Source organism: Heterocephalus glaber, unplaced genomic scaffold, assembly GCF_053883595.1.
Source record: "Heterocephalus glaber isolate CG9 unplaced genomic scaffold, H.glaber_assembly_v1.0 deba00001457, whole genome shotgun sequence".
NCBI lineage: Eukaryota > Metazoa > Chordata > Mammalia > Rodentia > Bathyergidae > Heterocephalus > Heterocephalus glaber.
The window spans coordinates 5463684-5592555 of NW_028258305.1; the positions used below are offsets into that span (position 1 = coordinate 5463684).

General features: G+C 36.3%; 1 protein-coding gene across 3 annotated transcripts; it reads left to right on the forward strand.

Moving 5' to 3' along the window:
- Positions 1-65667: 65667 nt before the first annotated feature.
- On the forward strand, positions 65668-120902 carry Peli1 (pellino E3 ubiquitin protein ligase 1). Of its 3 annotated transcripts, none has more exons than XM_004849978.4 (7): positions 65668-65832; positions 105608-105747; positions 108318-108447; positions 111694-111795; positions 115933-116130; positions 116228-116416; positions 117957-120902. In XM_004849978.4, the coding sequence occupies exons 2-7, from the start codon at positions 105677-105679 to the stop codon at positions 118521-118523; spliced, it is 1257 nt and encodes a 418-aa protein (XP_004850035.2). In that variant the 5' UTR covers positions 65668-65832; positions 105608-105676; the 3' UTR covers positions 118524-120902. The 3 variants fall into 3 exon arrangements, with proteins under 3 accessions (XP_004850035.2, XP_087072448.1, XP_087072449.1); XM_087216322.1 differs by lacking the exon at positions 65668-65832 and adding an exon at positions 94639-94755; XM_087216323.1 differs by lacking the exon at positions 65668-65832 and adding an exon at positions 96140-96308.
- The last annotated feature ends 7970 nt before the right edge of the window (positions 120903-128872 follow it).

The window sequence follows — 128872 nt, forward strand, 5'->3', positions numbered from 1 at the left end:
TCACATCCATTTATATACATATTATATGGGCCTGCTGCAGAGCTACAACAGCAGGTTTAACAAAGAACTTAGATCCTGCAATCATAAAATAGTTACTATCAGGCACTTTGTTATTTAATATATTTGATTCAGTGCCAACGTGGGCTGAAAAATGCCATTGAATGTCCAGGGATTTTAGAATTCTTGCTGCATTTTATATGTTGTCCTCATAGTCACCCTCATGATGGCAGGGGAGTTGATAATGACAATCAGGATTATATATTTCCTTCTTCATGGCTAGCAGAAGAAAGAATAGTTTTTCTGTGGGAATGAAATACAAATCTTCAATCAGACTGGACCAATTTAGGTGACATGCCCATCACTAGATCAGTACAGATGCCAAAGGACTGCCATGCACAGATTGTCTTAGACTCATCTGCAAACCCGCCCCAGGATGAGTGGATCCTAAACAACCACCACTGAGAAATGGAGAATGTATGCTAAGTAAGTGTGCAAAAATTTATAGACAACCAGACAGTGGAGGACTATGGGAAACCTAGGAATCGTCTTTCTCCTCCACCTCTAAATCTCTGCTGCTCTCTTTGACTCTAATTCATTGTTTTTATTCTCATCACAACCTGGTTTATTCCACTTCTCAATAACTGAATTACATTTACTAGTATAATTTTCAACTCAAAAAGCTTGGTCTCTTTTCTTCTTCATCTTATTTTCAATTTCCTGGGGAAAGATTTTGATTGGCTTAGTGAGGGTCAGGATTATCACTCTACCATAAGTGGGGTCAGTTTCTAGAGGTTGGAAATTCTATTACCATATGAACGGTAGCAAGGGGTGAGTTGATTCTAGAAAAAGCTGTTGGGCACAGATGCCAAAAGATGTCTGCTATGGTATCATTATTTCTTCATGTCAGATTAAATAGTTCAATATTTTCCACAACAGGTGATTGTGTAAATTAGGAATATTTTTATTTTGAGAAACATAGAAACAAAAAATAGCTGGTATGACAATTCTGCTGCCTCATTTGCAGTGTTGTCTTTGTCTTTAAGGTCAAAGATGGCAGGCAGAGCTCCTGCAAGCATGTCCCAAATGGTAGGCAGCAGTCAGAGGAAAGGATAAAGAGGGAAAGGGAGGTACACACCAACTGTCATTTGAGGAAAGTTGTAGAAGTTGCCATATCCAGGCTGAGCAAACCTAATTCAAAAATCCAAAATCTGAAATGCTCCAAAATCAGAAACTTTTTGAGCCCTGAAATGATACTACAATGGAAAATTCCAAATCACGAAACTTTGTGTAATGCCCAAAATTATTTAAAATATTACATAAAATTACTTTCAGGATATCTGTATAAAAACATAAATGAATTTTGTGTTTAGACTTGGGTCCCATTCCCAGAATATCTCATTATGTATATGCAAATATTCTAAAATCCAAAACAAATCTGAAATTCTAAATACTTCTGGTCCCACACTTTTTGGAGAAGGAATACTCAACCTGTATTTCTTTCTCATAGTCTTTTGCAAGGGAAACTAGAGAATCCCCTTTTCTTTTGCTTGCACATATACACACCCAGCTTAAAAATCAGGGTTCCTAATGCTACCAAAGAGAAGAGCACACATTATGGGAACTAATAGCAATCTCTGCATATTGGTCATTTATTTTTACAATATATCACAGGCTAAAACATTCTCTTTTTTTCTTAGTTTATTTTTCATTGATAATAATTGTATTTATTTATTAAGTACAATGTGATGATGTGATTTATTACAGAAAGATCCAGTTATGCTGATTAACTTTTACATCACTTCTACAACTTAATATTTTATGGTGAGGATGTTAAAAATCTATTCTCTTAAGCAATTTTGAAATATACAATACAATGCACTGCATACAGTTAGAAAGAATTTCTCCGTAACTCAGGAAGAAAAAAAGGTACTCGTGGAGGGAAGTAGGGGAGGAAGGAGGGAAAGGGGATAAAAAAGGAATTAAGGCATGTGTACATGTACCAACTCCGCAGAAGGAATGGAAACATACTGCAAACATGTACTAATAAAAGTATTTTTAAAAAATTAAAAAAAGAAACATATTAGACAGCTTAATCATACAATTCACATCTTGCAACTCTGTAATTAAAAGTTAAACACATTAAAGAAATGGAAAAGTACACAAAATAGTCATTGTTTACTTATATCACGTATAACCTTCTAATAGACAATGTTCTCTCCTAGCAAAGAATGATCTCCCAGTCTGTTACAACCATTTTAGATGAATTCTGTGTAAACCTGTAGGTGTTGTGGTATAAAAGGAGACAGATTAACATTGCTTAAATTCAGACTCAGTCAGAAGCAGCCTGCCTTTTTCATAGTGAGTTTCCTGTGGAAAGAGGAGTCATCTGATTTTTACCATTCTACTGAGGTCTGTCTTTAATGGTGACTGCCTTGAGCTTGACTCAGTCAATTTAGTTTTAGAAAAAAATTATAAAGCACACATCTCAAGCATGTGAATGAATAGGGAATAGAGATTTTTTTTTTTGGTACCTGAAAATTTCCAGCTAAAGTAAGCATCGCTGTTGAGGGTGTGCCAGCCATGTAGGGCAACACCCTTCCTGCAGTTAGGAGGTATAAAAGCAAGTGCGTCAAATATTATTTGATGACAAGAATAGAACATTATTCTAAGCAATAAAGTGTTACTCAAATTTTACCAAAGTACACAGATAATGTAACATGGTAATTATTCTAAGAAAGAGTGTTTAATTTAGAAATTACCTAACCTTTTTGGTTTCTATTTTTGATGACATTTGTAATCTAAATGAGCAACAAACCTGTTTCTCTCAGCCTTTCACATCAAACTCAAACCTTGATTTGCAATTTTATTTTAGGAGCAGCATTCCATTTTTTAGTGTTCAGTCGATGTGTCAGGATTTAAAGTCTTCCTAGGCCCACATGATATGGAGACAAAGAATGGAAAAGTAAAAGGAATTATCAGTGCTGTTGTTTTCAAGCAAGGAAAAAGATTAACCATGTCACAATTTGATTGTGCCTTTCCCTTCTGCACTTTCCTTAGAGGTCTGAACAGAAGAGCAAGTCACAGAATGGCTAATGTTTGTTGAGTGTTGAAACTTTGGCCTCTTCCTGTCAACCAACAAAGTAACCAAATCAGCATTTGTTGTACTTAATTAAGTTTTATATCCTCAGCATATCCACTTATTAATTCACTCCTCTAGCAAAAATTTCTCAAGCATCTGTCTATATCGAACTCTGTGCTAAACTATGAGTGAGTACACACCGAAAGGTCTAAGGAGAGCATTCCAAGGTAGGGGATCAAACTTGTCTGAGATGATGAAGAAGAGCAAAGACATCACCATGGCTGGAGTGGGATGAGTGAAGGTGAGGTTAGCAGGAGTTGAAGCCAAAGAAATGATGGAGAATAGGTCATGTGGGTTGTGTTGTAGATATTTGTAATCATTCATATTTACCCTGATGAAAAGGGATACCATTATGGTTTTTTGAACAGGAGCAAGATATGATTGACTTATATTTTTGAAGCAGCACTTTGACTGGATTCTTGAAACTAGATCATGCCATGGCAAAGGTAGAAGTGGGGAGACTTGTTGTTGGGAAGCTACTGTGATAATCCTAGAGAGAGATGATGATGTTTCAAACCACAGTGGCAGCAGTGGAGGTGATCAAAAGTAGATGGATTTGGTTATCTTTTGAAGGAGAAACTAATAAGATTTGGAAGTAAGGAAAAAGAAAAAGAGAGGAATGAATTAGGACTCCAAAGTTTTTGGGTGGAGTCACCATCAATGTGGGCAGTGTAAGCTATACACAGTGAGGTAGGAGCCCAGGTTTGGGTTTAAGTCTGATGTGCTGAGTAGGCATAAGATAAAGGTCTGCAATTCAGGAGAGTAGTCTGAGCCAGAGATGTACATTTGGTTGTTTCTACATGTTTAAGACCATGAAATTGGGTGAGATCACCCAGAGAGTGAGTAATGAGAAGAGACCCAAAGACTGAGCCCTTGGGCCTTTCACAATCATAAGGTCAAGGAGATGAGACGGCCCTGCTAAGGAGTCTGAGAGGAAATGTCCATGAGTAGGAGGAAGATGAAGAAAGGGTGTGTTCTGGAAACCAAGTAAATAAACTGGTTAGAAAAAACCAGAGTCATCAACCCAGTCAAATACTATGGACACACACTTAAGGTATGGCCTGAGAACTGATGGACAGACTAAGAACAGTGTAGGTCTTCAGTGGCTTTAAAAAGACAATTTGGATAGAGCATTCATGGGAGGAACATCTGTTTGGAGAGATATTAGGAGATAATAAGAAGAGAGAAACTATAGGCAGCAAATATAGGTAATCCTCTAGAAAAAAATGTTGCTTAAAAAAAGATGCAGAAGTGGAGCTGTAGCTAGCCCAATTTTTCTTATTTTTTAATTAATTTTATTGATACAATTTAAATATAAATATCACATTCATCAAAGGAAGTTTGCACCTGTACATGATATATATTGATTCCTCTTTTTCTCCCAATCCTCCTCCCTCCCTTCAACCTTCCTTCCCCCAAGCTCAATTTTACTTAAATGTTTTCTTTGTATATTAATGCAAAAATTCAATAATTGCCAAATTAATGCCTTTTTTTTTTTTTAGTACCAGGGATTGAACTCGGGACCTTGCACTTTCGAGACAGGTGCTGGAACCACCGAGCTAAATCCCCGGCCCTAATATCTTATTTTTTTCAAGCATGCAAGCATGTCTAATGCTTTATAAATATCTAATAAATACTATGTAATTACTAGAAAATTAATTCCTTACTATGGAATTACTTAAACTATAAGTACTCTTTCCTGTACAAGGTCAGTTCAGAGATTATAAAAATCATCTTAATTATAAAAACTCCTTTATGCGAAAAAGGCCTTCTCAAATTGATAAATCTTTTGAACATCATACTTTCATTCATCTCAACATGCTACCATTTATCTCAAAAGGAATATCACAGTAAACATAAGCTTGGCAATCTTTGCTACTTCCCTGGGACGATGCACCTCTTGTATCTGGTCCCTCCCTTTCAATAGCTCAAGGGGGAAGAGAGTGAGTCTGTGTGGACACTGTGGGTGTACGCAAGATGAAGGGAGAGGAAAAATTGTCTTAGATGCCAGAGTTAACTCCAGTGACTAATTCTGACTGTAACTCTAGTATTTCATTCTAATAACTTCAAATCCAAAAGTGTGTGTGCATTTGTTTTGTCTTAGCTTTGTGTCATTATAACAAAATATCTGAGAATAGCAACTGAGAGAAGGAAAGATATATTTTGACTCACAGTTTCAGAGGTTTCAATCTATGGTAAGCTGCTTTCATTGCATTTAGGCCTATGGTGGGGCAGAAACATCAGCATGGAAGGAAAGTGGCAAAAGAAAGCTGCTCTCCTCATGGCAACCAAGAAGCAGAAAGAGAGAGAGGAAGGGACTAGGGAGAATATATACCCTTCCAAGGCATACCCCTAGTGACCTTCTTTCTCCAACTTTGCCCTACTTCCTAATTGCCTATTCAGCTACAAATAATTAATTCACTGATGAAGTTAGTGCCCTCATGATCCTATCACCTCTCTAGGCCCCACCCATGGACACTGCTGCATTGGGGATCAGCTATCAGCACATGAGCCTTTGAGGATATTCCAGACCCAAACCACAACACGTTTGTTTTTAAGACTGTATTTCTTTGGCAGGGAGGAGCAAGCAGGGATAGCAAGAAGTTTTTGCTATTCTGTTTTTTATCACATTCAAACTAGGTCTAAGCCATATCATGGTATCTAAGTCACTGTTAACATTCTGAAACTCATTTTTTAAAAATCTGACTTAATTTAAATAGTTTTTGAAAATGCCTTCAAAAAGAGATATTAACTATTTCATCTGCAGAGATAAAGATCATTTGCAAGTAGGGCCGGGGATTTAGCTCAGTGGTTTCGCTGCCTGCTGCGCAAGCGCAAGGACCAGAGTTCGATCCCCAGTACCAAAAAAAAAAAAAAAAAAAAAAGATCATTTGCAAGTAAATAGAATGTTTTTATCTTACAGTTTTTCACTGATGCAGAACATGCTTCACCTAGTTTTATAAGTTGTTTCATTTTGTAAGAGTAAATGTTGAAAGGGCTGGGGATTTAGCTCAGTGGTTCCGCTGCCTGCCTTGCAACAGGAAGGACCTGAGTTTGATACCCAGTACCAAAAAAAAGATGTCAAGTGTAAATGTTGAAATCTCATTTAATATACTACAGAATATACTAATATACTAATGCAGTTGTAAACGTTACCAACTACTAATTTTCAGAATTGTAATAACCTATAAGATTAACACACTGTGAGGAAAACTCATTGCTATGTTAACAACTGCCAAGTTATATTACAGAAAAATGATCAAGAGCCCTAGCTCTGCTCTGGGACTGGAAATGAATGTGATGACCAAGGAAGTGGCAGTGAAGGAGTAGATTTGCTTTCCTGACTCCATGTGCACACTGGCAACATAGGCACAGCACAGGACTTTTGTTTAGAAGGTGGTAGAGAAGGGCCTAGTCAGACAGAACATCACTGGGATACAGGACCTTGTGTCTCCTCGAAGACCAGCTACTGCAGGGACAACTTGGCCTCTGGGCAGCAGAAGAAGCAATGCAGAGAGTGCCACATGTGAAAGCCCTGGTGACCTGCCAAGTAGAGAAGTTCTAGGAGCAGCCGGCCCAGAGCAAAGACAACAACAAAGACAATCATTGAGTGGATTCAGGGAGTGTGGATCTTTGTCCATGATCAAGAAGAGAAAAGGAAATCAGAATGCTTACCCATAGCCATGAGGGGTGGGAGCAAGAATCTCTAAAATGAAGGAGGTGTTTTATCTTTTAAATAAAATTAAGGTGTGAAGAAATGACCCCCAGTGCCAAGGAGAAGAGCCGCCCCCAGTGCCCAGGAGGAGTCTTCCAGGCCGCCCCCAGCAACGAGGAGGTGAGCCATGGGGGCATCAGCAGCACACACCCTGGCCCCCCAGGTCTCCCCCATTAAAATGAGAAGACACATAAACAAGTCTCAAAATCAAACTTCCAGGTCACCTAAAGCAACCTCAAAGGGAAACAAGATGGAACAATCTGATATTCAAACACCTGGACTCCCTGAACTGGCAACAAAAGAGGATCTGGAAAAAATGAAATCAGAAATAATTTCTCAGATAACAGCAGAGATTGTGCCCATAGTGCAAGACATGATTAATAAATCTAAACAGGACACAGATAAGTAATAGAGGAGCTGAGGAACATCATGGAAGGCCAAAATAGGAAACAAATAGAATCTATAAAACAGATGCAAACAGATTTCCAAGAGATTAAAAATTCCACTGAAAGTTTACACAACAGAATAAGCCGATATGAGGACAGAATTTCAGATATAGAAGATAAGATAGCAATTAGTGACTAGGAAAAGAAAAATTTCTTTAAAATAGTAAGGGACCATGAGAAATCAATCCAGCAGCTGCTAGACAATGCAAAGAAGAATAACATAAGACTGATCAGAGCCAATGAAGAAACAGGAGACAGTGCAGATGGCATTAAAAAAAACTGTTCACAGAAGTGATGGCAGAAAACTTTGCAAACAGGGGTAAAGAACTTGACATACAGATAAGTGAGGCATATAGGACTCCAACTAGCCTTGATCAAAAAAAAATCTACACAACATATAATAGTTAAGAGTCCAGAAACCAACAGAAGAACAAATTCTACAAGCAGTTAGAGAAAAGAAACAAATCACATACAAAGGAAAGCCCATCAGAATCACAGCAAACTTCTCAATGCAAACTCTCAAGGCAAGAAGAGCTTGGAGTGACATATTCCAAGCCCTAAAGGAAAACAGGCTCCAACCCATATTGATGTACCCTGCAAAACTATCTTTCAAAGTTGATGGAGAAATAATGACAAAGAACACCTTAGGAATTTCATGAATACCAAACCAGCACTCCAAAAAATTTTAGACAATATCCTAGGAAAAGACAATGAGGATCACAACCCCAGGAAGCCCAGCAGAATGAGTCCATCAGGAGGACAAGAAATTAAATGCAAAGAGGGAGAATCCAACAAAAAGAAAAAGTCATGACAATGATAAGTCAATATGAATCAGTTATAGCCATCAATGTGAATGGTCTCAATTCACCAATCAAAAGAAATAGACTGGCAGAATGGGTCAAGAAGCAAGATCCAACAATATGCTGCATACAAGAAACACACTTCATTCCAAAAGAAACTCATAGACTGAAAGTTAAAGGGTGGAAAACAATACTCCATGTGACAGGAACCAAAAAAAAAAGCAGGAGTAGCTACCCTCTTTGCAGATCAAGTGGATTTCAAATCAACACTGCTTAAGAGAGACAAAAAAGGACACTACATCCTTGTAAAGGGAACAATCCAACAGGAAGAGATGACAATCATAAACATATATGCACCAAATACTAGTGCACCCAACTATATAAAACAAATATTAACAGACATGAAATATCAAATAAGCACTAATACAATAGTAGTGGGAGACCACAATAACCCACTGTCACAGATAGATAGATCAGCTAGACAAAAAAAACCCGAAATACTAGACCTCAATCAAACTCTTGAACAAATGAACTTAACAGATGTTTACAGAGTCTTCCACCCCACAAAATCAGAATACACATTCTTTTCAGCTGCACATGGGTTGTTCTCCAAAATAGACCACATACTCACTCATAGAACATATTTAGGTAAGTGCAAAGGAATTGAAGTTATCCCCTGTATATTATCAGACCATAGTGGAATGAAATTGGAGATCAATAGTAAAAGAAACCACAAGAATTTCATAAACACATGGAAATTAAACAACACACTTCTGAACAACCAATGGGTCACAGAGGAAATTAAACAAGAAATCAGACAGTTTCTACAATTAAATGACAATGCCAGTACAACATATTGGATTCTATGGAACACAATGAAAGCAGTCTTCTGAGGGAAATTCATAGCAGTGAATACTCATATTAGGAAAACAGAGCGAGCCCAATTAAACAACCTGAGCCTGAACCTCAAGCTTCTAGAAAAAGAAGAGTAGGACAAACCCAAAACTCATACAAGGGAGGAAATTATAAAGATTAGAGCAGAAACCAATGCAATGGAGACTAAGAACAATACAAAAATATCAATGAAGCCAAGAGTTGGTTCTTTGAAAGAATAAACAAAATTGACAAACCCTTAGCCAACCTTATCAGAAAAAGGAAAGAAAAGGTCCAAATCCATGCAATTAGGAATGAAAAGGATGAAATTACAAGAGACTCAGCAGAAGTCCAGAGGATCAGCAGTACCTACTTTGAGAACCTATACACCAATAAGATGGAAAACACAGAAGAAATGGACAGATTCCTAGATAAGCATGAATTACCAAAGTTGAATGAAGAAGACCTAAAAATTCTAAACAACCCAATATTAATCAATGAAATTGAAAACGTAATGAAAAACTTACCAACTAAGAAAAGCCCGGGTCCTGATGGCTTCACCACTGAATTCTACAAGACTTTTAGAGAGGACCTACTGCCACTACTGTTTCACTTCAATGAAATTGAAAGGGAAGCAATACTCCCAAATTCATTCCTGGAAGCAAGCATCATCTTGCTCTCCAAAGCACAGAAAGACCCAACCAACTGAAAAAGAGAACTATAGGCCAATCTCACTAATGAACATAGATGCAAAAATCCTTCATAAGATACTGGCAAATAGAATGCAGAAGATCATCTAGAAGATCATACACCCTGACCAAGTAGGATTCATCCCAGGGATTCAAGGATGGTTCAACATATGCAAATCAATCAATATAATACACTATATCAACAGAGCTAAGGACAGAAACCATATGATTGTCTCCATAGATGCAGAAAAAGAATTTGACAAAATCCAACATGCATTTATGATTAAACCCCTACAAAAAATTGGAATAGACTGTCTCTACCTCAATCTGATAAAAGCCATCTATGAAAAAGCAACAGCCAATTATCATACTAAATAGTCAAATACTGAAATCCTTCACACTAAAATCAGGAACAAGACAAGAATGTCCACTATCACCACTCCTGTTTTATGTAGTCTTGGAAACATTAGCCTGGGCAATTAGGCAAGAGAAAGAAATAAAAGGAATAAAGATAGGAAATGAAGAAGTCAAATTGTCATTATTTGCAGATGACATGATACTCTATATAGAAGACCCCAAGGACTCCACCAAAAGTCTCCTAGACTTAATAACCAAATTCAGTAAAGTAGCTGGATACAAGGTCAACACATAAAAATCAATAGCTTTCCTCTACATGAACAACAGACTCACTAAGAGAGAAATAGGGCGAACAATTCCTTTCACACTAGCATCCAAAAAACTGAAATACCTGGGAATGGACCTAACAAAAGAAATCAAAGACTTCTTCTCTCAAAACCATAGCACTCTGAAAACAGAGATTGAAGATGATATCAGAAAATGGAATGACATCCCTTGCTACTGGGTTGGAAGAATCAACATAGAAAGCCAGGGATTTAGCTCAGTGGTTTTGCCTCCTGCTGCTCAAGCGCGAGGACCAGTTTGATCCCCGGTACAAAACAAAAAACAAAAAACAAACAACATAGTGAAAATGGCCATACTTCCAAAACTGCTATACAGATTCAATGCAATCCCAATTGAAATTTGAGCAGCATACTTCATGGACCTTGAGAAAACAATCCAGAAATTCATTTGGAACAAGAAGAGACCTAGAATAGCAAAAGCAATTCTAGGCAACAGAGACATTGCAGGGGCTATCACAACCCCCAATTTGAAACTATACTACAAAGCTACTGGGATAAAAACACCATGGTACTGGTGCAGAAACAGACCTGAGGACCAGTGGAACAGATTGGAAGATGCAGAAACAACTCCAGACACACTCAGCCACCTCATCTTTGACAAAGGAGCTAAACACCCTCACTGGAGGAAAGATAGCCTCTTTAATAAATGATGCTGAAAAAACTGGGCTTCAACTTACCAAAGATTAAAACTAGACCTATATCTCTCACCATACACTCAACTAAAATAAAAATGGATTAAAGATCTAAATATTAAAACAGGAACATGGAACCGGCTAGAAACAGAGGTTAGGTAGAACTCTTGAGGACATTGGTGTAGGAAAAGATTTTATGAACAAAAGCTCAGTTGCCCATGAACTAGCACAAACAATCAACAAGTAGAATCTCTTCTTATTAAAAAGCTTCTGCACAGCAAGAGAAACCACCAACAGTGTGAAGAGACAACACACAATGTGAGAAAAAATTTTCACCTGCTGTTCCTCAGATAAAGTTCTACTATCTCGAATCTATAAAGAACTCAAAAAAATCAGACCTCCAAAATTTAAAGACCCAATCCAAAAATGGGTACCTGAAATGAACAGACTTTTCTCAGACAAAGATGTAGAAATAGCAAAGAAACATGAAAAAATGTTCAACATCACTGGTCATTCGAGAGATGCAAATGAAAACAATGCTGAGATTCCACCTCACTCCAGAAAGAATGGCTGCTATCATGAAATCAACCATTAACAAATGCTGGTTGGGAGGGGCTGTGGGGAAAGAGGAACCCTGGTCCCCTGATGGTGGGAGTGTAGACTGGTGCAACCACTGTGGAAATCAGGATGGAGATACCTCAAAGAACTAGAACTGGAAGTCCCATTTGACCCCGGTATTCCCCTGCTGGGAATCTTCCCCAAAGAATTAAAAGAATCATATCACAGTCATATATGTGCACCCACATTCATAGCAGCAGTTTGTAATAGCTAAAACTTGGAAGCAGCCCAATTGCCCATTAACTGGAGACTGGATAAAGAAAATGCGGTTTTTTAATAAAATGGAGTACTACTCAGCCATAAAAAATGAGAGAATAGAGACATTTATAGCTAAATGGATGCACATTGAGGTGATACTCTTAAGTAAAATAAATAGGACACACGTGTAAATACCGAATAGTTTCTCTAGTGTGAGAAACTGAAAGTGTAAATAAGGACTAAAAGGTATAATAGATAATGTAAAATAGGAAGAAAAAGGACAAAGGGGAAGGGGAAGTGGGAGGGGTAGGGGAAAGGAAAGAAGGGAATGGAATTAATATGAAAAAATGGAAACAAAGTCTTTGTAGATAGGGAGGGATGGAGGGGTTGAAGGGAGGGCAGGGGAAGGGGGAAAATATAAGAACAAGAGAGATTATGTAAAGGTGCAAATTTCCAATGATGAATGTCATTATATGGTATACCTAGAATGTACCAATAAAGTTAATTTTTAAAATAAATAAATGCATAAAAGAAAAAAATTAGCTTCCAATCCTGCAGCCTTGTTATAATAAGAAAAATGATGTAAAGAAATGAAGAATTTCATAAAGTTTAAATAATATGTTAACTTTCCACTGAACAGTTTGCTCCATTTTGCATCTTCATCTATGGATATGGGAGAAAATTATGACACACTTTGGGTCAAAGCTAGCACAAGATTTTTCTATAGCACAGATTTCAGGCATTGAGAGCTTATTTGAGCAGTATGGGTCTTCTTTGTCATAGTAAGTCAGTGCCCTGCGAGGTACCGATTTTTCTTGGTATGCAGATAACAACAGGTTGACAGATTTTCCTATTCTGCATGTGATCTGGTGGAGTTTGAAGAGGTGTATTCTGTTTGTTGCCAACTTCCCATGTATCAGAAGTGCCAGCATATACCAGGAGCCCCAATGCACCATTTTCCATAGGTCATTAAGCAACAGCCTTTAGATCATTTTTAATTTAAAGAGAAAAAATACTTAGGGGAAGGTATTTTGGTTTGGTTTGCCTTTAAAATTCAAGAGCTTGAAATTGATTAAGATTTGGAGATGGGAGACAGTGGTCAAGATTAGAACTTTGAGGGCCGGGAATTTAGCTCAGTGGCACTGCACCTGCCTTGCAAGCGCCAGGTCCTGAGTTCCATCCCCAGTACTGCAAAAAAAATTAAAAAAAAGATTGGAACTTTGAGAGGCTCCAATAGATGTATCCTTCCTCCCACCAAGATCAGCTATGCTTCTCTTAAGGTTCTTGTTCATCACATCTTTTGGCTTGGACCTCATGCAATGCATGAGAGGCCCACAATGCACTGGGTATGGGCAACACAGCCTTCTTCTCAGCACCTTCCATGATGTCCCCTGCTCTTCTGCAGGAGAATAATGGGAAGAGCAGTGATGATACTCCGGCCTCAAAGGGAAAGGGAATTTTGGTGATAATGTATACCAGGCCCCTAGGAGTAAACAATGAAGATGAATTCTTGGCTGCTTAATTTGGAAGTTATGAAGTGCTGAATTTGGGAGGACCTGTTCTTCTCGCCAATAGAATAGGATGAAGGCCTAATCCTAGCATGGCTTACTTGGTGCCCTGAAGAGCCCCACTGAGAAGATGTTACGGCAATAGTGAAGATAAGGAAGTAGTGTTCACTTTAGCACCATGGAGGGGCAGTCCCTCTTACCAAATACCATGTTCCATCAAGCTGGGGCCCTCTGGGCCGTGCTTTGTTCTTCCCTGGCCTGGGTGGTATGCTGATTAGACCTTTGTTCTCTTGCTGCTACTTGATTACTTGACATGATAACACAGCCTACATGTCTACTGTTTCAAGGATGTGATATATTTTCCTAGTGGTTAAAAAATAAGGCTTTAGGGATAAGATGTAGCTCGGTGGTAGAGTACTTATATAGTAAGCATGAGAGCCTGGGTTTAATTCCCAGTGCTAAAAAGATAAAATAAGGTTGACCCCTACCAAGCCCCAAGCTCCACACTCTCAATAAAGCCAAACCATGCAAACACACAGACCAACCTCTGAATTCTAGCCCCTAGACTTACTAACTAGATGCCTTTGTGCCAATTGTTAACCCTCCAGAGCTTTAGTTTCTTCAGTGAATAAGAAATGGAGAGGAAATGTTATTTGGCCTACCTTCATGGATGAGGAGCAAGAGAGTTTATGCAGGTAAATCATGGCAACTAGTCAACTCTCACTCAGCAGTTGGTGGCTATCAGAGTTCATTGTGGCTAACGAGGATTCAGATAAGAGCCTCCTAGATGGATCCTGGAGAGGAAGAGCTATGGCAAAGTTGCAGGGGGCAAGATTCCTGGGAACTCCCAGGAATGGCTACTAGGACAGCTTCCAGCACCTCACATGTGCTGATTACTCCTCTGGTGGAACTGAAAATACTGAACCTTGCAAAGTTCAACTGCGTCTAAGAATCTATCCCCTTGAGAACCTCATATCGCAAAAACACACACAATTGGACCCCCACACACAGACACCAATCTAGTTCAAGAGCAACCAAAGTTCAAAGAAGTAGATCAATTCTAGAACATGATTTTCCCAGGATCTAAACCTCTATAGCAGGGGATCATAGAGATATAGGAACCTATCCCTCAGAGAATTATTTCTAAAAATCTGTATAAAACAAATAAAGCTAGGGTAGGAAGTACCAAGGTGGCAGCATTGTTTAGCTGGGAGAGTTCTCTAACAGAAAGAACTAATAATCTTATTTTGATTGAAGCTTCTTTTACATACTTATTCCTACCACCTTTCAGGTCATCAGCTCTTTCCAGGAGATGGAGCAAAAGGAGCTGGCAGATGCCTAGAGCTAAGCTAAGGAGTGACAGTATTGCTTTCAAAAATATTTTCACCTCTTGTTTTTGGTATCTGCTTCTTCTTGGAGTCCTTCCCATTACTTTGCTGATAATAACACCTCAAAGACCCATGAAACAAATCCCAAAGTGATACAAGTTTATAGCTGAATAAACATGAGCATAGACTTTTGAGATCCCACAGATTTGGGAGTCCCCTTAATATCAGCCAGGATATTTTGGCTGTTTCCTAACCTCCCAGAGTCTTAGTTTGCTCATGTGCTAAATGGATTATTTTACTGTTGTTATTTTTGTTGTTTTGCCATATTAGAGATTGAACCCAGGGCATGCAAGACCAAGAACTCTCCTACTGAGCTACATCCCCAGCTCACTGTTAATGGATTTATATAAGGCCTACTTCTCTAGGTTGCTGACAGGATAAATGAGAAATATATGCAAAGTCCCTAATGCCATCCATGCCACATAGGAAGCACTCAGTAGATGGTGGTGCATTATTACTAAGTAAAAGGGGTAATGATTCCTTTAGTGGTTCCTTTTTAACACAAGAGTTTCTGTCCATACCAAATCAGGAGAAATAATCTAATAAAACAATCATTTATGTTATCTGTGATGACACTGTAAAACCCAAATTCCTGTGGAATTCTTAGTGTAATCAGCCAGAAGCCCTCAGCAAAGTCTCTTCAAATTTGGTATCACTGTAGCAAAGAACTAAGGGAGGGAAAAAAGGGCCACTGTGCTAAATACATCCATCCTTCCCTATTTCATGCAGGCTGTTGTCCTCTTCTCTTGATAACTCTTCGGTTCCCAGGGAGCAGAGACTCTTGGGAAACAAGAAGTAGCTACATGCCAATGAGAAAATCCCCAGATGAATATCAGCAATAAATCTCTTTAGGCAACAGTTTGGTCCAAAGGGGGACGTTCCCCCGCCAACCCTCAAAAAGTCTCTCAAGAAAGCTTACAAAAGGTTAATTTGGGAAATCCTCTCAGAGGCAACAAAACAGAAATGGAAAGCTGCCTCTGAAAAGAAATCTGAATAAGTAAGCCAATTAGTGGCTGCCTGGGGAGCACTCTGGTAAAATTTTACTGCTGCTTCTGCCTGGCCTCACCCTTTCCATCTTGATCTGGAGGGTTACCCTGAGGGGACCCAGTTGCCAGAGCCACTTGACACCCACTTAGCCCAGTCTTCCAACCCAGAGAATTAATGCTTCATCTCCTGGCCTGTTGACATGAGCTGCTGCTAAGCCAGATTCACTTCCCATTAGGACCTCCTGTGACGCCACCTCCACCCCCCAACCCCCAACCCCCATCAGGCTGTCATTTTCCTTCACCTCCATGCTGCAGCAACCCCATCAGGTTTTACTGGGTTCTAATCTAAACGTGACCTTAGGGTCACATTTCTTAGCTGCTACTAAGCTCCAAGAGGCAGGGAGGAATCCTTCCCATGGGGAAGAATTTTTTTAAATCACTTAACCTTTTGCTACGAAGGACTTAGAATAGAATATCTATGGGTGAGTTGAAGCAGAGGAAGTACATAGATATGGTTGGAAAGGGGCCCCAGGTGGGGGCAGGGAAGTCCTGGCTCTGTGGATTCTTGATCTGAAGATGAAGGGAGGAGGCACGATTCACTGCTGCAACCAGCTCTCTGTGAACCACTCCCAATCACACAGAATTCTTTTTTTAATGTTTTGTTTTGTTTCTTTATATGTAGGTTAAAATAGCCATTTCAGGAAGATAACAAAAATGAAATTTTGGTACAACAGAAAAGAAAATAGACTCCTTTGTGACAGCTTACATTTCTTTTACTATATACTTATCCAAAATAAGTGTTGGAAGAGTTTTTAAAAGGAGAAAGTACTCTGAGTCTAAAATCCTATAAGAAAGTACATTCTACTACAGTGTGTGCCCTTTTGTGTAGTGAGACCCACCATTGTGTGACTCACAATGCCAGATTACACTTTCAATTTTCTTTTGACTCCCAGAAAACACCCTTGGCAAAACCACTTTTCTTACGTCTTCAGACAAACATGGTTCTTATTCACTTCAATTCCTGTGGCTTTGTTAAGATTTTTTTCCCAAAAATTTTAAAGATTTTCAGGCACCTACTTTTCCCTATGCTTGGAAAAAGCTAGAAGACTGGGTTTACATGTCTCCTAGAAATTAGAATAATCTTTAAATTCATTTTATATACACAAATAATAATTACAATGGTCTTCTGCTATATGGGGGATTGAATCCTGAGCTTTTACACTGAGCTACATCCCCAGCTCATATTTTTGTTTTATTTCTTATTTTGAGACAGAGTCTCAATAAGTTACTAAATTGCCCAAGCTGGGCTCCAATTTACAGTCCTCTTGCCTCAGCCTCCCAGACGATTGGGATTACAGGCATGTGCCACTGGCTCAAGTATTAAACTACTGTGAAAGTCTCCCACACTTGAAAATTCTAGGTAAATTGACAACATACTCTTGAAGGATATTATTTCCATTTCTCATCTGGGTACTATGTGACATTCAATTTTGAATTCCTAACAAGATCAAAAAATATTTCTGATTTCAAGGAAATTTTTTCATCTACTCTCATCACTACTGTAGCTCTGAATGTGAAATCAATTAAATGAAGATGAACATCAGCAAAAAATACTGCCTTTAATGGCACAGATGAGAAGAATTCCAATAAGAATCTGAGAGCAATAAATAAACTAATAAAAAGAGGAAAGCATGGAGCAACTTTGATAGAAGTAAGCTGTTTGCCTTTGCCCTGGAAAGTTTATAGTGCTTTAAACAATTGTAAACATGTCAGTATACGTAGATACTGTTTCCATAGCAGCATAGCAACAGTTAGGAGTTTCTCCAAACATATCCAAAAAGAAACTAAAAATAGCTTGTCTCCAATATCAAAATACGTACATATACATATTCAGGCAACAGTACACAAAATGATGTGTAATTAGAATTTCTGCAGGCACCAACCTTTCACAAAATCAAGTTAGCTTTAAAAAACAATGAATCTACTACCTTCAGAAATGTGGTAGAAACCAAGAAGTCCAGGAGGGAAAGGTAGATGGCATACTGAATTCTAAGATCAGAGCCTCTTACACAATGCCTCCAGTCTTTGCTTTGGCTGTTGTACCTGACATTTCCCTTGTTCTGAAGGGCCACTGTTTCCTATTCACCTTTGGCTCACATCAAACATGGAGTTGAATGTATGATATAAGCAAATATCTCCATTTACTGCAGTATTCTCTTGTCTTTTTAGATTTTCTAGTCCATTTATTTTATCCACCCTATGGAGACTGGACAGGACTTGCATTTTCTAAAATAATGTAAAACCATGTGTCACCCTTTCCCAATGAACTTACTTAAACTGATATTGAGTGACAGAAATAGTGATTCCAAAAGGAAGACTGTCAGTACATGTTTTTGAACCTCTACTGTTTGTACTTTCTATTTATATTCAAGAATTACAAATATTTCAAAAATATGGTCTACTAAGAAGTATTATTAGTAGGGTATACATAATTTATCATCCAAGCTGAGACATTTTTGAGAGTGAAAGGGGGTAATCATTCAACCAAGTACACCAAGACTGTCCTATCAGTCCCAGACAAATGGTCACACATCACACACAAAAGTATAAGTGTCTTGAAGGCAAAGGTGATATTTTATGTTTTTGTGTCTTTAACATCTATCTCCTGTGATGCTTTATGAGTAATTAATGAATTCAGTAGTGCTAGGTAGATGAATAAATTTATCATAGGATTGTGTTTTTATAAACTTTTTAAAGTATTTTTACATATATAACTAAGCTAAGCATAACGCTTTTTTTAAGTTTACAATCTCCATGTTAAGTTTAAATAAAATCTCACGTAGCACTACAGGGTGAATCTTCCTTCTTCATCATCCAGTCTTTTCCTAAAAATAAAAAAGATGAAAATAGAAATGTAAAATATATCCATGAGTCATAAAAAAGATAATTCTATCAGCTTGGGATGGCTTATAAAAGCACTGAGAAGGGTTAGAGTATAAATTCAGATAAGAAGTGATTTCATAATGCCTATAATGGTTGTTATCCTGGTTTCATTTTTCTTTGCCAAGAATGTTGGCCCCTAGGGAGAAATGCAGAACAAACATCAATTGAGTACACTGTGACATGGAAGAATGCTCTTTGTTTTTCATGATGTGGAGTTGAGAAGAGCACTAGCCCATTGATGAACTCCCAGGAATAAAGATATGATCGTCTTAACTTTCTGCCTGGATCTGCCAGAAGCACAAAGAATATCTTTTACCAGTCATTATCCCATCTGGTGGTCCACAGTTCCTGGTTTATAGCTTACATCAAAGAATTGCTGTGGGAAGTCATCGTTATTTCCAAAGGAAGAATTTATCGATCCTCATATGAAAAGTGCTGTCAATCTCCCTGTGCCTCAGTAGAGAGGCAGCAAAGTTTGAGAGGCCAATGATGTTGCCTGTCTTCATGTTCTCAGACCCAGCAGTCTCGCATTTATTTGGGTTGGAGCCAGGTTATTCTACAGGATGTTGTGTAAACTCCCAGGTACCCAGGTTTTTCATCTTTCAAAGTGGGAAGACAATAATTCTAGAGTTACTCATGAGGGTTAAATGATATTAGTGTAAAATATCTAGAACATGAATATATGTTACTAATATCGTCCAGCTTTATACTTCCTTGGACATTTGGCAACAGTGTTACTGGGAGAAAATTTTGTAATTAAAGGTAATATGATGCTTTTATGTTTCTAATTCAAATCAAACCAAGTGTTTAACTAAGACCAGAAGGAATCCGCTAAATCTTAGGTGACATACAAACTAGATCCTACTCTTATCCTCCTCCTCAGAATTCAGTTGTTTATTATTCTAACAAGGAGATTTTGCATTTCTTTATTATTATTCTTCATTAAGTTCCATCAAACTCAAGCCTGTTTGTGTTGGGCCCTAACCACTCCATTTCATAGAAAGATAAAGGGCTATGATAAAAGAATCATATCTTTTTTTAAAATATTTAATTTTGGGCTGGGGATTTAGCTCAGTGGTTTTGTCGCCTGCTGCACAAGTGCAAGGACCCAAGTTCGATCCCTGATACCAAAAAAAATAAATAAATAAATAAAATATTTAATTTAGAGATTAGGAAAGTTTCAGAGAAATGAATTTCTTCACAGATTATGTAAAACTTTATATTTAATGAATTTCTGATAGAGGTGAGGGCATAGGCTCTTTGTAAATATCAAATTATGTTGTTTTCTACAGAGAGCATGCCAGTTGGTTAAATAGAGCCAAATTCTATTTAGTTTGATAATTACTGAATTTGACATTCATAGAGGTTCTTTTATAATTCCGAGAATAAGAAATCCACAAACTCACTAAATTATGAAGTGTTTCAACCCTATTATCCTAATACAATTACCCCCACAGACTGCATTGCCACAGGAAGTCTTTGGGACAACTCCTGGTATTTAGAAAGATGGAATAACAGGGATTTAATTCATACAAATGCCATCACAGTGCAGTTTTTAAAAATGAAATTGAATATTAAACCTCCTAATCTAGAGTATGGTTAACGATTCTAAGGATATTATCACTCATGCCCAACACAAGTTCTTTTGTCCAATAAATCTACCCTGGCATTCAAAGTGAGGAAAGGTAAAGAAAATAAGATCTAAACTTGTGTACGAATATGGGGGGGATGACTCCTCCTAGCTTGTAGGGAGCCCTAGGTTCAATCCCCAGCACTAAAAAATGAAAAGAAAGGAATATTGGGCAACAGTAGACTTAGCCAGAACATCTGTTTCTTTTGACTAATAATAGCAATAATATACGTACCTAATGTGCTAATAGGGTCCACAGACGTGGGATAGAAATTTGTAGGTTGGAAACAGAGCAAGTCCTTTGGCAGCAAAGCATTGTCAGAGAACAAGAATATACATGGGCCCAAAATATCACCTCCCAGGTACCTTTTATTTACAGAGAAAGATAAACACAATGGAGAAATCTGGCAGATATCTCCTTAATCAAACATTGTTAACAATGGGCAAACTGTCATTATAGGAGGCCATCCACACCAAAAGCAGACATCATTAATGATTCTCAGCACAGGTTCCCATGATCCCAGGGCACAGCTTTAGAATCTTTCTTAAGATAGATGGCATCATCCTGGAGAAGAATATGAGAATCCAAACATGGTGCTGATGCTGTCTCACTTTGGCCTGCAGGAAATGGAGATGGCATCAAGCAGTGCTCACTTTTGCAGTAATGGGGGCCTCCCAGACATCTCCCAGGTGGCTCTGAGGTCCTCAGTAGAGGAAAAATGGAAGACCCAGGGGCCTACCAGACAGGACAGTCAAGATGGAGATACTCATATATGTGTAGGTGGGTGCATTTGAGCCAAAACAAGGGAAAATAAAAATCAACTGTTACTAATTAGGGCTGCCAAGAGAAGCAACTTACTTGTTACCCAATAGATTACTTGTGGTAATTGAGGCATCACTTCTCACACCTAGCTGAAGCCACCTAGCTGATTAGGGTCACACCCCCAGATTCTATAGAAAGAAAATTTGCTGTAGGAAGAGTGGGCTCTACCCAGTTGACTCTGGCTTCAAAATTGTCCTCCAAAATTAAAGTATATTCATTTGCATATTCCTAATGGTGACAAGTGTGCTTCCTTTAAAACTGAACTTGTGTTTTAATATCACTTTGTCCATCTAACAAACTAGTTTTTTCTTACTACTTCTCTAGCTTGGTCCTTCTTTTGTTTCCTTCATACTACTTATCCCAGTGTGCAATCATTATGTTAATTTGTTTGTCAGCATGGTGTTACAAAAGCAGTTTGGGTTGGTCTTTCTTATTACATCATTTAACAAAGCTGGACTGTTCCTGACTTTGGCATTTCAAAATCCCCAACAGCTAACACAGATCCTGGCACACCAGGCCACTCAGGGAATATTTATTAAATAAATTAACCAATGAATGAATGAGTAGGTGAGTAGATTTGATTCTTTTTAAAATCTGAAGCTACATGGAGTTAAATTCAAGAAGGACAAAAAGAATAATCAATCTGTGTCATGACTAAAAATTGAGATAAAACACTAAGTATTTCATCCCAAGTGCTTCACAGACCCTAACGTTTGTTCTGAAGGCCATCTAAGATAGAGTTGCACAATTCTTTGAGCAATGGTATCTTTACTAGGATACATATATGTCTCCTAATATAATTCATGGGATAAAAATGCTAATTTGAATGTGTAAGTTGTGTCACTTTTTTAGTTATATCATTTTTAAAAGCCAGTTTTATGCATTACCTCAGAGTCCTACATATTTCAAATATCTCCCTTAATGCACAGAGAGAAATGTTCTAATTATAACCCTTATTTTAGAAAACTCCCTAGTTGTCGCTGAACCCCACAAACAAAATGTTCTTTCAGAGTTAAGTGAACTACAGCTGAATGGCAGATAAGATGACTACAGGCCACCATGGGTATAATGATGTCACTGGAAACACAATAAACTTTTCTGAGAAAATAGATCAATATTTAGTTTCTTGTATCCTTAGTGGGCATTCCATCACTATTATGACCTCATATTTTGCCACTTCCCTCATCTCTAACATATTTTTCTGAGAAAAATAGAAAGGTTGATCTAGGAATAATAGTAATACAAATGTAAAAATACTTTCAACAAAATAAAGTCAACTTTGAATCACATGCCTGTTTAACAGCAAGATTTGGTGTTTTAAAAATGAATTTTTTTTGCTGCTATATTCTAAAACATTTCAATGCATTTTTTGGATACTAAGCAGAAGGACTTTACTCTTTTTTTTTTTTTTAACTTTACTCTTTATTAACTACCCTTCAGGTTAAGGAAAAGACAAAAATATTGCCTAATTATTTTCATGTTTATTTTTGTTCTCTAAAGTCTACAATACCAAGCATTGCACAGCTGATTCTTGGCCTTGTCCACTGTACATACTTTATATACTGCTGCCAAGGTTCCAACTCACACTGTACAACAACTTCCTAATTGTCACGTACTTAATTTAATTTCTTAATAAGACAAAGATTAAATTAAGACTTATCTGGGAATAATATAAGTTTAAACTTCTCACTGAATGTTTTGGTAGCCTAGTTCAGGATTGTTGCTGGTGATCAGCCTGAAGTGATGTATTCTGATGTATTGTGAAGATCTGTGCCTTGTCCTTGTTATCACTCACCTTTCCTATTTAGAATATTTCCAACATCACCAAGAAGTTGCCATTCTAGGGACAAATGTTCTAAGACCCCCGAAGATACTACCAAACCCCATATACAAACACTGATTCCTCAATAGTCAATCTGATAACTGAAATGGCCACTAAGTGACTGTGTGGGTAGTTTGTATAGCATGTGTACACTGGTCAACAGAATGATTCATGTTCTAGGTGGAACAGAGTGGGAAATTCAAGATGTCATCACACTACTCAGAATGGCATGTAATTTAAAACTTATGCATTGTTTAATTTCTAGAATTCTCCATATAATATTTTCAGATTATAGTTGACCACAGGTAACTGAAACCACAGAAAGCAAAACTGCTGATATAAGGGGGACTAATGTAATAGCAAAAAACTATCATTAGGGTAAAAATTGAAGTAATGTGTCAAATGGAATATGTTAATGAAAGAGTAATATTACTCAAGTGAGACCACAGCCAGAATATGATGTGACAGAACTGTTTTTTAAAATATTTTTTTTGGTACTGAGGATCGAACTCAGAACCTTGCGCTTGTGAGACAGGAGACAGAACCACTGAGCTAAATCCCTAGCCCTACCCAACCCCCCATATTTCTGTGATGAAAAACCTAGGAATGGCAGAGCTAATGGCTGCCTCCTAATGCCTTCTGCAACTCAGATGGCACCAAGGATCTTTTTATTTTCTAGTTTATCAATAATTAGTTGTTCTTGGGAATAACTATTTTCTATAAACTTACCTTTGTTTGTAATCAGTTTGATATCTTCTTCGATATTCCCTGATATTTCACGAAGGAGGAGAGGGCAGGCAGAGGCCAGTTACTCTGGGGTTGCGGGAACATAGGAACCTTTATAGAATCATCTCTATTTTCAGGCCTCTACCCACCTCTTCGAGTCTGCCAAGAGCTCTCAACTGGCAGGAGGCATCCAATAAAGCAAAGGGTAGCCCACTGGCTTAATGATTTGTTCTTCAATAACACAATCTACTAAATAATGTAATTTTTTCTCACTCCCATAATAGTTCTAGTGTTTTGGGTATGTAGGCAGCTTTCCCCCTTATCATTCAAAGACCCAGGCTATTTCCATCTTGTGGTTCTACCATCTGCATCCAGCCAGCAGATGGGGAAGATAAAATGAAGAAGTCCCACTCACTTTTTAAACATATCCATTCCATCATGTTTTAATGGTGACCATTTGGATGTAAGGAGCTAGGAGGTAGGACATGCTGAAAAATGTAACCTCTGCCTTAGAAGCCACACCTCAGCAACAACCCCACTATGGAAAGAGGAGAATTTTGGGTGATCCATTAGCCATATCTGTCATACAAATTTCAAGCTTACTATTCTGAGTGTACTTAGGGTTTATTTCTAGACCCACTTATCCTAAAACAGAATGGCCAACATAATATTTAATATCTTGTGATTTGGGTGAGGGTTTTTTTGTTCCTGTTGTTTTGCTATGTTATTTAACATAGATTCTACAGACTCAAATAATAGGCATCAGGTACTTGGAAAGTCGCCTCCACCCTCATCTAAGGAAATCTTCTACCCCATCTATCGTGTTCCAAAGACCAAGTACACAATTTCATTTCTTGGTAATTCAGAAGGAAAATATTAGTAATGGTTTTCACAGGTTGCCTATTAATTTTCCATTTCCAGTTTGGGGTTACACAACTACTTAATACAGTTGTGTTTGTCTCCAACCCCTTGAATTTGCACATGCAATAAGTGAATTGCTTAACCACCCAAGGGAGAAGAATAATTGGTCATCCACAAGCACAGATTTATGAGTAGGGAGGGGGACCTCACCAAAACTAGGCTTGCAAATACAGATTAAAATTAATTTCAATGATCATAAATGACTAGTTAGAAGTTTCTGCTTCCCAGTCAATCAGTAACCTGTTTATCACCAAATCTTCTAACTTCCACCCACTCCCTAGCACGGCTCCTTCACTTCTGTTTTCTCTAAGTCTTCTGATAGTGGCCCCAAACATGGGATATTGGACAATAGCTTGCTTGTAGCATAGCTCCAGGCTCCCAGAGAACTTTGTTTTTATCTAATAGCACAGATACAGTCTCAGTAATTTACATACTACTGAGCACATCTCCTTCTAGCTAACCATTTGAAAGCAGAATTTACATTATATTTATCTTTTTCCTACAACATTTGTCCAGCATAAAATCAATGCTTAGCATTTATTTTCTTATTTGAATTAAGTTATTACAGTTGAATCTGGGCCCTAGTCCTACAACTGAGGCTGAATCTAGATGATGCTTCTATGAAGTTAGCTTTAGGATGCCCACACTGAATTTGTTAGCTCAAGTAGGTACAGGCTTTTAATTTACTTCTCATGTACTTTCCATTTGTTTCCTTTTCACCAAAGATACTGATGTCACTCAGTCTTCCATTTACAATTTCATATGCTAAAAGAGGAACTTGAAAAGGAAAGGGAAATCTTGGTCTGCCCTCACCTTTAGCTTCCTTTTATCCTTTCTTGGCTTCTATGGTTATGTGGCAGCCATTGGAAGTGAGAACTATGAGGCTCCTGAAATTGTAAGGAAGCTGACCTAAACATCTGAGCCTCCTGTGTGGTCTCTCTTTGTCCTTACTTACATTTAGAGACCAAATGGTCATCTGTTCCTTTCAGTTTTTCAGAAAATGGAATCTAAACCCAACTTTCTCCATTATGAAACTTGACAAATTCACCAGTAATATCTCTGAAGGCAACAGAATCTTAGATTTACAATAAAGAAAGAGAAAGGAAACAAAGGAAATACCATGATATGGTGGAAAAAAACTATGTAAACAGGAATCAGATAACCTCAGATTTGAGGTCTGACTCTTTTCCTTTTCATCTGACTGATCTTGGACAAGTTAGGTAACTTCTTTGGATCTCATTCCTCATTATAGAATATGAAGTCTCAATTAGGGTATCTCTAATGTCTTTCCCAGGCCTGGAAATAGGACACATTAGTATGGCAGGGGACAATCATTCTAATGAAGCAGCTATCTCCAGTCTGCTAGAAATGTGGCTTTCAACCCAAGCATCTGCCATCTGTCTTCTTAAATCTTGGCTGTCCAACTGACCTGGACTAGATATAAAATATTATCCAATGAATTAAGTTATATTTCTTCCTTTTTGTAGTTAGAAAAACACAAAAATACATATTCCAATAAAACCGAGTTCTGTGTTTTTAAAATGTAGAACGATACTTTCCCAGCACCAGCACCTGCCATTATCTCTCCAGGGGCTTACTATGGGAGGATAACAAGGTTATCAAGGCCTAAGCTGCCCCTCTTCCACTTTAGAGCTCAGTAAAGGAAATTTGATGTCTCCAACTACAGAAACAGCTTTAGTTTCTGAGTTCTGGTTGGGGTAAAGTGCTCTGCTGTTTTCCAAGATGTTCTAATGGGCTTCTCACAGTAGGAGTAAGGGCATTATCTGGTAAAAGGAGAAAGGAGCTAATAGTGTTCTTTTTGCAGGGCTGGGCATTTAGCTCAGTCATTCCACAGCCTGCCTCAAAAGCACAAGGACCTGAATTCAATGCCCAGTACCCCCGCCCCCCAAAAAAGAAGTGTTCTGCATTAAAATTAGAATTAATTCTGTCTCTCCTATGAGCACAGGAATTTGGGTTGATATGTTGTTTTTAGGAGGGAAAAGGTTTCTTGCCTTTACTTTAGACTATTCAGTCTCTAAGAATTGTTGCTTTTTGTTTGTGCATATTTGTACATGTGTTTGTATATATATATGTGTGTTTGTGCTTGTGCTTATGTATGTGTGTGTGAGTCAGGGAAGAGTGAGAGGTAAATGAAAGATGTTATCATATTCACCCACCCAAAGCCTGCAGGGACAATTAGAAACATCTGCAAAGAAACCTTAGACTGGACCTTTTCAGAAGTGCTGGAGCTTGCATTTGACTGTCATACTAAAGTTCCCAGGGGGCTGTTCTTGATTGAATAACTCAGACTTTGAGAAATGATGTTGTGATGTCATTAGACTCCAAGTCACACAAAAGGAAGTATCTGGTATTGTTCTTACTAGATTTTCCCCTTCGGTGGAGAATTTTGTCCCTGGGCCCAGTTGGTAAGGAACTAAGAAGGGAAGCACAGAGTTACAGATCTCCTAGATACCTTGATTGTTCCTCTTTCTTTCTCCCACCCTCTAGACCCACTCCTAAAAAGAGCAGTAGTTGAACTGGGCATGGTGGTGCACACCAGTAATCCCAGCACTAGGGAGGCTGAGGCAGGAGGATCGCCATGAGTTTGAGGCCTTTCTGAACTACAAAGCAAAACCCTGTCTCAAAAAAAAACCAAAAAAAAAAAAAAAAAAGGAAGAAAGAAAGAAAAGAAAAGGAAAGAACAGAAAGGGAGGAAGAGAGAAAAGAAAAAGGGGTGGCTGAGAAGAGCAAGATACAAATCTAAGAGACTGAAGAGTGGACTCCTCTCAGTGAGAAGAGGGGATGGGAAGTCTTGTACATGCTGAAGCAAGGTTAGAACACAGGGTGCCTAGAGAGGGAACAATGAAATTGAATGATTTTGCCTCAATCTACTAAAACATGCATTTTTCAGTGGAGGTGACACCACTCCCAAAGGGGCAATAATTGGTCCTTGGTGAATGAAAATAGCTCTGAAATTATAATGGTTTTTAACCAGCCAAAAGACCACAGTAAATAAACAAATAGATTTTACACCTATGGTACTTAAATTTCATACGAAGGAGTGGGCGTTGGGTGGGGAAAATGTCTTTAAAATCTCCTTAAGGAAGTGATGCTTTAAAAACAAAAAAGTTGGAGGACATTATACTAGAACAATCAGTTTGTCTTCAGTTTCACAGTATTCACTCCTGTTTGTAATTCCCTCTTTTTATCTCTATTCTTCATTTTAAAAAACCATGTAGATTTTGGGCTGGGGACATAGCTCAGCAGTAAAGCATTTGCTTAGTATACAAAGGCCACTGGGTTCGATTACCAGTACTGCAGAAATGTGCGTGCGCACACACACAAACACACACACACACACTTTATATTAGAGGAGATGAATATGGGGAAGTTAGGGGATGAGTTGGGAAAGAGAGCAGCAAGTGGCCAGGAACTCAGATGGAAATAAATAGTGATGGAAACCCAAGCAGATGTGAAAGCTGTGGGAGGAACCACAGTCAAACAGGCAACTCAGAAATTGACAGGGTGCTGTCTGTAATCCCAGCACTTGTGAGGCTAAAACAGGAAGATCACAAATTTGAGCCTAACCTGGACAATTTAGAGAGAACTAGTCTCAAAATTTAAAATAAAGGCTAAGGATTTAGCTCAAGGGTAGAGTGTCCCTACCTGGGCTCAATCCTCAGTGGTGCTAAGGAAAAAAGAAAAGAAACTGACAGGGAACCAGTTTCCTTCCTAGATCTCTAACTGTGGTCCCAGAACCAGCCACACCAATATCACTGGGAATGTTCTAGAAACGTAAATTCTCAGGTTCCTGGACCTGCTAAATCAGAAACTCTGAGTTTGAGTCCTGGCTAACTGGTTTATAAAACTCCCTTGAGTTTGAGAGGTACTGGGCTGGAGGCACGTGACCCAAGGGGGATGGGGAGCCAATTTATATTTTTTTGTACCAAGGTTCGAACTCAGGACCTTGCGCTTGCGAGGCAGGCAGTGGCACCACTGAGCTAAATCCCCAGCTGCTGGCCAGTTTTTAAGGGATAGAAGGGAATAGAAAGTGGAGGCTCAGTAGACAAAAATTTTCCATTCTCAAGTTTTTAATCATCTTTCAAGTTTTTCTTTTAGATTTTAGTAATACAATACAAGCATTGCTTATTTTCACCAAGAAAGAAAACAACTTTGCAGCCAAATGTGCTGAGCACAAAGTGAAGAGAAAACTGCAATAAGGTGGCTAATTAAAACCATGTAAGTAATCAAGGCAAGCAAGTCAAGGACAGTCCGTCTCAGACTTGTCTTAGCTGGTTCTGCTATCTTCACTGATCATCTAAGTCAAATAATCAGCAATCACTTTATTTTGTGCTGTATAGTAATGGTAGAAATGTTCATAAAATATTACTGATCAATTCCAGAAAGATTAAGTTATTTACTCAAGTCCCTAAGCAAGGAAACAAAGTTACCTATTCAAGATCACACTATAGCTAAAGGGCAAGATTCAAATTCCAAGGTCTGACTCTAAACTTTAAAGTATCATGTTCAACTTTTTAAAAAAAATTCTTTTCTTCCTTATGAACTATGTATTTTGATTTGGAACTTTTGTTTTTTTACATTTGTCCTAAAAATATTTTACTTTGTGAATAAGAGGAAAACTTTAGTTGAATGCAAAGCAGGTGGTAGTAACTCACTTTGGTTTGTACCTCCTCCTTAGGCCACTGCCAAGTATGGATTTACCAAGCCCTAAATTAAGACCCAGGTTTCCTACAATATTTTTCTCAGAGTTGATTTTTCAGAGATCTATTATAACAGACTAAATGTAGAAGAAATCCTATATAATAATGACTTTCCAGAAACTTCAGTACTAGTCCTTCCCCTAGCTTACACTACAAAGTTGGCGCTCACTGAAAATACACTGAGGATTCTTTTCCCGACCCAAACTGTTGCCAACTCTCTAGGAAAACTTGTTTTCTGTCATTTATGCTCTGGATGTAATAATTATGTTTCCATGTTATTCCTATAACATCTGAAATGAGCTTGCGTTAATTAAGTGTTTTAACTATCAAAGCAAGGAGGTAGCTAAGATTAATCTAGGATTGTTGAGTTCTCTCCACCCCTAAGATTTCTCTAACTGTGCCAGTTAATGTATGATGTTTACAATAACTTTCATCCTGTGTTTTTCAAAAGCATGTTCTAGTCTTGATGACATGTCAAATTTCAAGTCTTGTAAATTTTGACTATGTGGTTATTTGGAAGCTCATAGCATCTTTTTGATTGTGGGCTTTTTAATCAGATCCTTTTGTAGATTTATAAGAGATTTGCCTCAAACCAACACTCTAGTTCCCAACCTCCAGATGCACACTGACCTGAGATTTAAAGGAAAAGTATTCCTATAAGAGAAAGGAGGGCCAGGGATTTAGCTCAGTGGCTCCAGCGCCTGCCTTGCTAGCGCAAGGACCCAAGTTTGATCCCTGGAACCAAATTTTAAAAAAGAAAGGAAATGCTCTGGAGATATGCATAGCCCAGTCCTCACCCCTGAAACCCCTCCCCCCAAGACTTAATATTTTGCGAATTTTTTTAAATTGCCTTTTGAGCAGGTGAAGGAATGAGACACTATTAATAGTGTCCTATTATTTTATAAAGTGAGTATAGATGTAAGTTTAACAAAATTTTTTGGTATTTGTAATACTGAATTAGCCAAATAATTCACACTTAGTATGTATGATTCTTCTTAAGGACATTTCTGAAGGATTTCCAAGCTTTCCCTGCACAGGTATACATTTTATTCATACTATGAAGTCACATCCAGCAGAGCCTGTATTCCAAAAGATCTCTCTTAGGATAGGCTGAACATAAGCTAATCTAACCATATCACTAAACCAAGCCTCAGCCACAAATAATAAAGGCTAATGTTTATTGAACACTTACTACTTGGCAGGCACAGACCTAAATGTTTTACATGTATTTACTTGAATTTCATAACAACCTGATGACATAGGTACTTTCATTATACTCATTTTACAAATGAGGAAAGTAAAGGTCAGAAAAATTAAATAAGTTACCCAAGGTCACCCAGCCGGTGTGTAGGCAAGCCAGTTAACCAGAGCCCTAACATATGACTTGGAAAAACCTCCTCCTCCCTTACTTTTTTTATCTCACTGTGTCCCATTCAGTCAGAGCCCTGGTTGCCTTTAAGCTCCTTTGTTTCCCTGAGCCCTGTCTTTTGGATAGTCACACTGCCTCTGGCTGGAGTCACACAGAAAGCCTGAACATCTGACACTCATTGGTCACGCCTCCTCCCATTGGGAACTAATTTCATGCTGGGCTTAGGGATGCATGCAAGAGCATTATCTCCTGCTACAGGCAGAAGCCCCAAGGGTATAAGTATGCTCTCCCTCCGTGGCTAAACTTGGGAAACTGAGGCCCTCTAACAAAGCAGAAGCAACTTCATTCTTCAGCTGCATACATTAAAGATGAGACAAAAGATAAATACATTTGGATTCATGTTTCAATCTGATGACTCATCTACCACATTGTCCCTGCTTTCAAAACTTTCTCTGAGGACCTCTTTGCGAGGTGCTACCCATCTCACACCAAAGCAGATTGGTCCCAAACAACATTTCTTTCTATTAGAGGCAGGTGGCTACTGCTCCTTCCTCTTTTCCATTATCTGAGGTGATCAGAAGTCCAGGTACAGGGCATTTGACCCACATGTGCAGCCTTGAGGGTTCTACACTATTAATTATCATTAGCCTACAAAATCTGCAGAGTGAGAGAGAGCCTGTTGATGAATACCAAATGCACTATCCTTCCCATTCCACCAAATACTTGTGTTCAGAGCAATTGCAGGCAGCAATTGTTCTGTTCAACATTTGTCCAGTTGAGACCATCTTGGAGTCTGCTTTGTCTCAGCCAGAGTTCAAATTCATGGGGTGTTTTACTATTTGGCAATACCAGAACAGGCTTATACTTCTACATATGACTTGGATAGTAAGAATCAAGGTTAGTATCTACAACTCATTTAAAGAATTTTCCTATAACATCCAGGGGTTTTGGAGCTTCTTTAGGGAGAACTCTAACTGTAAGAATAAGCACAAAGCCAGGCTCCTTGTATGGCTAAACTGTAGCATAAAAAAATACCCCCTCATTCCATAGTCACAGGCCTGCAGAGGTGAGTGCCACAGACAGACTTCTGTCCTCATGAGACTTCACAATGGCATTTTCAGAAAGATCCTTGGACACCAACTATTTATTTTCGAACGGTTCAGTGGGAATTATTTTAATTTAAGAAATACCTATGACAGCTGGTTTGGAGGCAACTTTTCCAAACATGCTGTAACAAACTTGGCAATTTTATCTAAATCACACCTTATTCTTCAGACACTTGATTCAAATTTTTCTTTACTATATTAAATCTGTATCTGGAACATGGAAACTTGTAGGGATTAGCCATGTCAGCCCAACCACAAAGACAGCTTCCTAGGCTGGTTTGCATTGTCTAGAAGAACAAATCTAAATACTTTTATTCAAAGAAAACAGTTAACAACAACATTCAATAGCCAACCTGAATATTTAATATGTAATGGAAGTTTTCTGGACTATTACAGTGGAATACCTAATGAAATAATAGATTTAAGAAATGCCAAACCCTTAAAAATAAGGAGAAAACACATAAAATACATACTCTCTTAATAATAGGCTACAATGTTTTCCTAAAAGTTAATCACTAGACACTGTCTCAGATTCTGAGTGACTTAGGATTTTATGCCTGATCCTTCATATTGTTCAACAAACAATTGTTCCATGTTTATTTTGTATCAGGCACTGTCCTAAATTTTTTTACTAATATTAACCTTTTCACTTAAAATCTTCAGAAAAATTTCCAAATTTCATAAATTTTTTACGTATTTGATGCTGTTATTTCTGTAGGTGCCTTATGGAAGTTGTGCCTTTAAGAATACTTTTCTTCTACATCACTAAAATTAATGTTAAAAATAAAGTCTGTACATTCTGCATCCCTGGAATAAATATACTACTTTTCTATCGGATCACTAGTCTTTGTGGTTTAAAATGAAAATGAATGTGGTCTTCAAATGTTCATCCTTCTATTATTAACTCTCCTACTTTGAAAAACTCCCTATTACTTAAAGCTGCATATTTTTCAGGTTCTGTTATATGTGATTACCCCCACAATAAGTGATTGAAAGAAAATATTTGCTTTAAGTTTTAAGAAAATTGTTTTTCTATGAAAAGTTTCACAGAAATTACAATAATATTAGGCAGCACAGTAGTGACAACAAGTTCTTCTTTTGAGATAGAAAGTTCAGCCATGTGACCTTTGGCAGTTAGCTAATTTTCTAGACCTCAGTCTCCTCATCAGTAAAACAAATATACATTATTGATGCCATCCTCAAAGTTACTGTGAGGACTAATTAAAACAATATTTGTGCTATGGTTTAAATATGATTTGTCTCCACCAAAAGTCATATTGAGGCCCAGCCCTCAATGTAACAATATGGAGAGGTGGTGGGGCCTTTACAAGGTGTTTGGGGTCAGGAGGGAATCTGCCCTCATGAATGGATTAATGTTTTTCTTGCAGAAATGTATTCACTTCTGCAGAGTTCAGCCCCTTTTCCACACATGCCTACTTGCCCTTCTGCTTTTTTCTGCCATGTTATGATGCAGCATGAGGTCCTCACCAGATGCCAACACCATGCACTTAAACTTCCAGAATTGTGAGGCAAAATAAACCTATTTTCTTTAATACATTTCCTGGTCTCACATATTTTGTTGTAGCAACAGAAAATGGACTGAGACAATCTATATCCTGCTTAATCCAGTGCCAGCATATAGTAAGCTATCAATACGTGGTTTCTAGTACTTTTACTAACACATAAGAGTGCCAACACTTATGACAGGCTGTTGAGAGATCTCACAGAGGCTATCTCATTTAATCCTTCATAATCATGTAGAACAAGAAAAAAATTCCCTCTCAATTTTATAGATTAAAAAAGTAAGGGTCAGAGAGGCTAGATAACTTCTTCAACGTCATATAAGCTAGCCAGTGGCAGGACAGAAATTTGCTGCTAGATTTGCAGAACTCCAAAGTTCATTTTCACATGGAAGCTTAAACTTTCCAAATTTCTTTTGCTATTATATGCAAATATGGATTGTCTCTTTCTTTCTCTTTCTCTTTCTTTCTTTCTTTTTTTCTTTCTTTCAAGACAAGTTCTCACTATGTACCTCAGGCTGGCTTTGAATTCACTCGGAAGCCCAGGCTGGCTTCAAACTAGAGGCAGTTCTCCTGCCTCAGCCTCCTGAGTGCTGGAATTATAGGCATGCACCACCATACCCAGCTAGATTGCCATTTTCAATTTGTATTATTTAATATCTAGCTGCATGCAACCACTTATTTTATCTTACATTCTCATAAATAACAAATGTGTCTTCCACCATGTTTAGCTCCTTCATCATTCAGTTCAAGATAAACACACACCTAAAGCTTTTATTGGCATTTGGAAGAAACTCATCTGTACTTCAGATCTATACACAGATGCCAGCTCAAATCACAGAGTGCAGCAATGCATGCTTCTTTGATTCCCAATGCTGGGTGTAGATCTATCTTGAAGTTGGATTTAAGTCATTATTAGCCATGTTGATACATTCTTTCATTCAAAAAAAAGATGTTGAATTCTGGGTGCATAACTCATAGATCCTGCCTTCAAGGAACTTAGGGTTTAATAAGAAAGAGAAAATGAATAAAAAGACCAAGGACAAGGTCCCAAGTTCCATCCCCGGTACCAAAAAAAAAAAAAAAAAAAAAAAAAAAATCAAGGAATGGTAGATGCTAGAAGAAAATCACGGAGTCTCAAGGATAATAGTTATTTTTTGCTGGAGAGAAGGATCAAAGAAGGCTTTGCAGGAGGGTAGCCTCTTCAATTAACTGTCCCACACATGTACAAACTATTATTAATTTGCTTCAAAGTGATACAGAAAGGGGTAAGTAGGCGAGGGTGTACGTGAAAGGAGACCGGCCAGGAGTCAGTCATATGGAAGCTGAGGGAGGAAAGTACATGGAGTTTCATTATACTACTGTGTCTGCTTTAAGACATTTTTTTAAATTTTGCATGATAAAACTGTAAAATAGTCTACAAGACAATTTGCCTGTATAGTAAACTTCACATAAAAGGCTATAGAATGCATAACGTAATGGTTTGGGTCTGTAGGATGGATTAGGCAGAGAGGACTTTAGTGACCACAATGAAATGAACTGAATTCTCCTCCCTACCTCATCCTCCACAGACATAAGCTCACTAAACGAGAATTCTTTAATAAAAAAATTAGGTTAGAAGAGACGAGGATAGGGTAACAACAACCCAGGGATTCCTCTAGTAGAAATGCCTACCTCCAGGATGGACTGAGCATATGCCCTGATAAAAATAATCTATATGGGTTTTACAGAAAACTGAATTCAGTGCAGTCAGTCAAGTTCAGAGGCTCTGGTGTATCTGCAGCCTTGGATTCTGGAGTAGCACCCTATCACTCCCATCACTCACAGAGATCCTAAAATAGGCTCAGGGAAGGATGTAGTGCCAATATTTACAAGATAAAAGTTTCCAAAGCTCTGATAACACACACCCCTAGAATGTTCTTTAGGTGTGTTGTGTAGTGATTTCTGTTAAGTAAATGAAATATAAGCTTGGTATAATTCTACATGTCACTTAATTCAGAAGTTCTCAGGTTTATCAGGAAAAGAAGGAAAGGGGGGTATGGAGCTCAGGTACTTGGCAGCATTCCATAAAACTGGGCAGATTCATGAAATACTGCTCTGGTAGAAATGCTACATACACTTCTGCACTCTTTTGAGGATGAGAAAATATCTTGGAAATTCTCCCTGGATGCTTTACAAGGAACAAGATGTTTTGAGGAGATCATACCACTCTGACTCCAAGCTCAAATTAAAGTTACAGCAGGTAAAATTCGAGAGTGTTGCATGCTACTTTAATTCTGTCCTGCCATACTTTAGTGGCTTCTCATTTGAGAGTACATAATTATTTTCAAATTATCATATATCATTTCACAGTTAAATTTGATTATGAGCTAGAACTTCCAGGGAGATTAGAATTCTACATACAAACTAGACTCCAATTTTTATTCATTATCCTTTTGGATTGTTTTGTTTTCTGAACCCTCAGATCAACTATTTCCCAGATAACCATCATAAGGCACTGGGAAATATTTAATGGAGAAGGTCAGTGCTGTTTTATATAGTATATTTACAGGAGATACAGTTTGTCTGTATGCTAAACCTATATGGTATTCAGTAGAGATATATTTTTCCAGTATCCTACAATGTTTAAGGAAATGTAATTCATCTGACATTCTTGCCTTTTACACCTAAGTGCATGTGTGTGCATATGTGCTTTCTATACTTTATATTAATGACAGAAAAAGAAACTCTCAAAGGGGCCTCTGCTTTATGTAATAAGAATCAAAATGACTAGGAAACTCCCTGGATATACGGTGATTAACTGTTCTACTTTCAGTTTTGACACATTTAATGCTTCTAAGCCACCAGGCTCCTGGTATTCTTCTTCTTCTTTCTACAAAGAAACAATGATTTTATTTACATACATAATCAGTATGATAGTTATCTAGATTTGTTTCCACCAACCCTGTTTGATCTCTGTAGTGTCAACTGATAAAATCCATGCTTTTCATAGGACCAAATGTTTTTCAGATCCTGGGTCACAGGCCATTTCCTTGGGGGACAACAGAAGACTTTAAAGAGATTGTAAAGCCTGGTTATCCTCACAAAATTGGCCACATGGGGTAATCTCATAACCTTCAGTTCTAATTCCCACCAGCTGTGTGATTATTTGATTGATGCCTATTGCATGAAACTATATAAATTCTACGAAGGTAGGGCCTCTGTCAGCATTGCTGACCATTATTTTCTCAGTGCCTGGAACAAAGAAAGAACTCAGTAAATATTTGTAGAAATAATAAATGAATATATAAAAATATATATATGAATTAAATTTCTCAAGAAGGCTTTATCAATAACACTCTAGAACTGCACGATTCAATGTAGTAGCCACTGGCTCATGTGGCTATTTAAACTTAACCTTAAATTACTTTAAACTGAAAAAATCCAGTTCCTTGATTGCACCAGCCACATTTCAAATGCTGAATAGTCACACAGGGCAAGTGGCTATCATACTAGGACAGTGCAGATTAGAGAGCATTTCCATCATTATAGAATCCTATTGGGCAGCACAGCTCAAATAATTCTGAAATTCTAGTTGAAGGACAATATTATTTTTCCAAGATCAATCAAATCATTATTATTGCTACCATTGTTAATATTAACTATGTGACTTAGATCTCTTTTCTATAAAACTATTCCCCACTCAGTGACTGAGTTTAATTCCAAATGTACAACAATCATTTAACTACTTTGATTTGTAAGAGTCCATGGGCCTATAACTCTATATACTTTCCAGAGCACTCAAAATAATCCTTGAAATCAGGAAAATACACTTGGGTAAAAGTACATTTATCATACAGACCAACCTTCTATGCACTGTTTTGGATAAAAATGAGAAAGATATAGTGTGCTTTAGAAGTCGTCATTAATGTATGAGGAATTGGAATTTGTATTAATTTACTTAATTATGTTAAATTCATGATTGCACACATTCTGAAATTGTAATTATGTGTTAAACTGATATAGTTTTCCAAATGAATAATATTCTATGTGTTTGGTGACACCTTTTTATTACAACAATTAAGCGTTTTTTTCTTTTTAAATCAAGGACTCACTGGGTATGGTGGCCCACGCCTATAATCCCAGCACTCGGGAGGCTGAGGCAGGAGGATTGCTGTGAGTTGAGGCCGGCTTGAGCTACATAGCAGTTCAAGGCCAGCCTGAACTAATACCAAGACCCTATCTCAAAAAACAAACAAACAAAAAGTAATAATACTAATAAAATCACGGCCTCATTATAGTTATCTTAGTCTATAAATTATAAAGGAATATTTTGTTTTTGACAGCAGAGTTTAGAAAGTTTCCAGCAGTTAGAACAAACATATCATTTATAATTAGTTAAAAGTAATATTTTGATTTATACGTTAAACAACTAAAAGCCTCTTTAGTGATATAAATTTTAGAGAGAGGAAAAGAGAGTAGTGGTGATGATATAAAGGATAGGACAGATGCCCAGATTAATGTACACAAACCAGAAAACAGTAAACCAGGAGAAATTTGCAAATGCAAATCACTACCAGATTCCTCTTAGAGAAAACAAGCTTCCATGTCTCCTTCTAGCAAGCTGGACTAATCCCACTTATCTCTATTTCTACAGAAAAAGATTCTATCCAGCAAATTTATTGTTACCTTATCTGTATCCATATTTTAAATTATATGTCACAAATTTTGTCAATTTTTATCACAAATACCAAATCTAGGTGGTTTTTTTTCTTTCTTTCTTTCTTTGTTATTAGGAATTGAACCCACAAAGTAATAGGTAACATCCCCAGATCTTTTTATTTTGAGACAAAGTCTCAGTAAGGCCCCTCCTAGCCTTAACTTGGAATCTTCTTGCCTCATTTCCCAGGTAGCTGGGATTAGAGGTTTGCCCCACCACACCCAACTCAAATCTAGTCCCCAGCCCCTTAGCTTTTGTTGTTGTTTGTTTGTTTGTGACAGGGTCTTGCTAGTTCAGGTTACACTTGAACTTATGATCCTTCTGCCTCAGCCTCCCAAGTGCTGGGGCCACAAGAGTGTACCACCATGCCCCACCCAAATGCAGCTTTTAAGTAAGTCATTTTACCACATCTTTCTGGTTTCGGTAAGTTAATCAAAGCAATGAATACCAGCCCTGTGTGTGACAGGTAACCTTCTCTGTGCCAAAAATACTTGTCAATATAGCTAAAACATTACCATTTATCATATTATAGTACCTTCAAATTTTCAAACTGTATATGTTCTAAACTATAGGAAATCAAGTATTTCCCTAATAGCACTTCAAATGAGAAGTTAGCAACCCTTTTAAAAGTGCATTTGCAGAGACTGCACCCATGTCCGCTTACAACTAAATCTAAGATTTCTTGCTTCACTCTTTCAGTGCCTAGTCAGCCTTTACATCTCAAGACTTTTCACTTACAAAATGCATGTCACATTTGACAAAGATGAAATTGTATCGTTCTATTCTACCACTTGGCTTTTTGAGCAATTCAATCTTGCTTCTTAGAAGGAAAATCTAGTTGTCAGAATGCCATCCAGCAAATGTATCCAAAAGGGACTTTAAGGAATGGGCTGGAGAGGAGAGGTTAGTTGAATACCAAATAGAATTAGAAGGCCCTTAGTCTCTGCTGCTTTCTGCATGGACACCCAAGACCTACCAACCCCTTTGCAATCTGTCCTCCCATAGACTATTACTTTGTGGGAGTTGGAAGCTTATCTGCCTTCTAGATTGAAGCAGGTTAACAATGAAATAAGGGTGGGAGAGAGAAAATAATGACAGATGAGTGGAAATTGTGATAAGCCCCATCTAAAAACACTGAATTTTTTTAAAAAGAATTTTTTAAAGACTGCACAATCCCACTTTATACAATCTCTGAAGTTGCAAATTTGGTGTTTTTGTTTTAGGAGACAGTTTGAACTTGGAGTATCAGCAGAAGTGTTACTGGCTAGAGTAAGTTAAGGAACTTTTTGTTCCAGTAAAAGTCACAAGGCCATGCTTTAAAAGGGGCCAGGGAGTCTCTAGAGCAAGTTTTTCATGTTTTAGGTTGTAAAGTTATATCTAACTATGAGCTACTTTAACCTTTCTTCAACTTTTCTCCATTTTCTTCCCCAAACACCTCAACTTTCTCTTCGCTTGATCAAAGTACTTTGCTTAAAAGCCCCCATACCAAGTTCTTTCTGACTATAATCTCAAGCCATGGAAGACACTAAAAATTTGCCCAAAATTTGTGTAAAACAATGACAACATAAAAGGAACTCTGAGCTATGTGTGGTGGCACACATCTGTAATCCTAGAACTGGGAGGTTGAGGCAGGAAGATCAGAAGTTCAAACCCATCCTGGGCAATTTTGTAACTTAGCAGACCTTGTCTCAAAATAATAAAATAAAACCAGGGAGGTACTGGGATATAGCTCAGTGTGAAAGCGTTGAGCTCAATCCCCAGAATTATTTTTTTTTTAAAGTAAAGAAAAGAAACTTTGAGTTGGATCCTTTGTTAGCTTTGAAGTTGATGTATTTCTGAAGATGATTTTTCTACAGGTAGTACTGCCGCTTTTAACGGAAAGAGGATTTAAAATGGTTGGGCTTACATTACTCTGGTGTAAACTGGTACTGTGTTTAAATTCTGTGATTTGGGGCAAGTAAATGATCTCTCTACTTTCATTTCTTTGTTAATGTGAAAGATGATGCTATACTTAGTTTATAGGTTATTAAAATTATATGTGTTGAGGCACAGAAAGATGTCCTGTGTGTCCCCTAGGAAATACTCAATAAATAATACCCAGTTTGCTATACTTTGCATGGTTATTTACTGATTATCCTGAACACTGGTGATAGAGTAGGAATGACAATGAGAAATTTGTTAAAGTAGTGCTTAGGGAAAAAAATAATACTTAGGTTAAAGAGTATACATGACAGAAGATGGATTAAAACAGATAAAAAATGACAATGGGAATTTTTTGGGTACTTATTATGTGTCAGACACTGTAATAAGTGCTTTCTTTGCATGTACTAAATCTCATTTACTTTTTCACAACATCTGCATGAGTTATGAACTCTAATAACTACATTTTGAAAATGACTAATATGGTGATTTTTTTATCCCCTCAACTAGCTGAACTAGACTTAGTTTCCTCAGAATCCCCTTTCCCATGTGATCTAGGTTTGATTTGACCACAGGTGACATCTGCATGAAATTGGGAAGTCACAAATGAAGCAGCAGCCACTACTCTCTGAAGGTGATCTTAGATTCAGTAACAAGCAAAGAGAGGTCCTGACAAATTCTAGCTGTATGCTCTCTTCCATTCCATATTGTGCTAGTTTTGGGGATCTCTGACGCTTCCCACTCCCCTGCACAGTGTCACCTGATGCTTGAACATAAACTTTCGGAGGCAACAGCTCCCCATAGTCATTCTTCTGTTGCATAAAATATGTGATTTCTCGACTTGTGGCTACTCTCTTTACCAGCTCCCTATTGCAGCCCCATTTCAGCAGTTGAACATGCCATCCTTCTCAGGTGGACTGATGGGTGGTGGCCCCTTTGGTCTTCCAACACCCTCCTAACTTTCCCAGTGTCTCCCGCAGTAATGGTTCTGTTTCCCCTGTTGACCCTTGGCTGATACAAGGTAGTGACAACATGGTGAGATTAAGTAGTTTACCCAACGTTACTCAGCAAGCCAGAATCAGAAGCCTTAATCTGTTTCCAGAGCCCATACTCTTAATAACTACTATGCTGCATTGTTGAGAGAGAGAGCGAGAGAGAGACAGGAGGAGGAAGAAGGAGATAAGCAAGAAAGAAAAGAGATCAAGCTTGCAGATTATAAATAAAAAGGGGGGAAGTAAGAGCCAGAAAGGCAAGGAGGAGGAGAAAGATGGAAACAGGAAGGGAGTCATAAGATAAGCAATGGGGAGAAAAGAAAAGTGAAAAGGAATCAAAGCTAAAAAGGGAAAGGATAGTAGCATGCTCAGTCTATTTGCTTTGCCAATACATTCTTTTTTGGACAAAAAGAGGACTTCAAGCATGGCTAATATATGCCATAGGACTCCAGAGTACTAGTGCTCAGTTGTTGAGGAACCAAAAGCCATTTTAGTTTTATTCTTCTATTAGAAACAAGTTCTAAATTTTCATAAAAGTTTGTTATTTTTTGGCAGAGGAACTAACAATTTCTGTAATTATTCCCTCTTTTTTCAGCCATTGTTAATCTAGTTTTTATAACCTTGCATAAGTCAGTGATAAAAAGCTTGTAAAGCAGCAACCTTTATTATAAATTTTACTCATGGGTTGAGAAATCACATATTTTATGCATCAGAACAATGACTAATAATTTAATTACATTTCATCATGTTCAACTAGAGTGATTATCAATTTAATTATGTGATATTCAACATAAAAGATGTGGTAAATTTTGCACATAATTCCAAAATAGAGGTGTGAAATATTGTTTTCCCATGTGACTGGTTTACTCTGGGTATTTACTATGTATAATATTACAGCTGCCAAGGAAACATGCAAGTTAAAAACAAGTTTAAAATCCTGTTGAGTTTTACTTTCTACTTTAAGGCAGTTAAGACTAAAAATATACTGTGGAGGGCACTGAAAGTGCTCTTCAAATGTCCTACTGTGCATGGAGGCAAGAAGACATCGTACCTGACTTTCAGGACAAAGTATCTCACCTTGCTGCCATCCTGCATGATTGCCCAAGCACTGCTCTTGACTTGCTTTTAAGCTTTGGTCAGCATGCTTTTGGCAAGAGTGTACCAGGGAAACAAGTTTTATGAGAAGACAGTGACAGAAGATGTGATCATCTTACCCTAAACCATTCTTTTCTTAAAGCCCTATCTCCTGAAAGCTCTACGATGCCACAGTCCTTAGTCAAGGTTCAGGATACAAAGGTATAAAGGGAACACCAAACTTGCTTTTATAACTAGTTGTCCTCTTTCTGTCCCAGGTGGGGTTGAGAATGGTAGGTTTCACTCAATATTTCCTTTAAAATGCATTTATTTTGAAAGACAACCTCTTGTCTGGATTTATTTCACTAGGTTAATTTGAGCTTTGCCCCTTAGGAAGACAATACAGGCTCAGAAAGATGTCAGAAGGCAAGAATTGGATCTATCATTACTGTATTAGGAATAATTAAAAATACTGTTACCAATTATATTAGAACTATTATAATAAATAATTGTCCAATGTTTATTATCACTGTGAATAAGAAGATGTAGTGTTAATGCTCTGAGACTTCTGAGGCTATCCTGGAAAATTATCATAAAATCTAATCCCCTGGCAGCTGTCACCACATGGAACTGAGCACACACAGCCCCAACACCCTCAGTCTTTGTGCTATGCCTTATTGTACACCCATTCTCAGGAATTTTTTCCCTACCAGTGTTCAATCCTGCCAGATTTAGCCTCCTGGTTATTTTCCTATCTGTAGCCTCAAACATAACCCATGTTATACTTCTAGAGCCCATGCCTTCCACTAACCCACTCTGCTGGAAAACTACCTTTGATTAGTGATAGTTAGGAGTTAGTGAAAACTCCTCATGAACTCTGTTAGGATTCTTATCTTCTACCCTAAGAAGAATGAAGGCTCCTCGAGCTCCAAACAAATCCCAGAACTACTTGGGGCAGAAATAAAACATGACAGCCATTTGCTGCTTCTTTAGCACTGATTCCACACCATCAGCTGCTTGTGAAAGGGATTCCAAAGAGAGGAACAACCTGCAATTATGATGATAATGCAGTACTGGTCACTATAGCTATGAGTCTGGCTATTTTGGGGGCCTTGAATTATTCTCTACTAATCTAATTTTGCCTTTGTTCGGAGCAGCCCTCTTATCATAGTTTCAGCCTCCAGTTATCAGCTAAGATCTTGTGAGAAGCTGGGTTGAAAGAGAATATCTTCAATACAAGAAGTAGCTCATGGAGAAAGGCCTTGGTGACAATTGAACATTATCAACATATGTATATCTGGGCCATCAACATATTCACTAAGCTCCCCTCTTTTGCCTCCTTGTCAAGTTCCTGATAGCTTAGACCACCACTTTGTCCACACCTTGTGATTCCTTTCCTGCCTTAGAATAGTCATGATCTTAGATACAAATAACTTAAATGAACTTTATCTTCAGCAGACAATAAATGTATTGGAATCTCCTAGAATTGATGGGAGGCCTGAAGAACCCGATTTCAGAAATGAGCCAGAACCAAGAGAAGATAAAGATCAGAGCAGCCAAACAAACATTTCATGTCTTGTTAGGGTATCTTATCATTATCACTGACTTAACCTCTACTTTGCAAGACATGGAAATGACACTGGAAACCCTTTGGACACTGCATCACTGGAACATGGATGCTGCTGCCACCATCACCCCTACCAAAATGAATTATTTCTTGGCTTTGTTTCTCCAGTCTCGAGTCCTTAGTGGTCTATATTACACAATATGCTCTTATTCCTAGAAATACGAAGCCGAGTCTCTGGCTTTGCACTTTAATGGTGGGAAGTGGGTCCTACATCTACCAATCAAAGGAAATTCCCACAACAGAAATGGGTTCAGTAAAACAAAACAAAACTAAAAACAAAGCTACTATGTACCTCTAATCAGACATGACATGAAATCTCCTAATTTGGCCCAATATAATTTCTAATCCCAGAGAACATCAGACTTCACTTTCATATTATAAGCTAGGTTCTGACTTTCCATGCTCCATGAAGTGCCAACCTACACCAATCCTAGTTTTCAGAGTTTACCACTCTGGCTAGACAATTACAGCTTATAATAATATCATTGTCCCGGTGGGTGTCCCAATTTAAGACAATTTTAATAACTACTTTTCTGCTTAATATAATCAGGTCAAATTCTGCCCCTAATGTATACATACTTAAAGTGTATTAAGGTGTTTGAGTATTTTGTACAATTATCCAGGGATTGAGAAATAATTTTCTTTTATGTTCTTGAATTTAAATAATAACATATTTATTAAAAGCTTTTTATGCGTAAGTGCATAAGTTCATTACAATAATCCGATAAATATTGTTATCACTTATTTTTAAAACGAGGAACCTGAAGCTCACTGTGGCTATGTGATTTGCCCTCAAGAGTAGTAAAGCCAAAATTTAAAATTATTGTGATTACTCAGCCTATATTTTCCCCACTAAGTCATGCAGCCTCAGAAAAGCTGAGAGTCCAATAGACAGGTATAATATTTTATCTGCAAAAGCACCATAAAAACAGGCACAGCTGACATTATGCCAACCAACTTTGATTCAGATTCTACATGCATGCTTATTATTTCTTGCTTGATGATTTACTTTGTATACTTGCCTAACAGAGGAGGTAACTGGTACAGAGTGTGAGAGGAAAACCAAAATGTGTCCTAATGCCAAAGTTAAAATTAACTTGAACAAGGGAGAAAAGTCAAAGAAGGGAATTTTCTTTATGATAAGGTTTATTTTAAACCACTCATCTTTCAATGACACTTTACAAATTACAAACAATACTTGGAATCTCCCCTTAAAAATTGCGTCTTTAATGAAAAAGCTTGCAAGTTTTTACAAGAATAGTTTAATACTTCTCACTGATTTGTTTATATCCCTTTCTTTCCCTACTTGACTGTGAACCATGGATACCACCATGACTTATTGGTCTTTTATCACTGCCTGACAAAAAGTAGGGAGGAAAAAAAGCTTTCTCTCCCAACCAGAGAGTTCTTCCTAGTATTCAATATCCTTAATAGTACAGCAACCTCTTCTCTTAAATCTGAAGGATGCGTAAAAGAAGATAAATTCAAATTCAGCTAACACCTGCCAAGCACCTGCTATATGTCAAGAGCTTTCATGTACAACACTCATATAAAATACCTAAGAGTTCTATACAACTATTATTGATTCCACTTTTCAGAAGTGAACACTTAATCTTAAAGAAGTTAAATGCTTTGCCCAAAGTTATACAGCTCATAAGGAAAAGAATTGGAAATTATATTAGTACATATTGTGTTTCCTATAACAAATACTTGAGGCTAGGTACTATACAAAGCTTATATTAGCTTATAGTTTGGAGGCTGAAAGTCAAAGATCAGGTGACCTTATCTGTTTACTTTTTTTGAGGGCCCATTTGAATGAGAATTTGGCTCAAAGGTATTATATGGCAGAGAAGTGGGAAGGGAAATGGCTGAGTGCAGAAGAAGGCAACATGTGGGGTGGCTTTGCTTTGTAACCACTCATTCTCATAAGAACTAACTTGGGTACTGAGAGAACCTCATTAATCCCTACTGAAGGGAATACCCAATGACCTAATTTCTTCCCACGAGGCTCCACCTCTTAAAGGTTCCATGACTTCCCAACCCTGACATATTGAGGACAAATACTGTGTACTTCTTCTTTTTTTGGGGGGTGGGGTGGGGTACAGGGAATCAAACTCAGGACCTTGTGCTTGCAAGGCAGGCCTGGTGCTACTGAGCTAAATCCCCAGCCCAATACTGTGTACTTCTTATTGGAAGAATTCCAATAACAGAAGTCAAACCTGGTCTCAGCATTCATTCCACTCTCTCACTGCTCCATCTCCACAGTACACCAACCCATATACCGTATTTCATCAGTAGATTCATGACACTCCTTTTTACATCTCTGAAAGAGGAGTGAATTTTATAAACTGCATCTTAAATTGCAAAAAATATGGTAATGGTTTTTCAAAAAAATATGAAATCCACCAGCCCTATCCTATATATCATTATCTCTGACGAGGAACTGGTATTGAAGATTTCTGTTGTGTTTGTATTGTCACAAGGAAAATTGAAACAACCTGTGATAATTTAAAGAACAGCAGGAAGACATTTCTAATTTGTTTGTTTGTTTTTTCAGAGAGGGCCTTGCTATGTAGTACAGGCTGATCTTAACTTCACAGCAATCCTCCTATCTCAGCCTCCTGAGTGCTAGGATTACAGGTGTGTGCCACCACATCTGGCAACATCTCTGATTTTAAAAAATGTCTGCATTGTTCTGATAGATAACTACCTGTAATCCGTAGTTAGTGTACAGTAGTTTAATTGGCTTGGTTTCTCTTAACTCTAAATTGCAATCTCTTCAGAGGCAATGAGAGTTTTGATTGGCAGCTAGGTGAAGAGCGATTAAAGTGTTTAAGCCATTTGTGAAGGCATTGAGGTACACGGGGGGGGGGGTGAATCTCGGGAAAGTTAAACAAAAAAAGACTATGTTAAGAAGTACAGTTTAAAATGAAAATAAAGATTTTAAGAGGAAAGTAATATACCCCAAACACTGATCACAATACATTAAAAGATTCTTCATAAGAGACTATGCCAAGTTGGATGGTGACATTAAAAGCAAAGAGAAGTTTTAATTTACATTTACGTGGAGGTTGACCAAATGCCCAAGTCAACCAAAGTAGTCCATAATTTATACTTCAACATCAAAACAAGTTCAAGTCACTGATTATTATGCTGCCCTAAAACAACTATTGACTTTTTTATGTATTATTATTTTAAAATTCTCAAAGTTGAATATCTAGTTCATGGCCAGGTGTGGTGGCACACACCTGTAATCCTGACACTCTGGGAGGCTCACACAGGTGGATTGCAAGTTCAAGCCCAGCCTGAGCAACTTAGGGAGATCCTATCTAAAAAATAAAACACACACACACACACACACACACACACAAACCCAGCAAGTATGAGAGACCAGAGCTCTGCTTTTAACCCTGGGTTGTTGAGTCTAGTTTTCCTAGGAAGATGTGTCAGCTCAACAAAAATTTTGTCCCAACTCAGAAGACCAAAGACATTTGTGTAACTAGTTCTATGCCCAGTGGGCACAGCAATGGAATAATAGCTTCTCTCTTTCTTACTTGGAGAGTCTTTATCTTTGTTTACTGGACAAGCCACCATGGTACCTATCACATAGAGAGTCCCTGTCTCACTGGACTCCCATGCTCCAGACTGGAGAAGAGGTCCACAATTTTCCTTAAGCAGAAGTGCCCCTGTTTTGTATCTCATGACTCAATAATGATCTAATCCCATGATTGTTGCTAACTGAACTGGGGAGATATCTCTGACTCAGAGAAAGCTGATTTTAGGCTCCCCTGTAGCTTATGAAGTGATCTCGTTCAAGAGCATTTCTAATGGGTATAAAAAGTGGACTAATTAGGCCTATCTCTTTCTAAAATTGTAGAAATATGATGATACAAGAATTCAAAGAAGTAGATAAGCAAAAAGAAGCAGACTCAGAAGGAGAAGCTAAGTCACATTAGTAATGGACTGGGAGAGATAGACAACAAGGAATCCTAAGCAATCTTAGAGTTATATTTTCTAAAACAACTGGCTATGGTTTCTGTTTTTCCTAAAAAGTCATATTTATTCAGAATATCCTGAGTTTTTCAGAGCTCCATGCATCTCCAGGAAAGACTAAATTTTGTGGTAGGAATAACTAACACAAGTATTTTTGAGTTTAACGCAAGAGGTTATTTCATTTTTTCAGACTCTTCAGTTCTAGGAGACATGTAGGGAATGTCTTTCTGCTAGCTGAGAAAAGATCACTGGCTCTTAAATACTTCTTTCTATTTGTGATATAATACTTCTACTCCTAGCCAGTTGATCAGAGGTTATCACATGGGCCACACTTCAGAGAGCTGAGAAACGTGATTTACTAAGAACTAAGAAAAGAACTGGAAATACAAGTGAATCTGATACTCAAATATGGGGTACTTTACTTTAACCTTACACTGGTGCCCTATATTAATCATTTTAGCCCCTCCTCTACGTCACTGAAACCCATAAGGTAATGTTATATTCATATCATTTACTCATCTTTGATTCACTCTGAGACACACCTAGCCACATCTCTTGCCACTGGCAAATTTGATACCTTAAAAATAAATAACAAAACTCGCCTCAAGCCAGTACTAGAATATTTGCATAGATGCTGTCAGTTGTGCTTCTAAAATAAGAATAGTAGGGGCCAGGGATTTAGCTCAGTGGTTCCACTGCCTGCCTTGAAAGCTCAAGGTTCTGAGTTCAATCCCTGGTACCAAAAAACAAAATAAGAATAGTAACAGTAACAATAAATTTTTGCATAAGGAGAGGGAAACAAAAGATAATGAAAGCTAATGAGATCATCTCAGGATAATCAAACTACTATAATCTATTTCTTTAAAAGTTATTAGAGGTCAGGCAAGGTGGCACATGCCTGTAATTCCAGCACTCCAGAAGTTGAGGCTGGAGGATGCCAGCAAGTTCAAGGGCAGCCTAGATACCTATAAGATTATTATCTTGAAAAATCAAAAATTAAGAAATAAATAAATGTAAGTTATTACAGAAGGTGAATTCAATCTAAATAGAAACAAAAGGAACTAAATTTTACTGAGTATGTACTATGTGCCATCACCTTACATAGACATTATTTTATTTATTTACTACCTAGTAATATCTATGAATTAAATGTTACTCTTTGCCTGTTCATTAAACTGTGACATGAAGAGATTATTTGATTTGCCCAGCTAATACATAGTACTGTGAAAATTCAAGCCAGGCTTCTAAAACCTGACCTCCAAATCCATGCTTCTCATAATTTCATGAAGCATGCAAAGCAGCAAACTTAAAATATATTCTAGGAAAGACAACCCAGATTTTCTGAGGCCATTCCAAAAAGAAATATGGTTCAAGAAGGGCTAAGTTGATTTTAGGAAAGTCTCCTAGGCTTACAAAGATGGCAATCTCTTACACATTCATTTACATATTCATTTATTCAAAAAGATTTAATGAGTCAGGATAAAAAGCAAATGAGGATAAAAAGACAAGATTGAAATCTCTGTTCTCAAGTTGCTCACTATATTTAGGCACAGATCCATGAGTAAACAGACAATTATGATATAGTGGCATAAGAGATGTGATAGAAATAAGCAAGTGGTGTTGAGAGTCCTCACCAAGTGTTGTTATTCAGTTTCCTGGGAAACAGATTTTAGGTGGAAATTTGTGTGCAGGAGGCCCCCTTTCAGGATCACCACCTGTAGGGTGAAGTGAAAGAAGCTGAATTGGGCAGTGGAAAAAGTTGGGTTATGACATAGTTGCAACAAAGCCCTCAGCCTTTCCATGGGCAAATTACAGAGTTAGAACAGCCTGCAGAGTTGCCTCGGATGCAGCAATGGGACCAGGCTTTTATACTTCTATATCAACTAGTCATTGCATGTGTCGTTGCTAGGAAGGAAAGCGTGACTTAAACTCTCTTCAAACAAGGGCAATCTTCAGAATAAAATAAAGAAGAGACCTATCAGTTATCAGCACTCAACAGTTAGAGGAATGAGGGTTTGGTCCTGAAGGAATAGAAGAATACAAGCAGCACTCCATAGCAACCACCACATCCACCCTCTGGGAAAATTTCCTAAAGGACTAGTAGGAGTCTGAGAAAATGGCACATACAAAGACATAGCAGGCCTGCATAGAAAGTGTGCTGGGAGGTCTGTCATGACAATAGGAATGAGTACTATATGAAGGAAAGCAAAAAGGCTAAGATGGAAAGGGTGAGTAGGGGCCAGATAAGCAGAACATGGCAGTTTATACTAAGGACTGTGGGCTTTTTCCTAGCGGCAATGGGAAGACGTTCAAAAATGTATTCAGAGAGTGTCATAAGCAGATTTTCTTTGTTGAAAGGTCATTCTGGCAACAGAGAATATGTCAGATGAGGATGAAATTTAAGGAAAGGAAGCAGACTCATTAGGAAGCTGTGACAGTAGTCCCAGAAAGAAGAATAATACTTGAATTGACAAGTGGCAATAGAGTAAAAAATGGAGGGAAGAGGATAGATCTCAGGGATATGAAGTGGGCAAAATTGAGAAAGCTTAAAAAATTTATTAAATGTTATGGGTAGGGCAAATTAAAGAGTCAAGAATGATTCAGAGAATTGGATAAAGAAGATGTGGGGTTTTTTTAATAAAATGGAGTACTGCTCAGCCATAAAGAATGCGAAACTAGAGACATTTATAGCTAAATGGATGCAGATTGAGGCCATACTCTTAAGTGAAATAAATAGGACACACATGTGTAAATACCAAATAGTTTCTCTAGTGTGAGAAACTGAAAGTGTAAATAAGGATTAAAATGATTAAAATGAATAATTGATAATTTGAAATAGGAGAAGGTCCAAAGGTGTAGGGGTGGTGGGAGGGGAAGGGGAAAGGAAAGAAGGGAAAGGAAAAATTATGAGAAAAGAAAAAAATGGAAACGAAATCTATGTAAATAGGGAAGAGTGGAGGGGGTGAAGGGTGCACAGGTAAGGGGGAAAAAATAAGAACCAAGATACAACATGTACAGGTACAAGCACCCAATGATAAATGTAAATGTATTGTATATCTAAAATGTACCAATAAAAGAATTTAAGGGAGAAAAAAAAGAATGATTCAAAGGAGCCAAGCATGGTAGTGCATGCCTGTCCTAGCACTCAGGAGGTTGAGGCAGGAGGATTATCCTGGGTTTGAGGCCAGTGTGGGATACACAGTAAGCTAAACTATATAGCAAGTCCCTGTCTCAAAAAACAAAACAAAACAAAAACACCAAACAAAGAATGATTTGGGGGATATTTACATCCATTTGTTGATATAAATCTGGGGGAAGATAATAAGTTTAGTTTTGAATACACTGTCTGTGAAACATGCAGATATCTCCAACTACAAATACTGGCTCTTTTCTGGAACTCAAGAGAAATCTGGTTTGGGAATAGAGTCAGATCAATACATATTTGGTAGGTAGAAGTCACGGAGCAGACAAGATCAGCTGAGAAGTATGTTCGCTGGAGTGTACAGAGATACAGAAGAAACACAGTATTTAAGGTGGAGGAAAGCCCATTAAAAAAAAAAGTACTAAAAATGTAGGAAGAAAATCAAGAAAGAAGGGTATCTTGAAAGTGAAAGGAAGAGAATATCAAGTGCAGTGGCCTGCCACTAAAAGAAAAAGAAAAACAATTTGCCAGAGTGTTGCAATGGAGGATCATGGGTGACCTTGGCAGCTAAGGATGTGAATGAAGACAGGGTTGGAATAAAGAGAATAAGGGAAACATGGATGAACTTTGTATATATTATGCTATGTGAAATAAACCAGCCACAAAAATAATCAAACACTGAACGATTTTACTTATATGGGGTACCTGCAGTTAGCAAACTCAGAGACAGAAAGTAAAGTGCTGGTTACCAAGGGTTGGGAGTTGGGAGAACAGAGAGGTAGTGTTTGATGGTCACAGAGGTTCCATTTGAGAAAATGAAAAAGTTCTGAAGATAGGTGACGGTGATGATTGCACAACAATGTGAATGTACTTACTGCCACAGAACTGCCCATTTTAAAACAGCAAATTTTTCCTTCTGCCTATTATACTATAAGAGAAAGAAAAAACAAAGGAATGAATGAAAGATGAGAAAATTAAAGGGCTAAATGTGACCCTTTCTCAAGAAGCTTGACAGGAAAGAGAAGAAATAGGGTAATAACTAAAAGAAGGAAATAGGATCAACGGTATTTTTAGGAGAGCCAGTGAAGCAAAAGATACCAATGGTACAGTAGAGAGACACACAGTACTTTGAACAAAGGAAGAAAAAATGGTGGTAAAATATCAGTCTCCAGAGCTGCTTCTGAATCTCATTCTGGCAAATACTGAAGTAAGTAGGGTGACATAATACAAGTAAGAATTGTGATCATATAGTATGGCAAAAAGTCTTGCTTTACCCAGATAATGGACTTAAATTGGAAAATTTAGGAAATTATTAATGCTCCCTTTAAGTTTAAAAGTCAACATCTAGTTTACTGTGACTGTTTTAAGCAACTAATTATGGCCCACAAAAGGCACTTACAGATTGAATTGATCAATCATACCAAATAGTACATCATGTACAATGAATAGATGAAATGATATATAGTGATATGTAAATTTTCATTTTCCAATTACATGTTGGGTAATGTTTTATTTAAGAAAGTGAAGGGCCGGGGATTTAGCTCAGTGGTTTCACCGCCTGCTGCGCAAGTGCAAGGACCTGAGTTTGATCCCTGGTACCAAAAAAAAAAAAGTGAAAATATTTATGAATTTTGAAGATCACTATTGAATTTGGTGAAAAAAAAATCTAAAAATTGCATTCTTAAATATTTCTCTAAATTTGAATTTATTATGTTATTTTTATAGCATGTTATTTAAAATACCTACAAGAAAATATGTATATGTCATGGGCTCCCTTGAACTAAAGGGTAAAAATAAGTAAAAGAGCAAATTATTTCCTCTAGAGTGAAAGAAAAAAAGGGGGAGAAGGAGGCTTTCTTTAGAAGTGCCATAACTAATTCATGTATTTTAGGTTTGTCTGAATGGTCTCTGCAAATTATCATCACACACATCAGAAGTAATGCTCAAACACTGCATTGTGTATTTTTTTTTCTGTCTAGACATAAGTTTACGAACTACAAAGATAGGGATCCTTAATACAACCACTCACCCACATACACATACACTCACTGGCGCTTGTAGAAGATTTGGCTGTTGGCCATGATTGTGTAAATTTGAATCATTTCCTAGTTATATAAAAATACAAGACCCAGAAAAGAAATACGAATAGAAATGTTCTCACAGAAGTGCCCTGACATAAACTGAGTCTAAGGCTTTCTATGACAACCTTTATAGTCAGTTTATATAAATGTATTGATGCTCATAAGCTCTTCTGTTCAATACATGTGTATAGCCTCATTGTTAAAAAATATCTTCAGGGTCATGAGCTGATAACAGTAACAATAATATACACATTTTTGTGTGAAAGTATGCATGTATCCCAGAGAATAGGTAAACTTAAAATCTTGATTTGATATATAAGAAGTACACCACAATCACAAAAATATGTAATAAAGTATAACATAATAGCAAATATGCCTAAAAAGCCTCCTAATATTGTACTCAATACATTGTATTAGCATAGGCATTAGAATATTGAAGATATACCCCATTAAAACGAAAGATGGCATTGTCTCCTGAGCTCTGGAAAATGAGCCAATTAAAAGTTGTAAGGAGAAAAAGGAGAGGAAATTAAAAGATTGATCCTATCTGAGAAGATGTCAAGCCAGTGAAAATAAAGTCTTTTTTTAACATTTTTGTTAATAAGAAAGAAGTAGATATGTCCTGTCTTTATGCTATTATTGCTTAAAAAAAGGCTTTCTTTCCTTTAAAGGACAAGAAAGCAGGACATTACTTTCTTTTAATGAGTCTGCTATTAGAAATGTGTCTAGGTGTGCAAGTACTATTCAAGATCAGTTATTCAAGTATTGCTTTGAGAAGCTCTGTCATATTGATTTAATATTTAAATAATTTATTTTAAAATATAGTAAAAGTCTTAAAGGAAAAACCTTCTCTTATACTGTAGAAATGCTGTTGTAGTTGTAGGTGATGGACTTTTTCTAACTTGCATATTAATCATTATGTACTATACAAAGGCTTAAGTTGGAAGAATTTTCAGGGTGTTTCTAGTATAATAAAGCTTCATAGATAGATCTCTTTATGGTTTTATAAACCCAGACCATATTTCATAATATTTCTGAAGCCAATTAGAAGACCTATTCAAAATCAATTACTTCTTATTAATTAAATGTTCTAATTTTTTTTTTTGTACCGGGGATGGAACTCAGGACCTTGCACTTGCAAGGCAGGCAGTGACACCACTGAGCTAAATCCCAGGCTGCAAATGTTCTAAATTTTTAATGTATGAGGAACTCACCTTTGAAAACTCTGTGGTAGTGTTAAAACCATTTGGAATTAAAGAAAAAGTAAAAGTTTTCTCAAGATATCAGACTATTGGGCCTGGGATTTAGCTCAGTGGCTCCACCGCCTGCCTTGAAAGCACAAGGTCCTGAGTTCAATCCCCGGTACCAAAAAACAACAACAAAAACAAAAAGATATCAGACTATTACCTTCTATGGTGTTCAAACATTTTAAAACAAAAATCAAAATGCTGGTTTAACATGGTTTCAAATAGAACATTAAAACTTGAACTGTCTTGGAAAAATCTGGAAAAAGTAATTGTAGCTACACAACCTCCATCTACTACATAAGTGCCAAGGAATAAAATAATATGTTTCTTTCTCCTATACTTTAAATTATATCTGGGTTTTTTTGATTTTTTTAAAAATTCACCATTAGCAAAGGGCTTGATCAAAACTAAGCCTTAGACCTAACTATGCTTTTGCCTTTGACATGAAGTGCCACTTTTAAGTGCATACATATCTATTACATATATGACCCAAATCAAGTAATTATCTTCTAAACAAAGTTTTTAATGACAGGAATAAATAATATGTACAATGTTATTCAGCAACAAATAATATTTTTGTTTATCTGAATGTTATTTCTGTATAATCATTAACCCCTTGAAAAATTTTTGTTATTTCTAAACAATTAAACTTTTTCATTAAAATATATCAAAGTTATAAATAACGAGAAACTAGAGACATTTATAGCTAAGTGGAAGCACAATGAGGCCAAACTCTTAAGTGAAACAAATAGGACACACACGTGTAAATACCAAATAGTTTCTCTGGTGTGAAAAACTAAAAGTGTAAATAAGGATCAAAATGTATAATTGATATTGTGAAATAGGAAGAAAATGTCTAAAGGAGTAGGGGAAGTGGGAGGGGTAGGGGAAAGGAAAGAAGGGAAAAGAAAAAATATGAGAAAAGGAAAAACATGGAAACAAAGTCTTTGTAAATAGGGAAGGGTGGAGGGGGTGAAGGGAGGGCAGGGGAATGGGGAAAAAACAAGAACCAAGATACATCATGTAAAGGTACAAGATCCTAATGATGAATGTAACTGTATTGTAAACCTAAAATATACCAATAAACTTATGGAAAAAATATATCAAAGTCATGAGGCATAGTGTCGCACACTTGTAATCAATCCCAGCTCTCCAGAGGCTGAGGCAGGAGAAACCTGCTTAGGCTACAAAGTGAGTTCCAGGCCAGTCTGAACTACATAGCAAGATCTTGTCTCAAACAAACAAATAAACAATAAAAAAACTATAGATAGATATATATCAAAGTCTTAGGCAGAACAGGGGACTTTAAAATTAAGTCTATAACAATAGATGAAAACATGTTTTTAAAATATTCTATAATTTTTTTCAAAAGTTCCCATGAATAGGTTGAGGAATGAAGTTTTCTAATTAATACAATGTTTGAGTGCTCTGAAAGTTACTAGATAAGCAATAGTTGACTCTTTTTTTTTTTTTTTTGGTACCAGGGATTGAACTCAGGTCCTTCCACTTGCAAGGCAGGCCCAAGAACCACTGAGCTAAATCTCCAGCCCAGTTGACTCGTTTTTTAAAAGATAGTGATCAAAACTGTATATTATTCTCAAGTTGCATTGAATTCAGTTTATCCCTTTTTCCTTTTTGTAGCTCAGAAGCAGAGCACTATAGATAGGAAAAGTACAGAAAATTGAATTAAGTATGTATTTAAAACATACCAATTACATTGTTCTTTAAAGTGTACCCTTTGTTTACCTGGCACAGAATACCTGAATTTTAAGTTCAAAGATTTTTTTTTTTTTGAAGAATATCTGTATCCTTTCTTTATCAAGAAATTAATCACCCTGCTTTCTTAAAGAATAGTCAACACGAAGTAACAATTTCTTGATTATTTGTGTTAATATTCAACCATTTATGCATTCAACAAAGACCTCAAGTTCTAGTATACTGTCTTAGTCACTTTCTCATCACTGGGACATAATATCTCCAATTTAAAAGAGGAGAGGTTTATTTTGAATCATGTTTTAAATCCATAGTTGGCCAGTTCCAAGGCAGGAAGGCATAGCGGGAGGGACTGTCAGAGGAAAGCTGCTCACATCATGGTGGCCAGGAAGCAGGGCAAGAGCCAGGGAGATATACCATTCCAGGTTACACTCACAATAACCTGTCTCTTCTTACCAGATCCCACCTCCACTAAGTATAGCACCCCCATAATGCAGTCACCCTCACAAGCTCCACAAGCTCCCTCGTGTGAATGCATGAGGCCTCTGGGGAACATTCTTCATCTAAACCATAACAATGTAGTGTATTCAGGAATGTTGCCTTCTCTTTGGAGTGGCCCAGAGAGATGCATTTTAAATTCTTGTGTTTGTGGGATTTTGTTAGAATAGAGGGAGTTAGGGTGAAAAATTAAGCTTTGGTGCCATTCCAACCTTAGATCAACTACTTACTAACTGAGCACTCTAGAGAAATGTATTCAACTTTTTAAAACAGTTTCTTCTTCTGGAAAGTGATGTGTGACTTGCAGAATGGTTGTAGAGAGTAAACCAAACAATCAATAATTACCAAGGGTCTGAGGCTCCTCAGCCTTCAGTTCCCTTTCCTGTGTTCTACCTTCAGTGTCAGTTCTTGCTCCTGCCAGCTCCTGATTCTCTCACTGTGACCTGTTACTTCTTGACTAGTGAAGCAGGAACCACTTTGACCCTCATTACTGTGTTTACAGCCTTGGGTCTTGCCCTTCATACTTGAAAATGTGGGCTCTAGTGAAAGACTTCTGTTTGAATCCTGACTCTACCACTTTTTACTATGTGATCTTGGACAAATTACTCAAGCTCTTTTCATTTTCATTTTCTCATCTGAAAAATGAGGAGGATCATAATACCTATCTCAGGAGTTTAAATTAGCTGTCTGTGTAATTATTCCTCACACATAGTTAACATATAATGTTAGTGTATATAAGAACTGGCAAAACTTTTATTGTTTCTGGTCTTCTGTGGCCAGGGGGATGAAATAATCAAATGTACAAGTATTTACATGAGTTGAAAATATGAGAAATTTTTGTATTAAGGTTTGTGAGTGTGATAGCTAATCTTGATTGCCTTGAGAATCACCTAGAGGATTAGTAAAGAATACTTTTGGGTGTGTCCACTTTTGGGTGGGTCATAGAGGTGTGGCCTTAGGGACGATATCTGGTCCCTGGCCCCTTCCACTCCTAGCTCTTCCTCCTGCACTCTGTTTCCTGGCTTTCATGAGTTGAGCAACTTTCCTCCACCACACCCTTCTGTCATGTTTCTGACTTGAAGCTAGTCAACCATGGACTGAAATCTCTGAAACCCTAAACCAAAAATAAACATTTCCTCCTTTTAGCTGTTTATGTAAAGTATTTGGTCACAGCATTGAAAAGCTGTGAGCTTTAGTGCATAACTTTTTAAACCTTCTCCTCTTATCCTCCTCCTTCTTTGGATCATCATCATCATCATCATTATCATCATCATTAACATCAGCAACATCTCAGAAGTTTTCCTTTTACTTCTAGGTTAGGGGGTCCTTTGCTGGATAAATGATCCCAAGACAATTAACATTTTAAACGTGTATAATTGTAGATAACCTATCTTTTCCTATATTTTTTCTTAGTATGTGAATTGACTCCATTTTGTCCATTCTGGTTACAAATATAGATTTAAAGTTTTCTTCTAAAACCAAACAGTTTGCCTGTGTTATCACATACAAATGTTTGCCTTTCATTCATATGTAGCCAGCCTTGTCAATAGCAAATTCCACAATTCACCAAGTTATCAGTAAAAATTAAGAGTGTATATATTTATAAATCTCAACACCTAAGTTATTTTATAATTGAATGAAAATGTCCAATATTTGCATTATGTTTTCTATTTCTTTATGTTTAAGTATCATTTGTTTGTCTTCAACCACTAGCCCAGTCTAATCTTCCAATTGAATGATCTGTTGGAATTTCATAATGGAAAATAAAATGAGGATGAATAGCTGTGGAAGAGGAGTGAGTAGCAACATTTTGTTTGGGATAGTACGATAACTTCATCAGTGATATATATTTATTGTTCTAATTGATCAATTAAGTCTAGAAATTGAATAAACAAAAATTTTAACTGAACCTCAAGTTATAAAAGAGCTTATTTTATATAAATCTCATGGCTCTGTTGTACTATGTTCCCTTTGTGCTTACTTATCAAGACATACTATAACTACTGATTCTAACATTAGTAGAATACTAATGGCAATTTTTCTTCTCTGTGTCTCTAAACAGGCACATGTACCACTGCTGCTCTTCTATTTCCTGGACATTTTTTATTACTCAAACAATCCAAGGGGCTGTTTGAATCACACAGATGTTAGAGTTGCGTGGCCAGGACTTAGGTGTGGCATCCTGGAGACTAGAATCCAAAGCCTTTCCCACATAGTAGATGAGAGTTTGGGGGAGGGGGTATTATTGGCATGATCAGAACATCCCAGAAGGTATTTGGCATTTGCTCAGTAATTTAGACATAGAAGACATTTTTCCAAGGCGGGGAAGGTAAGAAGAAACAGTGACTGCCAGCTGAAGACCATTCCCAAATCTCAGGTCTGATTTTAAATTTAACATTACACACAATCACTAATCTGGCCCTTTTGTTTTCAGAGCATTTAGACAGTTCTGATTTGATTTTTCAGTATCACTTACTTGTCTGTTTCCCCTTAGCTTTAGAACTGGGGCCTCTGCTAAAGCCTGGAGTTCCTAATAGCAACACAGTCAGTGAAAAGAAACTAGAAAAAATTGTTTTCAATCAAACTGGACAAGTAGCAAACTTTGAGCTCTGGGTAGAGAAAAAATGTTCTTGAAAGAAATCTAAATCCAATGTTCTTTAATTGTCTTCTATAGGATCTGGATTTATACTACCTTTGGAGTAAGAGAATCTCAAGTTAAGAAATTTACATAAAAACTAGTCCAAGTAGAAGAAAATATTTTATACATATAAACACATATACATATACACATTTTATAAAGGACTTACAACTAGAAGATATAAAGAACTCCTATAAGAGGGTAGGGATGTAGCTTAGAGGAGCAGTGCTTACTTACTTTGTGCAAGGTCCTGGGTTCAATTCACAGTACCAACAAAACAACAAGGAAAACTATAAATCAAGGAGAAAAAGGATAATATAAAAGAAAGGTGAGAAAAAATTTAACTTAGACTCTTAAGGAGAGGATTTCCAAATGGTCAATATTCTTATTAAAAGTTGCTCAGTTTTTTTAATTATCAGAGACATAAATAAAATCTACAATGGGATAGTAAACATTCACTAGACTCACAGATATATATATCTGAATATAGACCTCAGGTATAAATACATATTTTTATAGTGTAAAAGAATATATATATTTATATAAAGTAGAAGTACTAAAAATAAAGTAACACCTATCTCTAGATCTATTTATCTATCTATCTATCTATCTATGCTACTTTTTCTCCCATCTCTAACCTGCATTTTGCATATTTTCTTAGCTAGCTATGCTATTCAACACAAATATCATTTTGTATTGCTTCTCTGTTAAAAATCTTTCAACAGATCCTCAGCTATCTTTCAACAGATCCTCATTGTCAAACTCTTTGGCACAGCAAGGCATACAAGGACTTCTGTGATCTGTTTTTAGCAAATTTCCCCAACCTCATCATCCATAATGTCCATACTATGCCCTAACAGGACCAGCTGTTTCATCCTTCTATGTCTTTTCAGACATTGCAGGTTCTGCTTAGTGTCTTATTCACCTGGACAGCACTTGTTCATTTTCAGGATTTAGCTCAAATACTACCTTTTGTCTGAAATATTTTGGGGGATTTTTGTTTTGTTTTGTTTTGTCTTTTTGAGACAGAATCTTACTATGTACTTCAGGCTGGCCTTGAACTCCCAGGGATTCTCCTGCCTCAGCCTCCTGAGTGCTGGGATTACAGGCGTGTGTCACTATGCCTGGCTTAAATGTTTAATTTCATTCTCATGTAAAATTGATTATTCTCTTCTCTGTATTCCCACTATTTCCTAAAGAAGTGTTTTTCCTAGAAAAGCATCTATAATACTTTATTGTACTTATCTATTCACTTGATTGTAAGATTTTTGAGTGCTAGGACCATGACTAAGCTTTGTATTCACAACCTGGAACCATTATATGTACTCAATAAGAATTTAATGAAGAATGAATGCATGAAACTTGAAATACAAAATTTAAATAAGTAGCCCATGAGCAAATTAATCAATTTTAGGGAATGCAAGCACAATCCAAATCTCTTCATGTGTTTTCCACTTTCCTCATTTTATAGTATTTTTTATGTTATCTGCACCCTCTCCTCTTTCTTCATTGACTCCAATCAGTCTTATGTTATTCTTCTTTGCATTGTCTAGCAGCTGCTGGATTGATTTCTCATGTTCCTTTACAATTTTAAAGCAATTTTTCTTTTCCTGGTCACTAATTGCAATCTATTCTTCTATATCTGAAATTCTATCCTCACATTGGTTCATTCTGCTGAGCAGACTTTTGATGGAGTTTTTAATCTCCTGGAAATCTGTTTGCATCTGTTTTATGGATTCCATTTGTTTTCTATGTTGGGATTCCATCATGTTCCTCAGATCCTCTATTTTTTTATCTGTGTCCTCTCTAGATTTATTAATCATGTCTTGCACCATGAGCAAAATCTTTGCTGTTATCTGAGTAATTATTTCTGATTTCATTTTTCCCAGATCCTCTTTTGTTGCCAGTTCAGAGAGTCCAGGTGGTTGAGTATCAGAGTGTTCCATCTCGTTTCCCTTTGGGGTTGCTGTAGGTGATCCAGAAGTCTGTTTTTGAGGCTTGTTTATGTGTCTTCTCATTTCCACGGGGTGGGGAGGTGCTTCTGGCACCCATGCAGCTCACCTTCTCTGCCCTAAGAGCTTGGGATGGCAGCAGGGGAGCTTCCTTCTGGGTTCTGGGGATTTATAGCATTTTTTGATATTCCAAAATAACTGCTTGTGTACATGTTGTTTGACCAATACAGAGAATACATAGGCTACATTCTTTGGTGTACAAGCATATTCCTTTAAAACATTAAAATCTTAACTAGTTTGTCTTTGACATTTTCCAAATATATGTAAAATGTCAGAGCCAGAATTTGAGGCCTACAAATCTTTTGAGTGAAAGCACAGGCCTTCAAATTGTGTGCCGTTTACAGGTTTAAAATAGGAACATGTTCTATGTTGACTATGAGCTATTTGGAGACTTTGAAGACATTAGGAGAGAATAATTTTAATTTTGGAAGGAATGTTGGAAGATATAGGTTTTTTTTCTCAATTTAAAATAAGTCAGGAGGTAGAGTTCAGAGTTGGCATGCCTGCTCGTATGGTTATCAGGGACAAAAATTTCTTTCATATTTTTATTTCTCCATTCATGTTTTTGGTGTGTCTGTTTTTAGGATTTCATTATATCTCCATATTATTAACTTATTAGCTCTACTTATTTGTTTTGACACATGTTCTAAGGTTTAGAATTGCACTTTTAACATATCATAATTTACCTTCAAATAATAGCATAGCCCTTTAAGTACAGTGTAAGATCTTTCTAAACAATATAATCTAAGTTTCACCTTCCATCCTTTGAGCAATTTATTCTCAAACATTTTACTTCTACACTTATTAAGACCCTATATGAACAGTTACTTTTTCTCTAAAGTAAATTATCATTAAAAAAATTTTAATGAGAAAAAGTCCTTTATATTTACTCATATGTTTATCATTTCTGGGACTCTTGTTTATTCATATGAATCAAAATTTCCCTGTGGTATTTTTTTTTATGCTGAAGAGGTTGCTTTAACATGTCTTACAGTACAAGTCTGCTGGACATATTGTCTCAGCACCCCTCCCCCCCACCTCCACCATTTTTGGAAGATATTTTCTCTAAATACAGGATTCTACATGACAGGTTTTTCTCTCTTTCAGCACTTTAAAAATGCCTTTTTACTGTATTCTGATTTGTAGAGTTTCTGATTGGAAGTCTACTAAATTTTTGTCTTTGTTCCTCTATTCATCATATACATTTTTCTTCTGGATGCTTTCAATATTTTCTCCTTATCATTGGTTTTCAACAGTTTGATAATGATGTCTTTTGCAGTGGTTTTTATAAGTGTGTGGATTTACTCTGTTTAGAGCTTCTTGGACCTGTGAGTTTTTAATTTTCAATAAATATAAAAATACTTTTAGCTATATTAATTCAAATAATTTCAGTGTCACTCCATCTGGCCTTTCTCCCACTGGGGCTGCAAGTACACAAATATTAAAATATTTGATATTATTATCCCACAGGTTACTGAGGCTCTATTTTGGGGATGTTTTTCTTCAGGGTTTTTTCCCCCATAGTTGGATTCTATTGCTATGGCTTCAAGTGTATTAATATTTTTAGTATATCTTTTTTTGCTCAGTGTCTAATTTGCCTCTGAGTGTTAATCCCATCTTTTAAAATTTTTATTTCAGAAATTGTAATTTTAATCTCTAGATTCCACTTTTTATAGCTTTATTTCCACATATGAGAGACATTTAATATGAACTCTTAATATTGTCAAACACTAGTTCTATCATCTCTGTCATTTGTAGCTTTATGTAAACTGACTTTACTCCTTGGTTATATAGATTATACTTTCCTGCTCCCCATATGTCCTAGTTCTCTTGTCACTCCTCAGGTATTTTCATGATCTTTCTGCCTACTTCTTAAGCTCTGGTGTTTTTCAAAGTTTTATTATTGACTCTTCTTTTCTCTTCCTGCATACTATCTCTGGGTGATCCATAATTTCAATGACCATTTATATGATGGTATACTCCAATTTTATCTTCTGGTTCCCTGATCTATCTCTTCAGAGCTCAAGAATCACATATGTAACTGCTCCCCTTCACTTCTCCATCTAGATGTCTCAGAGCCATGTTAAACTCAACATATTCAAAGAGAACAAATCAAATTTCCCTTCAAAAAGTGTTCAATCTCCTTTATCTCCTAACTCAATGAATGACTGATGCCATTTATAATCACACAAGCCAGAAATCTGGAAACCATTCTTTGTAGTAGTTATTATGATCACTTTCTCAGCCTGCATTCTTCTTATTCTGGGTAATCATCTAATTTTTCACTGGGATACCTGCACCTCCTCATCCAAGCTTTGGGGGTAAACTGATTCCTTTTGCACTGGAGGTAGGCATACATTTTCATCCTACTTAGCCTCATGTCAACTCCAGCCACCATTTCTAGTTTATGTACAGACATATGATTTTCTTATGGATGCTTCTGGTAATGGAATTTTCTTTCTTTTCCAAAGAGAGCTTCCAAAAGTGGCCCTTTTTATGCCTTGTTGGACACTTGTGGTAAAACTTACAGCTACAGGAGTTGTTGACAGCCATCATTTGAACATCTAGCTAATACTAAGGAAGGAAAGGCAAAGGAAATGAGAAAGAAATGTGTCCTTAATGACATTTCTGAGTCTCTTTTCCCCTGACTTTCTAGCTAGATGGGTCAATAAATCTCCTTTATTGGTTTAGTCAATAAAGAGATTTAGAGTTTTCCACAGCTTGCAACAAAAACACCATAATTCATAGCTTTCTTTCACCTTTGGTCCCAAACACAGACAATTAGTCATTAGGTTCTATTAATTACCTTCAGTTCTGTCTCTTGCTGCCAGTGCCTTGGTTAAGTGCCTTATCCCTTCCACCTTAATTCTGTATCAGACCCCATACATGCAACACTCCAGAGAGTAATAATTTCTAAAATACATATCTAACAAAATTTCATCTGCTTACAATTCTGTTGTGGCTTTCCACTACTTACAGAAAGAATTCCAAGTACCTTAGCATATCATAAAAGACTCTTCATGATCTAAGCTGTCACCTTAATTTTTTTGAGCATCTCCTTTTGCCACTCTCCCCAATTCCATTCTACTACTGGCAGTGCTGATGGAAAGCTATTTGCTGAACCAAAATGCTCTTTTTTCACATGCCCTTGTTTTTGCACTTGCTGTTCTTTCAGCTCCACTTTCAATGTTCTCACCCACTTCTCTATTTCCCTTTCTCTACTAAATTATACAAATATACCAATCTCTCTCAAGATCAAATGGTCTTTGAAGTATTTCCTGACCTTGCCCAAGTCTGCGGTAGCACTTATCACATTGAGTCCATTTGTCTCCTCCTTTGCAAAGTAAGCACTTTAAAAACAAGGAACGTTTCTTTTGTATTTTTATTTCTATTTCTGGGGCCCAATAAAATGTCTGGCACATAGTGGACATTCAGTCAGTCTTTTTTGTGGTCTGCAGGCATCAGGATTTCTGATCCAGACATTCCATATTGAAAATCCTGATTTTCCTTTCTCTAAATATGTATCTGATTCCTGAGAATTAATTGTTTTTCTTCCAGTGTGTGAGGTTCTAGGTAGACAGAGAAGGGAAAACAAAGCACTTGGGGCAGGTTACTTTTAGTCCTGTGGAGAGCCAGTAATATGTCCTAACTCTCTCTGCCCTTTGCATCACCATCTATGCATACCTGGATGCCCAGAATAGGTGTAGATTTAGCTGGCCACCCCAACAACATACTCATACCTTGGTTCAGTTTTCATGGCCAAATGAAAGTTAGCTAGTATACATACATAGAAAACAATTTTCAACTTTCCACTTGTCTTTTGAACTTATAGGTACCTTATGGAATTTGTATGTCTTAAAACATCCAGGTCTTTTAATGAGCAAATCTGGAGTATTTAACACTGATCAAATATACTGATCTTAATCCTGAATTTTAACTTCGTTGGTACTAGAGTTAGATATGACTGAGCAAAGAAATTAATTATGGGATTGTTAGTGGTGATGTTCCTAAGTTTTATGTTCCAATTTGTTAAGTTAGTAAAAACAACTAGATTTCAATGTTTTAAGAAGAAATTTGAATATAAGACAGGATTCACTAGAAGTGAAGGTAAAGGCATGGATTTAGAATTTGTGGAAAAAAACGAAGCGGCAGGGAAGACTGAAATATAGGGAGGAAGTTGGATTTCACTGGGCACTTGTGAGTGGTGAGTGGTGAGGCTAGTTGTTGGGGGTTGAGCAGAGTAAGTGGGACTGGCTAAAGGCCCGATCCCCAACAACACCGTGATAGGAGACTGGCCTTGTTTAGTCAACAGCAGCCCTGAACAAGCACGCAGGGTCTGTGACCATGGTAACGGGGGCGGGGGGCGGTGAACCTCTCTTGAGCATGCGCAGTAGTGTACGCGCGGCTGGCTCCTCCGTCTACCACACATCCCTTTTCGTCTTCTTAGCTGGAAAACTACAATTCCCAAGAGAACCAGCGGCTCCACAGCACCGCCTCCCACACTGGCCCTGCCCCGTCCGCCTCTCAGACCCCGCCCTCCCGCTAGTCCCCTCCCCTCCCTTCGAGTGTATGTCAGTGACCCAGAGGCGGTGTGAGGCGAAGGACCGTCGGGGGGCGCCGCAGCCGCCTCCGCCTCCGCCAGCAGGCACAGGATCCATAGCAGCCCCTCGGCGCGACCAGATTTGTCTCGAGCCCTCCTGGAGCGCACCACAAAACGGGCCCGCACTTCTCCCTCGGGCCGCGGCTCCTCAGTGTTCGGCTCCGCGGTCAACTTCGCCTTACGGGGCTCGGCCGGCTACCGCGGAAGGCGGCGACGGAACGCCGGCTGTCTGCTCGCGCTGCTGCTCGCGCACTCACACTTCGCCCCCACACTCGGCGTCTGCGGGGCCCGTGCTGGCGTTCTGGCCCCCAGCAATTGTCCGGTGAGTGCGGGCGGGAGGGGTCGCGGCAAGGCCGACGAGGGGTGCAGGGAAGATGGGCGCGCAACTTCCTCGGTGGCTTTCCGGGCCGGCCGGTCTCCCAGCCGGCCTGCGCGCCCCCGCGCCCCGCCGCGAGGGCAGGCGGCAGGGAGCGGAGTTTGCTGCGCCCGCATCCCGCGCCCTCGCGGGAGGAAGCGCCTTTGTCGGGAGCCGGCCAGGCGCACCCTCCCCCACCTCCCGCGCGGCGCGGCGTCGGACTCGGAGCCCCGCGTTCCGCCGGACGCGCTCCTGCTGCGGGAGGGAGCTCCGCTGGTGGCGGGAGGCCGAGCAAAATGAAAGAGAAACAAAGGGGGCAGTGGGTTTTTCTTTTGTTTGTGCGAATCTGATAACTTCTTTCTCCTTCCTTACGTAACGCAGACTTCCAAGTTAGTCATTCTTTTTATTGTTGTGATAATTGTCATCATCTCTGCGTGTCTCTCATATTTCCTTTCATCTTTAGATCTCAGAACATTTTAAAAACACTAATTAATTTCACCTCCGGGGCCCTAGCCGAGCAAGTTAATATGCCCGTTTCCGAAAGTGGGTAAACTAAGGTCTGGAAAGCTCTAATTGATGGATATGCTTGATCTACTTTGCCTGATCTGAGCATCTGAAAGCGTTTATGAGGTGTAACTCATTCTCCACTGCCTCGTGGAAAAGTTAAAGATGTTCATTTTACTTACTGGTTAACTGAAGTCTGAAAGAAGTCTGGGTAATTGTTAGGTAGTTGAAACGATTTTTCCTGCATAGTGTTTGCATATTAAAACCTCAAAAGACTTCCTGAAGAATGTTCAGAGTGGGTTAAATACTGCACTGTAAAATCATAAACTCACTTCACCATCTATTTTTTTTGGTACGTGGAAACCTCTTAGGCAAGAAGAGATCAGTGATAATGGGGAGAGATTTTTTTAAATGTCTATTTAAGAAATTTAGTACACATAAGAAAGGTATCTCGGTTTGAGCACCAACATTCTTTTCATTATTTAGTCATCAGTGTATCAACAAATATTATTGAGCATCTTATCCATGTTAAGTTGTACTAAGAACTGAAGTTTTGAGGGCATGAAAAGGTTGTTTTGGTTCAAAGGCTGTTTACTTTTTCTTACTCTGCAGAATGTTATTTTGTTTTGTTGCAGGTGATCTTTTGTTTCATTGACATTTTCTTCATTGAATATCACCAGAATTAAGGAGAGATGAGCTTATTCAGTTGGCAAATAGGAATTTAAATTTTTGACTTGTGGAGAAGGTACAGTTTTTGTTGAGCTTCTGTTCTTTATAGCTAACAGAAAATGCTCTCTCAATAATCAGATTTATATCTTTAAAAATATTGTCCTGATTGTATACGTGAATTTTATTTTTTATACATGCCAACAACTTCTGGAGTAAAATACTTAACTCTGAGAATTATATTTATTTTGGTAGTTTTTTTGGTAGCAAACAGGAAGTTAGCAAAAATTTAAATCAAGCATCATTTCTACAAGATCTTTCCTGAGAGGAATAATGATCAGAATTGTAGTAATAGTGGCTACTTTTTTCACTTTTTGAATTTAATTTTGTATGGAATGGTTGCATCAGAAAATGAAAGTGAGACATGTTAGTTATTTCTCCTCCCAACCCTCTTACTTATCCCCTTCTTGTAGTTTAAGAGACCTTGAGTTTAAAATTATTGGAAATTAGAACAGTTACGTTTGTGGAATTCTGTATGAACGGTAGTGAAATGATTCTAATGTTTCATTTAATAAGTTTAATGCTTTTAAAGAGGTATCTATGCTTAGTAGTATTTATTGACCTTAAAAAAATAAGCTGCAAATCTGCAGATTTTGGAGTTATCCGTGCCCTCTTTAAAACTGTCTTTTCGTCAGTTCCGAGCACTGCTCTCCCCCACCCCCATTGGCATTTAAGTAACCTAAGCAGTTGGGTTATGTTGAACTTTTTCTACAGTACTTACCAAACAGATTTGCCAGAGTCATGGTATGTAGTTTAGGGAAGCTGCTAGCACAGTCCTTGCTCAATCCCTAGAGTCCAGAGGCAGAAGTTAATGTTGATTGATGAAGTCTGACTTTGTAGATTTTATAGTTTCTTGGGTCTTCCTTAAAACAAATGACTGAAAAGTATGGGGTGAGAAACTGGGTTTGGTACTGCCAAATGGCAGTGAGGCAAATTTCTAGGGGACGCCTAAGAGTGTTTTCTCTTTGACTTAGTTTGGACTTCCTTTCAGATTGTCAGAATGTTGATTTTATTTTACATTTTGTCATTTCTGAATATGCCTAATCGTGATTGTCCTATAGCTTAGGTGGTAAAGACTATAATAATTCTGCTTTCTGAAACCTAATGTTTTCAGACAGTAGCTTTTGTAGCAAATAAAAATTTTAAGCCAAAAGATTCAGTATTGAAAGCTAGCTTTCTGACATATATACGATTTTACTGTGGAATATCAGTATAGCTGTATCCTAGCATTTCAGTCAGAAAGACTTATAGGGATTATTTTATTATATATATTTTAAGTGCATTAAACTTTCATGATGATTAGTATGTATATAATGGCACTGAGGTAGTTTTAAGAGTTTCTTTGGAAAAATTGTGTTATTCCAATAATATTTTTTAAGTGAAGAAACTGAAGCAGATTTTAAGAGCCAGTAGAGGAACTGAGTGTGTAGCTCAGTGGTAGAGGACTTGCCTACCATGTGTGAGACCCTGGAGTCATTCCCCAGCATCACTTTAAAAAAAAAAAAAAAAAAGGGAAAGAAAATAACCTGATGGAAAACTGATAAAAATAATTCTACAGTATCACAACGATTCCTGGCAGTATTTATAAATAAGGGACAAAATTCTAATAAACAATGAATAGTAAATTCCACTTAGCTCTTTCTTTTTATAGATTTTTAGCCATGTTTTCCAGATTACCTCTAAATACATTATACAGAAGTAAATAGAAGTCACTCTTTCAAGGTTTTTTCTTTGTTGAAGTTTGACTTCTGCTAGAGAAAAGTTTCCACTGACTAATTAGAACCTCAGGACAAGAAATACTGGTCACTGAAAGATTTGGATATGATTTCAAGTTCTGCCAGTACCTTTTTTCATGTTATCTTAAATAGATCACTCCTTTATTTTTTCCTTCAAATGTTGAAAATAATTGCCTAACATTACACTTAGTATATCTTAAGTAATTTTTGTTATTGAATGAATTTATAAATAATAGAATAAACAAGTCTTTTTCCATGGATGTCAAGGAATTAGATTTTTTTCCTTATTAATAGAAGTGATCAAAACAAACATCTTGAAACCTGTCTGTTAGCATAAGTACTTTCAGAAATAAGCTTTGAGAGAATCCATCAGGTGATTTGAGAGAAATTAACTGTAAATAATTTTGCAGTTATTTATTTAAAAATTTTGTACAAGACTTTTTTCTTATCATGGTAAATTCCATTTCTGAGAAATGGAGTTCTACGTAGTACTCCTGTCACTCTTGTAATACTTTTACACCTCAAAATACCATTTACAGAAAAAAGAGAATGTGTCACTGGTGCCTATAAATGGGAAAATCCTGACATCTGTCATCATCTGTGAGTTAATCTTGACCATTCATGTAGTTATTTTAAAAAATTAATTCAATACACATATAATTTACTTTTCAAAGCATTTGTTGCTGATTTTTATTTTATAATGAACCTCTTGGGATGTTACTAATTCTAGAAATATGTAGTATCCGCAGTTTCCCACCATGTTCTGCAGTTTTTCTCTCTTTTGGGAGGGGCTACAGTTTTGGGTTTTTTTCCTTAGCTGTCTAAAATAAGCTAAGAAATGTTTAAAACATACTTAACAAGAAATATAGTCAGTAATTTAATTTAAAGTAATTTAATAGAGACCTTTCAGATTTATTTTGGAGCTAGAAGTACACTTTTGAAGGTGGCTAAATCAGAGACAGTCAATAGGTATCACCTTGGGTACCAAATATGATTGCTTGGAGGTGGCTGCCTTAGAGTATTATGTTTAGAAAACTCACTGGGCATGGTGGCACATGCCTGTAATCCCAGCACTTGAGAGGCTGAGGCAGGAAGATCACTGCGAGTTGGAGGCCAGCCTGGGCTACATAGTGAGGTCAGGGCCAGCCCAAACTACATAGCGAGACCCTGTCTCAAAAGAAAAAATTTAAAAAGTGGAATTTCTAGTTCAGTATTAGAAGGAAGAAGGAGTGCTGGATTTGGAATTTTTTCTGTTGGACAGGGAATGGAATTCTGGCATAAATGCTAAATATTCATTCTGTAAGTATTGAATGCTTTTACATCTTAGGCATTGGTCTAGGTTCTGACATAACATAGGCAAAAATCTCTGCCTTGCTGGTGTTTACATTTTACTAGCAAGACCCAGACAATAAAATATTTTATTTTTCAAGAAAAAAAAATGACTTGGATTCCTAAAAAAAAAAAAAGCAAGAAATAAGAGAGGAAGATTTAAAAGAGATATAAAAGTCATAAGTACCAAATGTAATGTATAGACCTTAGATCCTGCTTTAAGGAAACGCAAAAGACATTTATGAAAAATTGGGGAAATTTGGACACTGGGTATTTAGTGAAAAGGAACTGTTAATTGTTTTAGATGTGATAATGTAATATTTTTAAGTCCTTACCTTGAGAAGATATGTAATAAAATATGAAGTAAAATATGATATGTGGATTTTTTACTTTAAAATAATTTGGAAGGGAGAACATCAATGAAACAAGAAAGACTTGCTGATATTGAAAGTTGTTGAAGGTATTTACTGTAGAAATACATGAAATTTCTTACATTCTGTCTACTTTTGTGTGTTTGAAAGTTTCCATAAAAACGTTTTGTACACACACAAGTAAAGCTGAGAAATAAAGGAAATTGTGAGTATGAGGTGGGTGGAGGATGACTACCCTGAAAAAAACCTCATTGGGCCAAGTGTAGTGGCACACACCTCTAATCCAAGCACTCAGAAGACTGAGACAGGAGGATCCCTTTGAGTTTGAGGCCAGCCTGGGCTATCTAGTGAGTTCAAGGCCAGTGTGAACTACATAGTTGAGACCCTGTCTCAAACAAAACAAAGTAAAACCTCATTGAGAAGAATACATACTTGGATAAAGACCTAAAGTTGGTGACAGAGCAAGCCATCTGGGTCCTGTTGGATTAAGACAGTTAGATAGGGGGAACAGCAAACACAATCGCTCTGAGATGGAAGTGTGCCTAGACTACAAAAAACTGCAAGACCAGAGTGGCTAGATCAGAGTGAGAGTAGCAGGTGATAAAATCAGATGGTAAAAGGAGGGTAGAAGAGAGTAGGTTGTATAAGGATTGTTTTAAAGTCAAAATATACATACCCTTACCTAAAATAAGTCTATTTTAGAATAGTCACTGTGGAACCTATGCCTGCACTTATTCAACCACGGTAACGTTACTCAAAATATTTTAGTTTTTGGGTTTTTTTAACCTTGCCTCCTAAATCAGTGTAAGAGCCACACATGAAAATAGCTTATTACTTTGTATTTGCCCCTTGTTTTTAAGGAAAAAGTGTGACATTATTAGCCACATGACCCTTCATCTTATTTATTAGATATGATTCAGAAAGGATTTTGACAGAAAGAAAATAGAAAATAACTTGAGGCTATTTCTAAAAGTCAGATCCACTCTGAGAAGTTACATTTTCTAAAAATCAGATCCACCCACCTACACTAAAAAGAAGTTTTAATAAGGTTCTGAACAATTGTAGCATCATTTGGAATAAGTATATCCTTTGAGAGTGACTAACATCAAAGGTGCTATACTCATTTGGATCTTACGTTTTGTCTAATACATTAAAACATACATATAAAACCATGTACAATTATTACAGATAAATTATTATTGCATTCAAAACTAAAGAGATGCCATTTTTATGTGTAGTAAAATTGTATAACATTCTGTTGCTATGGTATACAGTTGGGAAATTGAAAGACAAACACGTGATGTTAAGAGATGAATCTGGCTGTCAGATTTATTTATTTATGCTTCATTTCTCAGATCAATAGTTTCAAATTTTAAATCTTTATCAAAACTATGGGAAAAATTGAATCTCATCCAAATGTTTAAGTGCCAAAGAAAAACCTTCAACAACTTTGGATTTTTAGACTGTCTTCTACTTATAGGACAATATACATTTGCATTCCTAGTTTTACATGGTTATTATACTAGTTCATTCTTTATAGGATTTTCCAGTCTGAGAAACTAAACTTAATTTCAGTGATTTTCACTTTACTGACAATGATAGTAAAGAAAACCGTTCTTTTTCTAGTTATTTGTAATGATGGGAGAGCACAACTTTTTTATCTATAATTTTAACCAATAATATTTATAATTTAATGGAATTAAGTAGAATTTGGGAACTTTTATTATGTGTAGTGGTGACCACTAAGACTGTAAGTACATAACTATATAAGGAGTACTTTAACAAAGCCTCCTATTTTAAACATTTTTTAGTAAATTGTTACAAACCAAGTTCTTTAGTTCACTCAGAATTTTTATCCCTTTGGTCTATGCATCTGCATGTATGTATGTGTATATATAAATAGCCAGATCCACTTTTATATATTGCATATACTATCAGGATTTTGTGACTATACTGGATTATTTGATGTATTTTATGTATCAGACTATTAGGATAGAACACAGAGCCCATGTTTAGTTCCTGGGCTTTCCATTAACTGGCAGTCTAAAAAGCTGTTTTTGGTTCATCTGTAAAATAAAAGTGGTTTTCCATAAAGGACTTTGATATTCTATGATAACCATACTGAAGTGTGGCTTTATTTTAGAAATAGCTTTCAGTCTGTTTGTTGGTTCAGTGGTAGGATTATGAATCTCTTTCATTTTCATTTTTGTGGAATAAACAAATAACTTACGATGGAAGAGGGGATAGGGAGCAAGAAAAAAGGAAAGAAAAAAATTGATTCTCACAAAATAGTAAACATGGCCAGGAATAATTCTTGTAACCTGGATCTACTTTAAGCATCCATAACCATTAGAGCTAAGGATCAAATTTTTAAATTTGATTTAAAGAATAAAAATAATACAACTTTCATTTAAAGAAGTTTCTTTGCAAAAGGAACATCTTCATTATGTTGTTTTTAACATCATAATAATGGTACAATCTGTACTTAATTTGGGAAACAATAGTAAGATTAACAATAATTAAGACTTACATGATAATTCAGTCTGCTAATCTTTGTAGAGTTTTGGGTCAGTAGTTTCCAGGTACATTGCAAGATACTCATCATTCCATGTCCCTACCTCTCTCATCTTTATCTCTTTATTACTCTGCTACTACCTCAGCTGTAATTTTGCCCATTGTTTTTCGTATTGTCTTATAAAATGGATTTAGAATGACTTAACTGCCTTAACAAGTAACATATGAATGGTAAATACAACAACTTTCCTATTTGTGTGCCCTACCTACTTTTTAAACTTTCCTTGCTTTGTGTGTTTGTGTGTGTGTGTGTGTTTGGTTGTGTGTGTGTATTCTGGTGGAAATGGTGTACTCTTGTCAGGCAGACACTAAGAGACACTATTAGACCTACAGCCTATAGGAAGTAATATTTTTTTGAGGTTGCTAATGTAGGAAATAGTAGTATACTTACTGATTTGAAAGTGTAGTAAAAATTCTGAATCATCCAGGGACCTGTATTTCTCAGCTAGCAAAATGTGATAGAATTAGAAGCATAGTGGATTTCAAAAGTATTTTCATCTCTTAGTGTTCTTTTCCAAAAATTTGGAACAATTGGGAACTTCATCAGCACTATAATAATAGTTAATCATACATGACCTTAAGGGAAAACTGAGGGGGGTTTTCCTTAAATTCTTTTATTGGTACATATTAGGTATGCAATACATTTACATTGATCATTGGGAACTTGTACCTTCACATGATGTATCTTGATTCCTATTTTTTCCCCAATCCCCTGCCCTCCTTTCACCCCCTCCCCCCTCCCCTATTTACACAGACTTTGTTTCCATTTTTTTCTTTTCTCATATTTTTTTCCTTTCCCTTCTTTCTTTTCCCCTACCCCTCCTACTTCCCCTACCCCTTTGGACTTTTTCTTCCTGTTTCACATTATCAATTATTCATTTTAATCCTTATTTACACTTTCAATTTCTCACACCAGAGAAACTATACAGTATTTACATGTGTGTCCTATTTATTTCACTTAAGAGTATGGCCTCAATATGCATCCATTTAGCTATTAATGTCTCTAGTTTGTCATTCTTTATGGCTGAGTAGTACTCCATTTAAAAAAAACAAACCACATCTTTATCCAGTCTCCAGTTGATGGGCACTTGAGCTGTTTCCAAGCTTTAGCTATTACAAACTGTCACTGTAAACATGGGTGCACATATATCGCTGTGGCATAAGTCTTTTAATTCTTTTGGGAAGATACCCAGCAGAGGAATAGGGACCTCTAGTCCTAGTTCTTTGAGGTATCTCCATACTGATTTCCACAGTGGTTGCAGCAGTCTGCACTCCCACCAACAATGGAGAAGGGTTCCTTTCTCCCCACAATCCCGCCAACATTTGTTGTTGGTTGATTTCTTGATAGCAGCCCTTCTTTCTGGGGTGAGGTGGAATCTCAGTGTTGTTTTCATCTGCATCTCTCGAATGACCAATGATGTTGAACATTTTTTCATATGTTTATTTGCTTCTTTTACTTTTGTAAATAGTGGTAGCTTCTAATAGAAACCACAGCCCTATACGCAAACTTTAATGTATCAGAAAACTTTTTAAATGTACTTACTACTTCACTGTAATTTTCATTTAAAATAGGATGATGTAGTCTGTGAACTAATCCTATCAGGTCACCAAAGCAGTGATGATGAATTTTGAGGTGGGCTTTTAAACTGTTGAACATAGAGCAGATTTGTGGCTAATGATGCCACACATTTTAAGTTCATCAGACATTTTTCCAACAAAAAGAAAATCACATTTTGCTTAAGTATCCTGGTTGTATCTCTTTTAGAAATAGCATGTTGATTTATTTGCACGTAGTTTGGCTGTTAAATACCAGTATTTTAAAGCTTTATCTAGAATTTGCCTTCTAAAGCTGTCTTTAAAATAACTCCCAAAAAGGATTTGCTGGGTTTCATAACTGAGTAGGCTGTTAATGATTCAGTAAGCCCCCTCATTTTCCTCCTACCCCTTTGTATTGAAAGCTCCTTCATAGCATTTAGGTGACCCGAGTCATCATGGGTAAAACTCTGAAGAAGAATTGTCATATGGAAAAATTTATCATGAGGTAAAATTGGCAGGAAACAGTCTGAGTCAGAGATCATTTATTGATCACAATGATACAACCTAGAGGTTGTGGGCTTCACTTAAATCTTTCAATGTACTTACATGTATGTCTTTATTATAGGATTGCATAGTCTATAATTCCTTATAAAGCCTTTTATTCCTAGTTAAATTTTAATTGGTTTGACTTTTATTATCTATTACATGAAAAGAACATTTTAAAATTTAATACATGTATCAGGAGCTTTTTAAAATCGAATGAATGAAGTTAGAGGACCTAGAGTTCTGGTCCATTTATTCAGTTTCTGACTTCATGTATTTTACCTCTTTGGGAATCAGCTCATGCCAAATGAATGTAATGGCTCATCCCAAACCAACTTCAGACTTTTTTTTTTTTGGTACTGGGGATCAAACTCAGGTCCTTCTGCTTGCACAGCAGGCGGCAAAACCACTGAGCTAAATCCCCAGCCTTCAGACTCCTTTTTGATACAGCACTGTGAGAAACTATATAGTTGACATTCTAGATTAAATCTATTTGTCATCTCAGCCATGTAAGGTCTCTTGCAGCTCTGAAATTCCATGACTTTAAATAGTTTGCATATAAAAAATCTCTTTTCTTTGAGACTGCTGTGTCTTCACATTTGGGTGCAGGGTTGAAACTTACTGTATGAATTCTTTGTAGTTGGGGACATCATATTTTCATGTAGCAATGTTTAAAACAAAAAGTTGAACGTTCACAGGGACACTTTAAATTCCAAATGGAATGGAAACAAAATGGTTAGTGATAATATGATTTAACTTCACTCCAAGTTGTAAATGTTCAGTGGCATAAACCTCAGTTAGTGAAGTTCAAAGTGATGTGTTTGGAGTACATACCATAAAACAGAACAAATGCTAGACCCAGAGATAAGAGCTCTCAGTTCTTGCTCTGCAAAGTCTTTTAGCCTGGTTAGTGTCTTCATCTATATAATAATAATATCACTCCAGTGTTTCTTAAACATTAATATATGATATTAATTACCTAGGGGTCATATTAAAATGCATATTCTGATTCTGTAAATCTGGGTGAGGCTTGAGAGTCTTTATTTTCAGTAAGCTTCTACACAGGCTATTGCAGTTGGCCATGGACCACACTTGGAAAATACTGGGCAATTTCCAAGGCTCCTGGTTTAAAAGGATCCTTAACTCTACTTTCCCTCCAACTCTTATATCACCACTCAATGTGTTTGGAAGCCTCTTACACCTGTACTGAGCCCGTTTTCTAAGTCTAACAGCTCCTTAGTTTTGATGTTTTTCCCTCTTAACTTCAGATAAGGATTTTTCAAATTAAAGGTAAGGTAGTATAGTAGAAGGGGCCTTTGATTATAAGAAAACTAAATTCAGATTTCTCCCCCATTGGTTAGGAGCTTTGTTGACATGGGCAGTTGACTCAGTTTACTTAATGTGTTAAGACTTTGAACACTTTCCTAGCAATGCTGTTGAAAGGAATAAAGGTATTATATTCAGGTCTTAGAGCTGTGTCAAGTATAAAGTAGGTACTTAAAAATTGGGAGATATTTTTATCATTCTTACTGACATCCTGAATTGGTTTGGTCGAAAGAGAACAAAGTGAGGGGGAAAAACTGTACCCATGCAAGGACTTCTTATATGCTACACTTAACTTTTCAACTGCCTACTGAAAATAGTAATTCAAATTCTGAAAACTTACTTTACCATAGTCAAAAGACTTGCTTGTTTTTCTTCCCATATCTATTATACCTCTTTCAATCCTGATGAAGGCTAATGTTTTTTTCTGTACATGCCTATCAAGAACATGTCATTTCTGCCTTGATTTCTCAAGCACTGCTTTCCTTTATCCTCACTGCTACCATTTTAGGTCAACTCATCATCTTTCATGTAGGTTATTTTTATCTGATCTCCTTGCTTCTGGTCTTCACATGTTTCTCATACATCCTCCACATTGCTTTCAAAGTTAACTTTCCTAAAAATTCTTTTTTCAAAACCCATTATTCTTTAAATACCTACAGTGCCGCGCAGGCATTGGTTATATGGTGAAAGACCACAAGAAGACAGTTCTTTCTTAATGAAAATCACAAACTAGATATTAAAAGCTAATACACAAGTAAACACAAATAGACAAATAAATACAATTAATAAACAAAATACAGAACAAGGTGCTATGAGAACATAACAGGAGAGGACCTTGGTATATTGGGTGGTTAGAAAAAGCTTTCTGAGAAATTAACACTTGAGCTAACTCAGGAATAAGAAGGAGTCAGCTAGGTAAAGACCAGGTTAGAGTACAACATGACCAAAGACCTGGAAGGACAAGAGTATGTTGAATATATTTTAGATGTCAAATGACATGCTAATGGACAGAATAAGATATGGAAGATGAGGGAGAAGAAGGTATTAAGGAAGTTCAAGTTACTGATATGAGCAATTACTGTACTAACAGTGGGGCCATTTTTTGAAGCAGAAAGACCAGGAAAGGATATATTGTGAGCAGGCAATGGAGCCACTTAAAGGTTAAGTGGATTCTTAAAGGTTAAGAATCAAAAAATAAACCGAATTGTTAGTCCACCTCACTGTTGTTCCCCATTTTCTGTTAGAACTGTTCCAGATTGCATTTTGGCTTAAAATGTTTTTATGTAGTTTACCCAGCTGACCTCTCTAGCTTCTTCTCTCTCATCTTCCCTTCTTTACTGTTCTTAATAAGCGATAATGAAATTCCTAATTTTCTCAAAATAGTTTTAGACCTTTACATACGTTATTCCCTTTGCCTAGAATAACTGTCTCTGGCGGAGGCCTTTTCATTATTCAAACCCAATCTGAAATATTGTATAGAATCAGCTCTAAGTTTAGGGTAGGGCCTCTTCACTGAATGCCTGTATGATAGCACTTATCATATTGTTTTAGAATTTCTCTTTTAACATATCTGGATACACTTTACTAAACAGTGAGCTGTGTACATAGAGATAGATTTAAGCTTATCTTTGTGTTCCCAGGATCTAGAGAATATAGGAATTTCTCAGAAAATGAATGAGTGGATGTTGTTTTTGTAAAGACAGCCTAACCTACCCTTTCACTCTCTAAACTGAGATGAGTGGTCTTTGCTTCTATGGGACCCAAACACTATTTTTACATTATGTTGACAATTAATTGTCTTACGTAAGATTCTTAAGGACAGAGACCAAATCTTAGTTTTTCTTGTCTCCCTAGTGCCTAATACAGTGCTCAAATTGCATTTGGGAAAATTTCATTAGATCGTAGTTTCACAGTGGTATTTCTCACAATAATGTCCTTAGTGGATGGGTATTTATGAAGTATGGCAGTAAGGGGAAGGAAGATCCACTATCATTAACATATCTCAAATGCTTGCTTGCTATTCTTGATTTTTTAAAAGTGTATAATGATGCTAATTAAATATTAAAGTCACATTATTCTTTTGAAATAGCTATGGAGATTACTTACTACTATTTCCATGTTTCTAAGTCCAGTGACATTTATGCCAGCCTTTTTTTTAAGGTTCTCTTCTTCCTCCACACTCTTCCTGGGTGATTTCATCTGTATGTTGAAGATATCCAGGTTTGTATTTCCAGCCCATATCTTTCTCCAAGTTCGAGACTCCTATATATAACTCTGTCCATGGATGTCTCAAATGAACCTCAAACTCCTGTGTCTAGGAGTCTCAAAAGTGTCAGACTACAGAGCTTTTGAAGTAACCTATTACCTTCAGTAAAAATTAATTTCCAGCATTGTTCTCTCCAAAATTCTTTTCACCAGGAAATAGTTTCCATACAGTCATTTCTAAATAGTTGATAATAATTCAGGTAAATAGAAATGGACTGTCAGAAGAATTCTAGAAGTAAGTAGTAGTAGTTATTGAACTACTACAATGTGCAAGTTATTTGTCTCAACAGTCCTTTGAGGTAAAGTAATGTGAAGAGGGTGTAATTTCAAGTATAGGCTCTTAATTAAGACTTCTCAGGTTCCAGTTGCAGATGTCACCCCTACCACTTATTTATTAGTTTTGTGATCTCAGGCAGTTTACTAAACTGATCTAGGCCTCACTTTCTTCCTTTGTAAAATAGAGGTGATAATATTATTTATCTCCTAAGAACATTATTAGGAATTAGTAAAGCTCTTTGAAAAATACTTGACCCTTAAGATTAAGACTGCATATGTTAGTTGTTACTTATTATTATGTTAGGTTTACAGGTGAAGAGATTGAAGCTTAGTGAAGTTGATTTATCTCTACAGCTATTAAATGATGGTGCCAGTAGTCAGTCTGATGCCAGAATTCCCTCAACTATTCTATTTTACTTCATTTTAAATAATTATCTCATCCTCATATATATAGACTCCATATTAACAGTCTCATTGTGATCAGAAGACTATTGCAAATTCATAGTAGCACTCATCTGGTACTTAAGATTTAGACCTAAAATGTACATGTAAAGTCTTATTTCAGTGTGATCTGAAAAGCATAATATACATCCTAATTCCATTTCGTTCCATGTGCCTTGTTTCTCTCCCTTTGTTAGCAGTTAAGTCACTAAAATCCCTAGAAAATGGAAGTATTAATATTTTTGTAATGACTAGTTGTTTTGTCTTACTTAATTCTGTTAAACCTTTTGCTAAACAATTTCAAAATTGTCTGGGTGTTTGATAGCATGTCATAACCTCAGAGTACTAAAATCAGGCATTTTTATGATACGGTTAACTATCACCTCTTTGGAAATTTTGTTATGTTTTGCCTGTTGTTGTAAGCCCAAAACATTTTAATTTCCAAAGGAGTTATTTTCTGAATTTTAATTTTTATGAGCTGCTTTTTGAATAGAAACTTTGATTTTAATATTTTAATGTCTCTGTATTAAGTTCTGTATATAGGTGAATATACTTAATTTTATACTCTCTAGTCCCTAATGCTCATTTATGCCTGTAGCAAGAATAAAAAACATTTGGTTACTGTTTAAAGTTTCTACAGATGATTTGCTCTCCTCTCACCCCATCTTCCCATTAGTTGTTGTTATTTTCTTTTTTCTATTTTCAGTTTTTTATTCTTTTGAGGCAAATTTTTTCCCTTTGCATTAAGACAATATGAGACCACTGAAGATACTAAGTCTTTTTTATAGCCTTTGAACTTAAGGGAGGGGAGCCTTGAGAGGAGGGGAAACTTTGAAAAAAGCCAGAGTAATGTGAGAAAATACTGTTTTTGAAACTGAATTCTGTGACTGGTATATTTATTCTTGGGGAAGCAAACACACTTAAAATAGTTTTGTATCAGTTAAGATTCTTTTCTGTTGTAACAGAAAACTGAACTCAAAACAGGATTAAGGAGGAAAAAAAGATATGTATTGGTTTGTGTAAATTGGTCCAGAATACATTTAGCTTCAAGAATGGCTCCACCCAAGTCTGAAATAATGTTATCAAGATTCAATTTCTGTACCATTTTTTAGCACTGCTTCCTCAGTGTTGGCTTTATAATCTAGTCATAAGTGTGCAAAAGATAGTCCTACACTCTTAGCCCCTAAATCCTCAAGGTCATGATTGGCTGAAAAGAGGGACCATGTTTTTCTTTGAAGCTCTAGCAATTCTCATTACGTTCCACTGGCTCTGACTGCCCCACTCCCTAGTGGCCAGGGGAATCTGAAGCTCTGAGTTTTGAGACAGTGTATGCCCAGCCAAAAGTGAGAATGTAGTCAACTCCATCAGATAGATGTAAACTGCAAGTAAAAGAAGGTTTTCCTCCAAAAAGGAAACAAAGATACCTGTATACCAGAGGAGTGGTGGGCAGCAAAACATAGATGTCTGTAATGCTTGATAATACTTTTTCCATTTTAAAAATTAACGTTCAACTAGGAAAGACTCTTTAAAAAATACTATAAAGTCCTGTGTTTCATGGTAATTTGGAGTTTGTATGAATCTACTTCCAGATTACTATTTTAAAATAGTATATAAATGGGAATTGCTAAGACTTTACCTCTGAGGGCTTTGAAAATGTATCAAAATTTGGTGCTGCTTTAACAAATACAATATTATTTTTGTTAGCTATAGTAATCAAATTTGATGCTACTTAATTCTTTAATGTTTAAGCAGAATGATTTTGGGGGGGGGGCAAGAAATTAATAAGGACCACGAAAGCCAAGGTCCTCACCTAGGTTAGCGGCTTGACTAGAGTGAGATTAGGAGTAAGGGGTTCTAAGGAGCACTAACAGGCTTTATGTGCTAATTTCTGTAAATGGTTTTAGTCTGAAAATAAAAATTTGGTTCTTAACCAAAAAGAAAAATAAGATACTTATGGTGTGGCTACTTTTTCTTTTTCACATCAAAAAGTAAGAAATGAAGGGGCTGGGGATTTAGCTCAGTGGTGCTGCTGCCTGCCTCACAAGTGCAAGGTCCTGAGTTCGGTCCCCGGTACCAAAAAAAAAAAAAAAAGTAAGAAATGAAGTGGGAAATAATACAGTATAATCTCTAATATAATCATTTAGGTGGATCCTCCTATTTATGTTAATTTGTATATGAAAGAAAACATCCATCCCCAAAAGGGTTTAACATTGCATAGTCTCTAGGATTTTTTTCTTTTAAATTTCTTGACCCCATAGAAATATTTATGCTTTATCTACCAAATTAAAAAAAAAAAAAGTAATAAAATCTAATTTAACATTCTAAAAATATCTTCTTTTCTTTTTTCAGTATTAAGCACTGCAAAATGAGGGGGACATTTTTCTCGCTTAGAGGAGTGTGCAATTTTAATAGATGATAACACAGGGTCTACCTAGTTGTGATGTAAAACTAGACATAAGATGTATGAAAGAGTTGGAGATAAAATGTGGGAGCTCAAAAAAAGATTATACCCACTTCAGGGGATAAAGACTCCCTGATTGAAAATGCCGTATCAAGTAGGTATTGAAATATTATCAGAATGTTTTATAAATGAATAGTGATAGCATTAAAGTAGTACTTTGCTGAGCATTTATTATATATTATTTCATTGTTGTAAAAAATATCCAATATGTATGATATAGAAAGGGACAGCCATCTCACTTTAAATTTGGGTAAAAGTTGAGAATAATTTGCATTATGGCAGATCCAAAAGGCACAGGTAGTTTGAAATTTTTGAAAATCAAAATTAATGGAGTATATTGGGACATGTCAAATGAAGAGCTTTCTACTTCAGCTACCACAATAATTCTTTGTAATATATGACAGAATTGAGAATCATTTCTAACAAAAAATTATATTGCATCTCTCAGGTAATATGTATGAAAACTTACTAGTATGTACATTGCCTTAGAAGGTGATCGTTTAATCTTCTGTCACTTAAAGAAATTCTGTGACTCTGGATCAGCAACACTAGCAACTGTAGACTGTACTCTACATCTTCTAGAATTGGCATTGTATTTGTTGTTTATATAGGTCTTTTGTGTTTTACAGATAGAGAATGGTTCATATAAAGTAAACTTTCAAAGGTAACAGTGACTTTAACAGTCGTCTTGGAAAATTTATTGAAAAACATTTTTTTTCCTGGTACCCGGTATCGAATTCAGGACCTTGTGCTTGCCAGGCAGGTGTGGCACCACTGAGCTACATTCCCAGCCCTGAAGAATATTTTTAAAATTAGAAAGAACACAAGATAGTATATTCTGTGCGTTAAGAATTTCAGACTTCAGCAATGTTTTTTAAAAGATATTAAAAGCAATTAGATACAATCTATTTGAATATGGTTTTAATTGCAGTTTATTGGTTTATATGAAAAAAAAGTCTAGTTAGTTTAAATAAATGTCAAACTTTATGGTAGTCTCAGCCTAGTATTTTTTTCACCGAATGCCAGGGGTATTTTAAAATGCCTCTATTTATGTTCCTGTACAAAAGATTGTTCTGACTGTAAGTTTAAGTGATTTTCACAATTCATTGCTATCTAAAAATTTCCCTTGACTTCACATTTTGTTCTGAATGTCTTGGTTTCTTTCCTCCACCCACACAGTGTTGAAAGCAAGGGAAGCAAGAGTTGCACAATAATTCAGTGAATTTAAGAACCCTGGCTTTTTTTTCAAAACAAAATAACCTTTATTGTAAGATTATTTTTATTGATATCGAAAAAGGGAGGGCATTGGCCAGTGTTCAATAAATGTGTGAATAGCCTAATTGATTTCACTGGAATGAATAGGAAGCTTTGCTATTTGTCCTTGTAGATTCTTGGCTTGGTAAACAGTGTTGGTGAAAGGTTAAAAAAAAACTTACAGATCCATATATCAGTAATTTTAGGTCTGTGTCTCTTTCCTTCAACAAGAAAGAGCAATATAATAACTAGGCTTTTGTTTGTGTTATGAAAAGGAATCATGTTAACTTACAAAACCCAGTCCTTTGACAAATGTTTAATATATGAAAATATATATATATATTTTTGGTACCAGGGATCGAACTCAGGACCTTGCGCTTTCGAGACAGGCGCCGGAACCACTGAGCTAAATCCCCAGCCCAATAATATATGAAAATATTGAGATCCTTGCTGAGAATACTAAGTTGTATGTGATTTAAAGATATGTATAGAAATTTAAACATACTATCAAATACTGTACAATAAAATTCCAATAAAGGCAAGAAGGATAATTAGGACAAATAAAGAGATACCAAAAAAAAATGATAGGAGCAAAGTAAGAATTTTTTTTGAAACTCATTCTTGATGTCACATTAGTCCAACTCAGTCTTTATTTACTTTTAACTATTATTATATATTTAGTAAATCTCAAAAATTCTAGAGAAAAAACTTTTTTCATTTTATTAGCTCCTTCAAAATAGAAACATTTTACATTAATCTTTCAGTACTATATAGGACCCATAGTAGACATTTTGTGTTTGCTGAACTAACCTGAGTTTTAGAAATTTTAAGGTAAGGCAGTATTATTTTTCTGGGATTTAAATCTATATATAACTCTTCTTATGCCCCACTCTCCACCATTGTATCTCAGTTTTGATACAGATAGGGTTCTTATATTTGAGTATGAAGAAAAAAAATTTTTTTTTGGTACCTGGGATAGGTAGGACTCAAGACCTTGCACTTGCAAGGCAGGTGCAGTGCCACTGAGCTAAATCCCCTGCCCATTGATTGATACTTTTTATCTACCAGGTCATGGCCTGAGCTGAAATTACTTGAAGGGCAACTTGATGCAAGCGTTCCTTGTTTTCCAATATCTAGTCTCGAAGAATGATTTTAAATTATATGACTTCATATATAAATCTGTAATATAGATAAAGGTAAGAAATGGTTTGAAAAAAAGAAATAGAGAGCCCTGTTTTGATTTTTCAGACCTGGTCTTGCTATGTAGTTCAGGCTAGCCTTGAACTCTTGATTGTCCTGCTTCAGCCTCCGGAGTGTTGAGATTACAGGTGCCCTTCCACCACACCCAGTTTAGATAGCTCAGTTTACTGGTCAGCCCTAACAATGTGTTAGGGGGAAGTTAAATTGCAACTTTTCAGGTGTCAGCTGACCAGACAACCTAGATGTTCTATGCTAGTTCCAATTTCAAGTAGCCCTTTGACAACAAGGAAAAGAACTACAGTTCACAAATTGTAGTTGTTACAGACAGGTCCAGTTGGAAGTAGTGGATTGGGGGAAAGATTAAAATAACATTTTTCTTTCCTTTCCTTTTCCTTTTCCTTTCCTCTCCTTTCCTTTCCTTTTCCTTTCCTCTCCTCCCCTCCCCTCCCCTCCCCTCCCCTCCCCTTCCCTTCCCTTCCCTTCCCTTCCCTTCCCTTTTCTTTTCTATACCAGGGATCGAACTCAGGACCTTATGCTTGCCAGGCAGGCAGCAGCACCACTGAGCTAAATCCCTGGCCCAAAAATAACATCTAATTTTAATGCAGCAGAAGTTCCAGTTCAAGCCAAATTTGTCTGTACTAAAAACCAGATTCACTTGTCATTGATTGGACATTGTTGTGATGTTATGATCTATTAAAGCATAGTATACTAGTAAATTTTGTACAGAATCATTGCCTCTCTGGAAAGTTTTCAAATAAACTTAATGATGTTGAATTTGATAGATTTTGTGCTTTCTTTATTGCTTGTTTTATAACAGCCTGGACTTTTACATATTAATATGCTTTAATAGAATTTTTTTTCAGGTCTTGATAGTCTTATCATTGAAAGAGGGCAAGAATCAATAATTGTTACATTCTTTACACTGAACTGAATTTTTTCAAGCTAAGTTTTATAGTTTTAGTGTACAAATATTAATAGTTATGAATAGTTACTCTAGTTTTGTTTCAGACCACTCACCCCTATTCTTCATCTTTATAAGTAAACTCATGCTTCATCAAATTTGTTCAGGTTTTCAATACTTAAAAATGTGAAGACCAGGGCGGGGGATTTAATCTCAGTGGTTTCGCCACCTGCTGTGTAAGCACAAGAACCTGAGTTCGATCCCCGGTACCAAAAATAAAAATAAAATGTAAAGACTATATTCAGTATCAGAGATCTTCTGTCTGATCAGTTTTGGACTGGCTGGCTTTATGTAATTTAATAATCATTCTCTAGCTTTATAAATGGGTGCATATTAAGGCCATACTCTTAAGTGAAATAAATAGGACACACGTGTAAATACTGAATAGTTTCTCTAGTGTAAACAAGGGTTAAAATGATTAAAATGAATAATTGATAATTTGAAATAGGAAAAACGGTTCAAAGATGAAGAGGTGAAGGGAGGGGAAGGGAAAGGAAAGGAGGGTAAGGAAAAACTATGAGAAAAGAAAAAAAAATGGAAATGAAGTCTATGTAAATAGGGAAGGGCACACAGGTAATGGGGAAAAAATAAGAACCAAGATACATCATGTACAGGTACAAACACCCAATGATAAATGTAAACGAATTATATACCTAAAATGTACAAATAAAAGAACTTAAGAAAAAAAATCATTCTCTAGCTTTATATATAATTTATTTCTTTAACATACTTGCATCCAAGGGATGTCTGTGCAACTAGCTTAACTTGAGGAAAGAGCCACATTATTCTTAATCCATTTCACACTGAGAAAAAAAGGAAAGTTGGAATGCCATCCCCTACCTGGGGTGACAGGCTCTTTTCATTAGGGGGACTTTCTCCAATTAGGGAGAAATTGAACAGTAACATACACATGCTGAGGGAGCCCACACAAGCCTCCTATATTCATCAATACAGATTTTCATTAATAGGAATTACCAGGACATGTCAGGAGAATCAGTAACTAGAGACTCAAGAGTCAGGTTTTGTCTTTTGTGACTTTCAGTTTATAGCTTACATCATCCATTCTATTAGGGCATATGCCATATCTTTCTCTCTCCATCATTAGATTAACCTCTCATGAAATGTAACTCTTTGAGAGATAATTGCCCAAAAATCCCCAAAGTGAATTTTATGTGTGCTACACAGCCTATATTTTGGGTTAGACTATCCCAATATTCCACTTAAATTTAGCAAAATAACAGTTTACCAGTGTAATTTAGTAATAAACACAACATTTTAAATTTGATGTAACACATTATATATATATTTTTTTGTCCTCAGCACTGTTGTCATTCATCTGTCCCTGAAGAAAATGCTGAGTTAGTTTATGTAGTATAAAATGGTAGAAAAAACATATGGTTAAATTCAGATCTCAACTTTTGCCACTTAGTTTCTAAATGACCATAAGCAAATTATTTAGCCTAATTTCCTCATCTGTCATAGGACAGTTGTAAAGATTGAATTTAACATATGTGAAGTTCTTAGTACAGTACCTGCTATATACATTTGTTTTCTGAAACTTTATTTAAATGATTTTAATTAAGTGAATTTCAGTCTTAACCTGATTCTTTTTTTTTTTTTTTTTTTTTGGTTCGGGGGAATCGAACTTTGGTCCTTGCGCCTGTGCAGCAGGCGGTGAAAAAACTGAGCTAAATCCCCAGCCCTTTAACCTGATTCTTAAGGCCCACAATATCAGGTATTTTTACCTTTCCAGCTGCATCTCACTCAGTTATTAAAAACGTTTTCCAGTATTTGCTCATAGTCCTGGCACTTAGGAAGGCATGGTACTTGATTTCCACAAACTTAATCTTTGTTGGCCTCCTGACCAAGCCCTTCATTCCAAGGTACCTACTGACTTAGCCTTTCTTGAGCATGCAGTATGTACTCCACCCTGCACCACCTTCTTTATCTTGATGCAGTTTTTTCTTCCATCTGAAATATCTTTTCTCTGTTTATAAGATCTGGTCTGTTTTCCAAGGTCCAACTCAAATACTCTTTTTACAAAGCTTTCCCTGGATCCATTTTCATCTAAATGGTAACATTTTTCTTTGAAATCTTACGGTACTTACTATCTTTTGCATTAATATTGTACCTATCCAGTACTGTCCTTTTTTTCATAACTATAAATCAACAAGTGTTGGTATAGGACAGTGATGGTGAACCTCTTAGAGACAGGTGCCCAAACTGCAACCCAAAACTCACTTACCATAAAGTGCCAACACTGCAGTTAAACCTGAATACTGAGGTTTTAGTTTAGAAAAAAACAGCTCATACATTAATATCTTTTATTTTACAAGACAAACAACATGCATGCCATAGGTTCGCCACCACTGGTGTAGGGAATCATACCTTTTGCATTAGTTTGAATAGTCTTAAAGCATCTGACATAGTGAATGCTTAGTAATTTATTGGGTTAGTAATTCCATTATTTGTGACTCTAGATGCATAGAATTAAAAATAGACCACAACCCTAAAAATAGACTGCAACATCTAAGCTAATTAAATTGTAAAAGAAGCCCACAATTGTAATTAATAGAAGAAATCATTAATAGGCATTTAATGGAAAATACTAATCTAGAATATTAGAAGGTTGATTTTTTTTTATATTCTAGTGGTAAAGAAATGTCACCATCTGATAATCAAAAAATGTTAGTTATTAGATAACCTTGATTTTTAGCTATTTAACTAAATAGAGCCACTAGCTAGGTAGATGAGCATGCTGGTAATTAGTTTAGAGATCAGATGTTCATATTAAACACTAAGCTTTGAATTAAATACCAGATCTGTTGATTCAGTAATTTCTTTGTTCTCAGAGGAATTAAGTCAGATTATATTGGCCATGGTTTTATATTGATCTATTTATTTAAATATTAAACTGATAGTGTTGCTATTATATAATACAAAACTCTGTTCAATGTTTGTGCCATGCAGGATTCCTAAAACCCTTGGAATGTCCTGAGTGGTAGGAGTGTCTTTGTTATTCATAACGAGCCCCTTTCAATTCAAATTTCAATTTATACTCTTCTTGAGGAGACTAGAGTAAGGTGGGCTGGTCACCAGAGTGGCCAAGTGACTAAAGGGTTGACTGTTCAGCTGGATATTGAATTGGTGATTGTGGATTGGTGAATGTTTGAAGGAATTGAGGGCGTGGCACACCTCTGAGGGCTTGAGAGTCTCACTGCACTCCCCAGCCCCAAATACCTTGCTCTGTGCATCTCTTACATTTGGTTCTTCCTGAACGGTTTGGTTAGGTTAGGTTTGGTTTGATTTGTTTGTTGTTGTTTGGGTGTTTTGTGGTTTTTGTTTTGTTTTGTTTTGAGACAGACTCGCACTGTGTTACCCAAGCAGGTCTTCAATTCCTGGGCTCACACAATCTTTTTTGTCTCAGCCTACTAAGTAACTGGGACTGTGGGCATGGCACCATGCATGGATCTGAGTTGTATTCTTTATAATAAACTGGAAACATAAGTGTTTTTTGATTGTCGTCTGAATTGGGGAGGGGTGACTTGTGGGACTGAGCCCTTTAAGTTGTGGGATCTAACACTAACTCCAGATAGTGTTAGAATTGAATTGACTTGTCAGAAAAATAAGGAATTTTGTTGTCAGAGAGTTAGAAAATTGGTTGGTGTCAGAGAAGACCCTCTCATTTGCTGTAAAGTGATGTAAGATGTTAGCAAAAATACAAAAGCCCGTATCTCGTTTTTGTTTTGTTTTGATACGGGGGATCAAACTCAAGACCTCGTGCTTGCCAGGTAGACACTGTGCCATTGAGCTAAATCCCTGGCCCAACAAAAACCCATATCTACAGTTGAAGTTAGACTGAAGCAATATGAGATTTAAAATTACAAGCCTAATTGTTAATTTCATGCTTTCTGGTACAAAAAAAGCAGTGGCTGTAGGGAAGTCCAACTCTTGTTTATGTAGACTTATCTATCTTGTAGAATATTCATGTGATTAGATTCTCTCAGCTTTTCTGACTCAAGAAGAAGTAGGAGTTACAGTATCTAGAATTTTTAAAAATTTATGTAAGTTCTAGTTGCATAAGGTTAGTATTTGAATTCTGATATGTGCCAGCATCCAGTGATCCTTGAGTCTATAGCCAATTTTGTTTGGTACTGGGGATTGAACTTGGGTCCCTGCACTTGCACAGCAGGCAGTGAAACCACTGAGCTAAATACCCGGCCTGTAGCCAACGTTTTTTAATGTACTAGTGCTATGTTTATTTGCTTACCTATTTATCGTAACATCTTTTTTGAGGTATAATTTATTTACCATGTAGTTTGCCCACTTAAGTGCAGAATTGAGTTGTTTTGGTATGGTCACAGAATTGTGTAGCAATCATCTCAATTTTAGAACATTTTTATCACCTGAAAAATGAAAGCCTATACCCTTCACTTATCATTGTCCAACCCCTTCTTCAACACACACACACACAAATCCATTCTCTTGTCTTTTGATTTGCCTGTTCTGTACATTTCATCTACATGGAATATAAATGGAATCATACAAAAGATAATGTGATTCTTAGTGACTTGACTTATATATATGCTATATATCAGTACTGTATTCCTTTTTATTGCCAATTGATATTCCATTTTGGGAGGTACATACCATATTTTGTTTACCCATTCATCAAGTGATGGACATTTAGATTGTTTATACTTTTTGGTTATAAATAATGCACCTGTCAACATCGATGGACTTTTTCATGACATAGGTTTTTATTTCTCTTGGGTTTATTATGCTAGGGAGTTGAATTGCTTATTCATGTAATTTTATATTTAATCTAGAAGAATTGCCAGTCTGTTTTCCAAGGATTTTACTTTCCCACTAGCAGTGACCAAAGATTCCAACTTTTCTATATCCTTGTCAATACAGTATTGGTCATTACTGTATCTGGGTTTTTTAATATAACTATCCTAGTGGATGTGGAGTAGCATCTTATTGTGGTTTTGACTTTTATATCCATGAGGGCAAATGATGTATATTCATTGACTATTTGTATATTTTTGGAGAAATAACTATTTGAATCCTTTACTAATTTTTAATTGGGTTATTTATTTTTTAATTATTGCAATGTAAGAGTTCTTTGTATATTTCAAAAACAAGACCTTTATCAGATAAATGATTTGCAAATATTTTTTTTCTGTTCTATGGGCTATCTATGGCAGTACTTTTGATATCTGGATCTCTTCTGTTTAAGGAGACTTGCAGGTGAGCAAAAACCACAGGATGGGAGTGTGTGAACAGCCAGTTCAGGAGGCATGCCCCATCTAGTGTGCAAAAGGAAACAAGTCTCTTCAGCATGTTTGTCATCAAATTTTTGTCTAATTTTCAGTTTTCTCTTTATGATATGAGGTTGTAACATACAGCAAAGAATAGCACTAAAGGTGAACATTTCATTATTTCACATAATCATACCTACACACCAAAAAAAAAGTAAAACAAACATAATCATACCTACATTGTACCAAGTATCAGTTATTTGTTGGCTGACAGCTCTGTTCTTTAGTGTCTGTGATAGTGCATCCAAAATTAATGAAACAAGCTCGTAACATAGCAGTCAAAAGGTCTATTAGCTAGCTTTGCTACTCTGCCCTATAACCTTTATCAAATAACTTACTCTTTCTGGACATAGATTTTTCTTGTCTACAAAATGAGAAAATTGAAAGGATAATTGAAAAGATTGAGCAGTGCATTAGTAAGGTTCTTTTCAGTTTTGAAATGTAATTACATGATACAGTAATACCAGTAATTTATTTTCTTTTTCTTGCCCTTAACAAAGAAGAATTAGCCAGGCATGATGGTGCATGCCTTTAATCTCAGCACTCATGAGGCTGAGGCAGGAGGATCACCATGAGTTTGAGGCCAGTCTGGGCTACATAGTGAGTTCAAGGCCAGCCTGAACTACATGGTGAGACCCTGTCTAAACAAACAAACAAGGAAGAATTATGCCTTGTTAACCAAGCTTAGGTCTAATGTGTTTTTTCTCAAAAGAATTGGGTGGATTTGACAAGTGAAAAACTGGGCACATGTAGATATTCAATAAAAACTTACTGTAGAATAGCAATTGCCATCTATATGAATTGCATTGTGGGTTAGAGGAACATAACCTAAGCATTATTGTGAGGTGGACCTAGGGGAAGGAATAATTTACACACCCGCTGAAGGTGTGGCCAGAAGTAAAGGAGTATGAGGAATGAGTCCTTGATTGTATCCTTGGAAATACTGAGAGATCATTAGAGAAGAAGCAAGCGACCAGAGGTCATTTGTGTCCAAAGGTGGTAAAACCAAACCTAGAGTACAACAAATAAGAAAAATAGGACTGTAAGAAAAAAAAAAAATCTGAAAAGGCCTAGAAATTGTGAGGTAATTGTACCTTGTTTTGGTTACTTTGTGAAGGAGTGATTATTAAAAGTTCCAGGGTACTGAAAGCTTACCTTGGTCTCTGCACTCAGCTGAAATAACTGGCACAAGTTCATCTAGACTCTAGTCAAGAGTAAGGTAAGAAAGTTTAAAATACTGTAAGCCAAGCTAGATACGAATAAGAGTATGGGAAAGATCACTGAGATTCAGGTTCGTTTGCCAAAGTTTGGTCACTTTTCCTACCAGCCAAAAAAGCTACTTAAAAGTTTTAGTTAGGACTTTGGTTTGGTTTGGTTGTTTGTTTTTTGAGGTGGGGTGGGAGTTGGTATGTTTTTGTTTGGTTGGTGGGGAGGGGAGGGTATTAAACCCAGGGTCTGGTATATGCTAGACACGCTCTCCACCTCTGAGCTACACCAACATCCTTTGTTGTCTTTTCTTTTTGTCTTTGACTGACCTCCACAATATTATTAATCAATCATCATTGTGAATAAAAGCACATGTAGAAATAAAACAAAAGTTTTTTAAGTAATCAGAATTCAGACTGAGAGAGAAAAGCTTAGAAATTTAATTCTAACCCTTTGTCCCTAATGAATAATGTTTGTCTTATTATAAAAATATCTCGCTGGGTATTTTGGCGCCTGCCTGTAATCCCAGCACTGAAAGGCTGAGACAGGAGGATTGCCATTAGTTTGAGGCCAGCCTGGGCTACACAGTGAGTGCAAGGCCAGGATGAACTACATAGATCCTGTCTCACAAATTTTTTTAAAAAAAATCTTATCAGAATAGGTTAGAAAATAGGGAGATTTTGTCTTTAATGCCTTCTTAGAGCTGTGTAAAAAAAAAAAATTCCTTAGATTACTTGATACAAACCAGAGCTTGGAGTGTAAACATTTTAGTCCAGAAATTAGCAGGTTGTGTTATGGAATCAAGTTTAAAGCATAGTCAGCTACAGTTGCATTCTATATAGTATGAGTATTGAACCTGTCATGTCCAGCTTGAACAATTCCATCAGCTTAAAATTACATGACAGGATCACCAGATAGCAGGATCTTAGAAAATAGCCAGATCATCTTTGCAGGTAAATTTTTTGGACTGAATATGTATCTACAGTGGACCATGAGCAGGATATCTGAGAAAATTTATTTTCTATAACCTAAATGGGCCTGCTGCCAGTTTCTAAAATGAGCAAAGGAAGTGTTATGCAGATTTGCTGAACAACAGCTTCAGGTCATGTGACACAGTTATGAAACACTAGAAAGAAGAGAAGTAAACTTGCCAGCTGTAAGAGAGGGTGGCTCATTTTGTTCCACAGCATTAGTGACAAGGTGCTGTTTCAGTGATGTTCCACTAAAAATCTAGCCTTTCTGTGAATCAGAGCTATTGTGCTATGTACACATTGTTGAGAATCCTTTACAGATAAACATATGGCCACCAAAGTGTATTTTTATGACTCTAAAAGATAACTATTTATAGTTATAATAATCTAATTAAGGTCACAAAGGGCACTTACTGTAGACTTTGCAGTCAGTTATTATTAGCACTGTACTATTCTGTATAGTGTAATAGAATTAAATATCAGTCAGTCATAGGTGGCTATGAACTGTGGGTATCTATCAAGTTTAGGACTCTGACAGAGCATTCATTACTTTTTACAATATGGTCGAACACTTGAGAACTTTAATAAGAGCGTTGTAAAGTACCTAGACTCAAGTTGAATTTCAATTTAGTGGGTGGAGTATATAGATTTGCTTGTGCAGTTTATTGTATGAACTAAATTGCCTCTTGTGACTTGATTTTAGCATCCTTTAAAAAAAAGGGGGGGGTCTTGGAGACAGATGTAGCTCAGTGGTACACCGCTTGCCCAGCATGTGCAAGGCCCTGGGTTTAATCTCCAATACCACAAAAAACTAAATAATTTTATTTAAAAAATCTTAAATGTAATCAAGCACAAAGCAGGTTCACTTTTGGGTATAGAGAGGAATAGATTAGCTACATGCACAACCATTCCCCATTAGAAAACATACTTCTTTTTCCGAGGAAAGGTGTGGGGAATTAGACTAGCAGGCAGGTACTCCTCAAATGGAACATACAAATGAGGTATCTGAGAGCAGCAAGAGCCATTAAGTAGGGAGTCTTCCACAGCTATTTAATGAACGTTGTCCAATTCCTGCTTTTATTTCTTCATGTTTATGAACACTCAAGTACAAAGCTAGAAATATACAGGCATTATCAATTGAAAATGTGATTGAATATTCACCTGTTTTTATGCCTGAGTTAATACAGTATTTTGTGACCAGACCAGCCCCCTCAAAATCAGATTTGTTTTTATTTTTGTTTTTGTTTTTTGGTACCGGGGATCAGACTCGGGACCTTGCGCTTGTGAGGCAGGTGCCAGAACCACTGAGCTAAATCCTCAGCTCAGAAAATTTGTTTCATAGTGCTGAAAGGGTACTCTTTCTTTACATATGAATTGTATTGGTTTTTAATAAAGTGTTTAACAAATTGAGTATTATAGTAAATCTGTTAAAATAGGCTATTTTACTATTATGAAAAGATAGTTCAGTATCTTATACTTCAGATGTAGAGCATTTATATAGTTAATTTAGACAGCCTTTTAACAAATAGACTACTCTTTTGAAGTACCTTATTCTATAACTTGATATTAAGCCTGTGTTAAAAATTGTTCTTTGCTTCCTCTTACTTCCGTTTCTTCCCTTTTGGGAAGACTTCCTTGGGGAAGAGTGAGGGAGAAGTGAAGTGAATTCTCACTTCAGCCAATAGAATCTAGAATTATGCAGTGTTTACCTGTTTTGCGTAAGATGGCCCCACCCGCACACAATTTGAGGTGCTTAAGTGAAAGTACACGGAGCAGACAGCTAGCTATTCAGTGTATGATTCCAAGTGTAATTGGCAGATGCTTTAGTATTATCTGGATTTTATCCTCTGGTGAGAAGGTTGTTTGCATAGTGGTGGAATAAAAAGGTAGGTGTTCTGTGGCTTAATTTTAAGTGTCGTATTGTGGGTGCTTCAGTTTAAAGTAAGCTTGCAAAAGGAATGATTTGAAGCATGATCAGATTATATTTATTTTTTTTCATATTTTTTCATGTTCAGCTTTAGAAGTATGTTTTATGAATTAAATTTTCTTCCATCATAGGGAAAAGACTGGTTAAATCTCAAGCTCATTTCCCATCAGTCACAAAGAAAGTCTAAGAAATATAACTATAGGTGTTTATTGTCTGTTCATTATGTGCCAACAAAATACTGAAAGCATTTCATTTTTAATATTTTTGCACTCCAAGTTACAGTATTTAGTTTCTTTCCATGTTTTAAAATGTAATGGTTTCTGTTACTTTCTTTTCAGTTTCAAATTTGAAAATGCTGCTCTATGAAGGAAATTGTTTGGTAGCCAGAATGATTGGTGCTGTCATTGTACTTTGGTTAGCCATTGACAGCTTATTCACAGTCTTCATTTTTCAGCTATAAATATTCTCCTAAGAGCCTCTCAAAAGAGAGATCTGGGCCTTTGTGATAATTACATTTTATTATTTAGTATTTAAACATTATCATAAGGTAGGAGGAAATTATAAAGAATTTTTTTAGAATAGTAACATTCATGCTTTATGGGGCATTTAATATTTCTACTTGAATATTTTTATTATTTATATGATAACAGGAAGAGATTTAATATTCAAGTCTGTTGATTAATTAGGGGTACTCTTTATGTGAAAAATGAACAATCTTAAGTTTCCCATCAGTATTATTTTCTGAAGAATTTTATTTTCACTAAGGGAAAAAATGTAATTGAAATTTTTCTTCCCATAAGAAATTCATGAAAAGTTTAATCCAATTTCTAGAATATTAACACATAATCCTTTTATCCAATTTTCTAATCTGTTGGGAGGGCAAGTATTCTCTTGTATACATATAAAATGGGTGACAAGTCAATGACAAGAGAAAAGTTGCAAATTAGGGAAAATTGATCATAATAATTTACCTAATTGGGGTATTTGTAATATGATAATATAACAATAATCAGAGTGGAAAATGGAAATTCATAGAAATATCCTAGCTATATATATGTATTTATCATTTTGCTAATGAACAGGGTTAAATAAGAATACCATATTGAGTGATTTAAAATATTCACTGTGCTTTTAAAAAAAAGTGATCTTGGCCTCCCACACACACTATCTTTAAATTACTGTCAAAAAATTATGGGAAACATAATAATTTGGTCAAAGAAAAATCAATTACTGTTTTAAGAACTTTTTATAAATCAAAAAGATGAAACATTTTTCTATTGGTGAGAGTTGTAATAATTGTCATCTCTTTTTTTATAGGTTGTAGTATTAGGAGATATACCTCTCACCACCACCACCCCAGCAGTACAGGGGATGGAACCCAGGGCCTTACACTGAGCTATATCCCCAGCCCTTTGTTTTATTGTGAGAGAGGGTCTTGATACTATATGTTACCCGGGCTGGGCTTCAGTTTACAGTCCTCCCACCTTAGCACCCAGAGTCCTGAGATTACAGGTATGTGCCACTATGCCCAGCTCTGATTGTCATCTTTCAGTACTGATTTCTCTATTGATACTTTACTGAAGAAATATTAGAGATTTAATTTATAATTTGAAGTTTTGACTACATTTTTATTTTTCCATTCCTTTTTAATGAAGCTCATTGTGAAATTTTGAAATGAAAAGATTTTAAGTTAACTTGTCTGTAATAGCAGGGAATACATGTTATTACTTATTTGATTTAGATATAGTGTTATCCCCTATGGGGATTAAATATTTGTATAGCATTAAACCTTGAAACAACTTATTGCTGTGGTTTTTAGGCCTTTGATTATGCTTTAGGGTCTATTATATTTTAGGAGCAGTAGACTAGGACTTTCTTTGTGATATTAAAGTTTTCTACAAAGAATAAATTAAAACATTTATTTAGATAGCAAGAAGTAAAGATGAATCTCTGAGACAGTAACTAAATCTTATGTGATGGGGCAGTATCACCATTAAGTCAAAGTATTTAATCAGATGTATTTTGTATGCCTAATTAAATACATAGTGGTAATTTAACAAATGCTTGACTTTTTATTATATTATATCTTTGGTAATCACTTTTAACTCTCACAGCTTGAATAATTTTAACATATATCCAAAGAAGGAAATAGTGTATTTAGTGAATGAACCAAGCACACGGCCCAATATTCAAACCTCATTGAAGCTTTCTTGCTCTCATTCGGTCTTCATGACAAATCCTTTGAAATGCGAGAAGTATTGTCACCATTTTGTAGGGTGTAAAAATCATGAGCTACAGAGCTGATTTATGAATTTGAGATTTCATCAAGGACCCTAGCCATAGCTTTTATTATTGTCAAGGACCCAAGTTCTTAGGATTGGCCCTGTGTATAGTTGTGGCGTCACAAGTATCTTTTCTAGTTTGAAGAAAATATTATCATAAAGAAGTAGTGATAGTTTAAGAAAATCTTTGACTTCTTAGCTTTTTAAGGTTTACGTTTCAAATGAAGTATGTCAAAATAACCCAGTACTGCTTCTTATTCTTTACTCTTTCTCTTCCCAGCTTGCTTTGTGTGCTGGTGTGCTCTCTCTCTCTCTCTCTCTCTCTCACTCTCTCACTCTCTCACTCTCTCTCATAATATCTCACTGTGTACTTCAGGCTGGCCTTCAACTCACTGTAACCCAAGTTGGGCTTGAATTTGCTGCAGTCTTCCTGCCTCAGCCTCCCAAGTGTTGGGATTGCAAGCATTCACCATCATAAATTCCTATTTTAAGAGTAAGATTTTTGTGGATAGATGGACAGAAGTAAGTTTAAATACTATTAAAGGTTTCACTGTAAACATTAATTCAGAAGCTGTGATACAATTGAATATACAAAGTGTTTTCTGAACTAGTACCTAGTCCTAGAAGAACATTCAGTGATGTAAAATGGTGCTTTTGTCTTTCTTTTTTTAAGAAAAAAACCCATAAAACATGGTTCTGCTAAATCTGTCCAGTGTATGAATGAATCACTTTAGTTCAGGTATTATTTAGTCCAGTGAATAGACACACTTGTGCAGTAACAGCTTTCCTGAGCAAAGCAGTTACATACAGAACAGTCTGACCTCAGAGAAAGGACATGAGACTGCGGGCACTGTGACTTGGCAAGACTAGACAACAGTGAATTCTCTCACCTGCAAGTTGTGAGAAGGGTGAAAACAGGCAAACTTTGACTCTAGAATTCATATTTTGTGATGGCCTTGCATTAGATATAAAGGCTTTTTTGTTTTCTATTTTTGTCTTTTTTAATTTTTATTTTGAAATATTTTTAGCCTGACAGGAAAATTGGAAAATGAATGCACCAAGTTCACATAAATCCTTTATTTAGCTTCCTCTAATATTAACAGCTTATATGACCAGAGTATATTTATCAAAACGAAGAAATTAACATTGGTACAATACTGATTACTCAACCATATTCACATTTCACCAGTTTTTCCATTAATGTTCTTTTTCTGTTCCAGAATCTGTTTGAGGATCCCATGTTATAATTGTTGCATTATTATAATTTCTTCCAATCCATAACATCCCACTCCTTCCATATCTTCATGACTATAGGACTTGTTAACACACAGTTATTTTGTAAAATGTCAGTTTGCCTGGTGTTTTCTTGTAATTAGATTAATGTTATGCATTTTTTGAAACCATAACTTTAGTGTATCACAATCAGAGATAGGTGATGTTAAACTGCTTTTTCCCAGTAATGGCTAATCTTTTAGAGCTTTCATTGATAACAGCCTGCTGTGGTATATGTGCTGTAGGTTTGCCACCACTATCTTGGGCAATGTTAAATTCCATCAGTTTTAACATTGTTCCAGATTTCTACCACTATGAACTTGCTGTTTTCCCCTATATAATTAATAATAATCTTAGGGGAGATAATTTGAAACTATTGTAGCTTTTTTTTTTAAAGCTATGTGCCTTGGTTAGTGTTTTAATAAAAATAAGGACTAAAGAAAACCCAGGTGATTCTATTTCTGGGAATAATTTAACTGCCCCAATAACTATTAAATAATGATTTTGTGAAACGAGTCTGTAACTTATATAAAATTAATATTGCATACTCCTGGCAGTAATGGCCATCACTTAGTGTTCCAGTTTTCAGTTTCATAGATTGGTTTTGGCTTACTGTTTGGGAGAAAACCCGTTTCATTCATTTTTTTTTTTAAATTTAAATTTTAGCCAAGGGACTTTTCAACTCGTCCTTTAATTACTGATTGAATTACTGAGAAAGTTGAATAATTAGTTATTACCATAGAAGTCCATTCTTAAACACCTGCCCCAGTTAGAACAATAACATCGGTTATATAAGCCATCACTGTGAAATACTTTATGGTAGGAAAGGAGTTGGGGAATTTTTTGGTTTATTTAATTTAGTCCCAGTATAGTTTTTCTCCCAATGTACCTTAAAGCTTAATTGTTTCAGCAGTTCCAGAGTGGTAGAGCTTGAATTGTAACCTTTGTTTGCTTACCTATAAAGTGAGGCTTATAATAGTTCCTATGTCATACCGCTGTTCCAAGGCTTAAACTGGTTAATAGAAGTAAAGTGCTTAGAGCTGTGCTTGGCACAGAGACAGAACCTGGCATTAGCCATTGTGAAAACTACCAGTGTCGAATGCCAACTTTAGAAATCCTATCTTTTTGTTCCAAATAACTGCCAAATCCCACCAAATTTTCTGCTTTCTGCAGAATTTTGTTTCTGCAGATACTTCAGTGGTTACTAGGGGAATTTTTAATCTTGCTTTCTGAGAAGTATGTTATCACTTTAGGAACTTTGGTAGTCTAAAATTGTTGAATGTAGGCCAAGATTAACAGGTACAATAGAAATATTTGAGTTTGTGGTTTTAAAATGCATTTTTCAGGTGTGAGGAATTAAGTATTTGGGGATAGGTTGATGAGATTCTATTTAAGTGTCCTTTCTCTAATCAGGAATACTGCCTTGCAGTTTTTTCATGACTTTCACATTTGAGGAACACATGAAGCCTTTTGTCTCTAAGCTGCCTGGACTCAGTTCTAATAAGGTTTTTTCCTGATGGTACCAGGAATTTTGCCTCAGTACAGTACCCTGCTTTTCCCCTTCGGTTCTTTTCTTCCTTCCTCATTTTTAAAACAAGTATGCAGGGCTAGGGATTTAGCTCAGTGGTTCCAGTGCCTGCCTCGAAAGCGCAAGGTCCCAAGTTCAATCCCCGGTACCAAAAAAAAAAAAAGTATGCAAAGTCCACTTTATTTACTGAAGTGTTTATTGTTGGTGGTTCCCAGAAAGCAGAGTTGACAAATAGAATGGGCATTGAGGAAGTGACGAAGGTTCAAATAATCTCAAAAAGCACTAGTCATAGTTGCAAAGTTGTTAGTAGTCTATGCTGAGGAGTAACTTGTTTAGTGTTTATTTTATACAAGTATACTTTCCTTTTTTGTTGTTTTGGTTTTATTTGTGTTTTATTTTTTGAGACAGGGTCTCACTATGTAGTTCAGACTAGCCTTGAACTCACTGTGTAGCTCAGGCTGATCTTGAACTCAAAGCAATCCTCCTGCCTCAGCCTCCCCAGTGTAGGGACTACAGGTGTGTGCCACCACATCTGGCTACAAGTATACTTTCTAGCCTCTCTACTAAATAGTCCCATAATAGGATCTCTTATTCTTATTTAACAATTAGCACATTCAACCTTGTCTAGGGTGTGAATTAGTGCTATCCGAAAGCCTAGACTACTTTTCCTCTAGGAGCCTGTGTTTCTACATTTATAAAATGTTTGTACTAAATATAGTTGTGTGATAGAAATTAAATATTAAATGGGTTAATATATGGATTTCAGTCCTAGCTCTGCCAGACTGTTTGGCCTTGAACCAGTCACTTGGCCTTTCTAACCCACTCAGTTCCCTTGCCAAGAAAATGGAGTAAGACTTACCTATTCAATCTACAGGGCTAGTGTGAGGGTCAAATAAAATAATCTTGTGTGAAAGCATTTGTGTGAAATCTAATTAACATTTTGTGTATGTACAAGATAGACCTTAACCCAAGATTGATTCAATTTAACACCCCTTTTGATTAAAAGGATTTTTTCCATGTTTTCTAAAACCTACTTTTAATTTTTCTAAGTCAAGAAGATGCTTCCTTATCTGCCTCCAGCACTGGCCTTACAGCTCTTTCTGTGGCTACCCCAGCAGTAGTCCCTCTCCTTTGACCATGAGACAGATTGTCATAATAAAAAATTTTTTTTTTGGTACCGGGGATCGAACTCAGGACCTTGAGCTTGCAAGGCAGGTGCAGTGCCACTGAGCTAAATCTCCAGCCCATAATAAATATATATATTTTTTTGTACTGGGGACCGAACTCGGGACCTTGTGCTTGCAAGGCAGGCACCTGAACCACTGAGCTAAATCCCCAGCCATAATAAAAATTTTTAAATGCAAAAAAAATTGATAATTGCCATCAAGACAAGATGATATTTCTCACAGTCTCACAGCCACTCTCATCAATTCTAGTAAAATACTAAAACTGTAACAGTTACCTTCAAAATTATTGCCTTTACTAACACAAGGGTTAATATAAATCACCATTTAAAAATCAGTATCAGTATGATGTTAGTAAACACTTTAAGTACCTTATCAAGTGCCAGTATGCCAAAAATAGGGGAAATCTCCCTTGTTACAAATTCTTTTATCCCCAATTCAAGATTAGAGCTTTGACTGTTACAGAATGGGATTACTGGGATGGTCAGGTTTTCATTGTCACAACTAGGTTGTGCTACTGGCATGTAAGGGTTGTAAAGCCCAGGGGTGCACCATCTGCAATGGACTGGCCAAACTCCTACATTGTCAAAATGTCAGTGATGCCCAGGCTGAGAAACCCTAATTGAGAGAAACAAACACTGTCCTTGGGAAATACGTTTTTTTCACATCAGGATGAAAATAAGTCATCCTTACTGGCCTTCACAGAATAAACGATTAAGCTGTTATTCAAATTAGTAAGGTTATGTCTAATATGTATTTTATGGCTACCTTTTAATGTTTTCTCAAACACAGAAAATACACTGTTGTAGAATACATTTTTTTTTTTTTTTTTTGGTACCAGGGATCGAACTCGGGACCTTGCGCTTGCGAGGCAGGCACCGGAACCACTGAGCTAAATCCCTGGCCCTAGAATACATTTTTTGAAAAAAATTGTTTTAGGGAAATTGAGTTTCAACCATTGAGAGAAACATGTTTACTTTTCAGGGTTCAAGCAGAACTTTGAAGTAATAGATTTTATAGAAAACAGCCTTATTATCTTTGCAGGATAATCTAACATTTTATCTAGTCTTGGGTAGAATTAATGGTGTTATTTCCTGTTCTTAGAGCTAGATCATATTGGGATGAGATCAGACCAGCTAATTTAAAGACCAACAAGTGGGACCAGTACTTAAGGCATTAGGATATTCTTTGTGTACATGTCTATTTCAAAATCTCAAGTGCATGACTTCAGGAATTTATTTTGAAAAAGTATGTGTTACTCACATTTTTAAATATAGAGAGAATATGTAAAGAGAATTAATGCAAAGCCACTATCAAGCTCTCCTGGGTGGTGTTAAAAATTCTTACCCATGAATCTTCATATAAAGATTGTAGCACCTTCTTTTAAGGCAAGTACCTATGAATGTATGTTAGAATTGCAGTGAAAGATACTAAGAGAGAGTCATGCACATTTTATTTACAGTTTAGTAATGCCAGTCATGTATCAATTGATTATATGTCATTTTAAACTTAAACTGTTCTCTTCGGTCACTTAGGTATTTAAACAATATTACACTGAATTGTTTGAAGTTTTAATTATTAGAGAAATAGATACCAAGTTTGAATTGTTGCTGTGATTGAAACTTTGATGTTACTGATCAAATAAATAATTCAGTATCAGACCTTTTAAACCTAAGCAGAGTAAAATTAGTCTGATTGGAAATACATTGTTTTTCTTGGCTAGTTTGGTCAAAGGTTCTAAGTGAGGAATGGAGGTTGTATGCTATCCCTATCCTTATACTTTGGATTTTGTTGGGGGGGAGGGGATCCTAAATTTAAAATTGTTCCTTTTGCTACAGAGGAGGTGGAACTAAACCTATATAATATAGTGCTGTACATGTTACTTGTAAATTATGTCAGTACCAGATGGTTGATTATATTTTTTTCAGCTCCCAAATTCTGTTCATTCTACTTTAGTCCCTTCATTTTTAGAGATCAGGAAACAGATTGCCTCATTTAAAGAGAACTTAAAACACAGGCTAATACTTGCTAGACATGTGATGTACTGATATCAGTTAAATAAGTCATGTAACATTTTCAAATTTTTGTCATATCTGTGTACTTACTAATTCTATTTCCTGCCATTTCCATGAGATTAAGAGTCTTGTGTTGTACCAATGGAGCTAGCTGGGCAACCTTTTACTACTGTTTAAATTGACTTTTACTTTAAATAATTGATCTTATTTGTTAAAAGAAATTTTTTCTACTGAACATAGAAATTGATTGGTTCCTTTAAATAGAGAGTAAGCAGAAATCCAAATCAAAACAAAGCAGTGTTATTGTTTTCAATATAACTTAGTTAATTTAAATTGAATTAATGTTATTAAATTTTTAATTCTTGCTTTTTGTGGTCAGGAATGTGCCACAGCAGTATTTTCATGTTTGATGGGAGCACCCTAATTGTCTACAAGAAAAGCACAGTTAAAGCCTCTAGTTAAGTTTCTGTGTGACTTTTTTTAAATGGAATGCTTCTTAGGGAGGAAATGACAGTGTTTGAAGACATGTTTATATACTCAAGTATGATTTCACATATACCAGAAAGAAAGACTTGCTACATGGAAGTAAAGTTGTTCTTTGGTTAATTTAAGTTGATTTTTAAAAAAAACAAAAAACTTGTATTTTGAAATTGAAGTTTTTAGTTAGCATAGAATCCATCAGTTTCTTTTTCTAAATAGGGAATTTTATCAGTGTAGTTTATTTACTTAAGTAAAACATTTTCACACAACTCTAGTGTCTGACAATTCTGGAGATATATATATATCATATATATATATGAATTAATATTTCATCAGTAAAAGATTTATCTGCGAAAACGGAATTTTTTTAGTTCATTTGAATGGAGGAAATGCTTTTATTAAAGTAATTCTAATAAGTGTGTTGCATTTCATTAAATCACTATTTTTGAATTTATTGAAAATAAACATATTTGTCTGAGTTGTTTCTCTAAAAGTATTTTGTCGCTTCTAGAAAAATTAAAGGGAGTCAAATGGCTAAGCTTTCTCCTTTGACTTTTCTTATTCATTTGGCTACAAATATTCTGTATTGCTGTCTCTCCAAAATTGCTACTATATGGGGATGCTGTATTTCACTGAGAAATCCAGTCATTCAAATAGTTTTTTTCCCCTATAGATAAAGTAATTCTCTCTGCTTTGAAGCTCTTTTCTTTGCCACCAGTTTTCAGTTTAATTATGACATGTCTTGGTGTGGATGTCTTTAGGTTTATCCTATGTGGAATTTGTTCAGCTTAAGTCTGTAGTTTTCTCTTTCCAAACTTTTCAGTCATTATTTTGATTCTGTCTCCATCTTCCAGTTCAGATTTCCTTACTAGGTCCTTTCTTTTTTGCTTTTGAGCCCATCTAATGCCTTTTTAAAATTATTAATATCTAGTTCTAAAATTTATACTTGCTTCTTTATATCAAGTATATTTTTTCCCAGTCCCAAATACGTTTTATAACTACTTATAACTACTGTCATGGCTGCTTTTAACTCTTTGTCAGGTAATTCTTAAATCTGTGCCATCTCAATTTTGGCATCTGATTTTTTTTTGCATTGTTTTAAATTTTTCTACTTCTTGATATGATGAGTGATTTCTTCTTGAAACATATTATATTCTGAGGCTCTGGATATTTTCTAAACTTCTATTTCCACTGACTTTTCCTGACACTGCTTTAGTAGGACAGTAGGAGGTGCCTTTTCATTACTGCTAGGTACATATACAAGTCCAGGTTCTGTACTCAGACTCCACTGACACCTAAGGAAGGAACATCCTTCTTGCTACTCTACTGGGTGGGGATGGAATTCCAGGTTACTCCAGGTGGTCTCCATTGACGTCATTGAGGTGAATAGAGGAGTATGTCTAGCCATCAGAGTGAAAGTCCTGGAGCATTGGACCTCCTCTTTCTAGTTCACAAAGTGGAAGTCTCAGCTCCCCGCTTAGCTTTTGCTGGGAGGAGGGGCCCCCACAGTACTTTCTGTAGTATTTGCTGGAGTAGAACAGTTATTGTCAGAAGTTTTGTCTTGGGAGGCTGACCCTTTCTTGTTCCTTTAACTAAAAATTAAGTTTTTGTTATAGCTTTTCCCCCCATGTACCAGTTGACATTTCCAGGTTGGTGGCTCCTTCAGCTTCAAGTCTAGGGTGTATTAGTTCAAAAGAAAACACAGAGAACTCATTGTCATATTGGTTCTTGAATCCTGAACTCCCTCCCCGTTCTGCCTCTCTTCACTTTTTGTGTCACTTTACATTGTATATGTAATGCCCAGGTTTTTAGTAGTACCTTACAAAAATAATAGGGAAAAGTACATTTTTATCTTCCTGTAAGTGGAAGGCCCCAAATTTACATTTTGGTCTGTTTATGTCAAATATATAACCATTATTGGGGAAAATGTTACATACTTCATTTCTTATGTGATGATTTTCATAATATTCTCAGTTACACTATCGGAAAACAATATATTTAAACTGAAATTCATTGTTCACATTATTAATGAAAAACTTTTCCTCTTTAGGAAATAATGCAAAAAGTGTCCCAAAGCTCCTGACCAGTGAATAAAGATTTGAGAAAGACAACCAAGCTCATGTTTTCTCCTGATCAAGAAAATCATCCATCTAAAGCACCAGTAAAATATGGTGAACTCATTGTCTTAGGGTAAGACATCTGATGAAACATAAAATTGAATAATACAGTAATTTTGGTCTCTAGGTAAAAGTACTTTTTTAAAGAATTTGTATCTTACTGCCACACAAGAATTTAAAGCTACAGGGTAATATTGTAAAATTAAGAAACTTAAAATTTTCATATTTCTGCTATTTTTACAAGTGCTTAAATACTGCATAAACTTTGCCTTACCCTCACCCAAAAGGGCAAAGTTTACCTTTTCTGTCCCATCTTTTTAAAAACTTGCCTCAGCCGACTTTACCGAAAATTGTTTTCCTTTATTCTGCTTTGCATCATTTTGTGTAGATTACTATTTATTTCTTTTGCTCCTCTAAGGTAGGTGTTGCTTTGTGTTAAGGTCCAACTGCACTATGCTTCTTGATGAAAGACTCTGAAGCCCAGAACCTAGCTACTTGTTTGCTTCAACAATAATACCTGTTTAACTCCCGTAAGAACAGTCTGCATATTTAAGAATAAATCATTTCAGAATTTAATTTATTCAGTCTAAACTTTTCATAATGTTTCAAGGGGGGAACAGTGTTAGTCTGTTAATTTGAGAATGTGTTTGTTCGTTGTGTCAGATGAAAGAGTAAAAGAAATTGTAGAGATGTATAGAGTTATTAGCTGGGTGGGAATCAGGAATCCTAGATTTCAGTGCTTATTCCAACACTGCTAGCTGTGTGACCTTGGGCAAGTCAGTTATTTTGGGCCTTAGTTTCTTCCCCTATAAAAGAATTGATATCATTTATAGCCCTTTATTTTTTGGGTATTTTTTCCCTCAAAAACCAAACTTAAAAGATTATAAACTTAATATAGTCACTACAGTATTACAATTTCAAGTCACATAGACTTTAATAGTATTTAATGACAATTTTTAGCTACTAAAAAACTATTCTAAGTTATTCTGACAGGCAATCTGAGAATCTTTGAAGAATGGAATTTAAAACTTAAAATATGGCTTTAAGCTGCCTCTCTTAACCCTGGAAGTTTCTCAGTTAAACATTAACAACTAATCATTATGTCTGTATCTGGTACTTGATATCTTAAAATGCAAATAATGCTTCTTCCTAACTTGAAGTGGAAGGGGACAAGGTTGTCCATTTCCTGCTGTTGTAGCTTTAAAAACGTTTTGAATTCAGGAATGCAGTGTGGAAATAGAGACCATAGATCCAGAAAAATGAGTCATGTAACTTAGAAAACAGTAGTGAGAGGCAGTAAGGAACTCACAGTGAGGCATCATACAACATAGAATAGCAAAGTTAACATATTGTCCAGCAGGCCCTACTTTGTATTTATTGCAGTGCTCACAAGAAGAGGAAGGGCTTTCTGCCAGTACAAAATGTTTTCTGTTTTATAAGGGGTCATTATAAGATCTATAGATGGTAGTCTTTGGATCAACTTTCTTCTTAGCTTTAAAACATGACTGTAACTTATCTGCCAGTGTTGCAAACAATTTTACAATCAACCTCTCCTCTCACCTCACATCTCTGTTCCTTACCTAGTTGTTGCCTGGATTGATCAGCTATATATGGGCGATCATCAAACCAAAGATTTTTGTCTGGGTTAGGGAACACTTGAGTGAAGATTGTTATGAAATTACTGTTTATGCCTCAGTGAAGCAGTAAAGAATGACAAGCATGACAGACATACCAGGATTTAAATTCTGGCTTTGTGTCATCTATTTGACCTTCAGAAAATAATTCCACTGAGTTTGTTTCCTAACCTGTAGAAATGGAAACAATTATGGCAGTCTTAACAGTTGTTGAGAGGCTGCATTAAATAAAGTGATGTATTGGATAGAACTCAGTAGTGTCTGGTATATAGTAAACACCTAAATGCTTTTATTTGGGTTTGTTTTTAACATTTTCCCAATTGTTTCAATCCTTGCTTGCTTTGAGACATATGTATATATGTTATCATGGAGAAATGGTCATATAGCCTGAACAACAAAATGTGTTTAACAGACATTTCAGTTGGACAGGATCTGCCAGCAGAAAGAGAGAGTCTGTGCGTTTGTGCATGTGTGTGCATGTGTATGTGTGTGTGTTTCAGTATCTAACACTTAAAGAGACAAGTCCAAATACTCTTTATTTCCAAAGTTTAGCTATTTAAAGTATTTCACACTTAAGGTTCACAATTAAGGGAGATTCTGTTTTAAACAATATATATTTTTCTTTTGAAAGTTGTATTAGCACGTTGCAGAAACATTCACCTGAAGAAAATAGGAAAAAAGAATGAGTCATAAGGAATTAGATATGCTATTAATCAGCTCTTGATTATCTTCAGTAAAAGAGAGTGGAAATATATAAATAACACAATGCTGTATATAATACAGAACACACTTCTCTATCAGTTTAAATGTAGCCAAAAAGAATAGCATTTAGTTTTGTGTCCAAGCAGCTGGTCTGGAGATCAGTAATTGCTAAAAGGAATTTGAGATATTTATAATGTGCTAATAGATAATTAATCGGGAATTGATTCCACAAGGCAATGTAAAACACGTTTTATAATTATGTGATTCTTATAAGAAGTCACCTAAACTTATTTTTTTCTTCCCTCAGGTATAATGGGTCTCTCCCAAATGGTGATAGAGGAAGGCGGAAAAGTAGATTTGCTTTGTTTAAAAGACCTAAGGCAAATGGGGTGAAGCCCAGCACTGTGCATATTGCATGTACTCCTCAGGCTGCAAAGGTAAAAAATGAAAATAAAAAAGCTAAGTAAATTAACGTGGAGAAATTGAAAGATTTTTAAATGTTGTTTATATTTTCTAGCATTCCCCTCACATTTCTGTTTCAGAAATTTCCTTTTCTTGGATTGGAGAAGAGACTTTGGAGACATGATATTTGAAAAGCTACTGTATGAGGGGACATGGGCATGTTTTTAAATGACAAACCAGGACCAATGGGTGGAAATTAAAAGGAAACATTTCCATTCCTTACTATAAAAGGTTGACATGGGCCAGGGTTTTTTCTGGTAATGTTTAGAACTGTATGGCTCTCCACCCTGAGAAGTAGGGAGTTGCTATTCTTATTACTGCAGGGGCCTTGCCTGGGCTGGTGAAAGAATGTTGTGCATAACATGTATATTTAGGCATCAGAAGTCTGTTTGGATGAAGTAATTTTTTAGCTGAAGATCTTTGTCTAAGATTCTATCAATACCCCTTTTGTGTGTATGCATGTGTGGTGGCAGAGCAAGGGGGATGGTTATGACTCCCATAGCTTTTACCCTAGTCCCTTATACAAAGTAGATCTCAGTAGTTATTAGATTGAATAAAACCTCTAGAAGCAAATACTTAATTGTATTTACAGTGTAATTTCTTGCCTGTCTGGCTTTATTAATGCTTGTATACCCCCTTTCTTTTCCGTATCAAAATCTCCAGAACCTGGACCACCAGTTCAGGCCCTTGGACTTTTTCCAGAAATGATAGACAAGTAGAGGAAATTTCGGATCTTACATTTTTTTGCAAATTCCTTTATTTCCAGTTTTATAACACAAACTGAATTTGATATTTTCATGAACAAATAAGAAAACATAAAGAGCCATTTGACTCTGGAAGTACCTATACTAAGTAATTCTAGGATGTGCCTTCGTATTATGTACTGTCTGAGACTTAACTTTGTAAATTAAAGAAATGAGAAACTAAGCTCATAGCTTTAGTTCCTGCAAGAAATTGGATGTTTTATTTTGGTTTATATCCAGTTTGGTGTGTAAAACAGAGTACTCAAGTCTTGGCTAGGCCTCCTCTATTACTGTTTGGGAACCAGTGAGTGTAGAAAAGAGACAGTATCTTTTTAAGTGTTTGTTTTTGCTTCTTTGCAGAGAAGGTATGTGTTGAGCAAGTGGTGGAAATGAATGGCTTATTTATCCCAATCTGAGAGGCTTATTCCAGTATTTCCCCCACAAGAGTGTGCTTGGCATTTTGGTGTGCTATTCTTCATTGTGCAGAACTATCCTCCACATATTACAGGATATTTATTTAATATTCTTGATCTTCTAACCACCAAGGTCCCTTTGAGCTCAGATCATTGTGACAGCCAAAAAATGCACTTTCATATTTTCAGATGCCCTTTAGATAGCTCAGACTACCCTCTGATTGAGAACCATTATAAGGAAAAAATATTTATAATCTCTACCTCTAAAATGTCCAGTTTTGTATCTCTCTTCCAATTTTTTTATCATTTCCCTCATTTTTTCATTTTTATCAGGCAACAAAAATTGTAGGTATCAAAGGATTGACTCCTTTTTAAATTTTGGAGGAATATGTTAGGTTGTGAAGAAAACCTAGTTGTTTAATCTGGCAGTCATCTGAGATGAGTGATTAAAATGCTTTCTACCAGTTCAGTGAGACTCAAACATAACTGGACAATTCTTATTCCTAATTTCATTGTAACCTCAATAGCTAAAAAACAATTTCAAGCCACACAAAAGCCAGTGTTTTAAAATCTCTTTAGCCAGTAAGAATTAATTTCCAAAATACTAAGCAATTTGAAAATCGGTTGCTTAATGCTGAGTTTTTAGATTTTAAAACCTTTGATCCAATTATATAATTATATAATGTTCATGAGTACATAAATTTGTGGTTAAAAAAAATTAACAAAAATGGATATAAATCTTCTATACTGCATTCTGGAGATTGAATAGCTTTATGGACAAAGGAATACAGAGGGACTTCTAGGCAATCTCAAATATACAGACAGTTTGGGCCGGGGATTTAGCTCAGTGGTTCTGATGCCTGCCTCGCAAGTGCAAGGTCCCGAGTTTGATCCCTGGTACCCCCCCCCAAAAAAATACAGTTTAATTTATTTAAAAAAAAACAGAAACAAGTGTCATTTTAAACCTTGATAAAGCTAGTTAGTTATATCCAGGTGTTTGTTTATTCTCTGTGGGCATTTGAAAATGTTCTTAATCTTAAAGCTCTTGCTTTAAAGGCTTTATTTGATAAAAATTGAAACAAAGTAAAACATTAAAATGCCAAACCTTTAATTGAGAAACATTTTTTTCATTTAGCTTACTTGTTATGTGTAATCACTTTCTTTTGTCTTTGTATCTGTTTTTCTTTTATACAGCCTATTTTCACTTCCTTTCTGCAATGACTAGGTTCTCCACCCCACCCATATTATCAAGTTATATACATAGAAAATGCCTGAAAACAAAACTTTTAGCAAGGTTTTTTGTTTGAGATAAGTCAGAAGTACAGTCATAAGCATTGTATCCATTTCCTTTGGCAGTGTTTAATCATTCTATGAATTTTTCTGGATCTAACCCAACATAGGCAAACATTTGTCATCAGTAGAGTCACAGATTGGTTAGAAAACCATCTAACTCTGCTTATGGATTAATTTTATAGCTCTTTAAATAACTTTAAATATAATTCTGACTTACAAGATTTTGTATTTTCTCCTTATCAGAAAGATACTAAATACTGTTTTCGGTTTCTGTGTGGAATTTGATTTTGATCAATTTTAGTTTTAAATACTTACAAGGAAGAGCCACATTTTACAGTGTTTTTATTTTTTTTTTAATTATGTTCTTACTCTGTAACTTATTCTTCTGTATCCATTTACCCCGAGAGAAGACATTGTCACAACTGAGGTTGTACAAGAATTAGTAACCTTATTGGGCTTGGTGGTACACACTTGTAATCCCAGCACTTGGGAGGCTGAGGCAGGAGGATCGCTGCAAGTTTGAGGCTAGCCGGAACTACATAGTGAGTTTAAGGCTAGCCTGAACTACATAGCAAGACTCTGTCTCAAAACACCAAAAAAAAAAAAAAAAAAGGAAAGAAAAAAAATACTAACCTCAGCCCTCAGTTTCAAGGGGAGAAATAAATAACTGTATCATATATGTGACAAATAGTTTTACCTTCTTTAATGGAAAGGATTTTCTGATTTGGTTTACCTACCTACTAATTTTTGCCATTAACCCGTTTATTTATAGGCAATAAGCAATAAGGACCAGCATAGCATATCATATACTTTATCTCGGGCCCAGACAGTGGTGGTTGAATATACTCATGACAGCAACACCGATATGTTTCAGGTATTATATATAACATATGAATATCTTTTCTTTAAAAAGTCTGTTGTCACTAACTTTTGTTATGGCCAGATTTAAGGATTATTTTTAGAATGTATTGATTTCTAAACTTCACATGTAGAAGTCATTGTGGGATGGTTAAAAGATGGACTCTGGAATCAGAATTCCTGGTAAACATTAGTCACTCTATGCCTCAGTGCAGATAATAGAATCTCCCTCGTGACTGTTAGGAAGCTTAAATGAGTTTGTGCATGCAAAGTACTCAGAGCTGTACCAGCTACCGAGTAAACTCTTAGTAAATGTTGGCTATTAATATCCAAAAATAAAAAAGCATAAATATTTTGCACATATTTATGACTTTTTATGCCACTGCTTCCCACCTTCCTCTCAAGGCAACAGAAAGTTCAGACAATTTCTAACGATTCATATCATACATGTGAAGTCACTAATGAATGAGCTACTGGTAGTATACACACATATTTGGTCATAGGTACTGGTACAACAAAAGTTTGTTTTTTCTCTCATTCTTTGTACCAATGCAGTACTGGTATTTTTACAAATTGATATATTTATAGAACAGTCAAGCCTAAAGATGTAAACAAAATTCTTGATCTCTTCTCTTGGATTTTCTAAACAAAAAAAATTCTGGATTTTCTAAAGAAACCTAAGCAGGATATAAATATAGATTGCCTGATAATGTTGTTCTTATAATTCTTGTCCCAATTTTCCATTTTTCTTTATTTTACATGATAAAATAAGGACACTCCCCCCCCCATACCAGGGATTGAACTCAGGACCTTGTGCTTACAAGGCAGGTGTGGTGCCACTGAGCTACATCCTCGGGCCTAAGGACATTTGTGTCTTCCTTGCTTCCTTGCTTTTATCAAAACTAACAATATCCTTAAGAAGATAAAGGTTTTGATCTCAACAAAAACCTAACATAAAGCTTTAGAATAATTTTTCATATTTTATTTCACTGATAAGCATTTAAAGTGGTTGCGTGTAGCTTTTTTTTTTTACAAAATCAGGATGCTACCTAGCCTGAGCATGGTGACACACACCTATAATCTTAGCACTCTGGGAGGCTGATGCAGGGGAATTGCAAGCTTGAGCCTAGCCCGGACAATTAACAAGACCCTGTCTTAAAATTTTAAAAATACTTTTAAAAAAAATTTTTAAATATAAAAAGAGCCAATGTAACTCAGTGCCTAGTCTCTCAGTTCAATCTGTGTTGCTGCAAAAAGATGATTGGTGGACAGAAAGATAGATACTTGATCACAGACTGGAGTTTTGGCTTCAAAACATACCTTGTAATTGTTATCCCTTTTATAGTTGGTTTTCTCCTTTTCATAGAGTATAAAATTTTTCCTAGTGTCACAGATTAATTACACCTTTTCTACAGGCATAGTACCTATGGAAAAATCCAAACATTTCTGCATCAAAAAGCCTGAAATATATCAAGTACCCAAACTACCCTAGTAAACTCTTTGAGGAACTGGTTTTATAAACATTTTGCATTATCTGAACATTTTTTAAATGTTTAATCCATCAGTGCTATACTAATGTGTAAATGTAAAGTACAGATTTCTGATTGAGGGGAGAAAGGGTAGAGAAAAGTCTTTTAAAGTGTAGTGCCTTTTATCTGGACCTTTTTATCAGAATTAACAGGGTTTTTGCTAACAACCAGTAGAAAAGCATCTGGCAAATGAGATGGCAGAAAAATGTTAGTATGGTAGAAGATTAATGAGTGAGCTGCTGGTAGTACTGTATACTTTATACAGAAATGGCAAGAAATCAAGCTGGATTGATAGAAACTTCTTTTCTAACTCTTACTGTGTGTGTTTGTGTACTGGGGATCAGATCCAGTGCCTCCCGCGTACTAGGCAGGCACTCTACCACTGAACTGTACCCCCAGCCCAACATCTATATTTTTAAAGCCAACAGAAGCACTTAAGAGGAAGAATTACTGGCATTTATCATATCAAATTATGTTTTGACATCTGATCATATTTGAGTAAGTTTTTCTTTTTATGGATTTTAAGCTTTCTTTATTCTCACTTGCCATTAGCAATATTGCTTTGATAACTTCAGTCTTCTCCGAGGCCCAGATCAAATGTTGACTCTGGAACTCTTCCCAAATAAGAACTGCTTCTGTCTGATTCTCAATATTACTCCTCACTCTAGTCCTTGACCTATACCTTTTGTCATTAAAAAGCCTTTTAATTTTTCGAAGTCTTTTTAATTTCAAAGGTCTGAGGATGTTTTCTTCAGATAGCATTATCTTAAAATTTTTTAAAAGGGGAAATCCAATCTTATATATGCTAACTAACCTAAAACTATCCAAACTAAACATAAAGGCTTCAGTTTTTATTCAAAATGCTAAAGGGTTTTATCTAAAAGTATGATCTTAATGAGGAACTCTTGAGGTTCGCTATGCAAAGAATTACGTTTAAGAGTTAGTATCTTTGAGGCCGCAGATTTAGGTCAGTGGTGCCGTCGCCTTCCTGGCAAGTGCAAGGTCCTGAGTTCAATCCCCGTTACCACCAAAAAAAAAAAGAATATATTCGTAAAGTGTTAGTGTTTTTCTCAGTACCCACATTCTTCAGTTTTATAATACCGCTTTGTAACAAAGATATTAACAAAGTGGTAATTTGTGAATGTCACTTTTGTCATCTATTCTACTGATTTCATTTTTTCATTTCAACTTTCAAAATAAAGGTAATTTATTATTTACTAGGTAGTATTTCTGAAGATGTTTTTAATTCTCTGACACCTCACCAGTCAGAACTCTTTATCTGAGAAGGTTGTCTCTGAGAAATAGGAGCAAGATTCAACAAGAAAATGAAAAGGACATCTAAGTGTATACAATAAATGCCACAAAGTCCAGCACTGAAATTTTTTGTTTTTCCTGGAGAATCCTTCAGGCTGTCACCAAGAACTGTTTGAAATACTTTTCTTTTAAGTTTGGTTTATTTGATTTCTCCACCAATATCAGAATGATAGTAGCTGGTCAGAGGAGAGACTTGTTGCTGAAAACAAGCATGACCAAAAGCAAGAAATGATATCTTATAACCTGATGGAAAAAAAATGGGAAAAATCTGTGAAGTGTATGCACGAAAGAACTTAAAACAAGGCTGTGCAGTCCCTTAACATAAAGATTGCATAAGAATTTAAAACAAGGCTGTGTAGTCCCTTAACATAAGGATCAGTATTCTTGTAGCACCTGGAGACATCATTGCATTTCAGCTTTATAGAAGTAATACTCATAATGATCTGGAGTCATCATAATAGATTTACTTATTTGTTCAATATGTTATATTTTAAAAGATAGAGTAATCTATTATGAGAAACCAGGTGTAAAGACCTAGGCCTGGGTTCAGCTCTCCTTGAGACTTGGAGGAGGGGATTGCAAGCCATGGGGGGTGGGGGGGCTATGCCCTGGCATGCTGGCTCCAACCAGTTTCAAGGAGTGAATCAACTACAGCTAAAGTCTGATTAAAGAATATACACACTTGGGTATAGTCTGCAAATTGAGAATCTGATGAACTTTCCCTGAGCCCTGGAACACGTAATTGTTTGCTGCTTCTTTGTGTGAGTCTAATAAAAGTGAGGAGCACTGACAGATTGGGACTCTATTTGTCCACTAGAGGCAGAGAGTCCCCTGGCCTTTGTCTTCCAAATTATCTTTGTGTCTTTTGTCTTTAGTGTTCGTTGGTTTCCCAGTTGTGGATAAACTCATAGGCTGGTTCCTACAATCCATGATAGGCATAATTCCACCCAAAAAGGTCAAAGTCTGAAGCCATCTAGAAATTTCACCCATCTGAACTTTCATTTCCCTGAGAGTTTCATACATTCTGTCGTAAGTTCCCACTTAATTCTATGCTCCACGTGATGATGACATCAGAGACAGTTTTTCTTTTTGGTACTGGGGCTCAAACTCAGGGCTTTGTGCTTGCCAGGCAGGCACATTGCAGAGAGAGTCTTAACAGATTAGTTTTCAAGGATATAGATGCTCCCAAAGTTAAATATGATAAGTTTAAGCTTTAAAAATTCAGAGGCTTCATGTTTCATTGCCTTTATTGAGTGGATTTTCCATTGTATTCTTTTAATGGGTCTTACAGGTATTTCTTTTTCTTATAGATTGGTCGGTCCACTGAAAGTCCTATTGATTTTGTAGTAACTGACACAGTTCCTGGAAGTCAGAGCAATTCTGATACACAGTCAGTGCAAAGCACTATATCAAGATTCGCCTGTAGAATCATCTGTGAACGGAATCCCCCTTTTACAGCACGGATTTATGCTGCAGGATTTGATTCATCAAAAAACATCTTTCTTGGGGTAGGAAGCTTTTTTTTCCTAAATGATGCATTCTTTTATACTAGTTTCTAGTTTGAAATTACAAATAAATGAAAGCTCACTATTGTTCTTTCTATAGGAAAAAGCTGCCAAATGGAAGACATCTGATGGGCAGATGGATGGCTTGACAACTAATGGTGTTCTTGTGATGCATCCACGCAATGGGTTCACAGAAGACTCTAAGCCCGGAATATGGAGAGAAATATCAGTGTGCGGAAATGTATTCAGCCTGCGTGAAACCAGATCAGCTCAGCAAAGAGGAAAAATGGTAAGTAGGACTGGAGATTTAGCTCAGTGGTTCTACAACCTGCCTTGCAAGCGCAGGGTCCAGAGTTTGATCCCTGGTACCAAAAAATAAAGACAGACTCTTAAAGGAAAAATGGTAAGTACTGAATGGTAGCTTCTTATGTAACATAAACACATAGGATGAGTTGGACTGAATACATTATGGATATTTTTAAGAAAGTCCTGAATCTATTGCTGACACAAAGAACTAAGTCTATCAATTATCAAACACTAACTACCAAATATTATACTAGAGAATAATATCTTAATGTTTCAGTTAGGAAATTATAAAAACTTAATCATTGACCATATTTACTTAATTGAAAATATTACACTATTGCTTAGCCAGATTTTTAATCATAAATTATCTGTAAGGCTAAAAAAGAAATGTATTTCCAGTACATAATGTTTACATTCCTTGTGTGGAGTTGGTACTTATACATGACACATCCTAATTTTTTTTCATTCCCTTTCCCTCCCCTCCAGCACTCCTCCCTTACCATTTGAGAAATATCCATCTCCCTACTTCCTCTTACCTTTTATTTTGCTCTTTTTTTTTTTTTTTTTGGTACCAGAGATCGAACTCAGAACCTTGCATTTGCGAGGCAGGCACCGGAACCACTGAGCTAAATCCCCGGCCCTATTTTGCTCTTTATTTATAATTTGAGTTTCTCATATAAGAGAATCCATGCAATATTTAAGCTTGTGTATTTGATTTGTTTCATTTAACTCTGTGGTCTCAAGGTGCAAACATACACTAATAGTTAAATTTCTAAAAATAATACTGAGGTATGATAAAAATATAGTGACTTTAAATGTTTTAAAAAATTATTATAGTAAATGACACATTTCTATTAATCCCTCTTACAATACTCCCTTTCACTAAAAACACATTTACCCCATCATCCCTCCCACTTTCTGAGACAATTCTGAAAGTCCTCTTTCATGAATGTCTTTGTGAGATATGATCAAAAATACAGTGAATGCAGCTGCTGAGTGCCATCCAGTGGAAAAACAGACTTAGGAAAACATGGTATATCATCATCCACCACATCTGGCATTGTGCAACTTGTAGCTCTTCCCAAAGTCAAAATTAGCATGAAGGGTTGAATCAGTTTAAGACCTCAGGACAGCCACAATAGTGCAACTAAAGGTTTACAAAAGAGAACTTGCAAGACTACATCAGAAAGTGGCAAGAACAATGGGATAATTGTGTTCCACATAGGGAGTAGAGGCTGATTGGTTTTCTTAAGGATGGTTAATGATGTACTGTAATAAACTTTTAAAGTGTAAACCATCACTGAATATTTGTCACACTGGATTTCTGTTCAGTATTTTATCCTTGATTTTCAAACTTATATTTTCATAACTGCTGTTAGTTTCTTGAATATTTAGTGGATAATCCTAAGAAACCTCATTTCTTGAGTAAGGAACCAAAAGTCCTTACATGACCAAAAGTCTAATGTAAAAATCCAAAACATGCTGTTGACTGTGTTTTTTGTGGGATTTTTTTTCTCCTCTAGGTGGAAATTGAAACCAATCAGTTACAAGATGGCTCATTAATTGACCTCTGCGGTGCAACATTGCTCTGGCGTACTGCAGAAGGCCTTTCCCACACTCCTACCGTGAAGCATTTAGAAGCTTTGAGACAGGAAATTAATGCAGCAAGACCTCAGTGCCCTGTAGGGTTCAACACACTAGCATTTCCCAGTATGAAGAGGAAAGATGTTGTAGATGAGAAACAACCTTGGGTATATCTAAACTGCGGTCATGTACATGGCTATCATAACTGGGGAAACAAAGAAGAACGTGATGGAAAAGATCGTGAATGTCCCATGTGTAGGTCTGTTGGTCCCTATGTCCCTCTGTGGCTTGGATGTGAAGCTGGATTTTATGTGGACGCCGGCCCTCCAACACATGCGTTTAGCCCTTGTGGGCATGTGTGTTCAGAGAAGACAACAGCCTATTGGTCCCAAATCCCGCTTCCTCATGGTACTCATACTTTTCATGCAGCCTGTCCCTTTTGTGCACATCAGTTGGCTGGTGAACAAGGCTACATCAGACTTATTTTCCAAGGACCACTAGACTAACAAACAGTTGTCCTCCAGGACTACGTTATAAATTTATAAGCTAAGTGAGTTGGGTTTTCCAACCTGTTGTCCACGTTACAGTTTCTCTGCTCTGGTTATTTGCATTAAGATGAAAAATTTTTTTAAACATTTATAATAAATAATATCAATTTCTGAGCAAAAACCTGGGAAATTCAAGTAAGAGAATTTTTGAAAGTACCAGACTTCTGAATTCTGAGTTTTTGAAAATATATTTTGAGGAGAAAAAGACAAAGTCTAATTTGATGCCTTCATTTTAGTGTTTTTGAATCACCCATCCTCAGTATTGAGAAATTGTTTTGTATAACTGAGGGTACTGTTGGTTCATACTATGTTAGTTTACAGTTTGTTGCAAACATTGTAAAATACAGCAACATGTATATTAACTTTTTTTTCTATTTATCTTTATTTTAGAAAATATCTTAGAATGTACTTGATAGAGTAGCATGGTAATGATGGTTTCACACCTTTAGTGTGAATGGTAGCTTAGTGAGCACATAGCTCAAGATTTGCCAAGTTAGGAAGAAGGACAAGAAAGCCTCTTTTTCCACCCCCATCTAAGTGTAGAATTTGGTAAATTAAAATACTTTAAAATCAAATTCATATTAATTACCATTGTGTAAGAGGTATTTGTTTTTAACCACATTGAAGATAATCAGGAAAGATTTTTTTCCTTAATGTTTCTCTGAAGTGTAGTACTATAACAAAAACTTAATGCTAAGAAATATTTTATATGCTCCTTTGAATATGCAATTATCTATTTTTCTCCCATGATAACTAATCTTTTTTTAGTATCAGTAACATTTGGCATGTTTAGTTTTTGGATAAACTGTAGTTCATCTGTTTGCAGTTGCTAGAAAAAAAATCACTTCCATAAGAAAAAGCATAAATTAACAAGAAAAGAACGTAACTTGATTTGCTTTTAGAAAAAGAAATGCTTAATTATTCTGTATTTGGTTTAAGCATTAGAAAATCTAGAGGTATAAAGGATTGAAGGACAGTTGTGCTCCCCCCCCTTTAACCTAGCAGACCAGCCTTAACTGTGGGCTTGAATCCTAAGGAGTGTTGCCACAGCATGACTCAAATAAAGGTTCGGTTGGCACAGGAGCACCAGCGACAGCAGGGTGGAGGGACACACTTTAAAGGTCTGTTTATGCTCTACTACAGTAAGTCCTCTGCTTTCAGAAGCAAGAAAAAAATTTCTCCTCTCAAACCCCTCTTAAATGCACCACAAAGAAAGTACAGACCATTGCACTACATCAACCCTTTTTGATACTTGTAGAAATCAATATACTTTTAAATTAAATAGCATCATTTTTTTTAGTCTTATTTCCTTTAGTTCAAAAAGTTGTATGATACTTAACTGACAGTAGCAAATTTTTGTATGTGATAGCATAGCTTTAATTTATCATATTACATCACTGTTCAGATTTTTTTGTTGTTTAAAAAAAACTTGTCACTTAGAAGCCATGAACTATTTTATTTTACTTTGTCAGAATTCCTTGTTTTTAAAAATGATCATTTGGGTTCACTCAGGAAATGCATGTCAGGAAACTTGTATTATAAGTTTTTTAGTTGTGATGTATCAGTAACTGCTGTTATCCCTTTTTCAAAGAAATATAATTGATTTTGAAGTTTTCTAGATTGTCACATGCTTTGTGACTAATGCAAGGAAATCAAGTCCTGTTGTATTTGTTCTAGTTATTTCTATTCAGGCTATATATTGTAGCTTAATTTTTATTTGCAATTAATTTATTCAAACTAAGTAAATACTTTTCAAAATAGATAATTTGAGTTTGTCTCTGTGAGTTCCTTTTTGTATAGCAAGAGTGGGAAACCAGAAGTGAAATCTAGACGAATCCACACCATATTTTAAGAATATTCATTTGAAATAGATGTGAAGTTTGCACTTAATATGACACTTGTTTTTTTCCTCTTGTTGTACTGGGAATGAATCCAGGGCCTCTTGCATGCCACTGAGCTACACCCCAAGTCTTATTCTATTTTCTTGTTAGTTTATTAGTACATGTTTGCAGTACATAGTGTATATATTCTTGGTGTGGAATTAGTACATGTACAAACTTATCCCAGTTTCTTTTTTTCATCGCTTATTCCTTCACTTTTGCGAAGAATCTATCTCCCTTCTTCCTATTATTTTGCTCTTTGTTTTTACCCTGGGTTTGAAACAGAGTGGCTAAGTTGTCCAAGTTGGCCTCAGGGTTGTGATCCTCCTGTCTCCCAAGTAGCTGGAAGTGTAAGAGTGTGCCACCACACCAGGCAGTGTAACCCTTGAAAGTCTCTGATTCTCTTTGGAAATAATCTCTTATTTATTAATAAAGGAACTTGATGGTGGCTAAAAAATGAAGCCCTTCTCTAAGTGAAGTCCCTAGAGAGTTGGCTTTTTGTAGTTGCATAGTAGTACTTCAGTGATCATAAAATTTCATGTGCTTCCTCGAGCACCAGAATTTCCTTCTGGCACTTGGGGAAAACCTGGTTCAAATTCTGTCAAATTCAAGTTTTTAAAATGTAGGCAGTGTAAATCATTAGGTGTTTTCTGTTCAAGCACTTTGAATGTTAGTTTTGTCATTTTGCCAGTGCCTAATAGAACACTTACTTGTATTAAAGTAATAATCAGTATCTTAAGTCTCTTAAATGCACTCTCAAGAAGGAGAATCCTTACAGCTTAACTCTGTTATCAAAGCAATTTCATACTTAAGTTATTTAATTTATGTGGGGAATTCAGTTTTCTTTCATCTAACATGTTAGTCAAAGTAAAACATGTAGGGCAGACATTCAGTCTTTTTACCAGATTATCCTCTTGAAGCCATAATTCATATAAAAATCTTCTGGTACATGTAAAGCAGGGTAGAAATAATAATGCAAATATATAACATCTAATATTTGAGTATTCCTACTACACTTTATCCTTAAGATACCTCAACAACCAAGAGTGATACATGACCTTCTCACACAGACTTAGTAAAGGCATCAATAAAAATCCATCCATTATTCCTGGGCTGCGGATTTAGTTCAGTGGTGCCATGCCCGCCTTGCAAGCGCAGGGTTCTGAGTTCAATTCCCAGTACCCCCCCCCCCAAATCCATTCCTTTAAGTGTATAAGATAAATAATTTTAACACTTTGGCCCTTAATTCCAATCCATCATCTTGTGCTGCCCTACTTCAGAAATGCTTAGGTAATAGATCTGCAGTCTATCCCTTTTTCTGTATGCTCTTAAGCATTAAGCTTAGTAAAAATTAATGCTTAGTAATCATTAAGCTGTAGTAAATCAAATGAGCAAAACTACCTAATTGCTATATCTAATACTCCCACTTTCAGAATTATTCATATAAAATGTACTTTAATAACTTGGCTTCAAATTTTATCTACTTATATATATTAGAATACTATCCATCGAGTATTGCTGTAAATAATGGGTTGATGTACCAGGAAGAAAAGATCCCTACCTTAATGTGATTTGTATTGTAGTGGGGAAGATAGGAATGAGTAAGAAAAAAGTAAAAAATACAATATGATAGGAAGAGCGCTGAGGGACAAACAGAAAAGGGAGGTACAAAATATGTTGAGGGATGTAGTGTTTATGGTATCAAATAGGGCCAGGGAAAGTCCCACTGAGAAGATGTTATTTGAGTAGATTTGAAGGAGCTGAAGCATGTGGTTACTTAGGAGATGACCATTTAGGCACAAGAAAGTCATCACAAGGACCGTGAAATAGAAGCTTGCCCAGAATACTTTTATAAAAGCAAAGAAGCCAATGTGGCTAAGTGATATGAAAAAGGGGAAGAGTAGTAGTTAAAATGACAGTAGTAGTAGGAGAATTTGGGATGAAATAGGATTATGAAAGGTCTCCTGAGATTCGGGGCTTGTATCCTGAGTGGTATGGAAGACTTTGGAGGGTTTTGAATATGGGAGTGACATGATCTGACTGATAACCGTAATAGGATCCAAACAGACTAAAGGTGAGGGGAGAAAGACTTGAAGTAATCCTGGAGAGATGATAGTGGCTGGGATCAAGGTGGTGACATGGAGACAATTGGAGAAGTGATCAGATTCAGGTGTTTTTGCAGACAGCTGACAGCATTTGCTGGCAGATCAGCTATGGAATGTAAACAAAGAAATCAAGAATGATTCCACTCAGGTATCCGGGTGTAGCTCTGGTACAACACAAAGCTCCGAGTTCAACTCCCAACACACACCCCCACACAAAGACTTGGCTCAGTCAGTCAGCTTCAACAACTGGAAGAAGAGAATTCATAAGGGAGCAGGCACATTGACGGTGCAATCAGGAACATCAGATTGAAGGCCCTTTTACATAAGATTTCTGCCAAATGTGGAATGTCTTCACTTTCTTTCTAACTACTATTAAAGTTCTCAACTGTTAGGATGATCAGTGTCTTCTATACACCCTGTGCGTTTAGAAATGAATCAACAAAGTATTCCTCTGGGTTAATGGTGAACTGACTTCCTTTCATTGAAATAGAGTTGGGACAGCTCTCATGTTTCTCTCTTTGCTTTGGCTACTCTGAGGAAATGAAATTCTGTTTTCAGCTGCAGTAACTTCCTTTAACTGAAATATTCTGATAGTTTTTCTTCCTCCTCACCCATATACTCCTTTTTACTTGGCTTTTGTGTTTTTAAATAAATCCTCCCCAGTTTTCTTGAATCTTAATATGTAACTGCTTCAAAATCCCTTTTGGCAGTGACAGTACAAGTTTGTGTTTTTTCATGAAGTGTTTTTTTTTTTTTAAATATTTAAGTACTTACAAAAAAACAATTCTTGAACCTATTTTATAAATGCAGCTTTTAATATCCAGTTTCCCTGAAGGAAATATGCCTCTTTTTTATAATTATCAACAGAAAAGGGAATAAATAAAAGTTTTCCTAATGTCATAAATTATCATATCATTGTGTTGGATGATGTGATGAGAATGCTAGGTTCGTTAGGTCCATAATAGATAGTAAACCCATCTGTGTAAGTCAGAACAAAGCCACAGCATAAAATAAATTCATCACAGCTAACACTTGTTTGCTCTTTGTCAAACACTGTTCTAAATGCACTATACTAACAATATTAGAGATACTTAAAACTCAAAAATTCTTAGGATCTAGGAATGATTATCTCCATTTTGCAGTGGAGACCAGCCAGAGCCATGTAACTCACCCGAGCTTCACGTGGTTAATAGTGGAAAGACTCAGAATTTGAACTTTGAAGGTTTCACCTTGTGTATACAGAGCCACCATATTTTCTGCTTCCCTCGTTTTAGTGTTGGAATGCACTGAAGGGATTCTTTTGCAGGTTGGTAAATAAGTATCATGCATACGTGATACTGAGCCATGTGGTGGATGCTCAAAAACTATTCCTTGGATGATGAAAGAAAACTGGGAACTCAACTTTTAAGCTACCAAAACAGTCTCAGAATTAGCACATTAGCAAAAAATCTTAAGAATCATTACAGAAGATATTTGTTCAGAAAATGAATTTATCTAGGCTGAAAAGAGTCAAGAGAAAAGGAGACACTATAAAAGTGGCATTAACTGGGAGTTTGACAGGACAGCAAGAAGAAAACCATGGATGGTGCTCGAAGAGAATAAAAACGATTATGGAGAAAAGAGAAGAAATACCAATTGAAGTAAAAAAGCTTATCATCTGGGTTGGGGATTTAGTTCAGTGGTCCTGGCACCTGCCTCACAAGCACAAGGTCCTGAGTTCAATCCCCGGTACCAAGAAAAAAAAAAGCATCATCAAACATTTAAGTTTTTGAGAACTTACTGATGAAGGAAGACAGTATTGAAAGGGGAAATTAAGATTAGATTTCCTGAAGTTGTATTACACTATTACTGTAAAACTTATTTTTTAAAAAATAGAATATAAATTCAGGAACTCATGGCAATCAAGTTACAGATGAGGAAACCAAAGCCTAGTCAGGTAAAGTGATTATTGATAGATCTAATATTAGAACCTCAACCCTCTGTCTCTATCCTCATTCCTTTATCATAAATTTGAATCACCAAGATTTGGTTATATTCCATGTTTTAATTACTGAAGCAGAGCTAAGTAGCTTTATTTTTAATTTACAAGTCTGCAGAATGAAAATAACTTTTGTCATGCAAACAATAATTCCCAATTGTAAGAGACAGTCTGCTTCAGATTTCATTATTCCTAGTTTGGAAATGAAAGGCAAAAGTATAAGGGAAGAGAATCAAGAGTTTTGCTAGGTACAGTGGCATACTTCTGTAGTCCCAACTGTGAGAACTGCTTCAGGCCAAAAGTTCCAGGGCAGCCTGCATAACATAGCTAGACCCCAGTAGTTTCCCTTGCAGCCCTCTGGTATTTTATGTAAACTCAGCAAACATGAATTCTCACTCAATGACATGGCTCGTATTTTACTTTTATACTTATGGTGAAGTAGGAGTGTTACTTTGGATACCAGAAAGTTTCAGAATGCAGGAATTCAATGCATTCAGAAACTTTTCAGTTTTGCTTGGCTTCTTTGTCAGATTATTCTTCGAAACAGTTATTTGAAATGGAGGTGGTAATGAATGACTATTAAAATATTATAATGACTATTTTGTGAAACAACTAAAATTTTCCTCAGTTTACAATATAGTTGAATAATAGTAATCTGAACTCCAAATGGCCATAGAGTTGTGCAAGTCTTGAATCATGAGGGGTAAACCCCTAGGCAGAAAGCAGGAGTTGAACTGAACAAGATATACAGGGACTAGAGAGTGAGATGGTGCCACTGGCTTTTAGGTATGTGTACCTAGGACCTCCCAATGCAACAAATGGCTCAGGTGGTAGCTAAAGAAGGGTAATAAGAATTCCTCACTGAGTATTAGCATCATGTTAGGATTGATAAAGTAATTCCAAAGTTGAATTTCCAAGACAGTTGGGAGAGGAAAAAACAAGCGGTTTTTTGGAGAGAGGTCCAAGAAGCACACACACTTTCTTTAAAATTAATTTTATTGGTACATTTTAGGTATACAATATAATGACATTCATCATTGGAAATTTGAACCTTTACATAATCTCTCTTGGTTCTTATTTTTTCCCCTTCCCCTGCCCTCCCTTCAATCACTCCATCCCTCCCTATTTACAAAGACTTTGTTTACGTTTTTGCATTTTCTGATATTCCATTCCCTTCTTTCCTTTCCCCTACCCCCCCCACTTCCCCTTCCCCTTCCCCTTTGCCCCTTTTCTTCCTATTTCACATTATCTATTATACCTTTTAGTCCTTATTTACACTTACAGTTTCTCACACTACAAAAACTATTTGGTATTTACACATGTGTGTCGTATTTATTTCACTTAAGAGTATCACCTCATGCCCACTATCACAACTCCTGTTCAATATAGTTCTAGAAACATTAAAAAAGAGAAAGAAATAAAAGGAATAAAGATAGGAAAGGAAGAAGTTAAACTGTCATTTGCTGATGATATGATACTTTACATAGAAGACCCAAAAAACTCCACCAAAAGACTTCTAGACTTAATTGACAGATTCAGTAGAGTAGCTAGATACAATACTTTACATAGAAGACCCAAAAAAACTCCGCCAAAAGACTTCTAGACTTAATTGACAGATTCAGTAGAGTATCTAGATACAAGGTCAACACTCAAAAAACAATAGCCTTCTTGTACACCAATAACAGACTCACAGAGAGAAATTAGGGAAACAATTCCTTTTACAATAGCATACAAAAAAATGAATTATCTAGGAATGAATCTAACAAAGGAACCAAAAGACCTCTACACTGAAAACTACAGCACTCTGAAAAAAGAGATCGAAGAGGATATAAGAAAATGGAAAGACATCCCCTGCTCCTGGGTAGGAAGGATCAACATAATGAAAATGGCCATACTTCCAAAACTGCTATATAGATTCAATGCAATCCCGATTGAAATTGCAGAAGCATACTTCACAGACCTTGAGAAAACAATCCAAAATTTAATTTGGAATCAGAAGACACCTAGAATAGCAAAAACAATTCTAGGCAACAGAGACATTGCAGGGGGTATCACAATCCCCAACTTGAAACTATACTGCAAAGCTACTGTGATAAAAACAGCATGGTACTGGCAAAGAAACAGACCTGAGGGTCAGTGGAATAGATTAGAAGAAGCAGAAACAAATCCAGACACACTCAGCCACCTCATCTTTGACAAAGGAGCCAATCACCCTCACTGGAGGAAAGATATCTTATTTAATAAATGGTGTTGGAAAAACTGTATTTCAACCTGCCAAAGATTAAAATTAGACCCTTATCTATCACCATGCACTAAACTAAGATCAAAGTGGATTAAAGATCTAAATATTAAAATAGAAACACTAAACCTCCTGGAAGATAAGTTAGGTAGAACTCTTGAAGACATTGGCATAGGAAAAGACTATGAACAAAACCTCAGTAGCATGGGAACTAGCACCAAGAATCAACAACTGGGATCTCATCTTATTAAAAACCTTCTGCACTGCAAGAGAAACCACTAACAGAGCTAAGAGACAACCTACAATGTGGGAAAAAAATTTTAGCAGCTGTATAAAGGTCTACTATCTAGAATCTATAAAGAACTTTAAAAAATCAGACCTCCAAAATTTAAAGACCCAATCCAAAAATGGGCATCTGAAATGAATAGACATTTCTCAGACAAAGAAATAAAAGCAGAAAATAAACATGAAAAAATGTTCAACATCATTGGTCATTCGAGAGATGCAGATGAAAACAAAACTGAGATTCCACCTCACCCCAGAAAGAATGGCTGCTATCAAGAAATCAACCAATAACAAGTGTTGGCGGGGGTGTGGGGAGAAAGGAATCCTCCATTGTTGGTGGGAGTGCAGACTGGTGAAACCACTGTGGAAACAAATATGGAGATACCTCAAAGAACTAGGACTACAGGTCCCATTTGACCCAGCTATTCCCCTGCTGTGTATTTTCCCAAAAGAATTAATCATACCACAGTGATATATGAACATGCATGTTTATAGCAGCACAGTTTGTAATAGCTAAAACTTGGAAACAGCCCAAGTGCCCATCAACTGCAAAGTGGATAAAGAAAATGTGGGGTTTTTTTAATAAAATGGAGTACTCCTCAGCCATAAAGAATGACAAACTACAGACATTTATAGCTAAATGGATACATACTGAGGCGTTACTCTTAAGTGAAATAAATAGGACACACATGTGTAAATACTGAATAGTTTCTCTAGTGTGAGAAACTGAAAGTGTAAATAAAGATTAAAATGAATACTTGATAATGTGAAATAGGAAGAAAAGGTCCAAAGGGGTAGGGGAAGTGGGAGGGGAAGGGGGAAGGAAAGAAGGGAAAAGAAAAAGTATAAGAAAAGGAAAAAATGGAAACAGTCTTTGTAAATAGGGAAGGGTGGAGGGGTGAAGGGAGGATAGGGAATGGGGAAAAAATAAGAACTAAAATAGGTTATGTACAGGTACAAGCACCCAATGATAAATGTAAATGTATTGTATACCTAAAATGTACCAAAGAATTTAAGGGAAAAGAAAAAAAGAGTATCGCCTCAATGTACATCCATGTAGCTATAAAGGTCTCTAATTTCTCATATTTTATGGCTGAGTAGTACTCCATTTCATAAAAAAAAACCCACATTTTCTTCATCCAGTTTCCAGTTGATGGGCACTTGGGCTGCTTCCAAGTTTTAGCTATTACAAACTGTGCTGCTATGAACATGGGTGCACATATATCACTGTGGTATGATTCTTTTAATTCTTTGGGGAAGATCCCCAGCAGGGGAATAGCTGGGTCAAATTGGACTTTTAGTCCTAGTTCTTTGAGGTTTCTCCATACTGATTTCCACAGTGGTTGCACCACTCTACACTCACACCAGCAGTGGAGCAGGGTTCCTCTTTCCCCACAGCCCCGCCAGCATTTGTTAGTGGTTGATTTCTTGATAGCAGCCATTCTTTCTGGGGTGAGGTGGAATCTCATTGTTATTTCCATTTGCATCTCTCCAATGACCAGTGATGTTGAACATTTTTTCATATGCTTATTTGCTATTTTTACTTCTTTGTCTGAGAAATGTCTATTCATTTCAGATGCCCATTTTTGGATTGGGTCTTTAAATTTGGGAGGTCTGATATTTTTAAGTCCTTTATAGATTCTAGATAGTAGACCTTTGAGGAACAGCAGATAAAAATTTTTTCCCACATTGTGGGTTGTCTCTTCACACTGTTGGTGGTTTCTCTTGCTGTGCAGAAGCTATTTTTTTTTTTTTGGTAACGGGGATCAAACTCTGGTCCTTGTGCTTGTGCAGCAGGCGGCAAAACCACTGAGCTAAAT

Bases quoted from the DNA above. Each gene is read 5' to 3' on its own strand.
- Peli1 (XM_004849978.4), top strand. From the start codon at position 105,677: ATGTTTTCTCCTGATCAAGAAAATCATCCATCTAAAGCACCAGTAAAA. The intron at 108,448-111,693 runs GTAAAAAATGAA...GTTTATTTATAG, and splicing joins GTACTCCTCAGGCTGCAAAG to GCAATAAGCAATAAGGACCA. The intron at 116,417-117,956 runs GTAAGTAGGACT...TTTCTCCTCTAG, and splicing joins CTCAGCAAAGAGGAAAAATG to GTGGAAATTGAAACCAATCA.